Genomic DNA, 144,179 nt, shown 5'->3' with positions numbered 1-144,179 from the left:
CCTACACAGTACTCAATAAAGATGTACCTCTCATCTAAAGCCTTCAAGTGCTGAAACACACAATATTGGAACAGTATTGGAGTCATCACAGCCTGTGAACCCTGACATGCTCTGAGTGGTACAGACATACACAAACAGTGAGAGTGGAAAAGAAAGCCTCATCCACTGGCACCCACATCTGCCCATGCTAGTGGATCAGAAAGATTTCACAGAACACAGATTTCCCAACGCAGTGCCCACAGGTGCCAGTGCCACCCACCAGTATCTCTGATGCCCGCAAAGGGTCTCAGTATATATCCGTTCAAAAAATCAACATTGCAAGAGGGACTGTTTGCATTGGCTTGGCCTCTCCTACATTCATTATGTCTCCTTACAATTACAGTTACCTGTTCTGCCTTGGATGCCTGCATTGGACACAAACTCACCTTCCCTTCCCTTCCCTTCTAAACAGCCTTGAAGAAGGCCGTGGTGTGGCCCCTCTTGAAGAAGCTGCCCTTGGATCCAGTGTTTTAGAAAACGTCCATCGAGTCTTCAATGTTCCTTTCCAGGGCAAAAGTGATCAAAAGTGTGGTGGCCAGCTAGCTACAGGTATGGCCGGAAGAAGCAGATTATTTTCAACCCATTTCAATCTGGCTTCAGGCCTAGTTTAGCACTGAAACAACCTTGGTTGCCTAGACTGGATGAGCTCTCTTGGGAGAGAGATGAGGGAATGCAACCCTGTTGGTTCTCCTTGACTTCTCAGCAGCATTTGACACCATTTATTTATTTATTTATTTATTTATTTATTTATTTATTTTCATTTATAAAAGTATCTCATAACACCAGATCATAAAATATACAGGTAGTATATTATAAAACATATAGCACCCAACAATAGCATCATCAAAGTGACCATGGAATTTAGAACTAATAGGGTACCCCCTATCCCACACCACAGAGCTATAATTATCATAGCGGTTTAACCATCCTCCCCAGATGAACTCTGGGAATTGTAGCCCTGTGACAAAAATAGAGGTCTCCGAACAACTCTCACCACCCTTAACAAATTACAGTTCCAGGATTCTTTAGGGAAAGCCATATCTGTTGTCATGGACTGGCTGGATGCAGAGGAATGGTGGGAAGTGCTAGCTGGGTAACCCCCAAGGGCAGAAGGCTCAGAGCCAGGGGCATAGCTGTCAACCTTCCCCTTTTGCGGGAAATTTCCCCTATCAGCCCTATACTTTAGACTATAGTACTGATAGGGGAATTTCCTGCAAAAAAGGGAAGGTTGACAGCTATGGCCAGGGGATTGATGGTGGGGTGACAATGAGTGGTCAGAGGGAGAAGGGGGAGAAGACTGGGAGGAGGAGAGGTTGGAAGCTCAAGTGGTAACAGGGTTTAGTGAGCAGGAAGAGTCTGTGGCAGAGAGCAGTCTAGACCCAGAGGAAGAAGAGGAGGCTGGAGAATAGGGGAGCCAAGAGGCAGAGATGAGGCAGGCTGCTGAAGAAGCCAGGGGGTCTCCCCTCCCTGCTGAGACCAACTCCATTTTCCCTGGTCTCCCAGAACCAGAAGAGGTATGAAGAGGGAGGAGCAAAGACAAACATTGTGACAGAGTCTCAGATTGCTTGGGAAGAACCTGGGGGAGAAGGAGGAGGAGGAGGAGTTTGGATTTCATATCCCGCTTTATCACTACCCGAAGGTGTCTCAAAGCGGCTAACATTCTCCTTTCCCTTCCTGCCCCACAACAAACACTCTGTGAGGTGAGTGGGGCTGAGAAACTTCAAAGAAGTGTGACTAGCCCAAGGTCACCCAGCAGCTGCATTTGAAGGAGTGGAGACGCGAACCGGGTTCCCCAGATTACGAGTCTACCGCTCTTAACCACTACACCACACTGGGGAGGAAGGGACTTAGACAACCGTGGGGCAAAATCTGCCAGGACAAGTTGCTGTGCTTGCTAGGCCTGGCCTCCTGAGCAGACCTTGATTTCTAGAATAAAGAGTTAACTTCACTTACAATGTGTGATTTATTGCTGACCTGCTTCTGACACCTGCTCCTGACACTGTTTACAGTGGCATAATATGCCTTTAAATGTATAGCGCGGATGAAGCCTAAGTCTCTTATGTTACCAATTGTAACAGTAACATGCACTGTCTTTCTCCTTTCTGTCATTACATTTCCTATTGTTCAGCACAAAATATGCTATAGTCTCTACAAAATGAGTAGTTTCAGCTTGAAATCTTCAGTGAAAACTACTCTTCCACTAGAATAACAGGATAAAGTTGTAGCTTTCTCTGGAACCTCAGGATGCAAATTAACGTACAATCACTACTACATGTGAATAATCAATATTCTGCACTATAATAACCTTTAGAGGTAAATTAAAATTTGCATATTTGAATTAGCAGTAACTGTAAAAGGCGCCTTTGTACTTGATTAAAACTCTTCAAACTGACACATCGAAAATACATAATGTATTTCAGTCATACTCATTCTCAATGCTGCCAAAAAATGGAAGAGTGTTTCTTTTCTGATAGCTGCCCAAGTCCTATAATCACTTAAGCCACTATCTTAAAGCTAGCTGCATTGATGATCTTTCCTAATTATTCATGCTGTATTAGGGAATGTGTGATAAATAGAAATTAATTCTAAAAACTTTGTTGCTTTACCAACTCCCTTTTTTTAAAAGAAAGAAAGAAAAGAAAAGTGCTTGGAGTCTTTTCAACTTTGCTTCACGTCTTGGGAGTAATAATTATCTAAATATTATGTTGTCACTAAAAAGTTTTGGCGAACAAGTGTAATAGTAATAATTTATTATTGCGGTCAAAGCGAACAAGTGATTATATTCCTTACTTTCCCCCTGCCCTTTCTACTTCTGAGTGCCTGCTATAATACCAGAAGCCTCTAATATCCTTGTAATTACAGTGGAAACATGCAAAATTATCTTTTTTTATAAAAATGTAGCTAATATTTTAAGATATGGATAATACTCTTTGAAGACGAAGAAAAATTACAGCTGTAGACCAGGGGCCAAATCCAATCCTCAGATTATGACTTTATCAATCCCCAAGTAGATCCCAGTAAAGCTTCTGATCCCAACCCTTCAGCACCACACTAATAATAATAATAATAATAATAATAATAATAATAATAATAATAATAATAGCTTACAAAACACCCTATACAAATCTATTCAGAAGCAAGGCCTGCTGAGTTTCATTGGGCTTTCTCCAGCATATGTAGGTATAGGATTACTCAGGCTTGGGTTGCAACTCTAAACACACTTACATGGGAGTATGTCCCATTGAGATCAGTTGAGGCTTACTTCTGAGTAGACATACATAGGATTGCACCATTCATCACTTTGACTCAGAAGGCTCTTTAACCTTTTCTCTTATTTCTGATGGTAACTGCATATTATCATAAAAAGTACAACCTCAGTCAGAAGAACTCCTGAAGTGAACAAGAGCTCTCATTATGACTGGTGCTGAACGAGCAGAACAATAAATCAGGATTTATCAAGAGCAATGTACTTTCAGTTGAGTGTTTCCCAATTTATATAGTTCATGCTTCAAATTCCACTGAGATTTGGTAAATGCACCGGGGGATGTTGTTCACATTCACCACGAATTTCTAAAGCTGTGAAGGGCAGTTTGGATTATTTCTTAAGAAAGGAAATCTTTATTTTCTTAGATGCCTTCCTACAAATTTTCCATATTGCCAGTCATTTAATTCACTTATGGCAATTGTGGAACCCACTTATAAAGATTTACAAAGCTGTGCAGGACAACTTACATTGTTTGGTAAGAAGGATTTTTCTTTTTTACATTCTTAAGCTTTTCCACATTCTCCGTATTACTGCTTACTTAAATCCATTATGGAGCCAAGCTGTAAAGATTTGTCACTCAATTCAGCGAGAAAAAAGCATGCGGTTCTTTAATTCTGCGCAACAACAATTGCTAGAACAATGTACTGAAAAGTGTACAACAGAGTGTTTTTGAAGGTTAAAGCACTTTTGAACAGAATTAAAAACAATATTGTACAAAATTACATGTTCAGAACTACCAGGGCAGGTTTATGGCACCCTCTTACTACGTGTGGGTGTATCTGGGCTGTCACCATTCTACTTTATTGCTGTCTGCTATTTTGCAAGTGGAAAATGGTAACTCTTAAGTTGTCAAACCCTCTCCCCATTCCCTTGCATACTCCAAACAGATGCTTAAAGAGCCTGTATGGGGCTTCAACAATTATGGTATTCAGGCGTCTATTTAGTTGCTTAATAATACATATTTAAAAGTTGAAGGGGGTGGAGATTTTCAATAATGTACCCTACTCCATGTGAAAGCGTGCATCAATTGATACATTAGCAACAGTATTGATTACACATGTAGAACATACATTGATTATTCATATGAAATAATCATACTCACTCCAGCATCTCTCTCTATCATTAGATGTCCCATTCCCATAAAATGCATTTGTATGTTGTTGTTGATGTGTTCTATTGCTTTTCTGGTGCAATTCTGGTGCAACCGCTGAAGTATTGGTTAAGGTTGGGGGGAAACGATGCAGACAGTGAATTTAGTCTGTTCTTAATGTCCAGATGTATTCTGAAGAGAGCTTCTTTGCCCTGAATTTTTTCCTCAGCTCAGAATTTACTGTACATGTATAACAATATGAGCTTAGGTTTTGATTTTGTATCTGTCTGCTTTTGTAACCATACCTGACGTGGATAGCATTCAAAGTCAGAAGTGGACTATGCTACTTTTTTTTAATAAAATGGTGCTTGACAAAAAAGGCTTTGTAACCAGGACCAGTGCTTTTTTTTTCTTTTAAAAAATATGTTTAGGGGTACTCTCATTTTGACTCAAGAAAATCACCGAGAAAGGAAATGAGGCCACCATTGGAGGTGGTGACAATGAAACTGACCAATCACCGTGCTAGATTCCAACTCCTACTTCAAACATTAAACGCTTGCTTCCGTCTGAGACTCAGGAAACACAGTGACAGGAAATGAGGCGGCAATTGGGGGTAGTGCTATTCAATGAAACTGAAAATTCACCGTGCCAGAGAAGAAACTAAAAATCTTAATTTTTTTAGTTTCTTCTCCCATTAGATTCACAAAATATTTAGAAGTATGCGTACCCTGAGTACCCCCAGAAAAAAGCACTACCCAGGACTAAATTTTAAAAAATAGGAATGGGAAATTACTCTGGATTTGCTCTGCAAACCAACTGGCTTAGGATTTTCCAAATTCATAGTAGTGTTCATGGCCACCATGATCCTTGACTGGGTGAGTGGGAAGGGAGTATTCATCAGCTGGAGTCCTTCAACTCTTCTCTAGCTAAACAAGACTCCATGACTGGCAAGAAAAGGGAAGCAGGGAGAAGGAAACAAGTTCAAACATCATGGGGGTACATTCCAGTCTTCCTTCAGTTGCTCATGTACTGGGTGGATGGGGATGGGTGGGTTCCAAGTTGTAGCTCAGGACTTTGGTGCTGAATGAATGCTTCCTCCAGTTGCACAGACAAAGCAATGCCTTCTCCCACTCTGATACAACATTTCTAAGGAACATTGCAAGAACGCACATCCAAGAAAGGAATGTAAGGGCAAAGAATTTTGATCAAGTGGGGAACTTTTGAAAATAGGCACGTGGGTGTTTTAAAGCATCCTTGACAACATTTGTAATTGCTGCCTTGATCTCAAATCGAGCTGAGTGGAGTTCACCCAATGTTTAAAGAAAATCCTCTTTCCTTTAATCGCTGGGCAGAAGAGATCAATATACTAGCCAGTGACTGCTGTCTGTTGGAGGCTAAGAAACCATCCATCAAAAGCTGCTGCAACTACTCAACCATTTTGCCTCAGTGAGGTGTCTTTTTCAAAACCTTTGGCATATATGTTTTAGTGGTCTAAACATTTGCACAGAAATGAATGGCAGAAATAATTTCTGTTGGAAAAAGAAAGAGGCAGTAGACTATGACACCATTAGTAGGAGCGAATAAAGAATTCATTGGATACTGAGGTCTACAGTGTCTCCTGCTAGGATGAAGCAGCTTTCCTGTTTCCCATGTAGACATCTTCAAATGGGCAGGGGTGATGGGAATTGTATTCCAGCAACATCTGGAGGGTCACAGCCTCCCCATCCCTCACCTGTGGATTTGCGACAAATGGCTCTTTCCTCTGTTATTAGTGCAGCTATTGAAGTGAATGTCTTCTTTTGATTTCTGTGGCAAAGGGGGAAGGACCATAAGTGGTAGCTACTGGTGTGCCAGACCCCATAACCTAGCTTTGTGAAACACTTTGTGCGCTTTGAAAGAGGCAGCCACAAAGGAAAGACCATATTTCAGAGTGGGAGGGGAAGAGTTTATATTTAAAAAAAACCACCCCTTTATGGGGGATGGTGCTTACCTTGTTAAATGTGTAAGGGGTGTTCCTGTGCAGCATGGCATGACACTCCACTTCCCCCCTGCTTTCTGTGGTTCAGGCACACCTGACAGCCAGGAAGGAGCCAGGGGATCTGTAGAGCCAGCAGTGGATGGTGGGGTGGAGTGGTGGTGCTCACCTGACCTCCCAACACCTGAGTCAGTGTTGCTTATCTGGGAAGGAGAGGACAAAGTGGAAAGGGAGGTGCAAGGCATTGGGGAGGTTGGCATGGCACAAATGCACCAGTGGAGTCAATCTGGTGCTTCTGCCACTATGTTTGCATCACACCGACATCCCCACCATCTCTCCTTCCACTAAGCAGCAGTGACTTGGCCGTGGGGAGGTCAGATGTTCTCTACTGCTCTGCTATAGTGTCTGCTACTGCGTGGAGCACCTGGGAAAAGAATGCCCCAGCCCCCCCCCCCCAGCTAAAAGGGTGTTATTTTATCTGTAGAGAGGGAATGTTCTGTTCTCAGGCATTCTACAGGCAGCATCCCCATATGCTCATAGTATTTAGGCAGCTGGGAAGGCTGCATCCAGAGCATCTAAGATCTGAGCAACATAATACTGAGTAAAAAGGAGGAGTGGGAAGCCAGGCGAGTGCTGTACTGCATGGAATTGGGACATGGGTGGAGCTGTGGTCTAAACCACTGAGCTTCTTGGGCTTGCCGATCGGAAGGTTGGCAGTTCGAATCCCCGTGACAGAGTGAGTTCCCATTGCTCTGTCACAGCTCCTGCTAACCTAGCAGTTGGAAAGCATGCCAGTGCAAGTAGATAAATAGGTACCGCTGCGGCGGGAAGGTAAACGGGGTTTCCGTGCACTCTGGCTTCCATCACAGTGTTCCATTGCGCCAGAAGCGGTTTAGTCATGCTGGCCACATGACCCAGAAAGCTGTCTGTGGACAAACACTGGCTCCCTGAGATGAGCGCCGCAACCCCCGTAGTTGCCTTTGACCAGACTTAACTGTCCAGGGGTCCTTTACACTTTACCTTACTGCACGGAGAAACTTAAAGCAAGAACACTGCTAGGCCACCTCACAACTTTAATCAACCAACTTCCAACATTCCTCCCTGAAATTCTTCAGCCACTTCACCCACACCCTGCAAAACTTGGAGGCAATTGCCCCCTTCCCCTTTCAAATGTTCAAAAATTTATGGGCCATAAAGATTAACCCAGCACTATGCAGAACACTTGCTTGAAATTCAAAAGTGCTCCCCCCCCCCTCTGGTAAATCCAGACTTTAAAAATGAAAAGAACAGGGAATAGATGATGGAGAAAATCTGTTCCTTAGAGTCTGGGGACCTCATGACATTCAGAATAAATTATATTGGGCTAAATGGACCAAAATCCTGAGCAGGTACTTTGTGTACCCAGATTTGTGTACCAGAATTCAGCCTGTCATTCTTAGAAGCATTTTATTTTATTTTTTTAATATGGAGCCTAATGCCTTCTTTGAAAACAAAATAAAAACAATAAATTCCCAGAAAGAGGCTAGAATAGACCTTTGCACAAATGAAAACAAAACACAGAGACCTCTTGTTTACACGGTCAGGCCGAAAGTTGTGGAATGCTGTTCTTGCAAATAGATGGAGATATAGCCTAACTCTATATTTGGTTATTGTCAATGATTTCTAATGTCTTTCCCCCCCTGGAAGTGCTTGAAACGAGGAGGCGCTATATATATATATATATATATATATATATATATATATATATATATATATATATATAACAATATCTCACACGCAACAGGGCACAACTGCAAATACAAATGGTGCTTAGCATTGCTTAGGGCTCTATGAGGAAATCAGTATCAATTGCAGCCTAGTCATGCAGTAAAGCTCCTCCAAGCGTTCTTTTGCCACCACTGATTGTGAGAAGAAGTCATGATCAAGTCGTCTCCTCGCAATCGAGTTAATGTTATGCAAGGCTACCATGGCACATAGGAATGTGATAGAAAATAGACCATGGAATCAGAATTATTCAAATACACCCTTGGAAAGAAAAACACAAGCAGAAATTTCCCAGCACAAGAACCCCAAATTAGCTCATCAATGCTAAAGAAATAGTTAATGACAGGGGGTCATGTTTCTACAGTTTATCCCAGAAATATTGTACCTTGTTGATTATGGAGTATGTATTTCCTGTACATACCTTTTAGTATGCCTCAGTGATTTGGTTGTTCACCTCCATATCCTACAATTCTATGCTAATAAGACTGAACGTGTGGAGACCTGCATTTATTTTCTTGTTTATTTGTTTAGTGGAGATTAGGCAGGGTTTGCCTTTAACTGTGAACTGAATCAACTTTTCCCGCGCAAGTCTGTATTGATGTTTGATGCCTTTTGCTTTTGTGGTTATTGTACATTCTCCTGAGCTCCTTTAGAGAAAATGCAACTCATAAAGGAGCTCAGGACAATATGCAATAGCAACAAAAGCAAAATGCATCAAACATCAATACAAACTTGTGCAGGAAAAGTTGACTTCACCACCTTTACTGCTGGGTCTAATTGTTTACACTCTCTGAGGACTCCGGCTTTTAATGTGCATGCTTACTGATGAGGCCATCTATGTTCTGTGAGTACAAAGTGCTTTTCTGTGTGAAACTTAGCAGCAGGGTGCTGGCAGATGGAAGTGGAGGCAAAAGATAAGCTAAAATGTTGTTTTTATGATTGTGGTTATTAATGCCAAAGGATAGCATTTGGACCAAAAAAAAAAAGGAACCAGCCCAATCAGCCATTCATTCATTCATGTCATTTCCCACATCTGTAGAGAGGACATTATCATGTTTTTCAGACACCACAAGTGGACACCACTTCTTATCAGCATACTGAAAAGCACATGGACTAAAGATTATTCAGGAGGTTCATGGGATAGTTCAACACTGCAAAGCGCTCAGTGCTCTTTTGTTGATTGTGTGAACTCAAGTCACTTTTCCACATCTAAAAGTACTTTGCTCTCAGGGATCTGATGGCAAGAAAGCCAAATTATGCAACTCTTAAAAGAGTGAAAAATACTACTGAATTCCTTGATTACATAAGACTGCAGTGCACTGCAAATTCATGGCAACTCCATGTTATGTCTGCCTGGAAGCCTCAAATGGAGTAACATGACAGATACGTTACCAAATAAAGATGATCACAATCCCCAGTCCACAATCCTGTGGTGCACGGACATTGCAATTGTACATGCTTCGTGGATTTCTAAGGAAATTTGTACTACCCCCCACTTAACTGCTCAAGGAGCTAAACCTGTGTGCCATAGATGGCTCCTTTGCAAGTGTCTTCTGATATCCCTTTAGTGTACATGTCTGTCCCCGGCAAGGTGGGGCACAAAATAGAAAAATACAGCCTAATGAACTCCAGTGTATATGTCCTTATACACTGCTAGCTCTGTGTCTTTGCTCTACAAGGTACATAAAAATCAACTACCTATAAAAACTCTGATGAAATAATATGATAGTTCTTATAACTAACATTAAAATTCCATGTCTTTGGTTTGTAGAATCAGGAGGTACTATTCGTGTCCCTGCTTCGCCTCGTTGTGCCTCATACTGTGTCTCCACCCAGAATTCATCCATATCCAATGCCCACCCCTAGTAAAAAAAATAGTGTTCCCTCTTTTAGCTCTACAACCATTGGGTTATACACAGCAGCCAGCCAACCCCACACCCAACCTGTCTGATGTCTCCTTCCAAGACGTAGTCTTATAGCTAATGTTTGAGCTCAGAAAAAAGAGGTGTCTGTTATACTCTACTATACTCAACAGGCTTCCTGGAGGAAATAAAAAGACAGGAGCAGAGTGGAACAAAACCAAAATTCATGAGATTGGAATTCAAAGGTTTTGAATGAGTGTTACTTGAAGAACTAGGTTGGTTCAACATTTCCTGAGAGAAGATACTCACTGATACAAATTGCATTTTTGTCAGTGACTAATTACATTGACCTATCATTCTACTTCCTTGGTGTTAGAACCATTTAGCAGAAGGACGTGGCAGATTATACCACTTCAGAATGCATGTGTGGGCAGTGGAAGTCGGTTCTTTAGGAGAAAGGGGCACTGTCCACCAACCTCAAGTCTGCCCTCAACCATTCCCCACCTGCCTGCCTTCTTTCTTACAACCAGTCAGTGGGTGGCTCTGTCAGTCACTGATTCTAGCGTCACCGGGGCACCGGCCACTACTGGGTGTGGGGTCAAGATTTTCTCTGCATACATGTTAAAGACTAGACTAGATTAGACTAAACCTCTTTCTCCAATGTACTAGTCTACTTCATGTTTGAGTTGTTTTGGGGTCTAATTGAAAATACTAGCCCAAGGCAATTTAGCCTTTTCATTTCTTGTATCTTCTCAGAGTGAAATGATGAAGAATATGTTATTAAACTCGTGGATTCACTTCAAGCATGCAATGGAAGGGCTAGGGCCCAGTCTGCATCCCACATTACCAGTCGTTCATTTGTCTTCATCTCTCCTTTTTTAACATAATTACCCTATGCCTTTCCAATGTCAGCATCAACTCAAAGACGACTGAATTATGTCATCCTTGAAAAAAGTCATAGCTGTGCGGCGTTTCACTGCTTCAACGTGCTTTGATCCCACACAGAGAAAAAGCATTTGGTGTCTTGCCAGTTAATAAAAACCTAACATTAGTACGTGGCAATTTATTGGAAACTATTTTGGGATGCATAGCTTGATGGATCTGAGAAACTATGCTTGCCAAACAACTATAAGAAACAGTTATAGAATAAAACCTAGGCAAATAAAAGTATAATAGCCACTTTTGATTTCAAACAGGACTTGGACCAATACAGTAATGTAAGCTGTAATATTGTGTAATCTTGAGAAACATTGATTTCCATTTTTTCATTCATATTATCTGATTCTTAAATTCAGAGGCCTTATACATAGATACACAGAAGAAAAGAAACAGGTTCTTGATCTTTATAGCTTTAAATACCATGGTTTTAAAAAAGTGTTCTTAATGGCCAGTTTCAATAACAGTTGCTGTGGCATTTTAGTATACTTTTAAGTAGGCATAAGAGCCTCATAATATTTACTGACCTATGCTTCAGGGATCATTGTCCAGTGCTACTGAAGGGTGTTGCTTATATACAAAACAATGACAGGTGAGCCTTAGATGAATTAGCTGCCCACCAGTCGTACATAACCAAAGCGATTTGCTCTTGATTCATAGCAATGCTCATAAAGATGAATTAGATCAAGGTCCATGAAAAAGTACTTTCTTTGCATCAGTTACATGACAGGACAAATTACTCCATTTGCCCACCACTGCTGCCTACGAACTATTTGCTAGTGGAGATGTGCTTTTAAATTATTATGTATCTGATGCATAGAAATGAATTAAACAAAAAACACCTCTCCACCACCAAAGCATGAAACATCTGGGGGGCACTGCTTCTGGACATTACCGGGATTTTTCTTCTTTGCTCTCACTGTTCTTAGTGTCAACTCTTCCCATAGTTTGTATAGTCTGATTGGCTGTGCTGATAGTCTTTTGCTTACAAGCATCTGTGACATCATTGCTTGAGACATAGCATCATGGCATACCCAGCGGATCACATGGGTCACCGCAACAAATTAGATTACAGGGCAGTCAGAGTAAACAAAGCAGGTGATAGTGAGACAGTTGTTGTTGTTCAGTTGTTCAGTCGTGTCCGACTCTTCGTGACCCCATGGACCAGAGCACGCCAGGCACGCCTATCCTTCACTGCCTCTCGCAGTTTGGCCAAACTCATGTTAGTAGCTTCGAGAACACTGTCCAACCATCTCATCCTCTGTCGTCCCCTTCTCCTTTTGCCCTCCATCTTTCCCAACATCAGGGTCTTTTCTAGGGAGTCTTCTCTTCTCATGAGGTGGCCAAAATACTAGAGCCTCAACTTCAGGATCTGTCCTTCTAGTGAGCACTCAGGGCTGATTTCTTTGAGAATGGATAGGTTTGATCTTCTTGCAGTCCATGGGACTCTCAAGAGTCTCCTCCAGCACCATAATTCAAAAGCATCAATTCTTCGGCGATCAGCCTTCTTGATGGTCCAGCTCTCACTTCCGTACATTACTACTGGGAAAACCATAGCTTTAACTATACGGACCTTTGTCGGCAAAGTGATGTCTTTGCTTTTTAAGATGCTGTCTAGGTTTGTCATTGCTTTTCTCCCAAGAAGCAGGCGTCTTCTAATTTCGTGACTGCTGTCACCATCTGCAGTGATCATGGAACCCAAGAAAGTGAAATCTCTCACTGCCTCCATTTCTTCCCCTTCTATTTGCCAGGAGGTGATGGGACCAGTGGCCATGATCTTAGTTTTTTTGATGTTGAGCTTCAGACCATATTTTGCGCTCTCCTCTTTCACCCTCATTAAAAGGTTCTTTAATTCCTCCTCACTTTCTGCCATCAAGGTTGTATCATCAGAATATGTTTCCACCTCCAAATAATTAATTTTTTATATTAAATATAGTCAAGGGAAGGTATTGACTTACCGTGTTCATGCAAAAGGTAGAGATTGAAAAACCTTGATGCAATAACTTCATAAAATGTGATTGCTTGATAGTATCTTAGTTTTTTTGATGTTGAGTGAGACAGTAGAAGGGAGAAAAATGGTGTTCAGTAGAAGCATCATCCAGGGGAACGAAAGGATGCCAAACAGCATCCAAACAATATGGAAATGTTGATAATGATTGTTACTGAAATGCTTGGAAGGTATACAGTGTCAGCTGAGTGCTAGACCTTTGCTCAGTCCCTGTGTGTGAAAAATCAAGCTGTGAGCTGTAAACACTCATTATTATCCACCCCGAGTTTTGAGAAGAAAAAGGTATTTAAGATGACACACTGGTGTGATTTCCACTATTGTCAGAGATACTGAGCTGTGATACAATTGAGCAAATGAATCCATCAGAACAGAGGAGATTGCTTCCATTTATAAGCATTAAATATAGGCTCAGTTTAGTATGCAGGTGGTTTTCCTACATGACAAAGGACTTCAGAATGTGGCTTATTATTCTGAAAAATACAGTTTAAAAAATCTTACAGTGGGATGACTGGGAATCAGGAGAAAAACTATACATTTATCCCCTTGGCCATAACATTGTGTATATATTATGCACTGTCTTAGAATCTACAAAGTACTAATCAGATGTGCATCAAGTGAAAAGTGGGTGCATTGTCACCCAGCAAAGGGCTGCTGCTTTTGGAGGTTCCCAGAAGCGCTCATCCTGTTGGTTTGCAATTGGCATGAGGAGCTGCCTGTTTACAGCAAGCAGCCCAGAAGCTGCAAATCATCTTCATATCGACATTATGTCTAATGCTAAATGTTGTAACATGAGCGCTGTCATTTCTTGTTGCTATCAGCTTCCTTGTAGAGAGGATGGCTTCCAGCTGTCAGAATATGTGCTAAACAGTCTGCTAATTCGGGTATCATGCCAGGCAGAACAGAACAGAAGTCGGTGCTTCTTAACCAGCAGGGTTTTGCTCTATTTTTCCATTATGTAACATATGCTTCTTTGTATCTATGCCGCGTATATGCGCGAAGGAATCGTATTGTTGCTTCCAACACTGTGAAATGGAAGGAATTCTTTCCTTATATCAACTGCTTTCCTGATGGGCTCACACAGAAGGGAGACGTTGAGATGACCTTTGGTAACGTTTCTTCCTTTTCCCCCCTTCACTCACATCAAGTCTCTGATGTGGGTTGCTTGCTTGTGGGTTGAGTTTGGATGTGTGGGCAAGTGTATGTTGCAAGGATTGCTTCACTGCGTGGACTCAAGTCAGAATGCATGCATTCACATTCTGAACACGTGAGCCAAGCGGTCTAGTCCAGTACTACTGACCTTGTCAGCTGCTCTCCAAGACCTCAGGCTGATGCTTCATCTCCTCATTTTGGGCGATGCATAAGTGACCACCTTTATCAGTATATCCAAGCCAGGCCAAGCCAGCGCTTTCTGGCTATACCCTACAGGGTGTCCTGAGGCAGGAACACAGCTAGCTTCTCAGCCCTGGGCATCACACGTTAAGGATTTAATTTATATATGGCTTAATGCCAAAAATAGGCTTCCAAGGGATTTATGAAGTATAAAATCCAGTTGCACAAACATTAGAATATGAAAAATTAAAACTGGTAATAAAAAACCCCATTAAAACCACACAGTAATTAAGAACAAAAGGTTCAGTTCAAGATGCATCTTCCAATGCCAAAACAATAGGGCGTTTGTTGCTACCATTAGGTGAAGTAAGTTCCTAGCAAGGTACCATTGCTGAGGAGAATTCAACCATTTCAATTTCCCATTCTAGTACAAAAGTTGACAAGTTGTGTGAATTCACCATAATTTAGAAAAAGCTCAACTGATGAGACCTTGTTAGTAGTGGCACTGCTTCAGCTTATACATACTGCCAAAAGGGACTTCAGCATGATTGTAACCAGCAAGATGAAACTCTCTTGCCTCGGTAGTTAGCTGTTGTTGTTGTTGTTGTTGTTGTTGTTGTTCAGTCGTTCAGTCATGTCCGACTCTTCGTGACCCCATGGACCAGAGCACGCCAGGCACCCCTATGCTCCACTGCCTCCCGCAGTTTGGCCAAACTCATGCTAGTCGCTTCGAGAACACTGTCCAACCATCTCACCCTCTGTCGTCCCCTTCCCCTTGTGCCCTCCATCTTTCCCAACATCAGGGTCTTTTCCAGGGAGTCTTCTCTTCTCATGAGGTGGCCAAAGTACTGGAGCCTCAACTTCAGGATCTGCCCTTCCAGTGAGCACTCAGGGCTGATTTCTTTAAGGATGTATAAGTTTGATCTTTTTGCAGTCCATGGGACTCTCAAGAGTCTCCTTCAGTTAGATAGATAGTTAGTTAGATAGTTAGATAGGTGCCCATTATTCTGTGCTTTTAGATGTCTGTGGAAAACCTTTAAAAAAAACCCAGGCCTTGCATAGCTAAATTGTTTTTAGTTTGCAGCTGATACAACCTCCAACGAAGGATTTTCATTACATTTTGTAAATTTTATTTGACGATTTGTTTTTTATTCTATGCAATTCTTTACATTCTTGTTCATCACTTGGATATTCTATATTAAGTGGTTTATAAATACTTTCTATAAAATAAATTTCCTTCATGCATACACCTAGAACAATAAAAAAGAGAGTTGCAAGCATCCTGTCATCCTAAGTCAGTTAAGTTTGGTAACACCATGGGAATTCCTTTTTACCTCCAGGCTGCCAGCTCAAGTCAAATATAAAGTTGTAGTACCATCAAAGCAGGAGTGTTAAAGCCAGGTAATGCAATCTTAAGCTTGTTTACTCAGAGAAAGGTCATACTGAGTTTTAGGGAATTTCCTCTGTGCTAAATTGCAGCTTTAGATGTCAAGGGTATGAGTTTGATTTTTTTTTTTTAGCTTAAATAGTGGTGGCTGCTGCCTGTTGGAACTGGTGGAAGACATAAGTAGGGGGAGCTAGAGTCAATGATAGCCAGCTAATTCTAGTTTTTCCCCATCCTCCTCCTTGCTAATTTCTTACACTGGGGGCTTATCCACACTTTCCAGGCACAGGTCTGTGCTTAAAAGCTCAGTGTTTGAACATTTTTCTTTTTTGCCCCAGAGAGCTTTCCCAAGATAACCTACTCTTCAGTGCTCAACTGAGCTTTAAGGGGCAGGTCTTCAGGGGGAAAGCTCCAAAGCAAAAAGAACCACAGGGCATCCAGACATGGGGCTCCATAGCATGGATCGTGCCTTGAAAGAGCAGAGGAAAGTTAAGGTAAAGGTAAAGGACCCCTGGTAAAGTCCAATCAAAGGTGACTATGGGGTTGCGGCGCTCATCTCGCTTTCGGGCTGAGAGAGCCAGCGTTTGTTCATGTGGGATGTGAAACACAAGAGCAGTCAAGTACAACATCCCTAGAGTGGGCATAAAAGGGGATTCTGGACCAGCCAGTCGGAACTTCCTGTTTCTCCTAGGCTGGGACAGACTTCCTCTGCATGTGACTAGAGGTGGGCGTGACCTCACCTGCCCAGGTAACGAAAGGGCAGGACTCTCTCTGAGCACATTCGTCGAAGAAGCAACATCTGCTTAGCCTAAGATGCTCTCTTTGCTTCCAGCCAAGAGATGACAAAGGGACTGTCTCCTTATGGGATAGTTTCCAGATTATATTACTTTTCTAACTTAAGTCTGCCTTCTGGGATCCATTTGTGAACAGAATGTGAGTGAGTAAACTCTTTTTCTACTTTTATAGAAGACTGTGCTGTGTCCATCTTTTTATGAGGGACTAAATGGGGAATTACCAAAAGGAAAACGTATTTCAGAGGCTTTAGCGAGCCTGAGCAAATGCATCCGCTGCGAAGTTTAAAAAGGGGAATGTTACTCTGCTAAATTGTAGAACTTGTTAACACAAGTTGGAAGGCATATAATCAAACAATATATCCTCTCCTGTATCCCTGAACAGTCCCACAGTTTGCAGACAGCTTTCCAGGTCATGTGGCCAGCATGATTAAACTGCTTCTGGTGCAACGAAACACCGTGACGGAAACCAGAGCACACAGAAATGCTGTTTACCTTCCCACCACAGTGGTACCTATTTATCTACTTGCACTGGTGTGCTTTCAAACTGCTGGGTTGTCAGGAGCTGGGAAAGAGCAGCAGGAGCTCACTCCATTGTGGGGATTCGAACTGCTGACTTTCTGATTGGCAAGCCCAAGAGGCTCAGTGGTTTAGACCACAGCATCACCCACATGCCTAGAGGAAAGTTAAGTGTGGATCAGCCCTAAGACTGAGGAGGAGGAAGCTGGCCAGCATTGCCACTCCTGGGACTGGTTGTAAGTAAGGAGGCACACATGGGAGTGGAGACTGAGGCTGGGTGAGGCAGTGGCCTTATTCATCCTACTAGATCAGCTTCTGCTGACCTCAACATAAATCCAATAAACTGGATGCAGGTTAAGTTACTCAAACTAAGTTCCCATTGAAATCAGTAGGACAAGTTAGTCACAACTTAACTGCCACTGATTTCACTGGGAGCTAAATTCAACTTAGTATGGATCCAGCCCAATATACTGACATTTGCTTTAAGAGAACAATAGCTCCTTACCTTTTATTTTTCAAAATTGAATTTGATACATCATTAGATTCGCATGATGGTATCCCTGCGAATGAAAGCCTTACTCTTCCCACTAACTTTTTGCCACATAAGATACTGCAAGTAAATGAAACTCCAGCTATGCCTCTATGCACACACCACAAATGAGCAAGGCAGGTGAATATCTTTATAAGGCATAGCTGACATCCTCAATTTGGTGCACCTCTATCTTTGGGCACCTGTCACTGAGTGGTAACATTATGAGTAATGATTGTTGGTGCCTGCATTTTCTAAATAGCTAATGGAGGCTGAGGTGTCCCCTCTCTCCTCACACACCCGGTAATTCTAGTCATTAAGGTTTATTCAGGAATAATTAAGGCTTCTCTCCCAGCCAGTAATGAAATTCAGAAATTCTTCTTTGGCCATTCAGAGCCAGGATGAATTTAATACCTCACTAAGGCTGCTTTAGCAGGATTGTCAGTGGGAATCCAGTAACTGGGTTAGAAAATATTAATGAAGCATGAAAACAGCAGCTTTTAAGCAATTGGCACCACCGTTCAAATGGATTTTCTTACTGCAGGTTAAATAAAGAGACCATTTGGAAGCATGAAAATTGGTCTATTTAGATCTTTTATTATTTTTTTGTGCACAGAAAGCAAGCTAATGTGGTAGGTGTTATTGATATTGATATTGATATGTCTGCTGCCATGTTTCACCTCGGCAAACTCGTTACACTTCCATCTCCGTAAACGGTAGCTTACTCCCATAGCAAGCCACAAGCCTCACTTTAGGCAGAGTAGCTGTCCCAATGCAATAAATCACATCATTTGTTAATTGCGCAGTTCATATGTTAACCCCTGTTAGTTTGTGTTACCGCTTCCTTCCCATGGAGTGGAAACACAAAGGAGGGGATGGCATGCATTTTCAAAGCAAAGTGGATGAAACACCTACATATAATGTATTTGAAGTCAACCAGTGTATATTGAGCTCAAGCCAGAAGTTGAACCTCACATGCCTTTCCTCCTTATGCCTCCTTTTGTGACCAATGCATCAAAGATGCATCTAAGATTTTGCAGGTATCTAGCAGATAGATAGATTTATGAATACAGTATCTGCAGGGGCGGAGCTACATTTTGGGGGCCCTGAAGCTTGAACCGTTATGGGAGCCCCTTTGCAACCAACAACAAGGTCTGGGTAACTACTGTTACCCAGTGGTATACTCACGACGCATATTTCACGAGTGCTGGTGTGCCTTGCATACAATTCATACTTTCCCCATCTTCTAGTGCCCATCATGTTGTTTTGTATGCATTGAGGATAGGACTGTGTTTAGTTGTGTCAATTTTTCATCCAGCCAGTGGGATTGCAAGATTATTTTTTAAATAATGGGAAATGATATACAATGAACTGAAAAAAAAATGTTTAAAATAACATTTGTTAAAAAACCAGAAGCTTTTCTGTTAGGTGTTTTAGGACAAGAGTTGCCAAAAGAAAAACAGACTTTATTTATGCATGCTACAATGGCAGCAAGAATCTTAATAGCACAAAATTGGAAGACAGAGAAGTACCATCAAAAGAACAATGGCAAGAAAAATTGATGAACTATGCAGAGTTAGCAAAGTTAACAGACAAATTACGTGAAAAGGACAATAGTGACTTTGAAAAAGAATGGGAACCCTTTACAATATATTTGCAGAAACAAAAGAAAAAAATGGACTCGCTGACAGGATTTAAATAAACATTTACAATTTTATTTACAGAGAACAAGAGTAGAACAATGCCATAACATAGTATTTTATATAAACAGCAGAATGCATCATTTGATGTAATAAACCAGAAATGGAAGTTGAGGGAAGTCAACAGGGAGGTGGGGGGAACTGAAATACGAATGTTTAGTCATGATATTGGATATTTATTATGAGAAAAGAAAATGGATAAAAATTATTTTTTTAAAAAAATTCATCCAACCAGGTGTGTGCTCCTCTTAGATATATCTGACTTTTCTGTGTGTCATGTTTTAAGAAAAGCTGAAGGATCTTTGAAAAGACAGCTCTATAAGGGGATTGTGTATTTGGCAGGCACATGCCAAATCATTAAACAAGAGAGAGAACCGGTCAAACTTGCTTAGATCAAAATAAGCACAAAAACATACAAACACACTGCTTTTAAAAATTTACAGTTTTAACAAGACTAAAAGCAACCATTATTGTTAACACGCAATATGGCTAGACCCTGTTACAATCCTTTTGCAAATTCAGTGTAGGTGAAGTAAATAGTTTAGACTGGACTGAAAACATCCTACCCCATCACTGCTTCAAGGAAATTCTCATTTCTTCCTTGGACTCTAATTTTGTCCACTAGTTTCTTAATTTCCACAGGAAACGTGGCAGATTGTATTGGCTTATTCCCTCCTCATGCGAAATCCTGGAATCAGTACATTTCTTTCATCCCAAGATCTTTCTTTGGTGTGATGCTATGTGCAAAACTCTGCTATAATACTGCTATAGCCAAGTCTTACGCCGAGATAAGCATGCCTAAGCCTAGTGATTTCAATCGGTTTAGGACCAAATTACATGTTAATCACAAGTGCATGTTGGGGCAATCTGAGAGCTCTTTTCCTGCTAGAAAAGCCACAGACAGGGGAATGGGAACAGAGAAGCTAGGGTTGCCAGCTCACCAAAACACAAAACACCATTTCCTTAACAGATTACCCATCATAGTTTCCAGTGAGTGTTTGCTATACAAACACAGCTAAAAGCCAAAAAATAAATGAGAGGAAGGAAGTGATTTGCAGCTAGGAAAAAGATTAAGGTCCCCTCTCCTCTGCTACTTTTCCACTCGTGGCTTTCCCACCATTTCCCATGTAACCCTTAGTCCGTTTAGCTCTTAGTGCATTTCAATCAATAAGCTTTGAAGCACAAAGTTCTATGTAGGATTGGGGTGTTAGATTGTTAGCCAATACTTCTTTCTTGACAATAATTTCCATTGAAGTTAGTAGAATTTTCCTGCCAGGAATCATATTTATCTCCAAAGATCATCTTGAATAGACTAGGTTCAGTAATTTTCTCTCCCTAAATATGAATACAATATACTTAATCTCAGTGTCATATGTCTAAAAATCCAATTCAGTGGTAGTGAAGAAACTGCCGAAATATGAACAAACCTATGCAACAGAATGGCAGTGGAGAGTTTATCATTCCTGCTGTACAATCCCTGGAAATGCAGCTTTAAATAACAACAGAACCGATATAGACCCTTATCTTTCCAATGGAGGTAAATCCACTCTCATGCAGTCCCCTGTGTCTTTTAGATAAGACCTTAACATCAAAGGCCCTGTCTGCTCGTGTTGGTTATTAAGAACATTTCACATTCTTCATAAAGTCTAGGGATGTGTTCCAAGGCCTTCACTGAAATTCTTTCCAACATAGAGTTCACTTCACAAGTCGGATGCCAACCTTCCCTTGAGATAAGGTGGCTGTGAATTCATTCACCAGACCTCTGGGCTTAAACCTGGTCAGAGGTTTATTAGCATAATTGTTGCAGCCTTGGGAAAATATTGTATTTTGAAAGGCTTTTGACAGTACTTCTCTTATTCCACAACTGCTAAGCTTACTCAGGAGTTTTTGATGGGCTTTTTGTTCAAAGCTTGTTTAAAGTACATTCTTCCAACTGGATAACTTCCATCTATATGCTTGTTGACACTTCAAAAGAACGCTAATAGGTTAGTGGTAATGGACAGAACTTACCCTTGCAGAAGCCATGCTGGTTCTGCTTCAGCAAGACTTGTTCTTCCAATATACTGGTACTTGTGGGTTTTTCTAATATGTAACAATACCTTCCACAAATTTTCCTGGCAAAACATCACACCATATCTAAAGTAATGATGTCACTGGAAGCAATCAGCTTTCAAGATTGTGTGATTTAGTACTCAGCTCGCTAGTGATGAGAGGTGTGAATATGAAGCATTCTGTACAAACTAGTGACTGGCCCCCTGTCTGAACAGTGTCATTGCTGTTCCTGGCCCATCTTATCTCCTGCTTTGCAACTTGGGCTCAAGGGAACCTTGTAGGGGAGCACCACAGTCAGCATATGGCTTGTGGGCATTAGATGTGTTGAATCAGCACACTTGGATAATTTATCTGCTTGGAAGTGACTGTAGAAGAGGCTTGTGGCATTATAATATGTTCTGACATTTGTACTAAGCAAAGCATGATCTAGATCAGGGGTAGGCAACCTAAGGCCCGTGGGCCAGATGAGGCCCCATCGCCTTCTCAATCCGGCCCATGGACAGTCCGGGAATCAGTGTATTTTTACATGAGTAGATGTGTCCTTTTATTTAAAATGCATCTCTGGGTTATTTGTGGGGCCTGCCTGGTGTTTTTACATGAGTAGATGCATGCTTTTATTTAACATGCATATCTGGGTTATTTTGGGGGCATAGGAATTCGTTCATTTCCCCCCCAAAATATAGTCTGGCCCACCACATGGTCTGAGGGACGGTGGACCAGCTCATGGCTGAAAACAGTTGCTGACCCCTGATCTAGATGGTTATCTTCCTGGAAAGACAGTAATTTTTCAAACTATGATCTTGGTGAAAGTTTGTGTGTGTGTGTGTTTAAAAAAATGTTTGAAAGTTCATGTCTGTTGAACTAGAAATAGCAACCGGGAGCTACATAATTCAGGAAATTCTCCCACAGACAGGAGCTGAAATAAATAATTGGATGGACAGTATTCATGATTTGTCATGCAATGTGGAACAACACTGATTAGCCTATTTTGTTTTATCATTCCCCCCCCCCTCTTTTTCATTAAATGCCTTCTATTGTGTTTACTTTTCAGGTTTCCCAGTTTATACAATTATCATATTGTGTGCTTTATATATGTAGTGGAGCATAATGTGTTGCGAATCATTTTACATTAGAAATGCATCAAAATTGTAGCAACTTAATTCTTCAAGCTTTATCATATTGACAATCAAGGAGGGTGGTCATTGGTGGTTTAGGGTTTTCTGTTGTGTTGTTTATTTTTAATTTGCCATTTTGACCACAATCATATTGTGAATCTTTTCATATTGACCTAGCAATTCAACACTCACAGGTGGAAGTTTCTAAAGTACTGCTTCACAATGTCAGCAACAGCAGAAGCTGCGGATTGAAAGCAAGTTTTTGTAAATGGACAGTTCTCCATTTTGATCATTCTTTCCTGCAAGGCTCCCCTCTGGGGCTGTACTACAATAAATTCATGTGCATCATTGTTACCATTATAATCGGGAAAGTGAGAAAGAGCGAGTAAGTGAGCAAATCAGCACAATACTCAAAATGATTGCTTTACTGCCATAGCAACGTGCAATCAATTCCTCACCTTTCATCATTATGGATACCATGCTTCTACTAATAGTTCATTGTTCCATTCAAATATTGGCACAGACCTATAGAAAACGCCAACAAGTGACACAGTCTAAATATTCACAGGCCAAAAAAGAAGGAGGGGGGGGGGGAAAGAGAGGGATATTTTTAACCAAATGATACATTAGAACAAGATAGTTTTATATACCCCAAACTCATCATGCACAGGGCCAGATTTAGGTTTGATGAGGCCCTAAGCTACTGAAGGTAATGGTGCCCTTTATATGTCCAGCTATTGCATAGGAACCTGGAATGTAAGAACCATGAACCTTGGTAAGCTGGATGTGGTCAAAAATGAGATGGCAAGAATAAACATTGACATCCTAGGCATCAGTGAACTAAAATGGACGGGAATGGGCGAATTCAGTTCAGATGACTATCATATCTACTACTGCGGGCAGGAATCCCGTAAAAGAAATGGAGTGGCTCTCATAGTCAACAAAAGAGTGGCGAAAGCTGTACTGGGATGCAATTTCAAAAATGATAGATTGATCTCGATACGAATCCAAGGCAGTCCTTTTAACATCACAGTAATCCAAGTTTATGCACCAACTTCCAGTGCTGAAGAAACTGAAATTGACCAATTCTATGAAGACTTACAACACCTTATAGAAATGACACCAAAGAAGGATGTTCTTCTCATTATAGGGGATTGGAATGCTAAAGTAGGGAGTCAAGAGATAAAAGGAACAACTGGCAAGTTTGGCCTTGGAGTTCAAAATGAAGCAGGGCAAAGGCTAATAGAGTTCTGTCAAGAGAACAAGCTGGTCATCACAAACACTCTTTTCCAACAACACAAGAGACGACTCTACACATGGACATCACCAGATGGGCAACATCGAAATCAGATTGATTATATTCTCTGCAGCCAAAGATGGAGAAGCTCTATACACTCAGCAAAAACAAGACCTGGAGCTGACTGTGGCTCTGATCATCAGCTTCTTATAGCAAAATTCCAGCTTAAACTGAAGAAAGTAGGAAAAACCACTGGGCCAGTAAGATACAATCTAAATCAAATTCCTTATGAATACACAGTTGAAGTGAAAAACAAGTTTAAGGACTTAGATTTGGTGGATAGAGTGCCTGAAGAACTGTGGATGGAGGCTCGTAACATTATACAGGAGGCAGCAACGAAAACCATCCCAATGAAAAAGAAATGCAAGAAAGCAAAGTGGCTGTCCAATGAGGCCTTAAAAATAGCGGGGGAGAGAAGACAAGCAAAATGCGAGGGAGATAGTGAAAGATACAGGAAATTGAATGCAGATTTCCAAAGAATAGCAAGGAGAGACAAGAGGGCCTTTCTAAACGAACAATGCAAAGAAATAGAGGAAAATAACAGAATGGGAAAAACCAGAGATCTGTTCAAGAAAATTGGAGATATGAAAGGAACATTTCGTACAAAGATTACCACAATTAAGGACAAAAGTGGAAAGGACCTAACAGAAGCAGAAGACATCAAGAAGAGGTGGCAAGAATACACAGAGGAACTATACCAGAAAGATATAGAGGTCTCATACACCCCAGGTAGTGTGGTTGCTGACCTTGAGCCAGACATCCTGGAGAGTGAAGTCAAATGGGCCTTAGAAAGCCTTGCTAACAACAAGGCCAGTGGAAGTGATGATATTCCAGCTGAACTATTTAAAATCCTAAAAGATGATGCTGTTAAGGTGCTACACTCAATATGCCAACAAGTTTGGAAAACTCAGCAGTGGCCAGAGGATTGGAGAAGATCAGTTTACATCCCAATCCCAAAGAAGGGCAGTGCCAAAGAATGCTCTAACTACCGCACAATTGCACTCATTTCACACGCTAGCAAGGTTATGCTTAAAATTCTACAAGGCAGGCTTAAGCAGTACGTGGACCGAGAACTCCCAGAAGTGCAAGCTGGATTTCGAAGGGGCAGAGGAACCAGAGACCAAATTGCAAACATGCGCTGGATTATGGAGAAAGCTAGAGAGTTCCAGAAAAACATCTACTTCTGCTTCATTGACTACGCAAAAGCATTTGACTGTGTCGACCACAGCAAACTATGGCAAGTTCTTAAAGAAATGGGAGCGCCGGATCACCTCATTTGCCTCCTGAGAAATCTGTATGTGGGACAAGAAGCTACAGTTAGAACTGGATGTGGAATAACTGATTGGTTCAAAATTGGGAAAGGAGTACGACAAGGCTGTATATTGTCCCCCTGCTTATTTAACTTATATGCAGAATTCATCATGCGAAAGGCTGGGCTGGATGAATCCCCAACCGGAATTAAGATTGCCGGAAAAAATATCAACAACCTCAGATATGCTGATGATACAACCTTGATGGCAGAAAGTGAGGAGGAATTGAAGAACCTTTTAATGAGGGTGAAAGAGGAAAGCGCAAAATATGGTCTGAAGCTCAACATCAAAAAAACTAAGATCATGGCCACTGGTCCCATCACCTCCTGGCAAATAGAAGGGGAAGAAATGGAGGCAGTGAGAGATTTCACTTTCTTGGGTTCCATGATCACTGCAGATGGTGACAGCAGTCACGAAATTAGAAGACGCCTGCTTCTTGGGAGAAAAGCAATGACAAACCTAGACAGCATCTTAAAAAGCAAAGACATCACCTTGCCGACAAAGGTCCGTATAGTTAAAGCTATGGTTTTTCCAGTAGTAATGTACGGAAGTGAGAGCTGGACCATCAAGAAGGCTGATCGCCGAAGAATTGATGCTTTTGAATTATGGTGCTGGAGGAGACTCTTGAGAGTCCCATGGACTGCAAGAAGATCAAACCTATCCATTCTCAAGGAAATCGGCCCTGAGTGCTCACTAGAAGGACAGATCCTGAAGTTGAGGCTCCAGTACTTTGGCCACCTCATGAGAAGAGAAGACTCCTTAGAAAAGACCCTGATGTTGGGAAAGATTGAGGGCACAAGGAGAAGGGGACGACAGAGGATGAGATGGTTGGACAGTATTCTCGAAGCTACTAACATGAGTTTGGCCAAACTGCGGGAGGCAGTGAAGGATAGGCGTGCCTGGCGTGCTCTGGTCCATGGGGTCACGAAGAGTCGGACACGACTGAACGACTGAACAACAACAACATATGTCCAGCTGTTCTTTGTCAACAACAAATTGCTGCTGTTTTTGTGTTTTATATATGCTATACGGTAATTTATGGACCTAATAGGTATCTAAAGCCATCTGCACATAACAAATAGGAGACTACACAACACAAAACACTGTTGCTGTATGTAGGTTTTATTTTATTCATTTTTTATCTTACGTTTTGGAAATGTACATCCAGGGTTTTTTCCCTTTAAATTTTTGGAGGGTCCCCCAAGAGAGTGGGGTCCTAAGCTATAGCTTGTTTAGCTTATACATAAATCCGGCACTGGTCACGCATATCCAAAATAATACTGAAAACATGCTTCTTTCTAGAGATGGGTATGCTAAGGGACAAATAGAGGGGGCACACAAATAGGGATCCAAATCACTGCAAATGCTTTCTTGGCTGTGCTATTTAACAATTCTACATAACTGATAATGTAGCCAGCTTTCCTTCTAGATTGCAGTTTTGATGGCCAGGGGTTATGTGTCAAAATGTTGTCTTTGCCAACGAAGCAAGAAGAATAGACATTATAGGGAGGTTGTTTCTCTCGGTGAGGACCGAAATGTTGAGCCCCAACAGGCCTTATGGTGTTGAATCCTAAACTGCCTACTATGAGAGAACAGCTAGTGTGCTGTGTGTGAATTACATAAATTAAGGCTGCAATCCTTGACACACTTATCATTGAACTCAATAGGGTTGACTTATACATGTCTAAGATTGTGCTGTGATTTAATACAGCTGTCGTGGATCGTGCTGTATCATTGTGAATTCCAGTTCCTACAGTGTCCTTTCCAACTCTATGATTCTATAATTCAAGGCTACTTGAAAGCTCAAGTTCTTATGACTGTTGATTTTAAGATTTTTATTTATTATTTTTCTGTTCTCTTGGTTGTAAGATGTTGGATGTGTGCATAAAGGCGACATACAAATAGGATGATGAATAAAGTACATAAAATAAGTCCCCAACAAGAGCTGTTTTACCTCCCAACTTTTCATTTATTTCTTTTGGAAGCCAGATGCTTGTATGACTGTGTAAAAAGAAAAAAGAAAGCAAACAATATCAGAAGTAGGATCTGGATGTAAAAGTCTATAAATTGAATTAAAACTTCCATAAAACTTAATGAAAATCTGTGTTCAAAGAGAGAAAATGCATTAGTCTGATTTTTATTATGTAAGTCAGCAATGCAACTAATGAAAGAACCCAAGGCTGAAAGGAGTAGCTAAAATACTTTAATATATCCTCAGTGCTCTTGCTTAGTTTTGACTCATGCTTTTTGAAAGGCAACCAAATATTTAACCTTTGGCGAGGTCACTGTTTAGAAAATGTGAATATATTTTCCAAACATGGGTAAAGTTTCAAATTGCATTCTGTGACCTTTCAAAACCAGCTGGCTTCTGTTTCCTGACCACTGATCATGTGGAGGAGGCTAACATGAGCTCAGCTAGTTTCCCCCTCAGACTGAATGTGCGGAGATCAAAGGGGTGGAGTCAGGAGATGCCTGGACATTGGAGGCGGGGTTGGTGGGATGTGCAATGCCAGGAAAGGGGTCAGGAGGAACATGTGCTCCCCCCTCCCTTCACACTATGGACTTAACCTTGAGTAGAGCTTATCTTTGCTTCCCGTTCCAAAGGACTAGAACACCATCCTTTCTATCAGACCCTGGGGTTCCTTCCCAGATCTACTTTTTTGACTGGCTGATACCATGCCAGTTATCTTACTGTGGTTTGTTTGCTTGCTTGCTTGCTTGCTTGCTTGCTTTTTGTTCTAAAATTATTTTAGATTTTCAGGGGTCCCCCCTCCCTTTCATCTTGTAATTTGAACACGTGCTGGGGGGAAAGAATATCAGTCATTTAAATGGCGGGGGGGGGAGAATCTGGCAGCAGCTCATGGACAGGATCCTTGTGTGGTCCCAGTGTCCACCCCCCCCCCCCCGTGGGCCAAGGTGGACAGGTGAACAGGACCACCCATGTGCCGATCATTTAATGGAACAAGGAAGTCAGGGGACCCATTTTTGGCCATGTGGCTTGAAATCAAACTGCAAAGGCAAGGTGCAAGTGCTGACAATCAGCTGATCGTTGGGGCTGTGCGGAGGTTTGGCACAGTGGTTGCAAACCTTCTTTCAGGTCAACTAGGCCATTACCTGTCCTACACCTGACATCACTGATGCTATCGGGTATAGAACCGATGAGCAAGACTTGGCCAAAATGGCCTCATGGGCCAAAGTGGTAGGTTGATGAGCCTAATTAGGCTGTGGGCTGAGGGTCCCCACTGATGATTTAACTAAATTAATTAAATAAACATTTGCCGTAAATATCTAATATTACTGCTTACATTCCTTGCCCTTTCATTTCTTGCTTTAAAGCAGTTAGGCTGTTTTTTTCCTTCAACAACAAATCATACCAGCCATTTGAAAAGAATGCTATCAGCATTATAATACTTTCATTCTGATAAATTCATATATATATATATATATATATATATATATATATATATATATATATATAGACTTTGCACAGGAATAAAGTGCCCCTGTATCTACTAGCATATATATCAAGCAGCATAACAGGATGAGATTTCAAGATTTCAAGCACTACTTTCAAAATAAATGTTAATGGCAGTATCCATGATGCAAAACTATAGAAAGGAAGGAAGGAAGAAGAGTAGAAGAAGAGTTTAGATTTGATACCCCGCTTTTCACTACCCGAAGGATTCTCAAAGCGGCTAACATTCTCCTTTCCCTTCCTCCCCCACAACAAACACTCTGTGAGGTGAGTGGGGCTGAGAGACTTCAAAGAAGTGTGACTAGCCCAAGGTCACCCAGCAGCTGCATGTGGAGGAGCGGAGACACGAACCCGGTTCCCCAGATTACGAGTCTACCACTCTTAACCACTACACCACACTGGCTCTTGAAGGAAGGAAGGAAGGAAGGAAGGAAGGAAGGAAGGAAGGAAGGAAGGAAGGAAGGAAGGAAGGAAGGTGGTCCAAAGCAGGCAAATTCATTTTCATGCATGTTGTGCAATTATAGCAAGGTGCAAAAGCATCTGGAAACCCAAATAACTACAAATAGGGTTGACTGCCTTAAGGACTGGTTGTTTGATAGATGATTTTAGTAAAACCGAGTGGTGAGAGCAAAAGACAGTTGCCATTAAGTCAAAAGGTGATATCCAAGTAAGGCATAGTCAGAGAAGACCCATTGAAATCGATAAACTGTATGCACTGAAGCTCTCAGTACAATTGCCAGCCTACAGCAGCTGTGGTCATTTGGGGGCGGGGTGTGAGGTTGCTCCATGCTACCCTTTAAGTATAATGTGCAGTTTGACCCTCAGTAAGAGACTAACTGGAAGGAATGAGAAATGCCCTGACAGACAGATGCTTGAACAGCATTTGTGTTGCAAGCCTACTTTGAATTGGGGTTTGCTTTTGAGGGTGAAGAAGAAAGCCCCTGGCTGGTGGTAAGCTTTGTTGCACTTGGAACTGGTGTTGACGACCCTGAGAAGTTTCCACTTTAAAAGCTGTTGAGCTTTTGCTAAATGGTACAAGCCCGTGGGTGTCAGGGAGGACTAAGGCTAATTCACACGCGGATGTACATAGCTCAGGGCCTCATTGTTTAATGACCTCCATCTGTCGGAAGAACTGCTACTGTTTGAGTTGTGGCAATGTAATGAAATGTGAAAGTGCTGACTGTATCACATATGCATGTCAGCAATCGACCTTGTAGCCATCAAGTGAGGCCCATGCAAGTGTGAGATCGGCCTTAGCTTGATTGCAAGAAGAGTAATTAGGGAATTCTAAACTGTAGAGTTTGGAAAAAAAACTCAGAGAGGGACGAATCTTCTCAACTCGATTCAGAATCAGCTCAATTTTACCAGAATTTGGGGGATGGATGGCAATGTATATTTTCTTCCAGCCTGTTACTGCATGTGTGCTGATGGTGCCCCATAAACTGCTCCCCTGGGAGGGGTAGTTTCAGCTGTTCTTCACCCCCCCCCATTTTAAAACTATACATTAAATGCTTCCCAAGCAGGAAACAATATTTGGCACATCTATTGCTAAGGAGAAACCTTGTGGGTGTCCTGTGTGGGCATTTATCTATTTATTAAAATAATTTCTATACTACATTTACATTTGCAGCATTAAGTAAAATATCAAGATAACACATGAAAATGAAAATCAAACAGAAAAGACAATAAAGATCCACCCTTAATGTGGCATAAGTCACAGGAAAACCCAATATGCCCTTAAACACACACACACACACACACACACACACACACACACACACACACACACATATAACACAAATAGAAAACCAAATAGAAATATAATTGATCACAGAACCAACAAATAACTGAAATAGAAGTCATGCTCATCCCACCCACCCCACTCCCTGGTAACATCTCTCAAATAATCTTTAATATGCTTCCACTTAAAACCTCATTCTTGATCATTTCCGTAACACAGCTAATCCCCAGCCAACCATTTGTCCCAAAATGAGTGTCTGGTCTACAAGCATCAAGCACAATTTACAACTAGCTCATGCTCCTACCTCCATCTAGGGCAACACAGTATCATACAAATGGCAACATAACCATTCCCCCATTCATCTCCCACCCACCTAGGTTCTGACTCTCTACACCAGTTCAGTCTCCCACACTGAGAGGCATTAGGCAAGTTTATTAGCAACACACAAAAATTAAAACCCAGGCTTTCCCTCTGGGCAGCGAATCACACGATTCCAGTTACCGCCCAGTAAAATATAACCCATTCTTCACGGGACAGGAGCCCTCTGCCACATGTTACCCACTTCTCATGCACATGGAGGGTTGGAGTTTGGGTGCGGAACACATTTTGAGACTGACTTCACCCCAAGGATGCCGGACATGACTCAAAATGCAGCCCCTCTGAGCCCATCAAACCTGACTTGGTCAGAGTCCTGCTGCACCTTACCTGCTAACATGCAGAGAGAACAGCATGCAGCCTAGGCACAGTGAGAGTATGTGCAGGCCGCTTCCTATGCAAACTGATGGGGCTCATAGTAGGTCCCTTGCTCAAATCTTCCTCTAATAACTTAGAGGAAGATTTGAGCAACTCAGAGGGTTTCTGAGACTGATGGTGAGTTTTATACCCCCCCCCCCGCCAAGTTTCAACCTCACTTGAATTTTTACTACCTCAAAGGAGACAAACATTCTCAACACCTCCAGAGAATGTTTACTTGGTGCTAGAATAAATGCTGGGTGGAAACCACACAATGAGACTTCACCTTCATCTCCTTAGCTCTGCATCTGGCTTGCTGGCAGAAGAGAGGAAGTCCAATTATTCTTATACATGGAGATAGCATTGGATGCTACCAATAAGTATTATTATTTGTATATTATCTTGATACATCTTAATGCACTTTGGTGCATATTAGTAACACTGGTAAGGTGTGTAAAATGATCTGTGATGTATTGTGGCACTAAGACTGGTCTTTCTGTTTTCTCTGTTACTTTTCTGTGTTCTGTTCCTCTGTCTGTGTATGAAGGGAAGTGCAAGGAAGTGAACAGAAGGAAAATATTTATATGCAACGATGAAGACTAGTTTTGTTTTTTGTTTTTTTTTTATAAGAATTTATTGACCTTTTTCTTATAACAACATATACCCACACCCACACCTACAATTAAACAAATACAAAACAAATACATTGATAAAACAAATACAAACAGTGTCAAGTTTTCTTGTTGCATCTTTTCTTTAAATAGAAAGTTTCTATTTCCTTATCTTGACCATTGACTTCCCCTGCCCTTTCTCCTTCGAGTTCATATCCTTAATCTATTTTATAACCATTTCTCCTGAAATTCAAATTCAATTATATAGTTACACACAATTATATATTCAACATTTAACTAACAATGCATCATCGTAATAATATCTCATCATAATTCTTCTTCCATTGAAATCTTCACCAATCATTTATATCATATCTATCTCTTCTATCCTTTAAACTGCTGCTAATAACATAGTAACTCAAAATATCTCCTTTCATATTCAAACAAAAAATAAAACAGAAAGATTGTTGACCGTATTCACCCTCCGATTTCAAAATTCCATGACAGGCTACTTCAAATTTTACTTAGTGTTTCACCCCACACCCCCTCTGTCCATTATTCTTCTCCTGGTGGCATCAACACTGAATTTCCCTGTGGCTTCCCTCTCCAAGCATCCACAGATCCAGGCGCAGTCCAAAACTCTCCTTGCCACGAGCTCCAGGATGTCCATCTCGTCGTCTCTCAGCTTCTCCGGTTCTTTGTAGCATTCCTTTTCTTCTTGTAAAAACCATAATTCTCTGTCCCTGGCCCCCGAGCTCACACCTCGGGGACTGGATATAACAAATCTTACCGTCGCCTTGGGACTGCCACCCCCAAAAGGCGAGTTTCTTCTCCGAAGTAGCTCACTCATTTCTCTCCATCTTCCCAGACACCCTCTCAGCTCTTTGGCAAGACTTTCTTCCAAAGTGTTAAAAGTTTTAAAAGCCTCCTCTGTGGGCAATTGGTTCTCTTTCAGACCCCCACACAAGACTTTGACTTTCCTGTACAGCAGTTCCACCTTCAAAGCAGTGAGCCTCTGTTCGTCCGTTAGTCCAGAGTTCAGTACCAGTTCAAGGACGAAGCCCAGCATACTGGTAGAGGGGGAGGAAGTGGGTATCAAATTTCTACTCCTGCCTCTCTGTTCATCGCCATTTTCCTAAACTGGAGCGCAGATACCGCAACTTTAAATGGAGATATTTTCCACTAATTTACTTCCCAAGAAAAAAGTTTGCCAATCTCATGTATCAATTTTAAGCACATTGTAGCAGTCCTGTAGCAGCAGTTGCTCAAATTGGTTAGCTTCTTTAACTCGAAGGGAAGAAGGCAGACTGCCTTTCTCCTTCCCCCCCGGATCGTTCCAAAAGCTCGATTTCTGGTCAAATTAGTTACTCACGACCACCGGGTTCCTTTGGCTCCATTCTTCAAAGGTAGAACTAAGACGCTCACCGCGGGCTTTGTCGCCGCATTTGCATCCCGGTTGGGGCATATCCCCGTAAGCCCGGCTCCGTTGTCCCTTCACCCCCACTCCCCCTTTACAGGGGGGGCAAGGGAAGGGTTCGGAGCCTCCGTGGGCGCAGCCGGGGAGCCCAGGGTGCGGGACGCTCTTCCCGCACCCCAACCGGAGCCCCGCTTTGCGGTTGCGGGGCTCCTAACCCCCGGGATGGATCGGGCGCCTCGCAGCCGAAGCAGCCCCGACCACCCGCTATGGCGTCGCCAGCCGGAAGTCCCGATGAAGACTAGTTTTGAAATGCATTCAGTACTCTGATATCCATATGCTTTGCTTTTGCATTCACCATTCACTTCTGTGGATGGGCTTGCCATTTGCTGGGTGGTTTAAATGGTGGACTTGAGATGAACTTCACTCCAGTCCAGTTGGGACAAACTTCTGGAAGAAATCAGTCAAGTTCAGAGGATTGCAGCAAAGCCAGGGCCTAGCTATTCCCGCAGGTGTGCATCCTTTGCTTGCATCACTTTAATTCTAAGGCACTCCATTCAATACAAAGAACACCTGTTTGGCAGCTGGACAGAATCCTCTTCTTTCTCTCCTTCTGGCTTCCCCAGCTGGCTAATCTGTGTGCAAAAATATTAAAAGTGAGAGATGAAAAGTATCTCCAGTGGAATAACAAAGAAAATGTATGGATATATTAAATAATACTGTAAAAAGGAAGTAAATAGTCTTGTTAATATATTCATTTCCAGGCCTTAATTTTATGGTACTGCAAAATTACTAGGTAGCCTATTGGAGATAAATAATATTTATTTCCATATAATTAGTATACAAACAGGGTAATTGCATACTTATTTGTGCCCCGTAAACAAAGCGATAAACTAGAATCTCCATCCTACATTGCTGCGGGCATAACATTAGTACTAGGAAATAATCCTCTTTACCGAAGGCCTTGAGGGGAGGGAATCTGATTCTCTACAAGCTGATCACTATGGTTTTCCTCGGCCATGTGGCAAATATAGGTAGTAATATTATTTTGAAGTGTGCAAAACAAACGTGCTGAAGACATGTGTCTAATCTACCACCCACTTTGCCTCTGCGGATCTTGTCATTGCCCAGTGTAAGCACAGATCTGTAGTGATCTGAATGAAATAGCCAGCATTCCTGGCTCTTAACGTTGCAGGGTTCATTCTCGTGGAAAAAGTCAATTTTGTTTCTCTTCTTTGTGCCTCTGACGCCATGTGGCTGCTGCTTATGAATCCTTTCTTTTCTAAAGAGGAAAATTGCAGGCCTTTGCAAAAGTGACCCTCATTATCTTCCTGACCTCTTGCACATCACACAGTGTGAATTATTTACTCATGACAGCAAAAAGTGACAATATGCACAGGCACCATTTGAAACAATTGCATGCCATTTCGATGCAGAAGACATGTTTGTTTCACATGGCTTATGAATATTTACCATCTCATTCTGTAGCAGCACCCCCTATCTTCCTATGTTGACAATATAGTTTAAACTATTTATATCGAGCCATTGTAAATAACGCTGGAACTTTTTGTTTCCAACTTGTATCACAGATAACTCTGGTCTTGTTCTAGCTTCGTGAAGCGCTTGCCCATTTTCCTGCAAGATCACCTTACCCTCCATATGCCCACTAAACCACTTCAACATGTGGAACTAGCATTGTTGCAGGTAGCACATAATACTAGCTCCATATTTGTAAGAAAATGCTCTTTTAGTGTGGCAGAACCTAATCTCTGGAACTCCTTGCCTATTGACAGGTGTATTGTGCTCCCTACTGTCTATACATCAAAGTTGATGTTTGACTCTAACAATATTTTGGGTATGAAAAATAGATTATCCAGTTATTTCAAAGGAAATCTTTATTAATTGAGTCACATCTCAGCCTAATTTCCTCAGACAATTTTCTCTTCTCTGCCCCCCCAGCCCCTCCCTCAACTCCTGGGTCTGCTCCCGTCAAACTTCTCACATAAACTTAACAGAATACAACAGCACTGAATAAGCCTTGTCCCAGAGTAACTGAGGTCATTTCTTAAATGCTAAGACATTAGACTTTGCCCTGGTTCTCTCGAGCAGAGCTACCATGCACAAATGAAGTTGACAGTGTACATCCTATACATTTCACTTCAGAAGTAAGACCCTTTCGGTTCAAGAGGGCTTACTCCAAGGAGATAGTTGGAATTGGTGAGTAGGTAACAGAATTAACATTCTGAACTTATTTTAGGACATGGGGTGGGTGGGGGACTGTCCCTTTTCACTTTCCTCAGTTCTCTTTTCTGCATCTTGTCTTTCATCAAAGAATTACTGCTTTTCCCTTCCATAAATCAATTTTGCAAACGTTTTCACAAGCATCTATTCAATACATTGTCCCAAGAGCATTCATAGCCAAAAATGACTGTTGCTTATGTTGTTTAGAAACAAAATAAATATGTAAAATTGGTTCTGGGGAAATGTTTATTTTGAAAACCACTTTGCAATTGTTCCACAGATAAATGTTTCTGCGGAATTTTGCCTTAGTCTTTTGAAACAGAGCACTCGGAAAGCACATGAGGTCAAACACTGAAGTGGGAGGGGGTGGATAAAATGCTCCTTCCATGAAGGCCTTCAGCAAGAAAAGAAAATATACCGGTATTTGTTACTGAACAACAGAATCATTTAAGCGGTACCATGCCCGTTATCAATGGGGATGGGGAACCTGTTGCCCTCTAGATGTTGTTGCACTCCAACTCCCATCAGCTGCAGCCAGCATGAACAATGATCAGCAATGATCAGAATCCCAGGGGGAATTCAACAGCACACAAAGGTGATTATTCCATCGGGGGCAAGCATTTTGGCTTCCCTGAATAATCCCTGCCCTTCCCCCCATGTTCACTGTTCTGTGGGTTTCTCCTGACACAAACACCCCCAGCCTATTGGGGGGCATGTGGCAGGAGGAGAGTGAGGAAAGTCCAGTCGTGCAAGCAGAAGTCCATGTGCAGGGCTGACAGGACTCCATTGAATCTCTCCCATAGTCCGGCAGCATCTGAAAGGCCACAGGTCCCCCCCCCCACTTTCCTAGTGAAATTTCAATGTGAAATGCATCCCCATTTAGTTTTTTTTTAAAAAAAATAGATTTTATTGACATTCAGGGGAAAATACAAAGATTAATACTGTATGAGATATCTTTTTATCAAGACTAAAAAGCCAATTTAAACACATATCCATTTGAATGCCACCTCTAATTCTCTGGGAACACTAGGCAGAAGTTTCAAAGAAGCAGTAACAAAGGAAATGGTAGGGACTTGCACTCCTTTTCCCAAAAGCTTCTCAGGTGCATTCAAAGGGATAAGATGCTCTTTCTTCCTAAGTGACAAGTGTAGACATCCAAAAATGTAAGGGAGAAGAAGCACCAGCCACACACTTTCCTCTCTCACTGTTTCTCTGGAACATCAAAGGTTGACTCCACAGCCTGTTCATTTTACTACCTCGGATTTGGGGAGAGGGTACTTTATGGGAGCAGGCAGAGGAAAGAGCAATGGGACAAATTAAAGTTAAAACTAAGGGAGTCATTTAGCTGGGTATAAAAGGAAGACCATGTCCCTCTCTATCATTTATTTATTTATTTTAAATATTTTTATTAAAGATTTTCAAAGGTAGTACAATGTCTCTCTCAAGCTTTTCCATATAACATTTTTATAAGTCAGTGTTGGTGAGACATTAGAAAAGAAAGGGGGGGAAGGGGGGAAGAAGTGGGTGGGACGGGGAGGTAGGTGGGGTGGGGTGACTGTGTTTCTTTTTTACTTGATAGGAGTAGGGTTTGGTCTCTCTATCATTTATAATAGTCCTCCATACCAGATGCAACTGTTATCTCATATATTCTAAATGGTGGTGTTTGCAAGCTGAGAAGAAAAAACCAAGGTAAATCATGCTTACGTGCACAACAGAAGGAGGAAGAAGATAATAAATCTTAAGCATGTGCAACTGTGTTGATTTCTATCCAGTTATACAAAGCATTTCAAGCCATGATGTCACACTGTTGCTTAGACATCCTAGGCCTAGCTGGCAGTACAAACAGGTGCAGGATACACACTGGGTGTTCTTGTTAGTACGATCAATCCTTTGCTTTCAGTTCAAAGACATTTTTTTAAAATGGATGGTCAGCTTTGCAAGTACAGTATGATTATTCCATCAATAAGAATGATAAATCATTCAAGCTGATTTTCCCCATTGTGTCATAAGCAAGCAGGTAGACATTGATCTACTTAAGAGTTCCATGAGTGTGCTCAGAACTTTGTACCACCAAAGGCTGATCACACCATTGACCATGTGGACCTTTGGCTTTCCCTGGCCATCCCTGCGATTCAGCTAGGCACGGTCCCTAGAGCTGGGTCAATATTTGACGACTGATTTATTTTGCCTCTTCCTTCACCTTATTTATTATGCATTTCTCATTTTAAGCAGAATGCAGGGGGATCACAAAATCATTGGGACAAGTTGAGAGACGGCATTAATCCCCTGAAAATAAACGGCAAATACTTTAATTGAAAGTGCATCTTTGATTAAAAGAAAGCTGTAGACCTATGTTTTGTTGCTTATCACTTCGTTTCCCTGTAGCTTGCTACAGTTATTGCCTCCTCAACATGGGGCATTTCCTAAGGTTTAATGAATGGATAAAATTAACAGCCTGAGGTTTAGCTCCAGGCGAGACGATTTTCTTTTCCCAGGAAATGCCCCATGCCGTGGTGCCTGGTATATAATTAGGCTTCAGATCTGCCTTGGTAACTGCAGGGAAGATCTTAGACTAGATGAGATACTGTATAGAAACAGGAATCACCTTCCCTGGCTGATGGTGGTTTGGTAGCATCCCAAATTAAACAAACAAAATAACCTGACATATATTGTCAAATGGAGTTGCAGGAATTTAAAAAATAATAATGTAAAATTTGTGATCTGCTCTAAAGCCCTGCTAATATGGGCACACAGCCCGTATTCTTCTTGCAGGAATGCTCACTACACAAATACAAATTGATTTCCCTTGATACAAATTGTGGGGAAATGTGCCATCTTTTCAAAGAACAGAATCAGGTTCCAAAGACAATATGCCTGAAAGTATTTTCCTGAAGTACGAGGGTGGATTTTATTAATATCTTACAAGGCCATTAGAAGGAAAAACAAAACGTATCCAAAGTTTACATCTTTGGTTGGGCCCAGTGCATACATGTATTTACATAATTTGATTTGTCATCACCTGATTATTAAACTTTTGATAGAGCACCACTGATGTGACTCCACAAAAAGACTTGTGTAGAAGGTAATTTGGATGCAAATCACTGCTAGATTTTGTACTGCAGACATCAAATGATGAACATGAATGTGTGAGCAAACTCAGAGTTTATTTGTAAATTATCTGACACTAGAATCCCTGATCCAACAGAATGATGCTTCAGTCTACTGATTTCTTGCAAACACAGGGGTTTAGCATGTATAAAGTGTTCCCATATCCTGCAAAGATTCTCAATTTGTAAAGGGCAGCTCCATGCACACCAAGTTATATCTGCACAGAACTTCCCATTCCCCTCTAAGAAAGTTAATGCAGAAGCCTATTTTTGTTGGAACTCTAGAAGTTCACAGGAGCTGGTGTTGAGCTTTAGATCTGGAGTATTGGCTAAGGCTTGGCAGTCTCAGTAAAATACAATGACTTCGATCAGCTGTGTGGATCTTGAAATGAGAGGTGATAGATAAATGCACTATGTACATCAAATAAAATGGTTTTAGGTTCCCATTACCTGTTGCGGTAAATTCCTTCTTTTAAAAATAAATAAATAATAATCTACTGATTATGTGCTTTAATTTCATACCTTGTCCCTATTACTCTAATCATAACAATTTCCCTAAAATGTTATGTAAGTAAGTTCCTAATGAGCAGGGGCACTTTGCTCTGCACTTTGCTTCCTTCCCGCTTGGGCTGCGGGCAGAGGGCTTCTCTTGGGCTGCCGACGCCCCTCCCTGACCTGCCCCTCGCCTCCACCCATAGCCCAAGCGAGAAGGAAGAAAAGCGCCAAGCAGGTGAGCGAGCAAGCTGTGGAGTGAGGCTTTCTACTGGGCGGCGCCGTTGCCCCGCCACCCAGTAAAAAGCCTCGCTCCGCGGCTTGCTTGCTCACCCACTCAGCACTTTGCTTCCTTCCTGCTCAGGCTGCGGGCAGAGGCGAGGAGCAGGCCAGGGAGGGGCATCAGTGGCCCAAGAGACACGTCCCCTCCCCTCCACCCACAGCCTGAGCGAAGGGAAGCAAAGTGCCGCGGAGCGAGGCTTTTTACCGGGCGGCAGGGCAACGGCGCCTCCCAAGCCGCCCAGTAAAAAGCCTCGCTCTGCAGCTTGCTCACAGTTTGCCAGCGGTGCCACCAGCAACCCGCTACATAGCGCGCACTCCACTGCACATGCGCGCTATGTAGCGACACCCCGCCCCCCCCAGGTGCACGTTGTGTTTGCTGCTCCAGGTGCCTGAGTGGCTTCCTATGCCTCTGCTTTTGAGTGCCTCTAAGTGTTGGGTTGAGGTTAATCAGGTGGCAGAGATGGTGCTTTAATAGAAATCTTTTTGTATATTGCTAACCAAGTATTAGAAATCACCCCAGAATTGGCCCTACTAAACATCTTTCAAGACAATAATGCCCACTTACACCACAAAGAACTCATAACCCACCTACTTTCAGCATCCAGAAACATCATAACCTGACACTGGAGAGACCTATCAGGAGTAAGCATGGACCAATGGTACCAAATAGTATGGGAAACAGCCTTACTAGAAAAATTAACCAATAAACTGAAACGGGGACAAATAGAAGAAGATCCCTTCACCCCGGTATGGCTCCCCTTTATCACATACACAGCCCAACAAGATAATGACAAAAATCCACCAACAGCATACAGATCAATATGGCTAAACCTGATCCAAAACACCCACTCACCCCACTCACACATGAAAACAAAGATCACCACAGCCAATCACAAACAAACAACCACACCCTAGGCCAACCCCAACCTCTCTCACCACCAAAGGATCACAAGTGAATAGCAGAGAACCTGCACAAGCGACACTGACACAAAACCCCACACATATATTAAGTAAAATAGAAACATCGCCACCTGACCCCACCCCCACTCACCTTTCCCTCCTCAACCTCTTTCCCCCTTTTCTTCCTAATGTCTCAACAAATGAAACTGATCTGTAAAAAATGTTACTTGGGGGAAAAAGAGACATTGCACATACTTTTGTAAACCAAGAAAATCTTTAATAAAAATACATTTAAAAAAATAGATATCTTCTTTCCTAGTTTAGGAATCTTCATTTCTTTGAGGTCCTGGGCATGTTCTCTTATTACACTCATAAAGATAGAAAATCTATTACTGTTTCTGAATAAGGCTTGAATGTCATCCCATTATTAAAGAAAGGACTTTTCTTAGAGAGTTTAGATGAAAACCTTCTTGGTTCAACCTTTGAATATTGTTGCCTTTCTCAATGTGGAGAAAGAAGTTTGCCAGCCCCCCAGCAATGTCTCCAAACTGTAACTACTCTACAACTAATGGTCTGTTTTAACAGCCGTTTTTATGACCTAGATATGCCAGACAACAAATTGCTATCGGGAGATGTTAGCAAGAGGATAATGACAGTAGGAGTATTATTTAGAAGTGAGAAATATGTCAGCGGAAGTTCATGTGTGATTTTTAAAAATCTGCACTCCTACCTACACACCAGGGCTCCCTGGTTTTGACCTTAGGAGGAGCTGCACTTCCGACTTCAAAATGTGAAGAACCTCAAGAGATCAGCTCCGTTCTTTAATCTCCCATGCACACCCTTTAGCAAATTGTGTCCTTCCCCAAAGAGGGCACGTATTGCGGTGAGACCTGGCAACCAAACCCAGTGTTGTGGGTGGGTACGATTGGATAGCCACAACACCCTATTGGTAGGTCCCTTGATGCTGGGTTTATTCAGGCCAATGGGACGCTAGCCAAATGGATCAAGGGACCTATATATGCCCATGCATGTGACTCAGAGCTTCCTCTTTTGGCCAGTGCATCGGAACACCTGCCCACCTCTCCCTATATTTAGGGCTTGTGTGCTTGACCTTGCTATGCCACCGTGTGTCATCAGTTATTGGGACAGCGGCACGGCAGGAATTTTCCCCACTTGGCTGACTGGCTGTTGCCATTTGGGTTTTGCCTGCTGCGTAGCAAATTGTCACAACTTGTAAGGTTGCAGATAGGCTCTGGTTCAGGTGATAGGGATGGGGGAGCGCTCTCGCCATCCCTATGTGAAGGGTATTCTGATACAGGAATCCAGGGACTCAATGGTTTGGTCAACCCTGAGAGGGGTTGTGCCTGTGCCTGAGTCCAGGGGGACATCTGGGTGGTGGACTAGCCTGTCCCCAGCTTTCTGCTGTTCCAGTTGTTCACCCTAGGCTGACCTATGCTGGTGCCCTGGGTCAGCGCTACCTGCAATGGTGCAGGGAGCTAGTTGAACCAGTGCCTATGCAACCACTCACTTGTGTTGTGGCCTAAATTCTGCCAAAAAACCAAACCAAAATTTGAGTCTTGACTGAATTTATTTAAGGGGGAGGTTTAAAGGTCTTAACACGCAACACTGATGCTAGACAACACACTCTCAAACTGCTTCTCTCCTGCCCTCGGTCTGATTCACTCTTTATTATCAGATGTGGGAGGTCTGGTTTGGCTACTCAGTAATGAGAAAGAAAACATGTAAATATGCTTAAGAAGTTTTCTTCTTGAATGTAACATCACATATTCTAGGACACTTGAAACAGATTTGTTGCTTAAGCCCTGGTGAGCCCTACCTAATTCAGTGTGAAGAAGCAAATGGAGTCCACATCAACGTGTTGACATTCTTCCCCAGGAGGTAAGGCCGTGATCGGAAAGGGTGTGTTTTCATATTATCTGGCTCTAAGGATAGTTGGTTGTTTTAATTCCCAAAAGAACATAACAAAAAATAAATCACTGTTCCAAGCTTGCGCTTTCTGGCTTTTGTTAGTTTGTTTATCCTCTGCTGAATCATATAAGCTTGGAAGAAAGAAAGATTCCAGCTCTCCATATGGATCTCTCTGAAGCATCTGGAACCCAGTTTCTCTCTGCTTCATAAAGGCAAAGCATTTTAGGGGGCAGAATTGCTGTTAGCTGTTTTCTTGCAGGTATTAGATTGCTGGAGAGGGCTGGAAGGACGTTTGTATCTTTATAGTCCACTTTTTGCCATGGAATGTTGATGTGGGATAGAACTGGGAGTCTTCCTCGGATCTTCTCTTCCTGTCTCCAGAACTCATCTATTGCTGTCCTAGAGAGCTCCTGCACATCCCATACAGGCCTTCCTTGTCAACTGGCAGGAGACAGATTGTAGAACTTAGAACAAAGAAGCTTAGCAGTGCTGGGCATGGAATCACTGTGCACTCTTTTGTTTGCATGAGAAGGTCAGCTTGCCATGGTAGCCTTTCAAGCAGCCTGCCTGAACCACTTCTTTGACCATTCCCAAACCACTTCTCTGACCAGCAAGGCACTTCTGGAAATGACAAAACTGGCACCAGCATTCCCCCCCCCCATTCGTCTTCAGTGTTTGGGCAGCAAATATCATTTAGACAAATAGAAAGTGAATTTGCTCGTGGGTTGTTTTTTTTTGTTCCTTGCCCACAGCCAGGGAATAGGTGTTAGAAGACAAGAGATGGTCCAAGGTGAAGCCACACAAAGGTAGTTCTCCCAGCTTGGAGGAAAGACATCAGTCAAGCAGCTACTGCTGCCTCACACTGAGGTTTTTAAGTCAGAGCTGCCAGTGCCCCAGCTGAAGCACCTTAAGAGCTTTCTGTTCTGGAGTCCTTCTAGTTTCTGCAGGTTCTGAATTCTCCTCAACCTGATCCTCCTCAGAGCATGGGCATGATACATACCCAACTCCAATCTTTCCTCACAGCTCTTTTTCTTGAGGCCTCTCACCATCTTTGTCACCCAAAAAGATTTTTTTCCTATTTCCTTAAAGCTTCATCGTCATCACAAGACTTATATATTTTTAAACTGTCTCTAAAATTTGACAGGGCTTTGTTCACCACACAGACATCTGTCTCTGTCATAAATCATGCAAAACGTTTCAAGACTGTCCACACGCTGTTCAATCAAGGAACAGTCAAGAAAACAAGCTGAGGAGAAGGGGGGGTATTTTCTGAAGGGCAAGTTGCCCCTAAAACAGTTATTTATTGCTAATTAATTACAGACTAAAAATGTTTATAAAACAATATAAATTTGTGTAGTGTTCCTTCAACAGCTGCTGTTATACTAACACATTTTTAATTGAGCACAAGCATGCTACATGGTGCCTTAAAATACTACAGGACAATCTTATGAGCACAAAAAGAAAGAAAGATTTCCTTGAAGGGACTTGTTCTACCAATTGACCCATACCCATTTCCTTTCTCAAAACACACCTTTGGGCTCCAGGCATGGCTAACATGGAAGCATAATCTTTTATATAAAGCAGTATCCACCAAACCCACATTGTAGAGAACAACCGGGTTACCATAGTGCAGAGATGGAAGAACCTGGGCCTTTAGTCCTTTTCATAATTCAAGTGGGTTGCAAGGAGGGGGAGGGGAACAGAGGGGAACTGGTTTCAGTTCCTCCTGCCACCAGCAAGTGATCCCAGGAGATTAAATCAGAGGGAAAGTATCCCTTAACAGAAAAAAATGTCTCCTGGCTCTGCTTGTTGTCCATGTGCCCAGATGAGAGCTGATAAAAGAGATGGTGCTGCGATAAGCTCCCAATAAGCTACCTGAACCAGTGGTGGTGGTGGTGAGGGTGATAGACAGAAGGCAACCTGTTCTTCCTTCCCACTGATTCCTTCACTTTTAGTAACTCAGACTCTATTTTCCAGGGAGTGTCCTGGATTTACAGAAGCCATCCTGGTTTCTGATTTGATTGTCCTGCTTTTCCTTAGGACGTCCCTATTTTCATCAGAGGAATGTTGAAGGGTATGGAGTTATGTGGCCACCACCCTCCCCCCCCCCGAGCCAAGGAGATAAGCAGCATTACAACCTTTAGAAGACATCTGAAGGCAGCCTTATATAGGGAAGTTTTTTTTAATGTTTAATGTTTAATGTTTTTGTTTATGTTTTTATATATGTTGGAAGCCATCCAGAGTGGCTGGGACAACTCTGTCAGATGGGTGGGGTATACATAATAAAAATTGTTGTTATTATTATGGAATGGGACATCCCTATTTTCATCGGAATTTTTTTGCAGGGTATGGTAACTACTTGTCTGTACAGTAGAACACTTATTTTCAGGTTCTACTTCCTTCCTGCTTCTTCTCCAAGTTCAGACAACAGCAGTATGAGCTCACATGTGCTAGTGTTAACTTCTTGGCCACTTGTAAAACACATGCTGTACTTAGAATGACTTTGTTTGACATGAGTAACAAGACCTAAATTTTCTTTATCCCATCTTACCAGCTTATGCAACTCACAGCTTATGTAAGGGTTTGATTCTGGGGGTCCGTGTGCATAAAGCCAGAAACCCCTGGAACCGCATGCCCTGTGACCATTCCTACTTATCTGGAGTGGGCCTTGTCCTCTGCCACACTTACCAGGCTCTGGAAAGGACATGTCATGTCTGTGGGATACTCCCAGAACCCCTATATGCCCTTCCCAGAGCCCAGTAAGCAAGGTGGAGGGCTTAAAAGGTTCTTTTTGCAGCAGGTTTTTCCCCGCTCTCCATTCATTGATTCATTCATTCATTCATTTCCCCACTGCCCACATAAAGTTGCAATCATGTAAGTATTCTAAGTGTAAGATGTGAATTACCTGCATTTCTTTCTGCACACTGAAAAATATTTACCAAACTCCAGCAGATGGAGATAAGGAAGGATGTCCCAACTGCAACCTGCACCTGTGTCCACAGAGCATTGGAGCGTGGTCTGTTCTTAAAATATTGCTCTCCAAGAGAGTTCTGTTCAATAAATGTTAATGACAGGGCTGCAGCAAATGTCCTACTTCCATCAGCCAAATCTAGCATGGCATAATGGGAGCCAACAAGCACCTAGAAGGCACCATGCTGGTTGATCTTGCTGTGAAATAATTCTGTTTTTAAAATATTTATTGTTCAGGGTTGAGGAACCTCTGGCCCTCCAGAAGTTAGACTGCAACACACACCACCATTTGCTAGTGACCATTCTGGATGGGGCTGATGGGAGTCGGAATCCAACAATGTCTGGGAGGCCAAAGGTTTCCCAGTCCCATTCTAATTATTCCTTATTTTTCTGTACTGTTACAACATGCCTGCATTGACATGGTTCTGGTCAACCAACTCATTGATGCTCCTTTGGGCTATATATATACAGTGAGGTCCATAAGGTCTACAAAAGGTGTTCTTTTGTGGTCCTTTGGCTATTTGCATTTGTTCAAGTGGGGATATTGTTTGTTTGTATTTTGTTCTTTACTTAGACCTATTGGCTGTCCAAACCGACAAAAATATGTATTGTTGCAAATGTTTTATGTTCATTCTGCAAAACCAACTAATCTGTGTGAGAAAATTCTTTTCGATTCTTTCTGGGTATTATTGGCACATTCCCGTAATGCATTTCCCTTCAGCTACATCTCTAGCAGAGTCAATGGATTCATTTAAGTACTCTCAAGGGCACAATTTATCCTGTACCTCTTTCATACCTTTTTCATACAGGTAATCTTGAACAAAACAAAACCCAGCTTGACTCGTCTGTAACAGGCTTCATTCACCCTGCCTTGTATTTAGCAAATATGCATTCATATGGGAACAATTTAAATCCAATAAATGTAGAATCCAATAATGCCTATCCTAAAAAAAATACTTTGTAAGACTTTAGGGTATTTTCATTTAATGAAACAGAACAATGTGTTATGCAAAAATCTTAGAGATGACAAAGTATGAACATAAGAGCTTCTCTAAAACATTTTGTTGCGATGTTCCCTGAGGACTAGGGGCTATTAGAACCATCAGCTGGCAAGATTGATCCACCAGCAGCAACCTTTGGATAAGGCATTTAGATAGCATTCAAAGTATTTCACCATGCACCAATATTATTTTGCAATATCTAGGTTGCTTCCGCTTTGATATTATATGCCTTGAGTTATACCAATTCAATATTGTCATGCTCATTATATTCCAATAGATGTTTACTAAAAATGTCAAGCAAAGAACAGAATTAGAATTTAAATCTAGACTATACATATGGTTGTGGGGGGGGGGGACCCTCACTGGATTCTTTCTCCTGGTGCGATTTCATTACTGCATATTTACATAATGTTGTTTTGAAAACCATCATATTGTCAGTTTGTTATTAGTTGAACCTCAATGATTTTCCTACTTAGAATCCAGATATCACCTAACTGGGTACAGCAAACAGCATTAAATGATGTTGGACAAATCAATACTATATTGCATTTCTGTCTCTTAATAGCAAACATGTAAGAAAGAATTTCACTACCTATATGATTATTAAAGTTGGGCTGAGTCAATGACAATACGCATGTCCAACTGGAGAGCTTCTTTTTTTTAGTCATTCGGGATTAAATGCAGATGGAAAGATGTGGTTGTCTGAAAGCTCTGCCACATGCTCAGACATTGCTAGCATCCCTGTAAATGCTTTAAAAAAGATCTGTGGTATCAAGAGGATCTGGACCGATCATGGACTTTATTCAGATAATTACCATCAAACGTTCTCATTTAATTGGGGTGCACCCAAAGTGACCTTCAGGAGCTGAAAATGAATCCAATAAATATTTGACATATAACCTTGGCTGAATGTAATGCCAATTGATAGTGTGTGAGCTGAGTTCATGCATACTGTGATGACATCTGGTTGTCCAAATCCCGAAACTTCAGTGTGCGTTATTGATGATGACCAACTCAAAGGTTTTTCAATGATGGGTAAGATGTTCAGGCACACTCAAAAAATTGGGATTTGGTGACCAATGAAGTAGTCACAAGGCTACTTTATTCAGCCTGTGCTTCTCAAACACCTTTTCTCTGGACACCCAGATGATATGAAATCATCATGCAAAGGAGGGGTGTGTGCCAAAAAACATGCATAAAATGAAGGAGGGAAGAATTATTGGATCTGCAATAATTCATTATGGTTATGATGCAAACCATAGGTCAACAGTATAAGTAGATGCACAGCCACAAATGTTTAGAAGGGGTGATCTGGAAACTGAATACATTTTCACATAAAATGTGCTGCGCAACTTGTTGCGTAGCTTCTCTAAGGCCTTGAGAATCAAGTCCTTGTATTCATTCTGAATGCTGGTGGAATCATATGCTATAATTTTCAGGCTGAAGGCCACATTTCCACATATACAACCTTCTGAGGGCCACATACCAGTGGGTTAGAGATTAAAGTGGGCAAAACAATGGATGCTATTTTTATATAGGTAGAGCAAGATATGCAAAAGTCACAGTTTTCTAAGCACACACACACACCTCGATCCAGGCAAGCAGTACGCAATATCACAGTTCAAGGATGTTTGGCTTTGAAGGAGGATTAGGCCAGTGGCATAGCTAGCTGCTCGGCACCTGGGCCACCACACACATCCTGCACCCGGGGGTGGAGCAAGCCAGGGCAGGGTGTGCCACGCGGAGCCTCTCCACTACCTCCCGCTCAGTTGTAGGGTGGCTGAGGGAGTGGCCGTGGAGAGACGCAAGCCCCATGCTGCTGTCCCGGGTAGCGCAGAGCCTGCAGGCGCCCAAACCACCACGTCATTCCCAGAAGAGACACGTGGCTTGGGCACACTGCAGACCCCGTGGTATGTGCCGCGCCCCCGTGGTGTGGCACCTAGTGCCTCCCGCCTCACCTAGCTACACCTCTGGATTAGGCAGTTTCATGGAGGAGAGGGAGCCATAAGGGCTGTGCTCTGCCTCCAAAGTTGGAGGCAGCAATGCTTCTGGTCTCTGGAAATGACTTGAGGGGAGAGTGCTCCTGTGCTCAAATCCTGTCTACTGGTTTCCCACAGGCATCAGGTTGGCCATGATGAGAATAGGAAGATGGAGTAGATTGGCTATTGGCCTGATTCAGCAGGCTTTTCTTACATTCTTTAGAAGACATTCCAGCCAAGCAAAAGCCCAGAACAGGGTTGGTGAGGAGTGTGACCTGAGGAGAAGGTGTAACCTTGAAAGAGTCCCAATGGCCAGACCCCTGGCCAGATCCCTCATCCTCCTGGCCAGATCCCTCATCCTCTCCAAGGGATGTTCACTGCAATGCATATATTATTGAAATATGCATGGCAATTAGTTTCCATTAAGAAAGCACCACAAAGTTTGCATGTGAAAGTTCCAAAATATTTAATGCAATGTTTATCGGCAGGAATATATTTAATTGTGTAGTTAACATGATTACACTGAATCTGAATTACTCCCCCCCCCCCGCGCACGCAAAAAAGACGCTAAAGTATTTGAAAGCATTTTCAATCATTTTTGGGATTAAAAAGATAAACTCCACACCTGTGCATTTGTTGTAATTACAATGTATCAAAATAACTATCTCCCCATTCTGCATATTTTAGTCATCTTTCCTTAAAATAGATATATTTGATGTGCCTTCAATCTTTTTAATGAACTCAGTGTGATAGTACTTTTGAAAATGAGTTCTTTAGCTTGGAAAAGTACATTTTTTGTCTGGGTCAGAAGATAAAATGCATGTGTACATTTGTTTCCAGCAAGGACCATTATCAAAACAAATTATTTTAGCCAATTACTGAAATTTGTTTACCTTAGGGTGCATTCTAGCAATTTAAAATCCCCTAAAATAGCTATACAAAAAAAATGATAATACAAAATCCATGCTTGACACATCTCTTGCCTCCACTTTACATCCATCCTTCAGTATATTACTGCATCCATTGGTGGTCATGATGTAGGATTAGTATCAACCAGCCTGTGACCAAAGAATGGCCCAACATGAGAACCTCTTTTAGCAGTGAAAGGGACTTCCTCATCAAAAGAGTTCCGCTCCCCTTGGCTATTGCTTTTGAATGATGGTGTTGAACTGTGATGTAAAGGAATGTCTGGTCATAAGCCCTCTTCTTTGAAATAGAGAAGCAGAGGAGGCATTTGCTAACATGAATAAATGCTGGGGTTTTTGTTTTTGTTTTAATGGATAGAGAAAGGGTCTGTGTTGGAATGGAGTGAGGGTGTTGGCATGAGCTTACTGCAAGGCATTAGGTGACTAGGTACAAGAGCTAGTGTGAACTGTGATGACCATACAAGTCCACTATGTGCATTAACCACTTGATAGACCAGTCAACTGGATTTACAGCTGATCATTCATTAAATAATAACTTACCACAGAACCAAATTACCTTCTGTTCAGCCATTTCTTGTTAGGATCATGTTGCTGTCTGAAACATCCTGCCAAATATTATGGGGGATTTTCCTGTACATCAGGAGCGTATATGTAGTGGATTAGGTGGTAGCATGACTTTCTGTATCCACTCTCAAACTAGTCAAAAGACTCTTACCACACTTCTACACCTAGTCAGAAATCCAGTGATCTAGGTTTGATTAAACTCATTCGTCAGACCTCAGATGTTCAATAGCTGATATTTTAGTATTGATCATTTTAGATATAGTATTTATTACAGGTTGTAGTCCCATTGTAAATAATATGTCTTCAATGAGTAGATCCACTGAAATAAATAATTTCCGTGGCGTTGACCATTTTGCCGCACCGGAATTCCCTGTTTTATTTTGTTTTTGTTGCTGTTGTGCCCACGCAGGGACCTTATAGTGAAGAACAAGTAAGAAATCTAAATTAACAACAACTTTTAAACCATTCTTACCTCCCCTAAGGGCAATAAAATAAACTAAATACATGCTTTAAACTATCCATTGTGGTTGAGTGGTGGTGTATCACATTCCCAGAATTAAGGAGATTCTGTCTTAATTATTCTGCTCAGGAATGCTTTGTTACGGCCACAGTGGAGCTAATTTGCCATATATATTATCAGCACAACTCAGTCACCCCTTCCTTGGCTTTTGACTTGTGCCTAGTGTGTCATGGAAAGCTCTGGTGTGAAGTTTCTGGATTGCTTCATTAAACGTCCTAACAACTAAAGGTTTACTTGCTTAAAAAATGCTATCTGCATATTGATGGTACTTGACAAGGCAGACACTGGGACTACTGGCTGAGCCCTAATGATCAGAATCATTTAAAAAGCATCAATAAAGCACAGGCTTCAGTAGCAGTTCCTCTATGACACAACTAGAGTGAGCGCACAGCAAGGGAGCCAGCATTGTGCGCGCCAGACTCACCCTCAGTCACCTTAAAGCTCTTGTGTTCCTCATTCTTATGCATGCAACAAAGTTCCCTCGGCTCAAGTGCTCTCCTTAGCATTATAAATCTGTGGCAGAAACATCTGAGATTCACAGCTGGGTATCAAGGGTGATCCATCTATTCTGATCTTTAAAAGTTCTCTGCAGGCCATCCATCAAACATGCAAACGGCCCTCTTGCCTTGAAAATGTAACAGTCCCCCCGTTTCACCAAAAAGCTACCAACAAAGAAGATGAACCTGTTATGCAAATACGATGAAGAACCATATTAGACCAATAATTTACCACACCTATCAGCCAATCACCCATTCCCACCACCCTTCTGAGTAATACCCCTCCCCACCCTCTCACTATATATAAGGGTCTGGTGACTTCTGTTTCAGTGTATCTGAAGAAGTGTGCATGCACACGAAGGCTCATACCAATAACAAACTTAGTTGGTCTCTAAGGTGCGTGGGTGGCACTGTGGGTTAAACCACAGAGCCTAGGGCTTGCTGATCAGAAGGTCAGTGGTTCGAATCCCCACAATGGGGTGAGCTCCCGTTGCTCGGTCCCAGCTCCTGCCCACCTAGCACTTCGAAAGCATGTCAAAAGTGCAAGTAGATAAATAGGTACCGCTCCGGCGGGAAGGTAAACGGCATTTCCATGTGCTGCTCTGGTTCGCCAGAAGCAGCTTAATCATGCTGGCCACATGACCCGGAAGCTGTACGCTGGCTCCCTTGGCCATTAACGCGAGATGAGCGGCGCAACCCCAGAGTCGGACACGACTGGACCTAATAGTCAGGGGTCCCTTTACCTTTACCTTAAGGTGCTACTGGAAGGATTTTTTATTATCAATTGTTTCGAGAACATTTAGTGTTTGACAAACCCTTCCCCTGTTTTGATTTGGATTTGGGCTCAGCAAACAGAACGCTGTTGTTTTAGAAACTGGGAAATAGCTTGGTTAATTCCAACTCTAGGAACAGAGGTGGAGGTTGCCTCACCCTGAATCAAACCACTTTTCTATGTAGTTCAGTACTGTCCAAAGCAGGAATGGGGAATTGATGGATTAGAACTCCCATCGCCCCTCTTCAGTAGTCATGGCGGGTGAGGACAATGGGTGTTGTAGATCAGCAAAATGTGGAAGCAGGTGACAGGCATTGGGAGCTTATCCTGGCTCTGGCACTTCTTGGCTCCATCCAGATTCCTGATATTATTATTATTATTATTATTATTATTATTATTATTATTATTATTATTATTATTAACTGACCACCTTGTATTAGCTACAGAGATAGACCTTAGTCTGATCCAGCAAGGCATTTGTTGTTATTTGCTTTTTCCTAGCTATAACCAGTTGTTATTCTTCTTCATGATCCTCCATTCCTTCTCACATCAAAGCTTTATCTCTTTACATCCTTTTTTCTTCTTCACGAGTCTGTTCTCCAAGTACCATCTCAGAAGTAGCTCAAACAGTACCATCGACACACAAGAGGGAGGCACCTGCAACCTTGCAGGAGCCCTTTAAAACATCTTGAGGGCGGAATCCTATTGAGAGGAACCAACTGCAGCCCAATGAGGACTGAATATGTTCAGCTGACATGGAATGGTGACTGGCTGGCTGATCAGGGGCAGGGGGACCAGGAAGGAAGGGAATTGAATATCCTAGAAGATGCATGGCTAGAACCTGAACAGGAGCACTTCACACTGCAACCATCTGTTGCAGTTCCTCCTCCTGAAGTTGATTTGTAACCAGAATTTTTGTTTAAACACAGCAATTTTTAGAACTTGCTTGCTTTGTGTTCCAAAGTAACTCAATTTCCAAGGTACAATTTTCATAAAAGGTGTCCCTTCTTGTCATTTGAGAATTTCGCTGAATACCTTGATCTAAATGTTGTATTTGTTTTTGTTTAGTTGTTCTTCTGTCATTTTAATACTGAAGAGAGATTAATCAAGTTATATGAGGCAAAGCAGAGGATAATTGAAAGCTTTTCTTTTCTTTTCTTTTTTGCAAGAGTTAAAATTCCCTTCCTCTGCAAAGGAAAACTCCTGCAAAAAGGAGATTGTGCACAAAAGGAGCAGCAACCTTGATTGACCAAAAATCCTCCACCCAACCTATAAGTGTTTTAGGTAGTATCAGATCCAGAGGACTGACATTTTAGAAAACCAATTGGTTCATTATAAGTGTATTCATGTAAATGTTTACGACTTCAATGCAGATTCTCAATATAAGAACTTTAAAAAAAAATACAGTGGCAATGTAATCATAAGAGGAGAGACTTTGTGGAAGTCTCAGATCCAGCCACACACATACCGACTCACAAATTTTCCACTACAGGTGGATAAAACCATTTCAGCAGAGGATGAAATGGGCCTGTTTATGGCATCTTGTTTATTTGACTGAATGAGTTCAACCTATTTTATGTTTACAAGACAATGTGCTAAGTTGGTTAGGGCTAGTCAGTGACCTTCATGGCTGAGCTATGATGGGAATCCAGATCATCCTAGTTCAGCACACCATCCACTTGGGCAATGCTCTCCTCAAGAAGGCTCTCTTGGTGCCTTCATTACATAGCTTTAGGCACCAGGCGAAAATGTTTTTCTTCAGCCAGTTGTTTGGCTGATTAACATTCTATGGATTTTTAAATGTGTTTGTAGAAGGAGGGTTATTGGTTTGTTTTTGTTTCTTTGTTTTCATTTTATTATATATTTTGCATTCTCATTTTGCATTTTTCTGTTGTGAACCACCCTGAGATCTCTGGATGAAGGAGTGTACAAAGTATTTATTTATTTATTTACTTACTTACTTACTTACTTACTTACTTACTCATTCAACTGGATTATTTTTAAATGCAACAGCTAGTCTACTTCAGTGAATCAAGGTTAATAAGGCAGATACTGCAGCTACATTTCATCGTGCACCAGTGGAATTTCAACTAAGACGAGGTGAAGTGCCACCCCACCTTCCATCTACTCAGCCAAGTGTGGGGAACCCATGGCTCTTCTGATATTGCTGAACTACATCTGCCTTTTTGGAGAATGGCCATGCTATCTGGGGCTGTTGGGAGTTGTAGTTCAGCAGCATCTGCAGAGCCTAAGATTGCCCGCACCAGTACTTGGCAAACAACTTAAAGAACAAATGAAATGAGACTTGGATGAATATTTTCAGCTAATGTCCCTATGTTCTCTGCCCAGGCCATCCCGTAGAAGTAGGCAACATTTTTGCAGGTGGGCATATGAGTGCTTCCACCACCACATTCATAAATACTTGAAAGCCACCAGAGAAATAGCAACAACTGAGCTGGAAACGAACATTCAAGATAACCTGTAGCAATTTGCCTTGACCTTTACTTCTTAGCTTTATCATTTGTCTCAGCTGAAATTTGAGTTGACTGGGGGTAGGTGGGGAAAGAAATGCAGTTAGGACAGAATTCACACTGTCATGTGCTAAGTAATTTCACTGGGAAACAGGAGGGCACTCCAGATAAATTGTAGCTTGTAGATTATAGCAGGACCCAAATCAGGCACTTTCACTACTAAGTGTTGGTAGCAGGAAAATATATCAGACACCTAAAAAAGAAAAACAGCTGAAAAGTGTTAGCTGGGTTTCAACATGAAGGAATTGGAATGACCAGATTAGAATGATGTACTGTTTCTTCATGGTTCTACAGAAAGTTTTATTACAAATGCCCTTGCAGGTAAATAGGACAGGAAATGTCATCAAGAGCAGTTGTTCTTGACAGGTATCACAAGCAGATGTATCTTAATTTGGCTTAATTCCAAAAATTTTTTAGTGGTGATGAGTGGCCATGCTTAGATGCATTTTAGAATCATTATTAAAACTTGAATTCAACAAAGCGCTCATGAGAAAATTCTACCAGTGCAAGGATTTCTCCATGTCTAATGGAAGGTTCTCCAACTTTCTGTTCCCCAATGTGTTTTGGGTTCCCCCCAACAATCCAGAAAAGATTTGGCGATAGTGCGGTATGTGTATGTATGAGGAAAGTGGGAGAAATTCCCTTGCACTAGCTCTCTTGTGTGGTGGAACCAATGTTCCCAATGCCAGGAACACACACTCTAGATCCCCACCCTAGAACTGGACAGAGAGCCTGGGGAGAGAGAGAGAGAGAGAGAGAGAGAGAGAGAGAGAGAGAGAGAGAGAGAGAGAGAGAGAAAGAAATTCTATAGTCCACAGCAACTCCCCCTCCCCAACCCTCGATTCTGCCCTGGTGTTGCACCAAGTACCCAGATGAGCACAGCTAAGTGAAACCAACTTCACCCTGCTCACCACCCAGGTCTCAGTGCTACAGACCAGATCGGCCTTCTCATTCATAATCAGATCATGGATGAGGGAATTATTGCTCCTAGCCCAGGAGGAGGTTTTTACAAGCAGCCCTAGTGAAGAAACTGTGAAATAGATACTGGATGCCGAAGTTAGTGAGCTTATTAAAAAAAAAAAAAACTTTCCTAAACTCTTTATTTTATCTAGGCTCTGTGAGGCAACTCACCTAGCTCCTTTCATTCTGTTTGCAGTTGAAGAGAGAGCTCACAAATAAAGCACAAAGATAATTATATGCCAAGTACCTCCAGGACTTAGCCTTTGCCCTCCCTGTTGTGAGGCAAGCATTGCAGAGCTCCTAGCATATGCAATGGCTTACAATAATCACCATCCTTTGAGGATTTTTCAGACCATCATTAAATTTTGAGATACACTGGAGTGGGCATTTGTATCATGATATGTATAACACATGCACTCGCACATAGACCTTACCTAAAATAGTCCCATAATCCCTTACATTAGGACCCTTTCTACAGCCTCTCAGATACATGCCATTGGCGCAAGGCCCAGACTCTCTATTTATTTTCTCATAAATTGGCCTGATCATTAATGAGAACTCATATTTTCATGTATACCCTACACAGCATCTTGGCAATATTTAAAAATGAATGCAGCAGTGCAACTCAGACTAATGGTGGCACTGTTTTTTCATACCTGCACTATATTATATCAGTATATTAATTCAATTTTGCATCCCCTCAGCCTTTCGCAGGAATCTCAGAAGGGCGGTCAGTCTTACAGAAAATTAGATTCATCAATTTGGAGTGACTATGCGATGATAATGACATGCTATTTTGACATGCCTTATAAAGAGAATTATTCTGAGTGTCTTTAAAAATGTTGACCTTATCAAACAAATACAAACCATTTCCCTGTTTTCTTGTATCATGCTATGAAATACTGATCGAACACTTATTCTGCTATGGCATGTTAAGCAAAAACATATTAAGTTGCTGTGATGTTCACCACCTTAGCACCATTTTAGAGAGTACAATTTAAAAACCATCGCTTATTGCTATGGTTTAAAAACCATAGCTTATTTGTATTTGTTTCACCATTGGCTAAATTTGGACCAAATCATGTGGAATCTGAAATTGAACCTTCTATAAAGGTGGAATAGAATCACTGAACTGTAGAATTGGAAGGGACCACAAGGATCATCTACTAGCCCTGTTTAGGGAAGTTTTTAATATTTGATTAATTATTGTATTTTAATCTTTTGTTTGAAGTTGCCAAGAGTGGCTGGGGAAACCCAGCCAGATGGGCAGGGTATAAATAAATAAATTCTTCTTCTTCTTCTTCTTCTTCTTCTTCTTCTTCTTCTTCTTCTTCTTCTTCTTCTATTATACAGGAATCTTTCACCCAATGTGAGGCTTGAACCCATAATCCTGAGATTAAGTGTTTCAGGCTCTACTGACTGAGCTAAACTCTCAACGTATCTGGAAGTAAGTCCCATTGAACTCAATACATCTTACTTTTAATAGACATGCATTACATTCTGCAGTTAAGGGTTCATTACAAGGTGTCAGAAGGGTTAACTGTTGGACTACAATGGCAAGCCACACCTGTAGAGGAAGAAGCAAACTTAAAGTGTGTAGAGGACAAAAATTATTTACTCCAGGATAGGGATAGGGAAATCTGTCAATTTCAGTTTCTGTCAGTTTCTCATTTTTCTAATATCAAGTTCAGTTCTCTACATTCCCACATCACTTTGCCAATCCTTTTTTTTTTCTTTTAAAGTCCTCATGGAAGTTCACCAGCATTTTTGTGTGAATATACTAATTCTAATATACACATTTTTCTATGCAATGTTGTCTAATGCACACATTGTGCAAAGCATTTCCCCATTACTTAATGTATTTTTGTATGTTATTTGCACAAATGTATGTATTTTAACACACAGTTTACCACGTATATGCATTTTTGTACACACTACCTAGTTGCGGAAGTGGTTGAAAAATTCAGAGAAGTGCAAATTTCGAAGGATGCCTTTTTCAGTCTGCGTATTATTTCAGGAACTGCAAACTAGGTAGCTTTGCCTTTAATTTGAATGGTGCGGCTCTGTCATGCTGTCCATTGCTGCTTGCAAGAGGAAAGTTTGTCTCCTAATATCAGGTGAATATCAGGTTTTATATAGTTAACCTTGACTTCTGTAATTGCCAATTATTTCCTGGGAGGGCTACTCCTTTAACATCTACCTGACAGAAATGTAACAAGGCTTTTCATATCATTTTCATGCTGAAATGAACTTCATCTGCTCAATTTCTTCCTGCCTGTCATTAAAGGCACAGGCGCCATGCTTGTGGGGGGAGCCCAACTCAGCTCTGAAAGGCATCATGCTAGGAAGAGAGTAAAACATGCAAAACATTTATAACCCTACATAAGGATTAACAAAAATAAATAAATCTTTCTGCCATTTAATCAAATATCAAAGATGAACAATTATTCAGCATTGTGGACTATTTCAAAGCCAGAAAAGTACAACAAAGAAGCAATATTGTTTGTTTGTTTTTAAAACATTTATATACCACTGTATATAAAAATATACTACGGCAGTTTACAACAATAAAACTGTTATGTACTGAGTTGAATAGGATCCAAAATGCAACAGTCTGATTGGTCCTAGAACAATAGGATTCAGAATGCAGCAGTCTGATTGGTCCTAGAACAATAGGATTCAGAATGCAGCAGTCTGATTGGTCCACAGGAGCCACCCAATCCAGCTCCAGGTGGAAGTGAATCCGCAACCTGATTGGCATATAGGAGTATCCCGGAATTAGCCAATCACATGGGGCCCATTGTGTAAATAGTGTATATAAAGCAGACGTTTTTGGGGAACTGCATTCCTCACTACTATGAGCTGAATAAAGAGCATGAAATTCACATTTGACTCCGAGTATATTTCAAAAAACCATACAAAATTAGTTGCCTACATGTAATGTCGTTTACCTATCTTTTTCGAGAACATTGGGGATCTTGAATATGTGGATATATTACGATGGTTTTTATATTTTCTAAGATTGGTGGGTTTATTTTGATCGTGCCCTTGGGTCTCAATTTTGTAGATTTTGTATCTACAACATAGTAGATTACAGTAGAAAAGACTGCTGAAGTGGTTAAACCACTATCTGTTAAGTTAATGGACCTCGTCAGGCCTGCAAACACCCTCCATTTACATGTCTAAAGAGCTGGCGAAGAACAGGTGTGTTGCCATAGCGACAAGTGCCCTGGAAGCAACCCCATATATCCTAAAAACACTACATTCTCCATTGAACTTCACTCTAAGGAAACTGAACCCTGGGCATTCAAAAAAAATATCTGTAGGTTTAATGTTTTTGCATAGGGATATGCATGCAAGACCTGCCCCAATGTACAGACACATATGTTCCAGAGCCTCTATGAAGGCCTGAAGGGGTGCTCTAACCAGCTGAATATGGTGACAATCTTCCCTTGGATCGGAAACTCTGCACGAGAGGAAGGGCCATAGCTCAGTGGTAGAGCATCTGTTTTGCTTGCAGAAGGTCAAAAGTTGAATCCCCAGCATCTCCAGGTGTAGGGCTGTCAAGCCTGAAACTCTGGAGAACTTCTGCCAGTCAGTGTAGACAATACTGAGCAAGAGGGACCAATGGTCTAAGGCAGCTTCCTTTGTTCCTTTCCCCCCCTAATCAGAGCTCCTGTTCGAAATGAGGATTCTAACCCCATCCATCTGAACATGGTATGAATTTCCCAACACCTTGAAGAAGAGCAGGTATGGTAGAACACACTGGGATGTCCCTCATTGACACATGCCTCTCAGATCCACCCCCCCCCACCACACACACTCAGTTTAAGCCCTCACACATACTATTAAATGCATCAGGAGGGATTATGCATTATCATTAGAAAAAATAAGCTCTAGCTAGTTGAATATAGTAAGCCCATAAACTGGTCAGAATTTCACTCAAATTAATGAATGGAATCTGAGCTGACAGATATTTTAAAACAGGAATTTGCCTTAGCTGTAATTTTTCCTGAACCCAATATTGTGCATAAATTGTAAACTTTGTAATGCCTTTCAGAATAAAAGGTAGAAAAAATGACCGGAAAGTAATATATATGTAGGGAAAGTTCCTCTTTGCAAAACAGAACCTGACTTTTCTTCACTGGAGGTTATGTTTCCAAATGTATCATGGATGCCCAAATGAGAATAACACAGAAAATAAATAACAATAATATTGTGCGTGCAGCTTCTGAATTTGTCAAAACCAGTCTAGTCTTGAACACAACTATAGGTAACCTTCCCTTTATGTTCTGGTTCAATTTTCATATGTCTTCCAAAAATAGGGTTAGATTAAAAATGCACTGAGATTCATTTTTTACAATAATGACAATGGGAAATGTAAATAAAACGTAGAAGGAAATAATTTCGAAAATCATAAGTTGGTATACAATTGTGGAGAAAAACACTATATATGTTAATGTTTATTCCTATCTATGTGAGCTGTATCCTGAGGAAATGTTCAGATAGTATCACTGGTGCCTGCATTTTTGCCTGTTTCCTGTAGCAAAGGTTACAGATCAAGCTGGAAATGCAACAATACCGTACTTAGAGAGTTTGATGTTTGGTTTCACAATTCCTAATCAACAAACAAATTCATCTGCAAATTTACAGATTCCTCCAAGCCTACCAAGCACAAAGAGTGTCCCATTTGAAATCAAATGCCTGCTTCAAGTTCTGAAAAGAATATATATGAAGTCTATCAATAGCTTCAGTTACAGAAGGGCCATAGCTCAACAGCAGAACTTCCACTTTGCATCCAGGACATTCCAGGTTCAAACCCCAACATCTCTAGGTAGTCGAAACAAAATAAAATAAAAATTCCTTCCAGTAGCACCTTATGGACCAACTAAGTTTGTTCTTGGTATGAGCTTTCGTGTGCATGCACACTTCTTCAGATACACAGGTAGGTCAGGGAATTCCTCCTGCCTGAACCTCGGTTGAGCTGCTGCCAGATAGTGTTGACAATACTAAGCTAGATGAACCAATGCCCAAACTTTGGATAAAGCAGCTTCTTATGTTCCCATGTTTTGTACAATATAAACAAATTTATGGCCCACCTTTCTTTGCAAGAGCATCACAAGATTTTTTTAAGGCAGTTGCAAAGAATACTAGGGTTAGAAAGCTGTCAGTGATATGTAAGTGCTACCACAAGATGTCATAATGGCCACCAACTCCGATGGTTTTAAAGGGGTATCAGACAAATTCATGGAGGATTAGATTAACACTGGCTACTAGGCATAATGGCTGTGTTCTGAGACAAGATGCCTCTGAAGACCAGTTGCTGAGAATCAAAAGTGGAGAAAATGAGTTGCACTCATCAGGTTGGCCACTGAGAGAAGAGGATATTGGACTAGATGGGCCTTTGGTCTGATCAACTCTTCTTATGTCTTCAAGAAGTGGTCAGAGTATTATTGATTATAAGAATTGGATATATTATTATATGATTATGTAAATCTATAAAAAATAATAGCTGGTGGGGCTAATCTTCCTCAGATTTTCATTTTTAGGGGGGAAAGTAAGCTATTGTGAGCCTGTCATAATAAATCTGACTTCCTGTGGTAGATAGGTGCAGAAGGGAAAGAGTGGGAGAATGTCCCAGTCCAGACATTGTGATGTTCCCAAAGCAGCAGCATTGGTCCATTTTCTCCTTTACGATTCCACATCCCTTAACTTGATGCTGAACCAAGGGCTGCAGGAAAATATAGCACATTAATGTAGCTTTTGGTTTTCCATTTATTTCTGACATATTTCTAATTATGTCTAACATCTCCAGAAAGTTGTCACCCATTTACACCTTTGCCTTTATGATTACTTTCCTGACAAGCCTGAACTATTCAGCTACCAATCTCTTTACTGATTGTCCTTTATTTCCTCAGCCTGTGTGATTTCACTTTTGATTTTCAGATGGGTAGATAGTTACTCACTAACATATGAAAGAAGATGCTGTTGGGATAGTCTATCATGGCAATAAAGGGGATAGTTTGGAACAGAGAAGTGATGGGAAGACTAAGGTTCTGCTCAACTCCACCGTAATCTTTTCTGCCTTTGGGATTTCATTACATGCTTGGTAGTTAGGAAAGGAACCCAGGTCTCCCTGTTCACTTCAGCATGCTGTCTCTTGAATGGGTATAGGTATTGATTAATAACATTAATGAAATGAAGATTCTGCTCCTTATAAATTGTTAAGGATTAATTGGCTATTTATTTGCTTGGTTTTTAAAATCTGTTTCTGCCTTACATCAGAGGCAAACTTATATAACCATGATGTAGGTGATTCTCAGGCAATTTTAGTATCTTAGAATGAAAACCGGTTGCCTTGCAAGAGAGAAATGCTCTGTACATAGTTGTCATTTGTAATTTTTGTTCTAGTCTTTTGTGTGACAACTTGGAAGATTACAGTTTTTTCTTTCTCTTGTAAGACTACAACCTCCAGCAGCATGTCTAGTTCTTTTAAGGATAAGGATAAGGAATAATTTATTGGCCAAGTACATTTTACAACATACTTGGAATTTTGCTTCGGCTACATTGCAATGTAAACATACCTTATACAAACACTGTTCCACTAACAATACAATGACACAGCAAAGAAACCCCACCCATAGCTGACCTCCCTTTCCACTACACAACTACAAATTACACAAATGAATGGCACAGGGGGGGGGGGAACTATTCCTGTGCCTGGCTGATTTTATGTATAAAGTCCTGTAGCGACGTCCAGATCAAACAGATGATGACCAGGATGCAAAGGATCTGCGACAATTCCCTCTGCTCTCTTCCTAACTCGGGTAGCATAGAGTGTGTCTATTGAAGGCAAGCTAGCACCAATTACCCTTTCTGCAATTCTTACTGCTCGTTGGAGCCTTTTCTTGCCTATCTTGGAGGCTGTGCTGTACCAAGCAGTAATAGAATTACCGAGAACAGTTTCAATGATGCCTCTGTAAAATTGGACCAACACTTCCTGGGGCAACTTAAATTTCCTTAGTTGATGCAGGAAATACAACCTCTGGTGGACCTTTTTAATAATACTGTTGCTGTTGCCTGACCAATTTAAGTTTTGAGAAATTATAGAGCCCAGGAACTTTATGGACTCTACTACTACAACCACATTACCAAGGATGGAAAGTGAGGGCAGGACGGAAGAGTGCCTTCTAAAATCAATTACCATTTCCACTGTTTTGGGGGCATTTAGCACCAAATTATTTCTGGTGCACCATGAAACAAGATGGTCTACTTCCCGCCTATACACAGATTTATCATCCTCCCGGATAAACCCAATAACTGTTGTGCCATTGACAAATTTCAAGATCTTAACCGATGGATCAGTTGAGGTACAGTCATTTGTGCATAGAGAGAAAAACAGTGGGGAAAGCACAGTGTATATATATATATACACACACACACACACACACACACACACAGTCACAGCGGATGGGGGAAAAATAGGAGATAGGTGACATTTTATGCACCTAAACAGATGTCTGTAGGAAACCTGCCAACAGGACCCACACATAAGAGGACTCTTTCCTCCTGCAGTTTCCAGCAGCTGGTATTCAGAAGTATTACTGCTTCTAACCATGGAGGCAGAGCACAGCCACAATGTCTAGTAGCCACTGATGGCCTTTTACTCCTTGTATTTGCCTGGACCCTTTGCAAAGCCATCACTGCCTCCTGTGCATTGTGTGAAGAAGTACTGACTTTTATGTATCCCGTATCTTCCAACATTCAGCTTCATTGGATGTCTACAAGTTCTAGCGTTATGAGAGAGGGAGGGAAACACTTCTCTGTCCACTTTCTCCATTCCACGTCTAATTTTTAAAAAGTTATGTCATGTCACCTCCTACTCACTTTTTTCTCTATAAAAATTCCCAGATACTGCAACCTTTCCTCATAGGGCAGTTTTCCCATCCCCTTGATCGTTTTGGTTGCCCTTTCCTGAATATTTTCGAACTCTACAATACCCTTTTTGAGATGAGGTGACCGGAGATGTACATGGTATTCCAAATGTGGTCTTACCATAGATTTCTGTAATGCCATTGTGATGTCAGCAGTTTCAATTCCTTTCCTAATAATCCCTTAGCATGGAATTTGCCTTTTTCAAAGCTGCTGAGCACTGGGTTGCCATCTACATACATCTGTCTATTGTCTCATTCCTGGTCAGTTACAACCATTTCAGGCCCCATTAGCACATTTGCAAAAAAATAAGATTTTGTTTTGCACCCACATGTATCACTTTAAAGTGGTTTACGTTGAATTGTATTTGCCATATTCTACCGCCCATTCACTCTGGAGTTACTCTCAATCTCTTTTTGTGAGATAAATATATAATAATATTTAATGATATTTAATCAAGTTTCGAAATATGGATGCGCTCATGCTATTGTTTCTTTTGTTCAGTATCCTGGATCATGGCCAATTAGACTTAATGTAATAAACCCTATTGTGTTACATAAGTGGGAAGAAGCAGTGCCCTTTCAAGCTACAATTCATAAAAAATACATCCAATTCTTACTCATTTCCCTAACTAGAAAGTGAGGTAATGCCCAGTATATTTTCTGGATCTTTCTCAAGCTTGTGCTGTCCTTTTTATAATTAATTTGGTCAAAATTTTTCCCTCCTTTCGAATTTGCTCCCAACTCTGCTGCATCAATAAAGGATATCTTTCCAAGTTCACATCTGTACAGAACTTTATCACCAAAGTACTCAGTCAAAGAAGTTGTGCTGTGGTTTGTTGTCATTTATATTGCAGACAGACTACTCCAAGAGCTAATTACTTTAAAGAGTGCATATTTATGCTCCAGATGTGAAATCTTTAATGAAGTGAAATTTACAGCCAGCCGGGAACCAAGGTGTTATAAAAAATTTGCTGTACAATAAGGAGCGCATGGAAAGATGTCAAGCTTTGTTTTCCAATTTACTGCTGTCAGCTTATATGGAGCAGACCAACAGCCCTCCAGCTGCCTTTCTAAAATTAATGTTAGTTTAAGGAAGATCAATGATTCCTCTGCCACCAGCATTATCTTTTCGGTGTTCTTTGCAGCTTGCTGGTTTATTTGTCATAGGCAAAAGAGAGCCTGCATTTGAATCCTCTAGGTGCATAAATAAACCACAGCACCGGCAAGAATGCTGGACCAGGAATTGCTTAAAAAGTGCTGGGTCTTTCTTTCCTTTTGACCTGACTTTTATGGGACTCATTGCTATGTGCAACAGCATAAGCCACAGTTCTCTTCATTTCTTCATTCAACATCCCCTGTTAAAGCATTTCCCCCCCTCCCCGTAAGTCATGCCACACTGGCGGTCTCGTCACAAAGCGGGGTTGCACTCCCCTCTTCTCTCCTGTACTCTATTAAATGGTGTAACAGAGCAATTTATGCTTTTTCAGCAGGGTTAATTAGCTGTATTTGTGGCCTTGACAAACTCCATTTATGGGATGGATAGGGAAAATTGCACCCCATAGATCCTGTTACACCTTTCTGTGGCTTTTAATACAACTGTGCCCAATATTGTAAAATGCCAACATCTCATGATCATCTGGGCACAGTTTCTGGCACTGCTTTTGATTGGTTCTACTCCCTCCTGGCATGGAAGTCTGAAAGGGGGGTGGGTGGTGATGCCCAGTGAAAAGCACCAAAATTTCATGTCCTGGACAAGGAGAGAGATCTGGAAAAGCACCAATACTGACAAAGGAATCCCTCTTTCTTTGGCTCATTTTAAAATGACTTTATTATAATTATAATTTTTATTTATTACTCCACCTATTCACCCGAGAGGGGTTCAAGGCAGCTTACAGATAAAAGTAGAAGAGCTACAAACATACTCAGCATTCTGGGTACAGTTTTCCCTGGGGGGGGGGGAGTTCCACTCGTCAGCTTCATCTTGACACCTGTGAGTGTCTGATGCAAAATGGCATCATGGTAACTGTGACTGTGTAGAAATTAGCTGATATGCTGCATTGTCAATGAGCACGTATACCCTCAACTGCTGGGAAGCATGTTCCTAGGCCTTGCTTGGCTAACCATTATCTGCCCTTCTGCTTCCAGGCCTTTTTTGTGTAAAGATGGTTTCTAATTTTTATCTGATGGCCCCTGTTGTGAAACACATACTTGCAGATTGCTGGTTCAATGGGGTCTGTGACACTCACAGTTGGTATTAGGTGGGCCAGTGTTGTTATTTTCTATTCTGTCCTCAAATTTACAATTTACAATGTTACCCTTTTTTCTTGATTGTCCTTTTATTGGTAATGGGTTCTCATGCCTGCGTTAATAAGCTGCATAATAAGCGGTGTAATAAAGTATTGGTATGATTTCTTGGAGATTTCTTGGACTAAGCTTGGCTCTGAATCTGATACCTGACTGCTTGGTGCTATGCTACTGAGTAAGCTGTGGCCCTTGGGTTCAAAAGACAGAGAATGGACTGTTTGGTCCTTGTCTTTGTGAATCCCAAGTACATCCAGACATAGCCCGAATTTCCCTTGGCTTAGAATGGGGGACTATGGTGTCAGTACTACCTGGTTTTAACCTGGTTATTCAAGATAATGGTTTTACATGCAATCAATCTTGACAAGGAAATCTGGGAACTGTAGCTCTGGGAGGGAAATAGGAGACCCCCTCTCAACAACCTTCACAAGCTACAGCTCCCAGAGCTCTTTGGTGGAAAGCCATGACTGTTTAAAGTGGTATAATAGTGTTTTAAATGTATGGCATGAATGTAGCACTGCATGTTAAGATGAAATCATTCCACCAACGACTATGTGCCTAAGCTTGCAGGGCAATAGAACTGGACTGCAGCATGTACATTTCCTTTATGGGGGAAGGTTTTTCCTACCTTGCATGGTTATAATGTGCAGCTATCCAGAGAGGGTATGTGTATGCCCCACTCTCCTTGGCATGAGACCTGAAAATATGGAGGAAGAGGAATGCATTGTTTCATTGCAGCATCCACATCTTTTGAGAAGTCACCCGCAGTCACAAACCTGTGTTTGCTTCTGCGTGGTGTGTGAAAAGGCCCAAAGTCTTACAATGAAAGTTATGTCTTTATTCTGCGGAGGAAAAGGGAGAGCATGTGGTAATAAAGCAACATGAATGGGTAACGTGAGCTTCTCCAAATACACTTCCCATTGATTCTGCTGGCTTTAGCAACTGTCGATTCCAGCTGTCTGCTCCTTTTCAAATATTTGTTCCTGCTCATTCACATTCCAAATGTTTCTCCGTTTTGCAGTATCTGCTCTCATCTCTTGCTTTGTCCCTTTCCTTCCTTTGTAAGCATTTCACACTTTTGCAGCCTTGAGTCAAGATCAGAAGCTGGATTTCTGCAGAGCTTAGTTTTCTGTGAAGCTTTTGTGTAACCGTTTCTCCACCCTCCTCCACTGCTGGTATACTAATTTTAATGCTATTCTTTCTGACTGCTCAATGTAGCTGTGATATACACTTCACACAAATCATATCTTGCTTTTAGCTAAATGGGAAGGGACCATAAAGAACCCAAATTCACAGCCTATGAAGGATGAGTTGAATTCTGGTGAGTCAATTGCCCCCAAATTCAGATCCCTAGCTCCTTCTAATTATCTAATGGCAGGTTCTCCTGGTCATTAAAAACAAGATGGCTGTGGAAATCTAATCATTATCCTGATTGATGTCAGTGTCTAATAGAATTGATACCATACTATAATTCTTACTAGCAAATAGTCTTTTTGGGGGGACCAGGTTCTCTTTCCTTTCAGCAGCCCAAATTAAATTAATGGTTGTTTTATCACTCCGTTTTGACGAATGGATTCCTTAATATGTGACATGTTTTACAGTTTTTACTCATATAATTTGAACATGAACTTTATCAGGCAGATAAGTGTTATACTCATTTTACAGCTGGAAAGTCTCCAATGTCCCACATTTATCCATGGATTAATTAATCCGTGGTTCATGTCCCACTTTAATCCACAGAAAGAGACATCTAGAGACAGGTACATTGCATTGTGGTGAGCAGGGACTGGGAGAAGGCATCCCTTTGCCCAACTCTGTCATCCAAGCATACCTCCCAGAGCTTCCTCTCCTACCCATTGAATGTGCAAGTGGCTGGAAGTGCCACTGGCAGGAATTCAGCCAACAGAAGGCCTCAAAATGTGGCATTCGTAGGTGTCAACCTTTCCCTTTTTTGCAGGAAATTCCCTTATTATAGCATTGGGAAACAGCAGGGAGGGTTGACAGCTATGTGCCAGGGAGGGGCTGAACTAGATCAAGATATGTTGGATTCTGAGCTGGTCCCACTAACATCACACAACAGTATTAGGACCAATCTGTGCAAGCTCCAGGCCTCCCCACCTTCTGCCTTGCCTTGTCAGCCACATGCATGTGGTGGTCCTGCTGTTCCACGAAACCCCACTGGTCAGTGGCTGTGGTAGGACTGCAGCCGTAGGTCCATGTATGAAGTCATGGGGGAAATCCCCTGTTTAAGAAAATGAGTATACAATAGGGTGATCCATGCTCCCCCACATCCGATTCAGAACCTGGATCCAGGAGTAGCTGTAACTCTGCACTGACCAGACCCAGATCTGGGCCCCAATTTGGGGGCCAGTCCTTATTAAATGTGGTAGGTGACACACTGTGGCCTTTCTGCTGCCCCCCAACTGTATGTTTAATTAGAGTTTAAAAACCCAAATTCAATGTATGGTCAACAGCCCTGTGTGATTTATTGCAGAGGCTGCAGCCTGCCCCCTCCTTCTTGCCATCTGATGCCCGATACACTGTCTCGTAACAGTCCAGGATTGCTTTGGGTGGGCTTCCCAAATTGGGCCCGATTCAGTTTCAGATCTGGGCTTTGGCCAGATCCGGCACGCAAGCCTAATATTTACAAATATCTTCAAGGTTTAAATAAACGTATCCAGCTGTTCCAACTTCTCTTAAAGCCCAGGTCAGCAGGCTGGGGTCTTGGGCAGTAGAGGTGCACTCAGATAAGCATCAGAAAGGAGAACAAGGTGCCCCCACAGCTGTGTTTGACAGCTCCTGTGCCCTTGTGCTAAGGGTAAACTGGAAGGGGGATTTATTGAACTCCCTATCTCAGTTTTCCTGTGCAAATCACTGCAGTTGCAGAAGGATCAGAAATGGTTTGTGTGCTGTTAGTTCTTGTATTATTTGCTGTGACTTACGGGGAGAATGCCTTATATCTTCCTCATGAGCACTCAGTCTGGCAACTGCGTCTTGTTTGTAGCTGAAAACAAACTTTTAGTACATATTTTCTAAAAAGGGAAAGTGAGAAAGCTTATTATAAATACAGTTTGGAATTATTTTATTTTATTTTATTTTATTTTATTTTATTTTATTTTACACATCCAAGATCAACAGGATTTATTCCATTCTTGACAATGTCACTTAACAACTCATTTATGCTATTTATAAAATAACGCCAATAAAACATCTGTTTTTGTAATTAATTATATTGCCCTTTATTCTAACTACATATACACCCATGTAATGTGTATAGATAAGCATCCACACATGCATATATAAATTAATTGATAAGGTAGTTTGTGGTCTAAGAAAGAACTGAAAGTAGGTTCTTGCTTTTTACTCCAGTGAGTTGGGATGGCAGAAAGGGGCCAGAGTTAAGACTAAACATAAAATTAACAGGAAAGTTTTATCTAAATCAAAGCACAGAAGTGATAAAAATATACAAACCAGCAATAATTGAAATATATGAATGTTAAAAATGTATGAATCAGTTGCAAAAAGTAAAAACATTAGATTAACCAAGCAGTTACTGAATTTCATCCTTCTAAGGCTTCCAAACTAGTTAGAAAGTTTCTAATTGCCCAGCCATATAGCAGTTTAAGTTTAAGTTAAGTTTAAAGGGTGGGGGAATTACAGTATAGTAGCCAACAGTTGCAGGGAGAAGGACAGGAGGACCCAAGCTCATAATGAGATCAGGCTTGCAAGGGAGGTAACAACAGTTTTTCAAAGGTTTCTTTGGCTGTGTTTGAAGCAAGAGGAAGAACAAGCAAGTAGTTGGTCCTCTGCAGTGAGAAGACAGAGAAATGCTATTGGGTGACACAGAGAAGATGAAACTGCTCAATACCTATGTTGCCTCTGTCTTCACCCTAAAGGAAAGCAGTGCCCAACCTAGTCATAACAGAATAAATGATCCAAGGAGGGAGCTGCAGTCCAAGGTGGTAATGGAACACCTGGGTAATTAAATGAATTCAAATATCTGAGGCCTGCTGAGCTGCACACAAGGGTGCTAAAGAAGCCTGCAGATGTAATATCAGAGCCTCTGTCTATAATATTTGAGAATTATTGGAGATCAGGTGATGGCCCTGCCGACTGGGGGTAGGGAAATGTTGTCCCATCTTCAGAAAGGGGGAAAAGAAAAGAAAACCTACATAACTACTGACATCAATGACAGGAAAGATACTAGAAAAGACAATGAAATTGTTGGTCTGTGAGCACTTAGAAAAGGACGCTATGATTATGAAGATTCAGCATGGGTTTAGCAAAAATAAATCATGCCAGATGATTCTCATTTCTTTTTTTATGAAGAGTTACAAGCTTGGTGGATCAAGGGAATACAGTGGATGTAGTATATCATGATTTCGGTAAGGCTCTGGACAAAGTCCCCCATGATCTTCTTGCAGAGAAGCTAGTAAAATGTGGGCTGGAAGATGTAAGTGTGAGGTGTCTAGGCTGGATCAGCAGAAGTACAATGTCCAAATCAAGTAGTCCTGCTCTATTCTGCCTTGGTCAGATCACAACTGGAGTATTTTGTCTAGTTCTGGCTAGGACCCAAACCAATAGATTAAAGTTACAAGAAAGGATATTCCTGCTAAGCATCAGGAAGAACTTTCTGAGTTTGACAGTGGACCAGACTCCCTTGGAAGGTGGTGGACTCTCTTTCCTTGGAGGTTTTAAGCAAAGGTTTGATGGCCATCTGCCATGTATGCTTCTGTTGAGATTCCTGCATTGCAGGGAATTGGACTAGATGACCCTGGGGTCTCTTCCAATTCTACAGTTCTATGATTCTATATAGCTACCAACCCAAATAGGGAACTGTGAATCTGACTTCTGTGGAGTCAGGAGGGGAAGTTGAAAAAGATAACTCCAGGTTTCAAGGAGGAAAATACGTTCAGATAAAAATAAAGAGAAAATTGGAAAAGCAAAGTCTGAGCTCCACAAGGGAATAAACATAAGATAAAATCAATTTTTTTAAACCGAAGAAACAAAACCCTATAAAACTTGCATCTGTTCAAAACTTTTCATGAGCTAAACACCCAAACCAAAAAAGGCAGGCTAGCAACTTCAAAAACTGAAGGGGGGGATATGCTCAAAGCAAGAAATCCCTTCTCCTCTCAAAGAGAAGGCTCCAAAGGCTTCAGAACAAGAAAATTCTCTAGAAAAATGTGGAGCTAAGCAAAAATAAAACTAAGTGAATAATAGAGGCCTTGTACTGAGGTGTGAGCTGGACCATCAAGAAGGCTGATCGCCAAAGAATTGATGCTGGAGGAGACTCTTGAGAGTCCCATGGACTGCAAGAAGATCAAACCTATCCATTCTTAAGGAAATCAGCCCTGAGTGCTCACTGGAAGGACAGATCCTGAAGCTGAGGCTCCAATACTTTGGCCACCACATGAGAAGAGAAGACTCCCTGGAAAAGACCCTGGTGTTGGGAAAGACTGAAGGCACAAGGAGAAGGGGACGACAGAGGACGAGATGGTTGGACAGTGTTCTTGAAGCTACCAACATGAGTCTGACCAAACTGTGGGAGGCAGTGGAAGACAGCAGTGTATTGTGTGCTCTGGTCCATGGGGTCATGAAGCGCAGGACACAACTAAACAACTAAACAACAACAACTGAGGTGCAGTCTCTTTTGTTCCCTCTCCAAAGTTTCCTGTCTCCTGATTTGTTCTCCACCCACCACCTTTTCTCACTGAAATTTGGTTCTGTGTTGATAAATGACATAAGAGGAAAATTCATTTAACTTTCACATCCACAACATAATCTATTTCTAGGATTGTCCTAGTTCATGCAAGAACACATTCTTAATGAAACTAGGTGAAAAATGACTACCTGTGAATTCAAGTTTTTCTAAAAGTGTATCTACAGTAGTACTCTTAAGTAGGACATTAAATAAAAACAGAAAGGACCCCTCTCTCACACAACACAAATGGAAGGAATAGTTAAGGGACCCAATTATTTCAATTGTGGAACAGAAAAGAAATACAGATAAATCAATGAGTGATGATGCATCCTTCATTTCAAAGAGGCTGTACACATTGGAAGTATTTCGTGACTTTTTACAAGGATCAGATGAAGGACTTTTTATGCTTCTCAGTTTTGTGTCTATAGTAAAAATTCTGGAAGTCACAAATATTTTTCCAAATATAAGCTTCCATGAAAGATAAACAGCGGCAACATTTCAGTACAGCGACTTTCCTGTCTGCTCTCTTATACGCTTTAAATGTTGAAATCATTAGCCAAGACAACAGCACAGCCAAGCACAAAACATTATAAAAATAAATTCAGTTACAGAACAGAGCTTCACCACTGAGGAAGCGTTCAGGATTGCATTACACTGAAAACTGAAATCAAATTTCCTACATGAATCTTCATGTTGGCCTCTGTACATGGGAGTTCTAAAGGTAATAATATGAAACATAAAAGCATTTGGAGTTATAAAATAAACTCGATGGCTTGGATCCTAATGAACAGAAAGCTCCTTCCATGAGCACAACTCTCTGCGAATGGGAGCTCTCAAAAGTTGGGATTCAGACCATGAATAAGGTATGGAAGTCTTGCAGCATTTTCCCTGGATTGTTCAACAATTGAACAATATGAACAATTGTTTTGGCTTGTAACTTGCAAGGCTCATCTCACCATGTAAACCATAATATCCTGGGGAAAGACAGGGATGTGGAACCCCAGGATGTTGCTGGGCTCCAGCTCCCATCCGCCCCAGCTAGGAAGGTCAATGATCAGGGATGATGGGGATCACAGGGGTCACGGCTTATCTCTGTGTAGCATAAAATGTCATGCTTTGAAACAGGGTTTGTTCTAGAATGCTCACTGGGTGTTCACTGGATGCTTCTTAGATCTATAATTCTTCAAGGTGGTTCAAAAACTCACTTGGCCAAAAGGAACATCTGATGGGAGGGTGTTCCACAGGGATGGCATCACTTCTGAGAAGGCCCTTTGCCTGGTTCCCTGTAATGTCACTATTCACGGTGAGGGAACCATCAGAAGGCCCTTGGAGCTGCATCTCAGAGTCCAGGCTGGATGATGGGGGTGGAGATGCTCCTTCAGGTATATTGCGCCAATACTATACTATGATATACTATGGATGTACTATGGATATACTATGGAAGGGTTTTGTTCTATAATTCACAGGCCAAAGCAACCATTCCACAACAGCCATGCAAGTCAAAAGCCCAATTAAATTGCCCTCTCTTCACCTGCCTTCCCTACAGTGCCACCACATTCCACCAGCACGAGGATTTCTGCTTGTGCAATGGGATTTTCTCTTCTTTCTATTTCCAGGTCGGGTCCATTTCCAACGTGTTCATTCATAAGTCTGTTCTGACCCATTTCTGAATTAATCTGCATATTTGAAAAAAGTCTGCATGGAAGTTCATTTAAATTTGCATGTTATCACGGAATACAGATTGATGTGTCTGCATTTTATCTCAATATATTCATTCAAAATTGAGTCTCTCCTACATATTTTCAAATGCATTTTGATACATTTTTTGAACCAAGAACAGTTATCATAATATCCAGAGAAGTGCAAAATCTGAAGGATAATTGCACTCAGATTTGTACTGTAGTTTGGAACATGGGCAACAGGTGAGTTCGCACCAGAACTCGCAGAGATTGAATACCTCAGCCATCTCTAATATTCTTCTTCGTGCTCACCTGGGACCCACCAGACTGGACTGCTGCATTAATCCAGTGCCTGCTGCCCTAAGGCCTTTGTGTTACCTCTGCCCTAAAAAAATGCAAGCTGTCTTGCACCTCCCAGAGAAGCATGAAATGGCTTCTTGTTTTCCACCAAGCGGAAAAGTTGCAGCACCACGCAGAAAGGACTCGTGACTGATTACAAGCAACAGTGACACACTTCAGCTGCATTAGCTTCTCCCGTCATATATTTCAAGTCACAATTTTTGGAGATAGTACAATTTTGAGGATAAGATAAAATAAAAGAGAAATTATTCAATTAGATTTCAATCTACTTTATGGTATAATTTCTGAAACAGTTTAATCTGGAAAAGTCATAAACATAAAAAGTAGCCTCTGGGAAAGCATTTTCAGATGTCAGTGATTCATTGCCTGCGAGTTCATTTACCTGAGAGAGTCTCGTTTTAAAGGAGACTTGTGGACAGTGTTTTATTACTGTGGTGACATTTTGGATTAATCACAACAAGGCTTGGTGGCATTGCTTCTGAAACATCTCCCTCCCGGTAACAAATATTTCAGGTATGAGAGTGTGTAAAATGTCCCATTCAATATTTCATAATGGAAGTGTAAAATATTGTCATTGTTAAAAGAGCTTTGAAAGCAAAACAGACACGCCCATCCAAAAATGAGGCAGAAGGGAAACTATCTTATTTATAACTACAATTTGTTGCTATCTTATTTTGCTTGTTCTGCCATTTTTGTTTAAAATGCTAACATATTAAAATATGTGACATGCTCCATAAACATATGTGAAAACTACAGATATTCATGGATATAAAATATCTTTCCTCAGTTTGGCTTCTGAGTGCTCTCATTGCCTTGCGGGAAGACTGACTGACCATCTAGAACAGTGACTCTCAAACTTTTTTCTCTGGGCCACACTTTCAGATTAATAATTTGCTCACGCCACACCAATTTTTTTTCCATTATATGAAATTTATTGGTGGGTGAAAAATAACAACAACTAGCGGTGCTTTATTTATAACATAGAACACAACTACTTCATAATATGACCATGGGGCATCCAGAAAGTATAAAACAATGCAGCTACATAAGAACGTGAATCATTACTAAAATATAATTATAAACGAGCCTCTTACATATGTACCTTAAATATGCACACAAATTCAGTGAGAGGTGTGAGCTTGTTTTTCCTGGGTAATCTCATTTATATTAGGTCTACTTTAAGACAAACTCTTTTGATACTATATTACACTGAAATCTTTGTGCCACACTTGCCACCCTTTCCTGCCACACCCTTTGAGATCCAGAGATCTAGAAACTGAGTGAGCAGACTCCTCCATTCTGATTTTCCTATGGACATCTTAACAGCCTTTGGAATTCTGGCTTGTGCTTTCTGCAATGACTGAAGGTCGGATAAGAGTTTTGGCTCTAGAATGGCTTTGCTCTTTAAATATATATATATATATATATATATATATATATATATATATATATATATCAGAATGACTGGAAATAATAGCTTTTGGTGATGTGCTCAGCTCTTTGAGATCTGTCTCGATGACTTCTGTAGTGCTCAATAATTTCACCAATGTTGTTCAACATCTATGTGAAACCTCTGTGAGGGACTGTTTTCAGCTTTGCACTTGGCTGCATCAATATTCTGATCATACTCTTCTTTATATATATATATATATTTATTCAGCACCCAGAATGAGAAGAGTATACCCCAAATTAGTACTTAGAAGACCATAATCCAATGGATGGAGGCTTTAGGTTGAAACTGAATCCATTCCAGACATGACAGTACTAAAGATATTGGGATCTATGGATGTTCTGGGAGCAGTAAGCATGATTGTATTCTGCAGGATAGCTATTATTACTCTGCCAGAACATGGCCACAGTCTGAGGCTGTTCATAGACCTGGCATTGCTACTTGGAAAAAATGTATTTAACAGAGGAGAGGAAGTTGCTGCAGATATCATCAGTTACACTGGCTGTGTCCAAACTGGTCACTATCAGTTGTGCACTTGTAATCACTAAGAATGTCTGTGAAGTAGTCTTCAAGAGGCTTCCCTTGAAAATTGCTCTGAAACTTCAGCTGATGCAGAATATCACAACTTCCCATTTAACATAAAGGAGGCAGGAAAGAATCCACACGACTAGAGTGTTTTCATCCACTGTCAATTTTGATTTTAGGGCAATAAAAACAAAACCTCTGGTACCTTGCAGGGAGGGGAATCCTGGATTGTGGGGCAGGGAGGGCCCTTCTTTTAAAAGAAATAAAGCAATCTTCAGACCACTACACATACTGCCTCTTCATTTGTTTCTTTTTTTGTTAACAACTCTAGGCCTAATTCAAGCTCCTGGTTTTGATTTTAAAGCTCATGAAGTATAGGTGGGTTCCCATGAGGCAAGACACAGTGATAACAGCAAGAACCCTTTTTAAACTAATGGAACTGGACAACAGGGGCAAAGCAACTGCTTATATACATTTCTGAAGGCCTGGCCACTCCCACTCCCAACGTGATTGGCTGTCTAAACTTCCAAGCTGCGAATCATTACTCAGAGTTTAAGGACCAATGGCAGAGGCCCAAATCCTGAAATGTTCTGTGATTGGATCTCATGTATCATATCAGAACATAGGGACTCAGAATCCTTAGTCCAGATTCATGCTGAGACAAACACAGAATACATAACAGCCCTCATCCCCAAATACCTGGGACCTACATCCCTTGGAGACTGCCATTCCTAATGTAATCCTCCCAATCTGCTCAAAATTTTGTGGGTCCTGCTCAAATCTCCATACTTCAGGGAGGTTAGAACTATAACTGAATCCTGATAAGAAGGCCTTTGTCTGGGAGTGATCATGGAACCCAAGAAAGTAAAATGTCTCACTGCCTCCATTTCTTCCCCTTCTATTTGCCAGGAGGTGATGGGACCAGTGGCCATGATCTTAGTTTTTTTTGATGATGAGCTTCAGACCATATTTTGTGCTCCCCTCTTTCACCCTCATTAAAAGGTTCTTTAATTCCTCCTCACTTTCTGCCATCAAGGTTGTGTCATCAGCATATCTGAGGTTGTTGATATTGCTTCTGGCAATCTTAATTCCGGTTTGGGATTCATCCAGCCCAGCCTTTCGCATGATGAATTCTGCATATAAGTTAAATAAGCAGGGAGACAATATACAGCCTTGTCGTACTCCTTTCCCAATTTTGAACCAGTTATTCCATATCCAGTTCTAATTGTAGCTTCTTGTCCCACATAGAAATTTCTCAGGAGACGGATGAGGTGATCAGGCACTCCCACTTGTTTAAGAACATTTCATTCTTACTTACTCCACAAACTTAACAATAACATATTAAAGACTGTAGCCAGTGGATTTCCTTTCCCCTTTACTTAGCAACCCCTTGCATTGTTATGTGTGTTCTCTCTATCCATACCCTGTATTTTAAAGGTTATTCAAAAACAAAATTCCATGTTAAAAATCAACAGGCGGGGTAAGGGGGCTTCTTGAACCAAAAGAGAATCTTGAAGAAGAACATGCACTCTGTTTACTTGAATGTGAGGAAAGAAGCCTGTTGATCTTAGAAGAAATAAATTGTTTATTTTACTAAGAAGGAAGACTGACAGCATTATTCGCTTCTGGCAAGTATGGCATGGAAAATTTGCTGACAAGAAGAATAAATGGTTTGATGTGGTGAAGCAGAGAGCCAACAGATGTTGACACAGCAGTTTACTAGCAGCTGATTCTGAACCAGAAATTGAAACATTAAAAAACAGTTTCTCCATACTGTATTTTGGCGTTGTTGTTAATATTTGTTGGTTGTTTTTCGCAAAGCATCTCAAAGCAATTTACAGAACAAAATACAAAACAATCTGTCCAAAATTTACAACCCCTGTGCAAGGTCTACTGAAGTCAGCTGGGCTCAGGGCTTGCCCACTCTTTACCTGCCCTATGTCTAGTAAGCATGGGCAATGCTTCAGCAGCCAGGCATTTCTTAGGAAAAGCACAGAGTATTTATTCCTTTATTGTAAATGGAGCCTTACACTGTCTCACTGTATTACATGGAGCTTACTGTGCAGCCTTACACTGCCATCCAAAGCATTTTTACTCAGCACTAAAGTAAGTCCCACTGACTGTAGTTCAATAGGATTTACTCTCTGGTATTTTCCTGAACATTCTCACAATTTCTGTTATTATAGAGTGACTGGGTGGGGTATAAATAAGTTGTTGTTGTTGTTGTTGTTGTTGTTGTTGTTGTTGTTGTTGTTGTTGTTGTTGTATTCCACCCTTTTCCCTGATAGGGACTCAAGGCAGCTTACAGCTAAGTTTTTTTTATTTTATTCCATTTATGTGTGGGATGTGTTGCACATGATCCTTTCCCTTGCACATTTTTTTCTTTACAACAATCCTGCGAGGTAGTTTCAGCTGAGAGGTTGTAATTGGCTAAGGTGTCCGATCTACATGTGTATATGATGTCTATGTATGCGGCGAGGTGAAATGTAGGAGAAGCTTCCGGATGTAGAATAGGATGTCCCAATTTTCATCAGAGAAATGTTGGAGAGTATGTATTGCCACTCCTAATCTGTGAGCCACACTTTTCCTGCCCACTCATCTGACTCTCATTGGCTTGCCATTTTTGCCTTAGGTGGAACAAAATGGGAGTCCTGCTACAGTACAAAGAAGAGCAGGCAATATGCCTGTTGTAACAAAGGGGCAAGAAACGTCACTTCTGCATAATACCTATTAATGAAACAGGTGCAGGCTCCAGGTGAGAAGCTGGAAAGGCTGAACATATGTAACACACATGTTTCCAGGGGAAACTTGGTTTTCATGCTAGCAGTGGAGTTTAGCTGCTTTGGCCTGAAGGACTCCTATTTCAAAAATGCTTCTTGTTGAAACTCTCCATGCAAAGAGTAAATCCAAGAAGAAAAGCATAACAAAAACTGGAGAAAAGAGGAAGGAGTGGGATGCCCCATGTTTACTCGGAGGCGTTTTGAGGAAGTATAAAACATAGGTCTGGTTCAGCTTGTCAGGTAATTTTTTAAAAATCCAACATACATAATATTACGAATAATTCTGAACATTGGGTATATAGCAGGGGTGGGCATTTTGGACATTTTAAATGAATGGCACAGGGATTAGCTAGAGCAGATATTCTCCCCCAATTTTTGCCCTGGGGCCTGCTCAATAAAACATTGCCAGCCACTCTTCTTGAATCAGGAGGATATTAATTTGTCCATTTTCTTCATGGCATTGTTTCCCAATCCCACTGCTACTAATCTAGAAAGTCATCTAAAATGTAACTTGTTCATCTGTTGGTGGCCACCATTTTAGAATCATTGTGCCAGTGGAAAGGAAATGGCTTATTTAAAACACCTTGGGAAGTATTGTTCAATAAACCACCCGGAGTAAGTTGGATGTGGGCTATCCATCATTAGCAATTGTTCAGTTCCTTCTGCTGCACAAAAGAGGAACATGAAAGATAATTAACGAAGTGGAGGACATTCTAATTAGTAAGCTGCTGTCTCAGCACCATCCTTGAACTGATCAATATTGGTGTCTATAATTTCCTCGAATGCTTTATGAGCTCTCAAAGGTCTTAAAGGACTTAGTAGCACGAGCACCATAGAACTTATATTTCATCTCTTAGGCTATTCTACTAGACTTAAAATCAGGAAAGATAACTAAAACCCACCATCTGTAAATTTCAGAATGAAGCTGTTGGGTGAGTTATCTTCCATTATGTGGATAATTTCACTCTATGCACACTCTTAGCCTTCCTTTTAAACCTGCTTTTAAACATGATTTTTACGTCAATTGGCAGGCTTACACAACACCCCAGGATGCTGACGCATGAAAATTTGAAGATTGGGATTTGAGTGTTAAAGGTAGCGACCATTTTAATTTTATACTTGATAAGAATGAGGGAAATGGCAGCAACTGGAGTTTAACATTCTGCAATTATTTCTAAGACATGCAAACTTCACGGCTATTTCGTATTATTTATTTAGCTATAACAAGGCTTCAGAAATCTCCTCCTTCTCTTCCTCTTCCAACTGAGGGGGAGGCAGCGGGCAAACACGAGCCCCACACTACTTTTTCGGGTGGTGAGGTGCTTACAAGCGACGGAGAGGCGGCTGGCAGGCACTCAAGCGGCTTACCTATGCTGCTGCTGGAAACCTATAAGGTCATGGATGGAATGGTCAGGTGAAGAAGCAGAAGAATATACTTCCTGGATTCAATAAACTGATGAAATGGTGGCACAGTGAGGGATGGGATGAAATTTTATTTGTTTGCATTTTAATGAGAAACTGCCTCATTTACACTTTTCAAACAAATATTCGAATGGAAGCACAATTGTCCCTTGAAAATTCATACTTCTCTAAATTTTGAAAGGCAGTTCACCAGCCAAACAACATGTACAAAAATGTATTCTATGTATATCCTTAATAATAACAGCATTTTTTTTTAAAAAAAAATGTGTATATTATGAGAAAGTTGCAGTAATATACTGACAAATTCTTGTGGGGAAATTGCAGATTGCTGTGGAGATGTGGTGAACTGAATTTTAAATACGGAAAATATGAGAAACAAGGATAATATTTGTCGGACACTGATTGCTCCATCCCTACCCACAAGCCCCATGTTTAGTTCCACAGGCCAGTTTTCTTTGAAGCATATTTTAGTTTGACATCTTCAGGGGACTAACTTTCGGCTTCAACATGAGCCATCAAATTAAATAACCTGCTCTGATCTAGCCTCTGTTATATGTATAGTTACACTTTTTATTTATTTTTTAGCTCTCTTTAAGACTATTTAGCCTTTGGAGTGGCTGCAGTGTGGGAGCTGCATCCTACCACAATACAGATTCCTACTTCTCCTTTCCCTATCCGTGTTTAGAAAGCAGCCCTGCACTTACAATTCATTAACTGAGATTTCCACAGACACCACCTAATGTCATTCTTTAATGACTGCAATTTTAAAGAATAATTGTTGAGAAGATCAAGTCCTCATGGGCCCATTATTAACACAGTGCACTTTTCAGTACGTGGGAAAAGTTAAAAAGGAGAGGCAACAATTGCTGCTTACATCTCTGCCTAGGTGTCAGTCTGTGTTGGAGGTAATCAAAACATTTCTCTGAATGAATCTGTATTTAACCCAGGTCAAATCCTTTACTGTTAGAATGACAAATGCAGATTGATCAGATTACGGGGAACTTTCTCAAGCCTCATTTGAAAGTATGCCCTCACACGTTGCACTATAAAGCTGTAGTTGCAATGAGAAGTGGGAGACTGCTCAGAATCTCTTGCCACAAAATGGTGTGATGTGATATCCAGCACTTAACAGGGTGATTCCTGTTATACACATGTGGATTTTGTCTTGCCTACATTTTTAATTGGATAAACCTGATTAACAGTTCCTGGACTAGAGGCACAATCCAAACTCTGCTAGCCACATTGGCAATGTTGTCTGCCTTCACTGTCATGGGCGTGCTGCTTCTGAATACCAGTTACTGGGAATCACAGGTGGGTAGAGTGCTGTTGTGCTCATGCAGCTTGCAGCAGGGGTGGACCTTGGTAATATAGTGCCCTATGTGAGTCCGGAATTTCATGTCCCTACCCCCGGCCCAAAGTTGCCTTCCCAAAGCTGAGTAAGGGAGGCACCAGGCTTTGGGAAGGAAAGACGAGGCTTTCCTAGAGCCCTCTTTCCCAAAGCTAGGCAAAAACTAACTTTGGGAAAGAGGCAGGAGGACTCAAGGACGCTTTCAGAGCCATCATGCCTTCTTCCCAAAGCCCAGCAATTCCTGGGCTTTGGGGAGGCTTTACCTTGGCCCCTGCGCCCTTTGCAAAGGATGCGGTTGTGGTGCGCTAAACCTGCCACTGCTGGCAGACTTCCCAAAAACATCTACCGGGTAGTTGGCCACTGTGAGAACAAAATGCTGGACGAGATGGACCTTTGACCTGATTCACCTTGACTCTTTTTATGATCTTAAGTCCTTTCTGGGTGGTTGGGCCACCACTGAATCCACATTCCTTCCACACATGCCACCAGGGTGAAATTGCTGCAGCGGCCTGAAGGTTGTGCAGCAGTTGGTCCCAGATTAGGTCTGACACAATCATCTGATGGAGGCGGGATCAGTTCAGCTCCTTCCCACCCCAGAATGTTTCAGAGCTTTTAGTGGCAGGACTTCTGCCCACCTGCACATTGGGCAGGCAGAACAATCCACCACCACTCCAGCCCAGCATAGTGGAGATTTATACACATAATGTGCAGATAGAAATAAAGGAGTGGTGATCATTTCATGCGTGCTCTTGAAATTAAACATTTGACAGGGTTTATAGCAAAATGGAAACAAAACAAGTTTCCGTTCCCCTCTAAATAAAATGCAAAAGTCATGTTCCTGCCTAGTAATGTCAGAAATATTCCGTATTCAGTTAAATACATGTGTTTATGCCTGAATGTTAACAGGAACTTGTGGCATATTGGATTGTAAAGAGGAAAGCAGCAAATCATTTCCAATGAGGTTCACGAATGCCTTTCCCCTAGTTCTGTAGCAAAAAGAGCATGTGGAGAGTTAACAAATTAGTTGGGCATGGGTGTGCATTGAAAATGCTGAAACGTGATGTATCACAGACTCTGGTGCAGTTATTAATTAAGGCAGTCTCTGAAGAGCTGTGGAAACTTCCTTTAAAGAAAAAAAATCAGTGGCATCTGGAGCTGTTTGTTTAAAACCAGGGAAAGTGACAGAATGGGGACATAAAAACACAATGCTAAAGAGAACAGTTGCACCAGTGGCACAAACATCTGCATACATCTTAGGCTTGTTTAAGAGACTATACATTACCCGAAGAGAGTTTTAGGTTCCTTTAAAAAAAAAAAAAAGAATGTGAATTTCTTTATAACTTGCTTGCTAAAGTTTTGCAGAGAAATGGGGTTTACATTTAGTAAACACAATAATGGCTTCGTGCTTCCTTCTATCACAGTATTTTACTTAAGAAACGAGAATGTGCGGACAATTGCTTTATCTGAGAAACTGAGAACTAAAGTACACTCCCCCTGAATGACATGTCTGATACGGATGATTTTTTAAAAAATATATATAGCACCTCTTTATAAAATATTCATATGAACATCCTGATGACTGACACCCACCAACTACGCATATAGATTTATGGGGAAATTGCACACATTAATTTTCTGTTTGGGGGAAGGGGTGGGGAGGTGGGAAACCAATTGTATTGATAATGCTTATGTTCAGGGTTATTTTTCTAGAAAAAGAGGTGCTGGAACTCACCATGCACACCTTCTTTGTTCTCTTAGAATGGAAATGGCTCCCACCTGAGAGGTGCCAGAACTGAGTTCTGGCAAGTTCTGGCTGCAAAAAAAATCCCTGCTTATGTTTATGTTTTTTCCTTGAAAATTAATAAAATGTTTATAAAATCAACAAACATAATTTAGCCCTCATTTCCCAAAAATTTCTAAGTGTTAACAAGTCACATTTGCATTACATTACCGTTATGTAGATGGCATATCCATTAAATTTGATACAATGAACCTCCTGCGGAAATTCAAACACATATACACAGAACTGGGTCTGATATTGTGTCTGCATCCAGGGCTGGCCTTACCTTTAGGCAGAGCAGGGGCAGATTTTGGTAATCTTTTGTGTAAGTGTAGTGCAAAATAAAAAGCCGAACAACATAGTAGCAGCTGCTTCCTAATCAAAAACACACAAAGAACTGAAGCAACATGAGATATATACCTAGCATGCAAAGGTTGTGAGAGCTGAGATCACTGGTGCATTTTTTTTAACAGACAGCAGGGGTGTCTGAGGTGAATGTGATGAACTTGCAAGACAGAAATTCCATTTGGATTTCAATGGGAATAGTTAAGTAGCATTTCCCACTGACTATGATTAACTGCATTCAGCATGCCCATCAGTGACCTGGCCGTTAGGCAAGTTAAGAGAGATGCAATCCGTCTTCTGAGGGAATTTGCTTGGAACAGAAGCCCATGGTCATAGCAACTCAGCAATGTAGAAATAGCAGCAAGTGGGCTGTTGGAGAGAGTGGGCGGGAGGAAAATTAATTGTTTCGGGGAAATAAAGATTAGTTGCTCAAGTTGCAAGACATATCAGAGGGCTCTATAGTAGCATCCTGGATTGGAATTCTCTTATCTGTCGTGGCTCCTATTGGAACACCTCTTGCGTAATAAAGTACTGTAGTGAATTAGATTTTTTTGGTCTTGAGATTGTGTATCTAATGGAAGTGATGAGAGGAACCCTATTATAATGTGAATATGTTAAGAGGAGGCCTGCTGGATCACACCAAAGGCATATCTAGTTCAGCATCTTGTTTGCTGCAGTGGCTAACCAGACGTCCAAGGGAAACCCACAAGCAAGTCATGAGTGCAACAGCGCTGTGGTTCCCTAGCAACTGGTATTCAGAAAAATGTTGGCTCTGGTCCTGGAAGTGGTATAGATTAGTCATCATTAGTAACCATTGATAGTCTTATTCTCCATTAAGTTGTTCAATCCCCTTTTAATGCTTCACCTATTTTTCATATGTAACGAAGCTGAACCCATCACCAAAGAACTTGGAGCTGCAGTTAAATACTGGCCTGATTCAGTATAATGAGAAGGTGCTGAAAATAATAAACATGAAAGTTGGAATGGACAAATCTGTCAATCTCAGCTTCTCATTTTTCCATTTGTAAGCCTGGAAATACTTTACACATCCATTTGTGATTTTTTAAAAAGTCATAAAATGTATGGGCACTTAGCATGCATCTCTTTACATTTTTGTATCCAATTTTATAAAATGTAACATTTTTTTAAACAAACAGTTTCCTACAATATAATCCATTTTTGGTTTTTTTATTTTCACTAATATATGCATTTTTATGCACACTTCCCCCTAATATAAGGTTTTTGAACATATTTTTATTGGAGAACTGCATCACAAGATTCAGAATAGTGCTGATTTTGAAGGGTAGGTGTATTTCAGTTCACATATTGTTTCAGAAAGTGTGATTTGGGTAGGTTTGCATCACAATCAGAACCAAAGAGAATTTCTTACCCAATTCCTCAGTTTCTTCTAGCTGAGTTCTCCAACTAGAAATGCGAATTGCTACCCAAGTTTTCATACATGCGTCTACTCCCCGTTCACCATCCCAACACATACAGTCATTCCAGACCAGAAATGAGAAACTTGCGGCCCTCCACATGATGTTGAACTATAGTTCCACCACCCCCGGCCATGGTTCATACTTCAAAGTGGAGGCATACCTTTCCTTAGATAATCTGCATCACAACTCAAGCTGCAATCCTAAACATACTTATAAGGGAGTAAACCCCAAAGAATGCAGTGGGACTTACTTTATAGGATTGCTCGGTCAGAGCTGGAGATGATGAGATGGAGAGCCAGGTAGGCTGGCACAATTTTTCAATCCAGTTTTTCATATTATAAGGTAGTGCATACAGCCTCTGGTTTGTAGCTCCTATTGCACTGAAATTGTAACAGGGTGAAATTCAAAAAAGAACTTTAACATTTACATGTTTCCCACCTCCAACATCAACTGTTTGGGGTTGTCTCAGCTAGTCTCCCCTCAGTTTATTGTCCCAATTAGAGCTTGCTTCTCGAAATTGTTTTACTCTCTAATTATGAGTTCAGGTCACTTTTTGAGGCCACGGACTAAAGTTATGTCTCTTTTTTGCTGTTCCATCTACAATAACGATGCATGAAATTAGTAATTGGGGGAACAAACTATCAGCAGGAATGTGGTTATTAAGGAAAACCTATTGGGCTGTAAGGAGATATAACAAGCAGGGAAAGTAGTTAACTATAATTCCCCTCAGCAAAACCTGGTGACCCCTTATTAAGAGGGACTGGCATAAGTCAGGCTTGCTTGAAAGAAACAAAATACTTGAGGCTTTTATAGAAACAATTGAGAGTTTGCAAGTTCTTGTTTACTTTCTCATAGCTCTTTTAGTCATGACACAGATTCTTTCCTAAGCAAATGAAAGCACCTCAGTTTTGTGTCCCTTGACCTCTGCTTGTATTTACCTGCTGAAGATCCATTGACTTATCAAACTGATCAGCAACTTCCCTTCCTATGCTGTTGAAACTTTCTCCTGCATATCTGGCAGAGCGCCAGTCAGTTTCGCAGGTGGCAGCATCAAGCAATTTCCAGTCTCTGCCAGAGTTCCCACTTCTGCCGCCTATTCCTCCAGTTTCCCATCTACTTGACAATGGAGGCTGATTTACATGTGCAGGGAGATGAGAAGTCAGGTTAAAAAGCTGGCATTCTGCCCAACAGGTGTGATGTACAAATTGCTTTCAAGCCCATCGAATGAACAACAACGAGGAAAGTTACAAGCTCACCGAGTCATAAACACTTGCCTAAAGGGGAAGTCAAGCACACCCTAGAAAGTGGTGAGAAAAGCCTACCAACAACCCACCATACTATTGCTTGGAAAGTGCTTGGGGCCACTGTAAACAAACATTGCTTGTATGTCATTCCCTCTATTGTTGAAGTTTGGAGATGAGTGCTGGTCCTTATGTAGCCAAAACAGCACCTTGCATGCTCAAGAGTTAGGTATCACCAGGTTTGGGAGAACCCTAATGTTTGCAAAACTATTTAAAAGGAGGGGGTGGGGGGAAACCCCAAACAGCCCTGTGAAGACTGAATGCCCACTAACCACTGGGAGCACAAACAGAAATTGTGTAGTAGGAGGAGGAAGGCATGGCTCACGGGAACAACGAACAGGTGCAATTCACAGTGTATCATTTTGTTACAGGCCCTACTTGTATCTCTGATGCATGTAGCGGCCCCTGCAATCCAGTTTGGGGTGCCAACTTGAATAAAATATGGGGGCAGGTACTAATCCCTGCCTCACACAACTGAACACATGATGCAGTGTACGTGCACCATTTGAATCAATTTTTTTTTGGGGGGGGAGTCCCCGACCCCCTCAAATATTTTGCTATATTTTTGACCCCTGGGAGTTGGCTCCAATGAATCCGGTCCCCCATACCTGCCCTAAAGACACCATGTTGCAGTAAAGGAAAACACAAAATAGCCAGGCTATTTTGGGGAACAGAATCTTTAAATGTTTCAGAAGATAAGTGACACAGTTAAGGCTAGCAGGAACATTATACAGCTTTTAGGCACCAACAGAAGATCTGCCTTTTTTACACCGGCTTTTAAAGGCAGTGGCATGTATATGTAAGAAACAGACAGATTATTGGCATGATGTGATCTTTTGCTATGGTGCATTATGTATGACTCTGTTATAACTTGCTTTAAGGTCTTCTCATGAAGGGCAGGATATAGGTTTAATAAATACAATACAATACAATACAATACAATACAATACAATACAATACAATACAATACAATACAATACAACACAACACAACACAACACAACACAACACAACACAATAGGACATAAAACAAATAACATTATAGAACACACCAGTTCAGTATGGGTCACACACCCAGCGAAGAAGCGCTTGCTCACCAGGCAACAAAATTTTGACAGAGAGATTTGCGTCTTGGCCATTTGGCTCCCAGGCGAGATGAACATATGAATGGAGGCTGTAGCTTTGGATCAGCCAAGAGGCACAGAGATAAGCAGCAATGCGGGTGGGGACTTGAAACAGTGCAAAAAGGGAAGGAAAGAAAGGTGAAAGTGAGAGACCCTAGAAGGGGTAAGAGAGTTGGCATTATGGAGCAGGGTGATGGGGAAATAGTTTTCATAGTATGGGATGCAGGGAGAATGTAGATAACACAGAGTGCAAAGAAACTGTTGAGGTAACAGAGACAAGGGCCTATGCTTCTACCAACAAAAGAGAAAGAGCTCTGGGGTCCAGTGTGTGGCGGGAAGGGAAAGTCAGTGAGTGATGGGGCTGCAGAGAAATCTGTGGATTGGGAAAACAGGAAAATAGGAGGGATAATGGAGATAAGGTGCAGTTGTGCATCAAGAGCATGCTATGGGATGCAAAGAGAAAAGCAGAGAAGGGGATTAAGAAGAACAGAGTGCAAATGGTAGTAAAAATGCTTTCCTAGACCTCTTGAGTTAATAAAAACGTTCAAGTGACCCTCAACATGATTTTAGTTATAAGATGCAAGTATCTCACTTCCCTGATACAGTCTGAATATAACCAGATGCTTGAAAAAAGAGAGCATTGGATCCAACCCTCTTTCATCTTCCCGCTTGCACACAAAATTTGCTTTTCTTGCCATCTGCCTTAGAGTGCTATAGTGTTTTAAATATGGTGAAATTGGTCTCCAGAGGCTTTCCTCAGAAACCCCCCCAAAGTACAGAATATGTGTGGGGGGGGGATGCAAGCTAGATGAAAAGTTTGACTTCTCCAAGGACAACCATATCTCTAGGTCAACAGTTTGATGAAGCATTTCCAACTTTAACAAAAACACCAGATTGAATCAGAAATAAAGTGTGAGAAGTGTTGAGATAGCACGGTTCATATGCTGAATTTCTTCCCTAGATCTCTGTTGTATAGCACTAAAATAAAATGGATGCTCTTTGGGCTTTTGTAGAACTTGTAAAAACGTCACCACCTTTCTCATAATAAATTGCTTGCTTTTTTCACTTTCTTGTTTGGATACTTTGAATAACTGGCTTATGAAATCACTTGTCAGTGCTGCTTTGTGAAGTTAAAGGACAGTAAAAATGAGCATATTGTGGGACCAACATGTAAATGTTGCAAAACAAGCATAAAATAGAATATGTGGGGTTTTGGTTTTTTCAAAGGAAAGCATCCCGACACAGTGAAATTGTAGCAACAAGCTGTGAAACTTGATGTGCAAAATCTTCTTTTTGGTGATCACTCATAGCTGAGTAAGATTGCCTTCCACCAACACAGTTTTAACAGTAAGTGACTGTGGAGGCCAATTCTGGATCCACATGTCCTGCCACAGTGGTTTCCGGGCAGGAATTGATCATGGTGAGGGTTTGCCAAACATGCCTTCCTCTTCGCACGTTTCTCCCTTTCATCCTGAGTTTGAACATCCTCAAAGCCCATGACACCTTTGGTAAAGGCTGTTCTCCAATTGGAATGCTGGTAGGCCAGTGTTTCCCAACTGTCAGTCTTTATACTAGCTTTTTTAAGATTTGCATTGAGAGAGTCTTTAAATCTCTATTGTTGACCACCAGCATTACGCTTTCCATTTTTAAGTTCGGAATAGAGTAGTTGCTTTGGAAGATGATAATCAGACATCCACACAACATGACCAGTCCAATGAAGTTGATGTTGAAGAATCATTGCTTCGACACTGGTGATCTTTGCTTCTTCCAGTACACTGGCATTGGTTCACCTGTCTTCCCAAGTGATGCGTAAAAAATTTCGGAGACACCGTTGATGGAATCTTTCAAAGAGTTGGAGATAGCATTTATAAGTGGTCCATGTTTCACAAGCGTACAGTAAGGTTGGTAGTACAATAGCTTTGTAAAAAAGCATTTTGGTTTCCCTGCGAATGTCCTGGTCTTCAAACACTTTGCACTTCAATCGAGAAAAAGCTGCACTTGCTGAGCTCAGGCAATGAAGGATTTCAGCATCAATGTCGGCCCATATGGAAAAGTAGCTGCCAAAGGTAGGAGAGGTTGCTGCACTGATTTAACGTTTGGATCCCTAGCTTCCAACTATCTGTAAAAGGAGCTCGTTTCTTTTCTTCTTCCCCAGAATATGAGACTGTTCAGTTCTGAAAAACTCACTGCTTGGAGCAGCTTTCGGCAGCATGTTAATGTTGGACTCTAGCTTCCATCAGCCACAGACAGCATGGCCCAATGGTCAGGGATAATGGGAGTTGCAGTTAGGGATGAAAGGAAACAGCAATTTCCATCTGGTCCTGGGTTCAACATAATTTGGGACTGTTTCTGTTCCACCACATTTCAGCTTCCACTAAAACTTATGCTATTCACCTCACTAATCACTATGACGAAAAATGACATAATTAGTTTCAATGCGTTATTGAGAGTATTGTGCTGCTTTCATTGCATCCTCCATTGCAGAGCTTTTCCAGGTAGTGCAGGCCCTAATTTACTCTGGCCCAGAGGCAGTGGTAGAACCAATGGTGGCTTGTTGTCGCTTGTTCGGAAAGCATTTTGAGAATGCAATCCTTTGCATTCACTTGAGATCTAAGCTTGGTTTTGGCACAAAAACTGCCTTGGTCGCCCTGTATGATCACTTTTGCTGGGAGAGAGACTGCAGGAGTGAACTTCCCTCAGCCTTAGTCTTATGTATATTCCCAACATGGAGACTGTCGTCATGCCTGCTAGTGCTTTTTATCTTTATTTTTTATTTTATTTGTTTTAACCTGCTCAATTTTACTTCCAATTTTTTTAACTGTTGTATTCTCTGTATAATCGTGTCAAGCTACTGCCTGGTCTTTTACCATGTGCTATGGCCATAGGGCTAATGCAATAAATAAATTGATTGAATTGACTGCAGGAGTGTGTCCTTGTTAATTCTTCTTGATCTTTCGGTGGCTTTCAATGTATCAATATAAAACTAGTCTCATACAAAGTGGTGCCTGAATGGGGCAAAATAAAGAGCTCCTTCTCACAGTGCATAGTTAAATTCTGGAATTTGCTCCCTCAAGAGACAGTGATGGTTCATAACTTGGATGGCCTTAAAGGAGGATTAGACAAATTCTTGGAGGACAAGGCTATCAAAGCCTACTAGCTATCAAGGCCAGGTCCTACCTCTATGACGTCAAAGGGAATTTGTCTTTGAATCCCAGTTGTGGGGAATCACAAATGGGGAGCATGTTGTTGCACTCAGGTCCTGCTTGCAGGCTTCCCACAGGCATCTGTCTGGTCACTGAGAGAAAAGGAAGCTGGACTTAGATGGGCCTTTGCCCTGATCCAGTGGGCTCTTCTTATGTTAAATCTGGAGAGGCAGATGCCTGGAGAGTCTAGAGGAATCAAGGAACTTGGGGCATAGCTAAAATAGAAGCTGGTTGGTCAGCAGTGGAGACAGAGTCAAACCTGGCCAGTTACATGTAAACCTTGGCAGAATCTGGTGGGTTATGGATACAGGCAGGTAGAAATTTGAGATCACAAGTTTTCTCCATGTAAGGGTGCGGTGCCTGCCAAAATATCCCTAAGAGGTGAAATAGTTTTTCCTTCCCTCTGCTTGATGTAAACACGTGCATTACAATGCTCTGTTGATAGGGAATGAGAGGCATCTCATGCTATAATTAATCAAATTATTCAAATTTCAAAGCTCAAGTGACTTGACAAAACTAAGCAGTGGGGAAGGTCTGAATGGGGTTTGGTGCCCTTCTCCAACCCGGCACTCTTCAGCTAATAGGAATTGTAGTTCAAAATTTCTGGAGCACGCCAGGTTGAGGATGATGGGCATGCATGGTATGTGCAAATGTCCCATTCCACACACTGCTCTGGTGCACTGCTTGTGTACATGCCTCTCTGTGTACCCCAGTGAGAGGAATGGAAAGACAAGTCTTTGTTGGGCTCTATGGAGAACCCTTCATGAAGGAGCACTGGGAAAGCATGGCAAGTTGAAGTTTATGGGGTTTTCGCATCCCAACAGAAGTTTCTTAACAGAAATAGAGCACACTTTTACAGCCCAGACCAGTAAAATGCTGACCGGTTTGCCATCCCTAATGGATAAATGCATTCTCCAACCAACTAAATTGTGTTAGAGCTTTACTTCCTGCGAGGAGAAGTGCAGAATTGGATTCTAAAAGCTTGCTCATCCTTCATTCCTTTGTGAAGACTTTCTAGAACAGCTAAACTATGGCTGAATAAATAAATGAAAGCAGTTTGAATCAAATTTGCTTCAGAAAATTGCTCTCAGATTGAAGTTTGGTTTAACTAGTTTTAGCCTAAAGCAAAAACAAAAGTTATAGCCAAGCTATATAAAGACCCAAGTTAACAGGTTTTGCAACAGAAATGCTGACAGGCCTTATCTATAGGCTCATTATAATATATGAAGATGAAATAGTCTTTAAAAACCAACATCTGCACCTCAAACCTTGACCAAGACAAGGCTCGCCAGAGGCGTACATTAAATATTAAACTTCTGTTCTCCAGAGAGAATTTAACTCTGTTGCTTTCTGTGCTAAGAATGAGTTTTGAGTGAGTCTTAATGAAATGTTCATTAGTATGCATAAACCTAAAATGGATATTAAAACTAGAGAATGGGTTTGCTGCTTTGGGAAACTCAAAGCATTAGCTGACTTTTAAGAGTAAAAAAAAAAGTTTCATATAATGCCTGCTGCTGGGATTTTATTTTATTTTATTTTAAAGTGGGGGATATTATTTTTAAGTGCAGTGTAGTCATGCTTGGTAGTTCTTATTTACACAAGTCATCGATCACTATGGCTGACTATCTAGGTAATATTGTGGCTACCAGAAAGCCACTTCCATGTGGCCAGGCTCCAGCTTACAAGAATAATTTGTACTAGGCCTGCCCAAGTGGATTGCACTGATCTAGCAGTTCCTTTCCACACCCACAGTGTGACTGCAATTGAATAAAGGTCCTGGTAGAGGAAATAACCATGTGATCAGGGAAATCCTCATGGTTGGCTGACACGTAAAGTAGCACTGTGACATGGAGCTGGACCATGTAAATTTCTTTTAGATAATATGTGAACTGAATTAGCCCACACATAACCAGCTTTTCAGAGGAATCGTTATGCTTGGGTTTTCTCAAGGATAACCAACAACTACATGGCATTGATGGGTGGCTGTGGGCAAAATCTGTCATGGTGGTCTGTGGTGTTGTTACTGAGATTCCATCACTGGCTCTGAGCTTATATAAACCCTGCTTAAAATGGGGTGAGACAAGAATTCAGATCCACATGCCAAAGTAGGGGCAAGCAGGTTTAATCTTGGGTAGTCAGCCTTTATTTCTCTGGATTTTCAGCAGGAAACTAAATCATCATCATCATCATTAAAAAATTTTAATCATTTTCTCAAAACAACCCAAAGCTACTTACAGAAATGTGTGTGTGTGTGTATGTGTGTGTGTGTGTGTGTGTGTGTGTAATAAATGGTTATAGTCTAGCATGTTTTTATATTTTAAAAAATGGCTACCTGGCCCAAGGCATTTGTGCACATGCACACATAAATCCCATACAACATAACAATGACATAACTCCTTTATCTTTACGGGATTGAACCCTAACACTTTCCCCCTACAGACTTGTTCACTATTGCATATGAGTTTAGCTCCCTCTGGCATTGTCCCCAAGATGTGCAATTTCAGTTGCTGTGTCTTATTCCAACTAATTCCAACAAATTGCAGAGCACCTATTCCCATTGGCTGCCCATGATATTCATAGTTGGAGCACTCAATGTAACATTATGAATGTAAACGTTGTACAGAATTCAACTAATGAGTCCCATCAATGGAAGCCCTGTGCACGGACATCTGCCTGCACCATGGTGCTTGCCCCTCTCTCCAGCTTCTGCACACCCCATGTGCCCCTGAAATTAGTTCAGAGTGGTCGGGGGAACCCCCAGAACAGCACAGGGAGTGAGCATTCTGTCTGTCTGATGGAATGACCATCTCAGTGCAAAGCTGAGGTCCTCTCATCTTGTTTACCTCTATGCTCACTCACTTACTGAACTGAAGTCAGTCTGTAAGGAATATGTTTGCTTGTTTTTTTAAAGTCTTCAGTGGTTGTTTAAAAAGCTTGCAAAGACCAAACTCTACCATAGGAATATTTTCAGGTAAAACGACATGTGTTTTACAATGTAAAGACCGTAAAGAAGAGTCAAAGGGATTCTCTGCTAGAATGGATAAATCCTAAGGTACAAGGGAGTATTGAGTCAGTAATGCATTAAGAGGACAGCAATCCAAACCACCGTTTTGCTTATATCTGTGGGAAAGAGCTACAAATCAGCTATTCTTTATTGCAAGATGTCTTGAGCCAGGAACTAAGTTTCTGAAAGAAACTAGTGCATTTCTTTTTAACAGCACTATGGAATAATCACAATGAACTTGGAAAGCATTTCATTGGTGTGACTCCCATGCTTGCTGCAATTACACTTTAGCGGGTGTGTGTGTGTGTGTGTGTGTGTGTGAATGAGAGAGAGAAAGAGAGAGAGAATTCTTATTGGTTTTAACTCCCAAACATCTACCAGTTTCTCATTGCTCATTCTTTTAAACAGACAAAAGGAACACTCTTGTCAAAAAGAAACCTTGCAATTTATTGAACAAATGTTGTGTATAGAAAAACGGGACTTGCTTGTGAGACTGTAAACCAGAATTTTCTTTATGAGGTTTAAAAACAATGGCTGATAATCCAATTAGCTTTACATGGCACACCTTTGTCATTCATATGATTTCATGGTTCCTTTCACATGAATACTCTCAGGGACAGTATTTCTTCTGCAGATTGTGAAATAGATTATATTTTCCCCAGCCCAACCGAAATGGTGTGCTTAGAGCCAAGGGCAAGTAGTTAGAGTATAGTAAACAGCTATAAAAGTCAAGGGAAAATTTGCCACTAACTTCACTGGAGTGCGGATTGTGGCCTTAATTCTTTCTTTTCCCTGCTCCTGCCTTGAGTTCTGCTTCTTTTCTATAAAAAAAACAGCCACCAAGTTCTATTTCTAATTTATCTCCCTACCAGATGAATGCTTCCTGAGGGCAAAAAGCTAGAAACCTTTCATTGGTAGGAAAGGAACAGATAATTTCTCAGGGGGAAGTAATGAGGTGATAAAACCTGGAATAGTTATTCTAAATTATTTTTATTTTAGGCCATTATTGATTTTGCAGATTTATGTTTACACAAAAGAATATTAGCTATTACTTCAGTAATTTAAGACATGATCTAGCATTCAAGAATTTCTTTGCATGAAATATATGCTCACTGGAGAGAGCATTTTGTATGAACCATCGTACTCCCAGAGGGCTAAATGCTGTAATTGCTATCCAAGCAAATTTCCTGGCACAAGTTTATTTGAATCCTTGACATTCTGAAATTTGAATGTGAAGGTGACCAGTATGCAGTGCTATTTTTATAGAAAAAGACGTGCCAGAACTCACCATGAATGCCTCCCTTGTTCTCTTACAATGGCAATAGTGCCCACCTGAGAGGTGCCAGAACTAGGTTCTGGTGAGTTCCGGCTAAAAAAAGCACTGCCAATACCTCACATACCTTATACATGGAAGCCTGATAAGAAATTGAGTCAATCCCAGCAGTAGAAGTAACAAAGCCAGACATCAGTCACCATGTTAACGTGTGCAGCTGCATCATCCATATTTGTTAGTTCTCCTCAGTGAAGATGTTTGTGCCTGTGATGGGGCACCAAATCCAGACAGAGAATGCTTCATAGGCTTCTGAGAATCTAAACTTTTCCCATTAAAGGACTGTTTCTAGTCCTCAGCATAATTTAAGAAATCTTGAAAACATGATAGCTGTCTACCCTGAAGATTTTTCAATTGCCTCCAAGAACAAACAACAGTATGAATAATTTGAAAGGGCACATTTTCTTGCCCATTTATAGCTGGTAGAATTTGCTCAAGTAGAGGAGACCTGTAAAAAGGGTCCACCCAGAAGAGCAGAATGGGCACATGGCAAAGGAAAGGGAATGAAGAAGATATGGAAAGAAAGATGAGAGGATCAACATAGGGGATGATGTTCACAAGGAGCAGTGGGGAGATCCTTCTAGAAGACTGAGGCTGCAATTCTATGCCCACTTACACCCAAATAAGTAAGAAATTATTTCTTACGTATACCACATTTTGCAACGGTATGCAGAGTGGCTTACATCAGGAATATATATATAAAAACCTCAATCATAACAATACAATTATAAACGGCATCATTAGAATGTCAGGTTTTTGGGGTATTTTTGTTTTGTTTTGGAGCATATCTAAATGGATACAATGTGAGGGTTTACAATTACCAGAGTTGTTTAACAACCAATCCCTCTTTGCAAGAAATGCTAGCTTTCTGAGGGGATAGGGGTCTTCTTACAACTTTCAGCACCCATAACAAACTACAACTCCCTGAAATCTTTAGGGGGGAGTCATGACTGTTTAAGTGCTATCTAATGTACAGTGTAAATATGGCCTAGATTCTCAAGCCTAGTTCCTCTTCCATTCTTCCAGGTTCATGTGGGCTGGATGCATATAGGAAGAGCTGTCAAAATTAATCAGATGTCCAAACCATCTGTTTCTATGGACAGATAAACATGCGCAGCAAACAGCGAGGCTACAATAGGATTGTGCTGTAAAATGTCCCCCATTTGAAATCAGTGGAACACTGATCTGTTTATTTTTACAAGTCCTCTGCAACTGAAAGCATGCCATTTCACTGACTCCCAAATTCCTCTTTAAAAAAAAGAAATCCTGAAATTGCTTTTGGAAACTTTGTGGAGTCCAGAATGTTGTCTGAGGGTTCCTTCGAGGCATCTGCTGCAAAGGAAATTCGGAGGAGGGAATTGAAGTGCATGTGCCCCCCTGGTAATTACCTTTTGCATAGTTCTCTCACCCAGTGTGCTCTGGTTTCCTTGGTTGCCCGTTTCCAGCCTTTTGTGCCTTTCTGCAGCGAGTTCTCAAAGAACTGTTTGCAGAGCTCAGAGGTGGGTGAAAAGAGCACATTGAGCCCTTTATGTGTTTCAAGGGATGCCATTGTGATTAATTAATGTTTATAAAGTGCTTCAGAGATCCCCAGATGAAAAGGTATCACAGACATGCCGATATCATTATTTCTGTGAGTCATTTATTTTCCATGCTTCGCATTAATTTCACAATTTGTACATGACATTTAAAAATTGGCCCATAGTTTCCTGCTAGAAAACAGAAAGTGTAGCACTTGGGTAGTATGTCAAAACAGTTTATTTTGTCCATAAGAAATAGCATCTTCCATCACCTCTGCATTTTATGGGAGCTGCTTGATTTAACACTAAGAGCACCACTGCTAAACTGGGGAAGGGCCACATCTCAGCATTAGACCCCATGCTTTGCATGTCCGAAGTCTAATTTTCAATCCTAGGCACCTCTAGATAGGGCTGGAAAAAGGCTTCTGCCTCAAAGCCCTGGAGAGCCTCTGGCAATCAGCACAGAACAGGGATGGGGAAGCTGTATCCCTCCAGATGTCACTGAACTCCAACTCCCATCATTCCTCCTCCATGTTCTCTGGAGCTGATGGGACAACATCTGGAAGGCCATAGACACCCAATTCCTGGTGTAGGCAATACTGAGCTAAATGGACCAATGAATTGACTTGGTATATGGCAGCTTCTTATGTTCCTGTGTCATTGATCATTTGGGAAATTCCTCGATTACAGACAAAAACAGTGCACCAGTTGGTCATCTGTTGTGCAGACTCCACACCTTTACCCCAAAAGGTGAGCTTCTGCTGGGGATATATTGCCATTTCAAGCACCCTAGAATACCAGCATGAGGTGAATTTGATGCAGGTTTAGCAGTGGCCTCTGAGTTGGAAGTGGTGCATGCCACTCTTATCTACCATGACTATCAAACTACACATAAGAAGTGGGAGGGTCTGCAACTCTATGATGCAGATGTTGCCGGGTGACAGGCAAAGAGGTAGAACCGAAGCACCCTACTTTGTGTAGTGCAGGGACTCTTGTGGCTTGTGCTAGCTGATGTTGGTTTTAAGGATATCTGTGTAAGCCTGTCATGGCTGGCTCACAGGCATCTGTTGGGCCTCTGTGAGAAGAGGGTGCTGGACTAGGTGGTCTGTCAGCCTGATCCAGCATGCTCTTCAAATATTCTCATAGATGGACAGCATAGATTCCAAAGCAGCTTCTTCTGTTCCTCCCTATAAACACCTGCTCCCAATACCAGTTTATAGGAAGGTGATATGCTCCTCATTCATCAAATGCTCCTTCAATGGTCATGCCCATGGTAGACCTTTTTAGATGTTTAAAATGAAGTGCCCTGTTGGGTGGGATAAAGCCATACTAGCTTCCTGACAGGTTGGTCACAGGAGGGAGAGAAGGAGAGGCCAGGTAGTGAAGAGTTTGGTGTGGTGCAAACACACTGATGGAGCCACTCCAGCTGGTGTGTTCGCTCTATGCCAACCTTCCTGCCCATTTAACCCTCTCCCATCCAGAAATCCACAGCAACCCACCTGCCCGGAAGCTAATGCAAAGGTTCCATCCCATCTGACTTGCTGCTTGTGGGTTTAATCTAAACCACCATTCACATACTATAGGCCCAGCCACATGATATGAAGAGATGGACTCAAGGGAAGAGAAACCAATCAGACTCTAAGCATTTTCCTCAGATGCTTCAAGAGTGGATCCTTGGCGTTAGCTGTGGGCTGGGAACCCAGAAAAAGGTGGCCACCTAGTTTACCAGTGAATAACAGAGCGAAGTGCTTCTCATGTGGAAACCATTTTTCTTTCAACCTGTCTTGCCTTAGTATATTCTGCAGATTCGGCAAGCTACTAAAATGTAGAATTTCTCTGTCTATGGTTCTTTATTGAAAATTATTATTCCCCTCATGTGGTAGCTCTAATATCATTCAGATTCACATTCACTTCAAAGCTTTCAAGATTAAATGAAACATCTCAGCATTTAAGTTCCAAAATGCACTTCTTTTGGAGCCAGCACTGAATAATTTTGAACCACTTAATTCTATATATTTCATTGGAGGCAATTAAATCAGAATATATTATGTGGTTTACTTTTTCCACTCAGCCACTGCCTTGTTTAGTATGTAGGGTTGCTTTTTTTAAAAAAAAAAAAAGAAAAGAAAGAAGATAGCTAACTTTGCTGTGCATTTGTTAAAGTGGGCTACTACTTCATGCTCCTCTTACCGCTTTCCATTAAATTACATTATCACTAAAATGGAAGGGTCACAGTTTAATTTGCAACAAAAATATCTATGAGCACCAGTTCATGAATCATGCATGTTGTGCCAATTCAGCAACATCAGGGAAAAACAAAAAAAGATTCTGCATGGAAGAATACTGACCTCCTGCTCATCAAACAGGAGTGATCTCCAGCAATTTGAGGAAAAGGGACTCTGCACTTGAAACACATTTCACAGGTGTATTGTTACCCACCTATTCCATTTCTCATTCAGACTTAAAAGAAATTGAGGGCAGGGTTTGGAACTTCTTTAACACAATTCTACCCGATTCGTTTTTCCTGAAACTGTGTATGAACCCAAAATGCAGCTACCTTTCACAATTCACACTTTTCCAAATTTTGTAATGCAGTTCTCCAAGCGAAACTTTCATACGTTTAGGGGGAAATGGAACACAGGTGTAAAAATGTGGTCAACGGAACATGAGAACATAAAACTGAGAAAACTGACAGATTTATCCATTGTCCATCCTTAGTTGATTATTTGAAGGGTACCTTAAAGGGTATGAATTTTGATTAGACCACCTCACTCCTATGTACCCATGTAATATAATCACACACACACACACACACACACACAGAGAGAGAGAGAGAGAGAGAGAGAAATTCAATGTCACACTAAAGTAATCAGTCAGGGCATGTATTTTGGCTTGCCAGATAGAACTATCCCCCTTTCCTCCCTCTGTGCTGTTCCAGGGGTTCTTTCAACCCCTCAATCCAATTTCAGGGAACACAGGGGGGGAAACAAGGAAAGGAGAAGGGAGAAAGCTCCATTATTCAAACAAAAATTATTGTGTAGGACGTATGCTAACAGGACTCATTGCATGGATCCTCTGGTTGTGCATTGGCTGTATGTAGGGGCCAAATAATGAGACAAACTGGGGTGATATGGAGTTGAAGCAAACCCAAGGATTCCATGTTGTAAAGGGTCAATGACTAGTTTCAGGATTTGAAGGGGGTGTTATTGAAATGGGATTCTGGTTTTGACTTTGGTGTTATTTTTCCCTACAAAGCTCTGAGCTATGAAGAACCAAGTCTTCCAGAGTTTGCACGCCATGATTGCATAGTTCAATTCCCCAATCAATCACTTCGTTCTAAGCCAAGTGGCCTGAAGGTTGCAACTTCAATGTAATCTAAGGAATTTTGGGGACATCTTGGCAATTTATCAGTTGCAAATTCTCTCCCTACCTCAGCATCCTAATAAACACAAATCAGATGTCAAGGGTATGGGCTGATGAGATGCCATGAACATTTCATTTAATGCCCATGAAATAAAAATGCAGACATATTTCAAAAGTGCCCCTTTGAGCTTGACAGCAGAATTGAGTTCAAATTCTCTTTGCTGTAGCCTATTGCTTTATTTTTATTTTTTGTGTGTGAATAAGTCTCCATCAATAATAACACATTCTAGAATTATTGCAATTAATTGACAGCATTGCTATTCTATTCTGATAAGTACATATTAAAACCATGGGAAAGATATATTCAAGGTTATTATCTGCAGTTAAATGGTAAATGAATTTCAGCACCATATCAGAATCATGTGCTAGTAAAATACAGAGGGGATATGTTGTACTCTTATAAAAGAAGTAATATCCTTTATGAATGATCTAAACAGAAAGATAATAAGATTTACACCTGAAGACAGAAAACCTTTATCCCCGATTCTGAAACAATCCCCACCCTCCACACACACACACACACACACACACACTACAGAATACAGTGGTACCTTGGTTCTCAAACGCCTTGGTTCCCAAATGCCAAAAACCCAGATATAAGTGTTCTGGTTTTAGAATGTTTTTTGGAAACTAAACATCCGATATGGCTGTCAGCTATTCAGAAGTCAAATGGACTTCCAGAACCAATTAAGTTTGGCACTTGTGTTTTTGCTATTTATTTTGTGGTATACACTTTTGTTTTTGCTATTTATTTTGTGTTTTTGTTTTTGAGGGATTTTTTTTTTTTGGTTAATTTGTTTTTGTGACTGTGTGGAACCCAGTTCAGCTACTGATTGATTGATTGATTGATTGATTGTGTGACTGCAGAAATGGATTAAAGCCCCCATCCAAACAATGACTATCATCAGTGCAGGTAAGAAAAAAAATTATTTGTATTTTTATCATCTACAATACTGTCTTATTTATTTTATAGTACAGCACATTGATTATTGCTTTCATTTTATGGATCAATGGTATCGTTAGGCAATAAAATTCATGTAAAATTGCTGTTTTAGGAGTTGTTTTTAAAAGTCTGGAACGGATTGATCCGTTTTGCATTACTTTCTATGGGAAAGCGTGCCTTGGTTTTGGAACGCTTTAGTTTTGGAACGGACTTCTAGAACGGATTAAGTTTGAGAACCAAGGTACCACTGTAACGGCACAAGATGTCTACAATATCTCAACCAAAGATGGTTTCAGAAGACCACCTCCTTCCACTGAAAGAAAGTGTGAAGGGGATCACAGAATCATAGAGCTGGAAAGGATCTCAAAGGTCATCTGTTCCAACCCCATGCCAATGCAGGACATCCACAATTGCAACATCCCTAATAGGTGACCAATAAGCTTCAAGGAGAATCCACCACCTACCTAGGCTGCTCATTCCACTGTTGAATTGATGCAGTGCGGGGATTCGGTGCTGGAGCTTCCCGTGCGTGAGTCTAGGCCACCCACGCACGAGATACCAGTTTGCTGGGGATGTACGGCCAGCGTTCCGCGTGCATATTGGCACGGGCGCCGGCCAAGCCTCAATATCTGAAGGTGCGTGAGTAAGTCGGAAATGCCTCGAAAATGAATGGATGCCTCGAAACTAAACTTGAAGTTGCTTGGTACCTCCTGAACTATTACTAAAGTAAAGATAGCTAAACCAAGGGCAAAGTTAAAGCATTAAGGTGAAACCCCTGACGTTTTCAAAATTAAATAAAAACCTTTTCCCCAATAAAGACAGACACCGATGTTTCTTTTACAGCTTTGGCTGACCCGCATAGGCTCTTTAAACTTTACTGTTCCTAGCCCTATTCTAAGATTCTCCCTAAGCTTTCAGTCCCTGCACCGCCAAATCTTCCGCAATGCTAAGGCTAAATAAAACTAAACCGAGAGATCTTCCACAATCTAAACCTATGCTAGGTCTAAAGGCTATCTAACCTTTACCGCCAAGTCTTCCGCGAGCTAAACCCTAACTAAAATAAAACATCCAACCCATCCAGCCCGCTCCCAAAAACCCTTAAACTAAAGTTAACCCAACTGAAATCTAAATAATACTAAGCAACTAAGATCGAGATAACTAAGATGCCTAAAGCGGGGAGCCTCAGCCTCTTATTGAGAACCAAGTATGACATCACGATCAATACATTAACCAATAAAACCACTGTTGCTGCCCCCAAAAAAGGCAGGAAGCAGAATAAACGTCCATTGTTAACTTTGAAAACCTCTGGAACTACAATTTTAGGCGGAGTGATCTCAGTGGCAAAATGCCCACTGTCTTTTACTTTTACTTTCACATTTAACGGAAGGATACGAAAAGTAGTGCTTAAATAAACATTAATACAAACAAATAACCGCGGATTTCAAAGAATCCACGAAGTGTATTCCCACAATGCAGGATGTTAGCCTCAAACATTTTCTCTTCAAACTTGAACCAATTGGTCAGGGTTCTACTCAGTGCTTTTCTTCTAGAATCTCCCTGCCCTCCCCTGCCTCATGTGTGCACCAGTATGTGGATATATTTTATATATATTTTAAAACTCATCCATTTTACCTGGCTTTTAAATGGACATTTAATTGAAAAGCCTGTTCCTTATAGGATTTTAAAATGTATTATGCTCAGTCTTGTTTAACTTTATTTCCTGTTTCATTATATATGATTTATCTTTTTGCTTTGTACACAAGTGTGCATAATTGTTTTCTATTCCTTTTTACACATGCTGTAAATTGTCCTGATATCTTTTTGATGTAGGATGGTATAAAAGTATTGTAAACAGTATCACTGTGCATGTGGAACGACCTGCTTCACGCAACAGAACTTCCCATCAGCCCATGCACCCCACCCCAAATCTGCTCTGGGAATAATTCTCCAGAGTTAATTTGGGGACGCTGCAGGGGACATGCAGAAGAAGGAGATGCAAGTCCCATAGCATGAGCAGAAGTCATTTTGCTCACACAGTGAATTTGTTTGTGTGGTGTCACAGTTAGAATGTCAGACTAAGCCCTGGGAGACCAGGTTCAAACTGCCATGAAGCTCACTGGGTGACCTTGGGCCTGTCATGGCTTCTCAGCCTAACTTACCTCACAGGGTAGGTTTTTATGTGGATTAAATGAGGGGAGGGAGAACCATGTAAACCACCTTGAGCTCCTTGGAAATAAAGGCGGGATATAAATGGAATAAATAAACAAACCCAAATTAATTCAATAAATGGCGCTTCCCCCAGTAGAAATGCTAAACAATAAATTTTACTGTTAGAAACCAAACCTGTGAAACTTGCAGTCCAAGATGGTCCAAATTAAATAATGTTTGATATGTCACTTGTGCATCCCATCTAAACTTATGATTTCCCCATACTTTCTCAACAGAATATATTGCGGCCTTTCCCTCATCCCTCAAGCACATTATTTTTTACATGCTTCTTTTCTTTTTGCGTTCCTGAGAAAAAGCTGTGTAGCAATAGTTAATAATCACACACATTTAAACTTCTGATGAGTTCCTTTCTCTGATTAAAAAAACATCAGCCCTGAATATCTGATGGCCTGGTCTTGTGGGATGCTGCACTCAGGCAACAGCTTGTGGGATTTGGCTTGAGGGTTCTAGGATAACAATGGCGTTGTTTGGCAAAGGATTCAGAGATACAGAAAGGCATATAAAATTATGGAGACATTAAGAGATAATAAGTCCTCAGAGTGCCAATTAAGTCTTGCCGTCAAGAAGATGCAAAATCCTTGTGATGAACAGCAGATGGAAAGGCTGCCCAAACCTTTTTAAAAAAATGAAAAGTAGAGACGGGAAATTCTTAAAACAAAAGGGATCATGCATTAGTTAGAATCTTTCAAATAGTTCATCCAAGACAAGACAAATATGTTTCACATGTATACAACTGCCTCCATCTTTCATCTCTAACAACACCATCATATGCATATGCAGTGCCTTCCGTTAAGAGTTCGGGTGTAATCCTAGACGCCTCCCTTTCCATGGAGGTGCAGGTTACAGCAACAGTTAAGGCAACATTTTTCCATTTGCGCCGTATCAAGCAGTTGGTCCCCTACCTTTCCCGCCCCGATCTGACCATAGTGATCCATGTGACGGTCACCTCCAGGCTTGACTACTGTAACTCGCTCTATGCAGGGCTGCCTTTGAAACTGTCCCAGAAACTCCAGCGGGTGCAGAACGCTGCAGCGAGGCTCCTCACGGGGACCTTGCCATGGAAGCATATTCATCCAGTGCTTTACCAGCTGCACTGGCTCCCGGTGGAGTACCGGGTCAGGTTCAAAGTGCTGGTTCTGACCTTTAAATCCCTATGTGGCTTAGGACCCTCGTACTTATGGGACCACCTCTCCTGGTATGTCCCACAGAGGACCTTAAGGTCCAGAAATAACAATATCTTAAGGGTCCTGGGCGCAAAAGAAGCCAGATTATCCTTCACAAGGGCCAGGGCTTTTTCAGTGTTGGCTCCGACCTGGTGGAATACTCTGTCCCATGAGACTAGGGCCCTGCAGGACCTGACCTCCTTCTGCAGGGCCTGTAAGACAGAGTTATTCCACCTGGCCTTTAATCTAGCCTGATCCTCTATTCCTTTTCCCCTTCCCTTTTTTCTGAAGAAACTCTTCTGGGTCCCCACATTAAAATTCCTCCCTGGTCTCCCTACTGACCTAGCATGACTAACCTGGCCAGTTAGCCCTGGTGATCCCACTGATGTTTGTTTTTATGCTGTTTTTAAGTTGTTTTATTCATTGTCTTATATTTGTTGTTAGCTGCGCTGAGCCCGGTTTTTGGATCGGGAAGGGCAGGGTAGAATTTTTATTTATTTATTTATAATTTATTCAGAAGTATGCATTGCCATTCAGAAGTAAGTCTCATTGCATTCAGTGGGGCTTACTCTCATGTAAGTGGGTACAGGATTGCAGCCTAAGAGTGAGAGAGCAAACTATTTAAATTCCATACCACATGCTCTTCATTAGAATGACCACAGGTGAACATTTCAAAAATGGGGCCCTCAAGGGGCCAAATGGCCTCCAGCTCTCTTCCCCATATTTATTTCAAAATTGTCTGAAAATGTTTTTCTGCCAAATCCACAATTGCTTTAGCACCATCCTTTTAAAGCAGTGTAAGTGGTATTAAGCTAAAAAACTGTGTGAGCAGAATGACTTCTGCTTGAGCAACAGGACTTTCCTCCCCATGTGCATAACCCTTGAGAATCCAAACTACTCTGGAGGGCTGGGATAGACCCCAGAGCAGATTTTGTGGGGTAGAGGGGAAGGAGAGAGGAATCCCGTTGCACAAGTGGAAGTGGTTCCACTCAAACAATTATTTAGTTAAAAACCACCCTGTGTCCTTTCTCCTGGATATAGGATCCCAGACAATTAGGCATCATGATCTCAGCCAATCAGGGATGGCCTAACCAATCAAATATGGTGACATTGCAATGTAACTAAGCAATTAAGAGCAAGGAGAGGACGCTTTCCCCACATTCGGAAGGGGCAAAAACTTCCACCACTGTTTTCAGCCCCTGCAAAATTGGCAAGAATGAAAAGTCTTCATCGAGGATTTCCCTCCCCTCATTTCAGCTAATAGCAGCAATTCCACCTCCAGTGTATTTCAAACATATGGATATGTAATGGATGGCTGCTCCCCAACCCTGCCCAGATTGCATTATTGTCATGATCAAGAGAACGTCTGAATCATTCCCCAGCGATTAGAAGATGTATCTCATGATTTTTATTTTTATTTTAAAGAAACAAAAACAAAACAAAACCCAAATCTACAGACTATATGATCATTATGAACAATTCCAATGCGCCTGGTAGAGTGGTCTTGTGAAACTGATCCCATATCTAAACAGAATTGTAATGAGAAAATAAGATAAGAAAGAGTTCAGGATTTTGGAAGAATAAGCTAATCGTGTTGGGAAAACAAAAAAAAACACAACAGGCTTCACTAGCGCAGCCCTTTATTAAAAATGTAAATTAAAATCCAGCTCCCCATGGAAGTGTAGCCTCCCACCACTGAAGCAGCTGTTAAGACTTACCTGCCTAAGAATGTAAAAGGCTCGGTGCTCATTTAGTGGGTGACTGACTCAAAGAACGTGCCCTTTTATGCATTATCGTCTCAGGGATTGCAAGTTCCTATTGTGTTATTTATCAATCTGAGGAAATTATTTCCTGTGTGCTTTGGAGATCATACTGCTAAAACAACACTCGCCTGAGTTTAGCAATCTTAATTTTTCAACTACATTCCAGCTCTGAAGAACAGAGAAAACCATAAAAGCTCCTCACAACCAGCATCAAGAAACTGCCACGCACATGCAGAAATGTCAGCCTTCAGATGCACAGGAGTATCAGTTTGACAGGTAATTTTTCTATTTAGATCAGGAGTAGGTAACCTTTTCAGCCAAGGGCCACATTCACTCTGGACTAGATATGGCATACACAGAGAAACACACACACCCAACTCATTCATGCAGATAAGCTGAGGACAGGGTTTAGCACCAATAAATGTACTTCTTATATACACTGTAGCATTGGGGACAGAGTCAGGCTAAATGCCCCCAGTAGGCTTCCTGGTATTGACAAATACCCCAGGCACAAAAAAGGCTCACTGCTTGGGCTTAGTCTGCAACTCCACAGTCTCTCTGCTCCCTAGCATCGCTGCCAGAAACATTGCATTGTTGGACATCATAGCCCACCCAAGAAGTGTGGGTAGCAAAATCTCTGAGCACAGCATCCATGCTGCTGAATGACCAAATGGCACCAGAAGCAATACTGGGATGGGGTGGGAGCTCAGGCAGCCTATGTATCAGCCCATGTGACCTTTCTGGAATGTGTTGCCCTTACCAGCTGCACAATAATGCCAGGTCTTCATTCATGTGGGCTTGTTTGCTTAGAGATTCAACATGAACAACAGCTTCAATGTCAATGCTGGGGTCAAACTCACTCACCTCATCATCCTTGCACACACTGGCCTAAAAGATAACGGAGGAAGCCCATTCACTTTACTTTGTCAACATGAGTATGGGATGGTGTTTACTTGAGGCCCCCTTCCTAGTTAAAAGGTACAACAGCAAATCAGTCGATTTTGGTTTTCTTCAGTGTCGCATTTCCCCAGCCTTCAGTTCTTCACAGTCCCACATCAGTTTGTGGGTTAGCGGCAGGCGCGCGGGGGGGGGGGGGGTCCTCATTGAAATTCATCATTTTAGTGCTTATTTCTCCTGATATACATATTTTCGAGGCAATTTTGACAAGTAAACTCCCCTAATATTGTACATTTTTGGTGTTATTTTCACTAATACAGGCATTTGTATGCTCACTTTAGCCAGGTGTATGCAGTTTTGTGCCCATTACTTGGCTGGAAAACTGTATGGCAAAATTGGGAGAAGTGTGAGTTTTGAAGGATGGCTGGCTTTCAGTTTGCATATTGTTTAAGGGACTGTGAATTAGGTCAGTCCGCCTTTCAATGTGAACGGAATCCAATTTCTCTTCTATCCCTATATGGCTGGCACACCTCTTTTTCAGAGCACATTGCACGATCAGTTTATTGGCATCTCTGAAGCCCTACTATGGTCAGACCACTCCAAACTAAATGAGGATGAAGCCACTATTCTCAGAGGAGAATTCATCCTTCCATATTGGTGGCAGGTTGGATCTAAGCAATTAAAATGCTAATACAGAAAAGAAAAGAAAATATTTGACTAGCACATTTCAGGTTGCGAAAGGAAGCGACAACAGTGATCAAAGTCGGACAGTATATTTCAGAGAGATTCCCACTGTAATATTCCCACTCAATGCGTATGTTTTGATCCTTTATAGGCTAGCTAATGCAACCCAGTCAGAGGCTGTGTAGCAAGAAAGCATTTTAAATAACTATGAGGCTGATCCACTCTTGTATGTGACTTTGAACTGCAGACAAAGAAAATCAGATTGTTCTGCAGATATAACAAAAACCGTATCATGTTTGAACTAGGAAATAAAATAGCTTTAAACCAAAAGCAAAAAAAAGGCCCGCAAGATGTCTTTTGTTCCCACCATCAGGTGCAGGGCACACATCCAAGGGCTGTGTACAAGGCTGTTTGTTATGAACAATGTTGAATATTCAGCAGGAGCACCTGAGAGGCTCTGCCAGTGAAACTGCACTACACCAACCTCAATGCTGCCCCACTCCTCTCCCACCCAGTATGCAATACCAGGAAAGCTGGTATAGTGGCTCCACCCCACCTGGTGAGCCCCTTCTGTTATGCACACACATTGGTGATGCTCCATATTCCATATTATCCCAGCCCTACCTTGTATGGGGAATGAGAAGGCAAGAGAGTAGACTAGGACCTCTGGATCTGTCTGTGAGATAATCCAGCATAGAATTCACCATGGTGTCTTTATGGAGAAGCTGCCTGAGTTGGGTGCGGCTGAAGCTTTGTTCTCAGCTTGGAACCTCACTTCCTGATCATCTCTCCCCACATTTACTTACCTGTGCCTTGAGATCATGAGCTGAGGCACTTCTTTGAGGGCCCGTGACAAACGAGGGACAGTGGTGGCTGTGTGTGAAATGGCCTTTTCAGCATTTGTCTTCTGGACTGCAAGTGCCTTGTCTAGAACAGAAATGGCTCGACCCAAAATAAGCCTGCCCCAGTTCAGCAGTAGTATTTCTGTTGGTTGGAGGGTTAACAAGAGCTGGAGTTGATCAGAGAGCCGAATTGCAGCGTGGAAAGTGCAGATGGAGGAAAGGGGTAAAATATAACACAACTGGCTCAAGAGATAGTGATTGCCTGCTTTGGACAAGGTTCATAGTCTGGGGCTGCTTCTCGATCCAGCCTTATTCATGAAGCTCCAAATAGTTTTGGTGGCAGTGCAAGTGCCTTCTGTCAGCTAAGTCCACCCTGTAACAGAAGCACTCTGGACAGTTTACAAGACAAGAACAAGAACAAGTTAAAATGCACCAAAGTTACAATAAAACGCAACAAATAAAGCACAACAATAAAGTCAAACCACTCTAAAAGCAGAGCCGAGGAGCACAGCTCAGCTGCATTAAATCAATTGAAACCACAAAACAGAAGAATAAAAATTCACAGAACTAAAACAGTACTAAACTGCCACATAAATTAAAAGACCTGGTAAAACAAAATGCATTTGCTTGGCACAAGAAAGGCATTAAATAGGTACAAGACAGATATCACTAGACCAGGAGCATCTCACACAGCTTTATCTCCCAGCATCAGGGGTGGAACTGTGTGGATGTGGTGGCAGAGTCCACCTGCTGCTTCCAGACCTTCCAAGTGTCCCTATTTTCCAAGGACATCCCTGGAAGCTTCTGCATAAGGACACCATGGTCTGCTCTATGTTGCTCCAGCAAATACTTGATCTGGATTGCAGATCTGTGAAAATCAAGATAAAGACTACAGTTGAAAGCACTCATTCATTTTTTTTTAAAAAAAAATTCTAATTATTACTATTCACTGCTGGCCTTTAATTTCAATACACATCATTTCAGTGAGATTTGTAAGGGATGTAGAGCAGCCTGCCTTGTGAATTGCACAATGGGCAATTAAGTGTGTTGGCCCCAGCATGCCTTTTTCCAAGTCTGGATGGCCTAAGCTCTTGAGCAATAGCTAAGACAAGCAATTTTCAACTAGCAGAAGATGTAAGAGCCCTGGGCTTTACAGACAATTCCAGTCACTGAAAAGAAAAATATTAAAATCCCAGAACATTAAATAAAGTTTTTTTTAAGAAAAGAAAAGAAAAGAAGATGCAAATTTACCGGCAGCCAAGTAGTGTTTTACCCTAAATTCCTGAAAATGACAGAACTATAAATTACCTTTTACTCCAAGATACTAGTATTTTTCAATCCTCGCATTATTGTAATGCACAATATTTGAATTATGCATGAACTATTGTCACTGTTGCTGCACAATACCAAGGCAAATCCTGGCAAAATGCAGTTCTGATCGTATGCATGCACAGCAGAGAAAGGAAGCAGCACAGCAATTGTTGCGGGGGGGGGGGCGGACTAATCTGGCAACACCAACAGTTACTCCCAAAGCATCCTTGGCTACAGTAGAAAATGATAGCTGTAAGAAGACACTTGTTTCCGTGCTCCACTTTGCCAGACTAAAAAGCAGCATGTAGATGTTCATGAAATATAGCAGTGATTGGCTATGTGGTGAGCCTTAAGTGTCTGTTTCAGAAAGACTAAGGGAAGGTACCCCGACCATTAGGTCCAGTCACGGACGACTCTGGGGTTGCGGCGCTCATCTCGCTTTACTGGCCGAGGAAGCCGGCGTTTCTCTGCAGACAGCTTCCGGGTCATGTGGCCAGCATGACTAAGCCGATTCTGGCGAACCGGAGAAGCGCACGGAAACACCATTAGAAAATGCCAAATGCAAATTAAAAATATGCATATAAAGATTTTTAAAAATTTGATAAAGATTTTCCCCAATCCCAAATTTACAAAATTGAACAGATTTACTTGGTTTTCAACTGCTGCTCAGTTTAATGAAACAGCAAACAAAAACATCTATTCAATTTTTGCTGCGTGATGAAGTTAATGGCCTCTCAGGCTAACTTACCACAAAGGGTGAGCTCTTGTCGCTTCCTCCATGTTGTTTGCTTCTTGCTGGCCTGAGCTGGTCGTGACTCACACTCTTCAGGCATAGCAAGCAATCATAGCCTGTCAAAATGAGTCTGTACCAGCGCAGCAGGCATGCAGAGCAACAAAAGGCATGAGTCACGGAATTGCAAACTAAACTGGAAAGCATACTACAGGTGACCCCAACAAAGTTATCAGACAATAATATTGTCCCTTACAGCAGGTATAGCCAACATGGTGCCCTCCAGAGGCTCTTGGGTGTTAGTTCCCATCAGTGCCAGCTAGCAGGGCCAAAGGTAGTATGGGAATTGCAGTCAATCAACTTCTGAAGGGCACCACATTGGCCACTTCTGCCTTGAAGTGTATATGTATATGTATATGTGTGTTTGTGTGTGTATGTGATAATAAAAAATATTTAAAGCACCACTGAAACACTAACAAGTCATACAAAAGCTGGATAGTGCTTCTCTTCCCACAGCAATCTTGTTCACTCTTTTAGTTCCAAAAGAGGGGGGAAATGAAAGGGATACGGAGAGGAGGATTACTTTTTCATCACTGTGTAACTGCACAGATTGACTACATGAGCCTTGATGTGTCTCCATAAAGCGAAATAACACAGAACAGCCTGCTACACCAAATGCAAAATGATCAAAACTGGTTCCTCCTCCTTCCTGCATAAAATGGCAGAGGTTTCTGTCCATGGAATGATGAGAGGACTTTCATTGATTTTTCTTCATCCTGCAGCCCTCTGAGCTACTTCTCACATTGACCTAAGGGGTCACTTAACCCCCTAAAGAGGATTTGTGGGAGTACAGGGGGCTGTAGGGGAACAGCTGAAAATTGTCTTCCACTCCATTACGTCTCAGCTGAGGGACAACAATAGGTTAGAACCCCCAGGAAGCTGCCTAGTGAAGCTATTTGTCCATCTTGCATAGTATGACTGCAAGTGGCTCTCTTGGGCTTCAGAGGAGGCATTATATAATCATTTTAAACACATCCGGATCCTTTACACTGACCCTAAGACCTTGTGCTCTACCACAGAAATACAGCCCCTTTCTCTACAGCAAGGGTGGCCAACTTCAGGCCCATGGCCAAAGGCAGCCCTCCAGACCACTCTATCTGGCCCTTGGAACCCTCCTTGGTCCTGCTCTACACCCTCCTTGGGTTTCTTTTGTCTGGCTGGATGTGTCCTGAAACTCTGGTACTGCCTCTTGCTTGCTTGCTTGAATGGACAGGTGTATAGGAACAAGCCAACTGCACAGAGGTAAAATTTGCATCCCTTGCTCCACCTGCTTTTTGCCCTGCCTCCCACTGGCAAGTGTGCCTCAGAAGGTTGCCCAGAAGAGAATTCAGCCCTTGGGCACATCCCCATCCCTGCCATAGAAGGACTAAGTCCTAGAGTGCACATGGAAGCTCACTAGCTGGATCAGGAGTGGATTTTGTAATCTTTCATAACACGGCACCTTGAGTGAGTCCAAGTTTTGGTGACCCCCCAAATGGATCTTCTCAATTATGGGTCTTCTCAATTTTGCACACCCTTGCCCCAGAGCCCTGTATGGAGGAACCGCCTGCGCCATCCTAAATCCGGTGATAGCTGGATGCAGTAACAGTGATGGGTATTAGAGCCATTGCTAAGCCTTTGAGACACAACTTCATTCCCAGGTAGCCTTCTAGTGCTTCCTCCTTTGAGGGTTAATAGCAAAAGCAGGAGCACTGGACATTTTGGTGCAGACAGACAACAATTTTGTTATTTATTTGCTGGTAGATCAGAGAACCTGCTTCTGCATTACATTACTGGAAATGTAATTTGGGAGTCCTCCCGAGAGAGGCAAACTTTTAATACTTCCAATTTTTCTGTGCTAAGACACTGGATTCAATGAGTTGAATGGTCTCTCCCCCCCAGCTCGACCCTACCCACCCCTGACATCATGCTCATTCTGATCACATTCTGATCTAATTGAGAGTCTACACATAGCAGATATATCGATCATGACTGGGATAGATGGGGACTTGAGTCAGGTATGTTTGTAATGGAGTGTTTCATTAGGCTGCTTTTAGCTTGCCCTACTCTTCACAGGCCTGTCAGAAACATCATGAATTGTGCAGAGAGAAGCATTAATGGGTTGATGGATAGATGGATTAACTGACTTTGGCCAGTACAAGAGCAGACATTTTCATGCAATGCTATATAGGAAGTACTGCACAAGGGTATTGTTATATTACAGGAAAGTAACATATTGAGAAGGTTTTAATTGATTGCAGCAGATTCACAGCCGCAATTGCCTCTAATGCTAGGCTAACGTTGTTCTGCACACTCCCAGGTTCAACACTCCCGTCCTGAGGAATCTTGCAGTGTCAGCAAATGGCCACCGCGTCTTATTTATTTACTTAGGAGATTCCTTACCTGATCTTCACCATAAGGTTTCAGAACGAGTTGTAACAATATAAGCATACAATAAAAAGAGATAAATATACTTAACTGCCAAAGGCCAGTGTAAAGAGACATTTTCAGCATATGGCAGAAGCTGGATGCACCTCATTGTGATGGAGTCCCATGATTCAGGGACTGCCTCAGAGAAAACCCTTTCCTGGACACCATACCCTGCATGTCTGGGGTGGCTGAATGTCCAGGAGAGATGTTTTCTACTTGAACAGAGATAGCCAAGAATAAGACTGTCAATTCTAAAGGATATTTCAATGTATGAATGAATGCATTTTCCCTTAAATGCATGCAAGCAGGGGTCCCAAAATTTTCCTGTTCACATCTGCTTTAAAGCTGAAACAACCACTTAATAGTTTGGGCTCAAATTTGCAGCTGCGGAAATTTGCCGTTCCAGGGCGTAAAAATAGGTACCCCGAAATGGTGTGTGTGTCCTGATTTTAACAGCTGCATTTTATCAAAGTGGAACAGCAAAGTGACCTTTCTCCAGAGGGAGAGGCTGTGTGTGTGTGTGTGTGTGTGTGTTATGTAATGCTAGTCAGAGTGCTTGGTGCTCTTCCAACCAGCTTTGGTATATGCTCCCACCACTCTTTTATATATGTTTTAATAATACAGATGTAAAAAAAAAAAAATCAGTAAAATGTACAAATCAATCAAGCCACATTTTAACCTTTCACGGTCTGAATTTCGGGGCAAAGTGTGGCTTATGTTCAGGCCAATATGGTATGAGTGGGGAGGGTGCTCTTGCACACAGGTCTTGCTTCCATAGGCATCTGGTTGGCCACCACAAGAATAGGATGCTGGCCCACATGGAGATATTGGCTATATACGTCAGCTCTTCTTATGTCCTTAGATGGAAGAGAGATTTACCAGTCTGCCCCTATTCACTTGGGGGGGGTGAATTTCTGAGTGAGAAGGATTAAAAGTAATGGCCCCAGTTCAAGGTGAGCCAATATATTCTTCAAATAATTCATTTTAGTGTAGCCTAAACATGGGTGCAAAATCCAGAGAAATCTGAATTTTGTAGGATGGTTGTATTTTGGTTTGTGCATTGTTTCGCAATGTGTAAATTAGGTGGGTTCGCTGTTAAATGTCAACTGAATTACATTTCTCACCCACCCCTACTCCCTTGGCAAACCTGCCATTTACAGGCCAGCGAAGTGATTTATACGCTTGCAGGTTTAATACCTTCGTTATTAATTGTTCAAAATGAATGCAGTTTTATTAACTTTTAATTCTTCTTTTTTCCCCTGTTAGGATTATCAAATAAGCCACCTTGCGAGCCCCAGAAGGCTGAAAGGCAGGAGTGTAAATTTAAATTTAAAATAAATGGAATACACACAACTACAGTGCTCGACATTTAGTGCTGGGCATATTTGACTGCTAACAGCACTCGGTATCCAGAGAGGAAGGCAAGACACTGCTGAAAGTTTAAACTTGTTATTTGGTGATGGTATAAATAACACTGCACTTTTCAAAATACAATTAAGTAGACTGTTTAATCTAGTGAGTGTAATGAAAGAATGCGAACCTCCATGCTCAAGTTAATTATTTGTAGGTGCTAGGTGTAAGAAATTCCTCCCCCCCCCCGGCAACCCCACATATTGCATTTCTTAATGGTGTGTGTCTTTCATTAGTACAGCAGATAATAATGAATGCACATTTTCAAGGAAAGAGGGCATAAAGGAAAAAAAATACACATAAGGCTGACCTTTAACGTGACAGTTAAATCTTAGGTAGGTGACAGTTCAACATTTTTAACATTTAGTGTCTTCAGCCACTGGCAATGAAGCCCTGTAAACATCAAACAGTGTGAAATCACATGGTGTGCTGAACAGGGATTTTGCTACCATGTGTTTTCCTATAATGGAAACCACAATAAAGGGCACGAACAGAACTGAAATCCATCTGGTGGGGGGAAATTAAGAGGAAAGGAGGTCAGGATATTCTAGTATGAAATCCTGAAGGGTCCACTGATGCTGGTCCATTTAATGTAGCCTCTATATTTATTTTGGAGAGAGAGAGAGAGAGAGAGAGAGAGAGAGCATAGTAAGCAGATTTATTCCTCCCTCCATTCAACCCTGAAATAATTCTTAACTGTAACTCATTTTATTCCTTGCCCTCTTTTCTTACATATTCAGAGCAGGTAGGGCTAAGCAAAGAACAAAGGCTGCGTAATTTGAACTTTAACATATACTTCACAGGCTGGTGCCTCGGTCAGTCTACGAAGAAAAGCAATTATCGTACTCAAGCTAGCACTAGTAGGAACACCATTATGAAGAAGGGTCAATGACATGCCATTTCAAGGGTGGGGGGAGAGATTTGGGGTGTGTGTGGGGGAGAGAAAATCAATTTTGTTAAAAGCACTATCATTTCACCTGCTGTGATTGAAGGATCTTTCACAAGGGAAAACAGAAATGACAACTCGGCACTTGCTACTTAAGAACCTATCCCCTTACCTAGGCATGGGGGATCAATTTCATTCAGTTCTCATTTAAAGCTGAAATTACCTTATTCGCACTTTCAGAAACAGTACACAAACCAAAACGGCCATCCTTTGAAATTTGCACTTCTCCGAATTTTGTAACGCAGTTCTCCAGTCAAGTAACAAATACCAAAATATAACTATTCAGGTAGAGTTCCTCCCCCATGCTAAATGAGTGGAAATAGCTCACAAAATGTATTTGGGAACACTGTTTTGGAAAAATGGGCACATCAGGCAAAATTGCATACCAATGTATATATTCGGAGAAATTCACACTAGAATGCTGATGAATTCTCATGAGCACATTTTTTAAAAATGCAAAATGATGTGGAAATACGGAGAACTGAACTTTAAAAAAAAAAAACTTAGAGGAAATTGACTTGACAGATTTGTGTATCTCTAGTGTCCCACCACATGTTGTTGTTGTTGTTCAGTCGTTCAGTCATGTCCGACTCTTCGTGACCCCATGGACCAGAGCACGCCAGGCACGCTTATCCTTCACTGCCTCCCGCAGTTTGGCCAAACTCATGTTAGTAGCTTCGAGAATACTGTCCAACCATCGCATCCTCTGTCGTCCCCTTCTCCTTGTGCCCTCCATCTTTCCCAACATCAGGGTCTTTTCCATGGAGTCTTCTTCCCACCACATACCATTATGTCAAAACATGAACTTATTTTCCCTGGATGTACAGTGGACTCTTTCTTTCTCCCTATGTTCCTTTTGCCATCATCATGCATCCAATCAAACATTTTAGCTAAAGGTTTTCTTAAGATTTAAGCTGCATTGATATTTTTAACCTGACTCTGGTGATAATTTTGTTTTTGTTTTAAATATATTCTAACAACCCCCATGAGTAATAAAGAAGACATATCTGCAGCTTAGCCACAATCATTTTCAGACCTCCTCCATAATGTTCTGCAGCCTCTATTTTCAAAAGTGTCTGCTTCCACTCTAAAACAATTGTGGTTGTCTCGGAACAGGTGAATTGCTTCAGTGAGTGACAAGTTAGTCCTTTTTCTGTGCAACTGGATGTTGTTCCTTCAATCAAGTGAGAGCTAGTTGGAAATAACTGATTTTCTGCTTCGGCAAGTTTGGTCTCGGCTCAATGCAAGATTGCATTATATTAGCACTTGCCATGGGTAACTAGAAGGTCTGGGGTGAATTATGTGATATCTGTGCTTAACCCAGGTCACTGCCAGCTATGGAACACCCATCCCTAATCAGTCCATTTCTGGTTCCTGTCACTTTTCAAATTGTTCATTTATGCATCTGCCCTATCTTGCTTCTACCTTAATCTGCTTTTTTTATCCACATGAAAAGTTGTATGAATACCTACATTTTGAAACACACACTGTTTAAAAAAATATATATTTCTAAATGCATTCTCTCTCAAAAGACACATTCTAAAACACATTTTGATATATGTATTGTAAGCTGAGAACTGCATCACAGCAGTAGGAGCAGTGCAAAATCTGACAGACATTTATGTTTTAATCCACACATTAGCTAGGGAGGTGCAGATCAAATCCACTACCCACTGGAATTCACAAAGATCAAATCTCTCAAGAATGCCTAGCTGTGATATGGGCAAGAGGAAGGAAAATGCCATTTTCAGGCCAATATGATGTGCAAATAGGCACTGATCTACGGGAATCCCTCTGAGGTTGTGAAATATATCTGACTGCTTACTCTTCTCAGACACTCCTATAAAGTTTGGCATTTTCAACATGTGTTGGAACTTGAAAGATGGTCTGGAGGGCTGATGGGCTGGTTGAACAAAGCACAAAAATGCAGGGAAGTGACCAAACAGAGCCGTTTTCTATTTGTCACTCTTAATTCAGGCATGCGAGGAGGAGGGGATGGAAGGAAATGAAATGTTGAATTATTAAGGCACAGAATGATTGCCTTTGAATATCCATCCTGTGCTTATTTGCCTCAGGCCCATTTGCCCACACAGGATGGAAAAGATTCCAGTTCCTGGCTAATTATCATCTTCTAACAAGTTCAGTTCTTACACAAAAGATGTGTAAGAAAATTCCCCAGCTGATGGACAGGCAGCTGGGTCAGTTCTCATAGAAACCCATCCCCTGTGGGAAAGTGAGGCTTAAGCTGGTATCAGACGATGCTTGACCTTTGGAACTTGGTGTCAATCTTGGTGGGAAAACAAATATATTCCACTTGCCATTAATGTGCATCCCTCCCATTTGGAAATGTGTGAGACAATGAGCTTTTGTATTAGGGAAAGCAAAGTTGTCTCAGAACCTTGCCTCCACTCTTTACATTCATCATTCTCACCCATATGGCTGAGCCTAAATGCAGCGGGTGTCATTTTCATGAAGATTTTCCGAAGAGTTGAAAAGTGCCCCAGTGTTCCCTCTCCTCATGATTGTTATTAAAAGAGATTGCCAGTTCAGGAAGCATTGCCCTCGACCTGAGTTGGCTTTGGTTGAGGCATCACACAGCCAAATCACTTTGGCCAAATAGCAGTATAAGAGAATTCTATTTACTACACAATCCCTGATTGGCTCAGATCATCCATGTGGCAACTGCTAGGAAACACTATTTTCATTCTCAAGTGGCTGGTCATCAGATAACCAAATATGATTTGATACAAAGCAACATGAAGTCACTATCCTGCCATTAAAAAGGGGGGGGGGTGAGACTGAAACAGGTATTAGGGAAACTGTGGCCATGAACAGCATTTCCTCCCTCACAATTAATGGTTTTTTAATTGTTGGTTTAGGGAATTCACAGAATCAGAGAATTGTGGAGTTGGCCAATAAAGAAAGGCACTATTTAACAATGGACTGCTCTATTGCTGCTGTGGCTGCTGCCCCCAACTGATCCTCTCCAGCCTCTTTTTTTTTCTCCTGAAGTCAGTGGTGGGGTGTGTGGCTTTGACAGACAGCAGTGGGGGGAGGTGGTGGCAGGCAGCGACAGCTTTGGGGAGTGTCTTCAGTAGGGGGAGGCAGTTTTGGTGCGCAGGGGCTGGTTTTGTTGACAGCGGAGGGTGGCATTTTCTGTTTTGTCTCAAGTGGCAAGATGTCCTGTGCTGGCCATGCTATTGAATGGAGAATGTGGTGAACCAACATAGTGGCAATGTTTTCTAAACATAGTGGCAATGTTTTCTTTGGAGCCTACTCCAGTAGACTGCTGGATACTTTTTGGAGTCACTGTTTTAAATAATAGACTGTATGAATGGTAGTTTTAACACAGTTCCCAATCTTTTAGTTGAGAATTAGTTTTGCTTTACAAATCTGTCACAAACTCCTGTTGACTCACAGCATGGTGTCCATCGCAAAAGTTCTCTTTAGAAGCAGAAACTCTGAAATTGCTTGGCAGATTATCAGCCATCTATTTAGTTCATAATTCTTCCCAAGTGGTTAGCCTCACATTACATGATCAAATCATGAGAGCTATAGTCTCTCTAAAAAAACAAAACCCAGAACCCAGTGAAAATGTTAACTATCACAACTTCCTTGTTTTGTAAAGTGGAAATGTGAACACTGTCTGAAAAGGAACGCTGTCACCTCCAACCACCTCTTGCTACAAAAAGGAAAGCCAGGCATATGGTAAGCTGAAGAAACCAAACCCTGGTGTCCTCATGTCAATCTGCTGATGTGCCCCATTGTCCTCACTTTCATACAACTCTAAGCCGCTTCATGCGAACCAGAGCAGCGCACAGAAACACCATTTCCCTTCCCGCCGGAGTGGTACCTATTTATCTACTTGCATTGCATGCTTTCAAACTGCTAGGTTGGCAGGAGCAGGGACCGAGCAACGGGAGCTCACCCCTTTGCAGGGATTTGAACCGCCAACCTTCTGATCGGCAAGCCCTAGGCTCTGTGGTTCAACCCACAGCACCACCCGTGTCCCTTGCAGAATGTATAGCATGTAATTTATTAATTATTTGGGGTGACCAAGCAGGAAATCCTGCAGAGTTGTAATAATAATTTCATTATTTCACTATTGAGTTCCATGGTGGAACAATACACTCAGTTAATAAATTAAAATTTGAAATAAAGTGGGGAAATAAGACACTGGAGAAGAAAGAATTTAAGCAATTCAAGTGGCTGCTATTAAAGCAGTGGATTGCACCCCAAACTTCGTACTTGCCTCCAACCCTTCATACTTCACTTACTTTGAATTCTTCTGATGCATTAAAAGAAAATTGGAGAGCGGGAAAACAATCAGAATTTTAGCCAAGCTGAAAATAATAAGAGTAATCTAAATGGAAAGAAGAAGGCAAATACAGCTAAGCATCCTCTTTGCATAGTCAAACAGAGAAAGTGTCAGGCATACTTTGTTTCACTTTAGTTGTAGAGATATGAAGCAAACCATTCATTTCCTGGATCAGTATTCCCCATGGAGGAAAAGAAGGCAATCTTGCAGCCAGGTCTTATGAGATCTCAGTCATGCCTTGATTTGCAAATGAGTTAACTTCAAGCCCTTCTAAAAAGTCTCTGGCTGTCCATCTCAATCCTTTGGTAGCTCAGCTATCAAGCTTGCAAAAAGAAAAGCTAATACGTTAAAGCTAATATGTTACTCTATATTGTTGCAGAATAAAATTACAAACCAAGATGATGATGATGCTGCACTGATTTTTAAAAAGCACTTCATGCGTCTCTTCTCATTTTGCTTTTCACTACTGTGGTCTTTAGTTAAAGAAAGATCTGTTTTCATCATGTTAGTTTAGCACACCTCAATATTATCAGTCTGAATTTTCAAAGGAAATACTTGCTGAAGACTGGCTGATTTCCCTGAAGACACCAAGGGTTTAACCAGAATTGTAGTTTTCCAAAGCACTCGCTTATATGCACATGCAATGCCTTGGGCATGTCACAAACTTTTCTTTAAGCTCCCTTTAAGCCACTAATCCCCTTGCTGTATCGAACTACTATTGAAAGTCCTGTCACTTTTCAAAAGTGGTTCATTATGTGACATGGGCAGAAGCAGCGGTTCAAGAAATGTGAGCCCTAATACCCATAGGAGCACAGAATTAGTTTTGAGATTATTTGACTCCTGGCCAAAATGTTATGTTGAAACAGACATCATGGTGTAAATCCAATAAAGGCCATTAAAGGGACTGGTTAGCTGCAACTTGTTCTGTTTATTCCAATGAGACCTGTAGTACAATTTTATAGACTTTTGCTCAGGAAGTGCCACTATGCTCAAGTGTGTATAGAAATACAGCCTTAAATGCTCTTTCCTTCTTTTCCAGCTTAGTCTTATGTGTGTCCTCACAGAGTTCAATGGGGGCTACTTCTCAAAATAGTATGCATAAGAGCACATTTCAAAGTGTTAGTGTTGACCTTTAAAGCCCTAAATGCCCTCGCCCCTGTATGCCTGAAGGAGTATCTGCACCACCATTGTCCACACTGAGGTCCAGCTTTGAGGGCCTTCTGGCTGTTCCATCACAGCAACACATGAAGCTACAGGGAACCAGGAAGAGGGCCTTCTTGGTAGTGGCACCTGCCCTGTGGAACACCCTCCCATCAGATGTCAAACAGATAAACAACTATTTGACTACAGGTGGGTAGCCGTGTTGGTCTGCCATAGTCAAAACAAAATCGAAAATTCTTTCTAGTAGCACCTTAGAGACCAACTGAGTTTGTTCCTGGTATGAGCTTTCGTGTGCATGCACACTTCTTCAGATACACTGAAACAGAAGTCACCAGATCCTTAAATATAGTGGGGGAGTGGGGAGGGGTATTACTCAGAAGGGTGGTGGGAATGGGTGATAGGCTGATAAGTGTGGAAAACCTGTTGACGACTCTAAACGGCTGCAATTAGTCTAGCAGGGAAAGGCAAGGGGTGAGATGGCTAAAGATGGCTTTGTTATGTATAATGAGATAAGAATCCAATGTCTTTGTTCAAACCAGGTTTCTCCATGGTTTTAAGTTTGGTGATTAGTTGCAATTCAGCCACTTCTCTTTCCAGTCTATTTCTGAAATTTCTTTGTATCAAGACAGCTACTTTGAGATCTTTTATAGAATGTCCTGGGAGATTGAAGTGTTCTCCTACTGGTTTCTCTGTCTTGTGATTCCTGATATCAGATTTATGTCCATTTATCCTTTGGCGTAGGGTTTGGCCTGTTTGTCCAATATAGAGAGCTGAAGGGCACTGTTGGCATTTGATTGCATACACAATGTTGGAAGATGAGCAATTAAATAGTCCTGAGATGGTGTGTTTGATGTTGTTGGGACCAGTAATGGTGTTATCCGGGTTTATGTGGCAGCAAAGTTGGCATCTGGGTTTATTGCAGGCTCTGGTACCAGTGTCCATGTTGAGTCCTGTTTTTGTATTATTGTGGGCTCCTCACCCATTATACATTATACATTGTGGGCTCCTCTCATTATACATAACAAAGCCATCTTTAGCCATCTCACCCCTTGCCTTTCCCTGCTAGACTAATTGCAGCCGTTTAGAGTCGTCAACAGGTTTTCCACACTTATCAGCCTATCACCCATTCCCACCACCCTTCTGAGTAATACCCCTCCCCACTCCCCCACTATATTTAAGGATCTGGTGACTTCTGTTTCAGTGTATCTGAAGAAGTGTGCATGCACACGAAAGCTCATACCAGGAACAAACTCAGTTGGTCTCTAAGGTGCTACTAGAAAGAATTTTCGATTTTGTTTTAACTATTTGACTTTTAGAAAACATCTGAAGGCAGCCCTGTTCAGTGAAGTTTTTAAAGGTTGATGTTTTACTGTGTTTTCAATATTTTGTTGGAAGCTGACCAGAGTGGCTGGGGCAACCCAGTCAGAGGGATGGCATATAAATAAAATGATGGTAATGATAATGATGTGTTAGTCTTCCACCTCTCCAGCTGTCACTCTGAAGCAGGGATGGAGGAATGTGTAGCCCTCCAGATGTTCCTGTTCTCCTGTACCCATCAGCCTCAGCCGGCAGGACCAATGGGCATGAATGATTTGGAGTTGCAGTTCAAGAAAATCTGGAGGGCCATGTGTTCCTCCATCGCTACATCAATGGAAGCTGCTTATTTTCTCAGAGCTGATGCTGAGGCCATATGCTGACTTTATCAATAAAGCTTTTGGGATTCCCCAAGATGGAAGTTGTAACGGATCTGCCTTTAGGCAGGGTATGGTCAGGAGCTCCAGCGTGTTAGGAGTTAACATACACTCTATGTGACTGGCAGCTCGCTCGCAGGAGGTGGGACTTTTCGCCCTTTAAAAGGAGGGAACGGCAGTTGGTCAGGAGGGAGAAAGAGGGAGTGAGTGGTGACTGAGGGAGAGAAGGTTAGAGACCAGGATAGTGGTGGGTAGGTTAGGCTAGGTCGAAGGTTTAATATGTTATTCTGAATAGAAAACCTTTTATGCGGTTATGAAACTACGTTTAAACATTTGATGCTCTGAAACCGTTATGCTCTATAAAGAAAAATAAAGACTAGTTTTGTTGCTATAAGTCAGTCGTCGTCAATTTGTGGGTCCAGCGGGTTATAAACTGCTCACGAAGAGGTGAACCCAGGGAAGAGTCCAAACTGTCCTGCGGGGTGTTAGTTTGTGTCTTAGGGGTTTCACTCAGGAGGGGCTGACGGGCTGAAACATTGTGTAATGCCACTAAGTTGCTAAAAGGGTTTAGCAGACTGCTACAGTGAGGGATCTAGAGAGAGAGACCCTGAGGCTGTAGGCAAAAAGGTGTTTAACCCCTGAAGCCCAGAGCAAGGATTATAAACGGACACGGCAGCTGGACAAATACACTCCGGTTACTAAGATACTCCCGTTTTGCATCTACCAGGGAGTTTACTTCATTGACGGACCTCCAAGGGACAGGTGGGGAGGCTATTTAGTCTGACCCGGAACACCTGAGCAATAAAAAATTAAAAATAAATAAACTTAGTAACAGGGGAGGGGAGTGTGAAAGGGAGGTTCGTTGCAGAAGTCCAAGTCTTTCATCCAAGGGTAGGAGCCAGGACACCAGGAGACTTCTGAAGACCCTCCAGATTCATCAGCCAATTTGACCTAGTAAAACTTTCCTGGCTTTAAATTAAATGGCAATAGGTCAGTCCCAGTCTGGGTAGCCCAGGACCTCCATACACACTGTCCAGGCTTGCACTCCAGGGAGGTCACTTCAGTGAAGCTAACACAGCACTTTCTCTTCCCGTCTGGAGGTACACTCCATTGTCTCTCAAAACAAACAGATGCAAACAACAATCTCTGACTCCAATCAACCAAGACTCTCAGGAAGATATCCAGGGGGACAAAACATCTAGTCTCTATTAGTACAAGCCCCATGTGTACTAGTGAAAAAGAGAAAGGTCTGTCCCTGTCCCTAGTCAGTTAATGAAAATCCTTTGGAAACACTGTCTTGAACCTAGTGAGTATATGTGTTCCCAGAACTTTTCTGGGGAGAATATTTCAGACAACTCTGGTTCTTAAGAGTTATATGCAAAACCTGTTTATATTATGAACTTTACAGTATGCAGTAATGTCAGAAAATATCACCAAGCAGCACAGCTCTGCAATAAATCAACGGAGGGCAAGTGTGCTTTTAAATCCTAGTTATATGTTAGTACCTTTGACAAAAGAATGTGTTGGCCTTTAGAAAGTGAACGCTTGCAGATAAAAGACTATTGGGAAAATAATACTGGCAAAAGGAAATGTAAGAGTGGGCTGATACTTAGGGGTGTGGGCACAGATTCATCTTATTCACCCCTACCTAAGCATTACAGTAGTACCAATTCATACACACTGGCTATTAATGAATCATACACAATGCACATTTTTAGTTGTCAATGTTTGAACTCAACAGCATTGAATTTTTTTGCAAATATATTCAACACAATTGAAATATTTAGATCATTATGTTTCAATGGGCTATTTCCTCACACACATAAGAGCAACAGTGATGGCAGCTGGAAAGCAGGACAGAATCCACTGGGTACGGAAGTAATACTTAAAATTTCAAGTGCCACCTTAGATAAAGTGGACTGTATAATACATACTTTTCCTGCTATGCACTTCTTTCCTTCAATGCAGGGATGGGCAAGCAATGGTCTCTGAACTGAATCTAGCCTGAATCTTCTTCATAGCCCTATGTCCTCCTCGCATCCCCCAGTCCACTGAATTTCCATTCTGAGTGGGAATGAAGTCTCTTTCTTACCACCCAGTATGAAATCCACATGAGCTGCCCAACCTTTTAAATAGGATTAGACCAATTCACAGAGGTTAAGGTGATAAATGGAAACTAGCCATTTTCTACCTCCCTTGTCAGAGGTAGTATGGCTCCGAATACCAGTTACTTGGAGCCACAAGTAAGGAATTGCACTCCTGTCCTACTTTTGGGTTTCCTGTAGACAATTGGTTAGCCACTGTGAGAACAGGATGCTGAATGAGATGAGCCTTTGTCCTCATCCAGCAAAGCTCTTCATATGTTCTTAACCGTGGATAGAGTGAGCTTGAATTTCCATGCTGTGACGGGAGACAAAGACCTCTCTGTCTGGCAACTCTCTTGGCTTCCATTTTATGTGGAGAGGAAGAGAAACCTCTTTCTTCCTGCCAAGCAGGAGAAAGAAGGGGACAAAAGAAGGTGGTAGAGTGACTCCACCTACTTCTGACTGTGACCACATCTTTTGAGCTTTATCACATGCACAACACCAGCTGTAGCCCTATTCACCACCAGTATGTGGCCCTGCCTTGACATAATAATGGTTCCCCACCCTTGCAACACTGTTTTTCCTCAGTGACCTCATACACCCATTGGATGAGATGATCAACAATCTCTGGTTTTTTTAATGTACTAAAGTTATTATATGTATGCAACAAAATTGCATTTCTACTCACATTCCCTTCCTTTCTCATAGACCCTTAGTGTCTCTCACTGAAAATTTAGAGTGGAATACAAAATTGTTGCAGCTGAATATGGTTGATGTTGAATTTTGGCCACGTTTAATGGCCATTTGGGATGTTTGCTAGATCAGGGTTATGTGACAAAATCTTTGTGGAGCCTCACTGCATGAACTACCTCAGCTAAATCTGGAACTGGTTTAGGGAACTTTTGTTTGTTTCATATGAGGGGGAATCTGTTTGAGAGACTCTCCTTTCACATGATGTTGGTCCATGCACACTCTGATGGTCACAGCTGGTTTACGCACCAGCCATGATAGCTACTTGCAAATCTCCCCTCAACCAAGACAAAAAACACAACACCCAGACCTCTCCTGTAACTCTCCATTCCACTCCTGTTCCTCCCATGTTCCCTTTCCCCATCCTTTCTGTTTCATCCTTTATTGACCTTGCCCCCTTTCTACTATTTTTATTATTTTCTTTCTCACTCCTCTTCTCTCCATTCTTTATATCATATTTCTGCCTTTCTAGTCTTCTTTCCCCTCACCTTGACCTGCCACTTCTGTTAACCCCCTGAGGCCTAGATTGAACATAATGTGCTTCTACAGTATTTAAAGTAAATGCTCCCATATGTCTTTCTTCACACTTACAATGGTTTATAAAGTGCACATCATGAATAATAGTTTAAAGTTGCTTGCTGTCAAAGCAGAACATCACTTGTGTTGACAGAGCACTGTTTGCAGAATGGAAACCTGCTTTAGAGATGACTTCTTAATTAAACAGCCCTGCAAGGATCTGCTTGTGAAACCCAAGCATATATGTGGATTGCTTCAGAGTAACTGTTCAGAAAGGGCTGTCAGCCATAATGATTGTGTCAGAAAATACAATCCAACCTCTCCATTTACATCTTGCTATCTAAAGCCTTTATCCTCAGTATAGCTGTCCCTGTAAACCTCTCCAGGTTATTGACATTTTTATTTAAAAAAAAAAAAGTTCTTCACTCAGCACTGTGTAAGCCACAGCTCAATCATGAGATCCAATATTGGGCTGGGTGGTTTCAAGACAAAACTCCTGATGAACCTGAGAGAGTGTGAGTTTATTGGCTATGTATAACATGCTGGAAGCCCAGTGCTGAAATTTCTCATCAGAATGTAGAATAAAAACTTAAGGGGCAAAAGCAGCAAACCATTAGTAAGCACAGCTAAAAGGCTTGGAGTTGTCAGTGATAGACAACGCTGAATCCAATTCACTGAGTACCCTTTCCATGCAACTTCTCATCTTTAAACCAAGGAAAGACAGTTGGAGGATCATAGCCTGGTGCAATGTTAGTCAGCTGATATACAGGTATTGTGAGCTGAATCTGGCCCATGATTATTATTTTTACCTTACCCCCAGGAAGCCCTCTCAAAATTGAATCACAATACTCAAAGGGAAAGTGTTGCAATCAAAGTTGCAAGAAAACGCTTTGCCATCTGATACTTTGTGTGACGTAAGTAATGTGAAAATAATGTGCAGTCTCGTTGACTGAGCATGTGTGTTCCATAACCGTGGAAGGCTTATTACCCTCTGGGAGCAACTTGCTAAAGAAGCCTGACTTACACCCTGGCCAAGGTAGAGCATCCAGTCTTTTAGAGGGGACAGAGTTATTGCAAAGTAGGGTGGATATCCTCATCAAATTACCATGATCAGAACAAAAAAATGGGCTGGAGGTGAAGCTAACTGACCCAGTGTGGTTTCTTCCCAACAGCACAAGGTTACCATCACCCACCCACCCTGCAAAATTTATTTATCTTTAGAACATTATTTACAAAGTGGTTCTCAGCACACTTTGCCACCCTATATTAATAACCATATATTAGTCACAGTAGCCAAGCAGTAATAGCCAGGAACACCAATAAACAGATACATTGGGGGGGGGGGTTGTCAGCAGAAACACCTCATAGTTGGTGCCTGCATGATTTCAGAAGGTAGGTGCCACAACAGAGAAAGCTCTCCTTTGCAATACCACACCAGCTGAGCATCTATAAGCTGTGGTATGGCTACAAGGGCTTCCCTCTCAGATTGCAGAGACCAGGATATCCTAAATAGAACAGATGGTCTATTAAGTGACAAGCAACTAGCAAGCAGCTAGAAATGGTTGTAAAGGAAAAAAGAAAGCCAGAAAGAGAAAGAAAGAATGATAGGTGCCCTTGGACTCCTTTGTAGAAGTATATGTTGGATGAACCATGCTCTGGAAAGCTTCATGGACATGTGATCATCTAATCCACATGTCTGTGTTCTGATCTGAGCATGATTCATTTTATGTAAACCAGGGAGGTTTGCTGAAAATCTTCCCTCATCCCTACATCTGTATATATGACACCCACTGTATATAGGACAGTGCAAGAACACAATAAAGAACTTCAGAAATGGAAAAAAAGGCAGGCTCATAGGTGGGGAGGCAATACACAAGATATTCTGGTTCCAGGCTATTCAGGTCAAAACCAAAATATTGGATTGAGATTAGAAACTAATTGGTAATTAGTGAACATTTGGTGTGATATTATCTGATCTATCAATTCTGAATCAGTGCCATAGAAAAGTTTTGTTTTTCATTTATCACACTTCTTCTCAAATCACATATTTAATTGCCCCTCATCATCTATGTTATAAACTTTGTATCACAATGGACTTATGAAACTGTGGTATGTTGTATTACTAGACTGTAAAGAACATGTTTTTTTTGCCAAGAGAATGTTGTTAATCAGCACCATTTCTGCCAACAGCCGCTGTAAGCTCCCTTTCTAGAGAAAATCAGTTATCTGCACTGATAATATAATGTCTATCTCATTACCTTCAGACATCTGCTTGGAAGAAAGTCCTGTTGATTTCAGCTACACTAAACCACTGAGCCTAGCGCTTGCCAATCAGACATCGGTGGTTCAAATCCCCGCGATGGGGTGAGCTCCCGTTGCTTGGTCCCTGCTCCTGCCAACCTAGCAGTTCGAAAGCACGGCAAAGTGCAAGTAGAAAAAATAGGTACCACACCGGTGGGAAGGTAAACGCCATTTCCGTGTGCTGCTCTGGTTTCACCAGAAGTGGCTTAGTTCTGCTGGCCACATGACCCAGAAGTTGTCTGCGGGCAAACACTGGCTCCCTCGGCCAGTAAAGCAAGATGAGCGCCACAACCCCAGAATCATCCGTGACTGGACCTAATGGTCAGGGGTCCCTTTACCTTTACCTAACCTAATGAAAAACACGTCTTTGGTGTAAGTCGTAGTATGCCCAGAGCAGCTGAGGCAACCCAGTCAGATGGGCGGGATACAAATATCAAATTATTATTATAAATTATTAATCTGCACAATTCTCATTGAGCAGATCAAGGGTGATCAAGCCTGGGAACTAATCCTATTTTCCCAGTCATCTCTTCCAAATATTTTGACAACTGCAATCGAAACATTCATATGCCGTCCATAGCCAACACAATAAGTTCACATTCTGTATATGTACCAAGGTGCACAATGCCTTGAGACAAGCTGCCCTCAGCGCTTTTGCTGCTTAGTGTAGGGACTAACAGACAGCCAACCCAAGTGAACCCTGGGAGCCCTTAAGGTTGCAGAGAAACTTATACTGGAAGGCTGGAAAGATCAGCACCCAATATCTACTAATCAGGAATCTAAAGATCCCACTGCCTTTCTCCATGGGATAGCTCAGTCTGTAAAGCTCCCTGCTTATACCTTCCCATTTGTGGAGCTGTACAAGGGCAGACAGGCCATACTGGCTCATCAAAAGCTTTGACACCCCCCAAGGAATTGCCAGAGGAGCCCAAGCCTGTCATTTTTCACTTACTCTCGTTTTTATGGGATCAACATAGCAACCCCACCCTGACCCAAACTCATTAACATTTTGAATACTCTGCTGCCACTAAATGGAAACTAAATGTAGAAGTAGCAAAGGAGTGAATAAGCTCTTCTATAAATCTGGCCTAATAAGAAAACCTGACACATTAGGTCTTGGCTGTTTTAATGGCTAGTTCAATGGAGTACAACTTCTTTAGACATAGGAAATATACTTGCAGGCTGTTAAGCACAGAGAAGTGCATTTGAAATGAATGTACTGCAATGTGGCTTTGCATATTAAAACTTAAGAAGCTATGGTGTTTTAATAAAGGTAAAAAGGAGCACAGACTCGTATCTTTGCCATCTGTTTTGAAGTTTAAGCCTATGATTTACTAAGGCTGCAGTCGCATACACACTTACCTGAGACTAAGCTCCATGAAATCAATAAGACTAGTAGAGATGTAGAGCAGAAGCCACCAAATAAATTCTATCTATATAGCGTATCTCTTTTGGAAATCTGTGTATCTGTCTGTTCTCCGTGCACTTGGAGAGCTCTTAAGATACAGTCAAACCTTGGTTCCCGAATGCCTCCATTTTGGAACGTTTTGGTTCCCGAACACCGAAAACCCGGAAGTAACTGCTCTGGTTTTCAAATGATTTTTGGAAACCGAACAGTTTCTAAGCCACGTCTTTCATTTCCCCCCCCCACTGACTTTGCAGCCAGCCCATTGATCCTCTGTTTTCGAACTTTTCAGAAGCCGAACGGTCTTCCAGAATGGATTAAGTTCGAAAACCAAGGTTCCACTGTATCATAATGAAACTTTGCATGATGGTTCCTGAGACGAAGGAACAAGTTTTCATCTATGTTTGGATGCAGTTGGATGCCATTTTGAATCAAGATTGTGGAATGAACTTTTCACACTGGACTGGTTTCTTTCTTTGTTTGTTTTTGTTTCTTGGAATTGTGGAGCAAGGCCAGATCCAAGTTTGCTAGTAAGTGTAAAACTTTGTAAAAACTGCTATGCTATGCTAAGTCAGCCAGTTATGTGTTGCCACAAAAGTGAGGGAGGGGAAAGAAGAAGGATTTGCATCACCAAAAAGGAAGCTAAAGAAGACACCAATTTCCATAAAACTTTTGTATGGTAATACAAATAGGCACAAATTTAGAAATAATTACTGCAAGAGCTGGGAAAAACCCTTGCCTGAAATTCTGAAGAGCTGCTACCAGTCAGTGTAGACCAAGGGTGGATAACCAGTAGGCCTACAGATGCTATTGGGCTCTGACCCCTATCATCTCTGGCCATCATGGTCAATAATAAGGGATGATGGGAGTCATCTAGAGGGCCACAGATTCCCAACCCCTGGTGCAGGCAATATGGATGGGCAAATGTCTGTATTCAGTGTAAGGCACCTTCCTACATTCCGTTACACTCAATTCTTCCAAAGCCATTGCAGGGTGACATGTCTCTGCTGAAGATTTGCTCTAAGAAAGGAGAACAAGGGCACAACTGAAGAGGAGCCACAGCAAGGCAGATTAATGTCACCAGTAACTGAGCACACATATTTCAGCTGTGCATGTTTTGTAAAAGAAGAAGAAGAAGAAGAAGAAGAAGAAGAAGAAGAAGAAGAAGAAGAAGAAGAAGAAGAAGAAGAAGAAGAAGGTATTATAGATTGTGCTGAGAGCAAGAGCAGATGAGCCGGGAGTACAGACTGTAGGTTCAGCATAAAGTGAGGCTGCCAGCAATCGAGGCTGTTAGTTTACACAAAGGAAGGAATTTTGCCAACTCTGCATCTTTTTGTTACGCACCCTTACATGCCATTTGCTGACTCTCTCATTTTCAGCATATGTCCTAATGAGATGATGCCATGTGGTTAAAAGCAGAGCAAGAATGAAAGCCATATAATTCACAGAAGTATGATCATTCATAACACAGCTCCCTCCCTCTTTTTTGTATCTGTTTTGTGAAGCAGTGCTGTACGCACTTTATTATCTCCACCCCACCCTTTCCTGAGAGTGCACCACTATAAACTGGCAAGTCTTAAAATCAAGAAAATATTGCAATGTATTTACGGAATGAAGCTGTGGAACATCTGGCACATACATAAACCTGGCCACTGAGATTATTAGGGTTGCAGACTAACTAGGAGAGGAATCCACGCAGGTGGAATAAATGGGGCCAGTTGCCACAGTTTTGCTAGGTGGTAACAGGATATATGGCTGTAACTAAGACAAAAGAAATATTTCAATAGATTTAAAGGAATGGGGTGTTCAAAGCCAGGCTGAGAGGCCAAACCTTGCTGGCAGTAATCTGTGAACCATAGCCAACATGGTGTAGTGGTCAGCCATGAAGCTCACAGGGTGGCCCTGTGCCAGCCACTGTCTCTCAGCCTAACCTACCTCACAGAGTTGTTGTGAAGCTAAAATATTAATGGAGGGAAACAGTCTACAGCACTTCGGTGAAAGGTGGGATAGACAGGGGCAGAGGAATGGAATGCAGTGGGGGCGGTTCAACCCAGGTGTCACCACTGAAGGGGGGATGACAAAATGCCAGGCGGCACTCACCGCAGGGCCTGCAGCACGCCCAAGCCACGTGTCTCTCCTGGAAGTGACATGGTGGCTTGGGCACCTGCAGACTCCGCACTGCCCCAAACAGTCCACCCACTGCCTCCCCCTCAGCTGTAGGGCGGCTGAGTGGGCAGAGCCAGGCAGACTCCTCAGAGGCCCCACAGAGAGTCCTGCCCCAGCTGGCCCCACCCCCGCTGATGGCTGGCCCCAGGCACCCGATCGCTTGCTCCGCCGCTGGGGATAGAAATGTAATCTAACTATAATTCTGATTGGAATTACACATTCTGTCTGTTTGTCTGTTTGTCTGTTCTCTCTCCCTCCCTCCCTCCCTCCCTATTGGAGGTAAGGCAAGTGTTTTGGGGTAGGAGAGTGGAAATAAAAGTTGATGTATAAGGCTAGCAGTTCTGTAGGCTGCAACAAAAAGTCCTGCCTTGTTAGCTCCTAGGGCTGTCATTTGAGGGAACACGAAAGCCATTATGCCTGCACAGAGAATTTTCAACACAATTAATAAATGTGAGGTTCTCTACAGGAGTTCCAGTTTACATGAAGGATTCTAAGAATATTCACCCAAACTTGCTTAGAAGCTCCTTGCATTTCTTCTTGCTCCATGCATGGTGGTTGGGGGTGATGCTAGCATGCTTGGCAACATGGCCCTGCTTCTCCCTGCATTAAATAGAGCTCAGGCGACATCAGCCACCCATGTTTCAGACCACATATGATGGTTGTTAATGAGTGTCTATATATTTCTGGCTAAGTCATACCCCCCCCCCAACATTTGGAGAGGGTAAATTGAGGCACCTCCCCCTCTCATCACCCCTGTCACTCTCCCGCTCCCTTGCCCCCTTGTACCTTCGTTTGTGGCCTCCTCCTCCATCACCTCCTTTTCCGTGACAAAAGCCAAAACCACACCTCCTCTGACAGTGCTGCAACAGGAGGAGGAAGAAGAGTGGTGTCACCTGGGGCCAAGGTAGTTATTACTTCCCTTTCCCCCTCCTCCGCTGTCCCCCATACTCTGGTGTGAGCCAACTGACTAGGTTTATCTGCAAATAATAGTGTAGATGGACAGCAATATGCCTTGTGATCAGCTTGGAGAACTAGTAGCTTATGACTGCAGACTCAGATGGGGACACTGGTGCAAAGAATAAGCCAGGGGTGCTGTAACAAACTGCTGTCATCTCACAGGAGTGGCAAGAGAGCATTAAAAAGTGCCTGGAGAGGGGCAGTCAATGAACTGTGTGCCAGCTTCCAGGCGTAATTCAATATGCCAGTTTCAGTGGTTCAGAACCTGGCTACATTAAGTGTCACCTCCCTTCCATTCTTTGCAACGGGGCCATCTATAACCAGTGGTGGCATGTTTGATTACAACACCATAGTCCAGTGCACTTCGATAGAACGGGAGATTTACTGCATGCGCTCAGTGTTTTGCCCTCACTACCCCCACCGGACATCTTTTCAAACAGGCAGAAGAACTGCTTCTCCTGTGAAAACCGTGAGCCGTTTGATATAAGGTCTGCTTTTAATTAATCTATGCAATTTTGCAATACATCCAGGTGTCGGAAATATGAGCCATTCCAGAATATCAATCACTTCATATTTCACAGGGGTGTTTTCCGCAACATTTTTATTGTCTCTGTCACAAAGAAAGAGAACAGACTTCCCCAAGCCTGAACTCTCCCTCCTCAATTAGGCATCAATCACGGGAGAAAATAGATGATATATAAGCTTGGAGGGCTATTTCCTTTTCTGCGAATCAAAACATAACCTGCCTTCTTAAGGTGGGAAATAAGAATATATATCAGAGCATAGGCCCATAATCTAGTCTAGCATCCTGTTCTCACAGTGGCCAAGCAGATGCTCACCAGAATCACACATAAACACAACAGCACTTGTGACCCCCAACATCTGGGATTCAGAGATAAATTCCAATGTGTTTCATGGTAGTAAAATGTTCAATGGACATTAAAAAAAACAAAAAAACTCAATATATTAACATTTGCTGGGGTGACAACAACAGAACGCCCCTGTGTGGGGAGCAGGGGACAGAATCCTCCTGAGCTCTCTTTGGTTTTTTTTAAAGGAAATATCTCTCTGGACACTTCAACCTGCATCACTAAATCATTTTTTGTTGGAGGGAGAATGTTACCCCAAAATATTGCATTGGCTGGGACAAAAAAGCACCCTATGGTGTGATGGGTCAGAGCCACCCAACCGCTACAGGTGTCACTGCAACATACCTGGATGGCAGTAGGCTGAGGCAGGGCAGTAGTGAGGTTGGAGCTGCAGGAATGCTGGAAAAGGTTTGCAAAGTATAATACAGGAAGCCATAGGTTTCAGGATCTGCCAGTGGGGAGGGGCTGCTTGGCAGAACTGGCCTCCCAGAGCCAATATTGCTGCTGTGCATCACAAGGGTGAGAGGCAGGTCAGGGAGATGGCAAGCTCAGGGTAGTTTGGGCACATAGGTGGGAGTGCCATAACAGCTCTGCAGGTGCACCCAAAGTACCAGGGGTGCCAACTTGAATTAAATATTGCGGGGGCCCAGGTAAGTCCCGCCCTGCATAATCAATCACATGACTTGTTGCACACACACCATTTGAATGACAGCCCCCTCAAATATTTTATTGTGTGGGCCAAAGTCCCCATGGCCCCTAGGAGTTGGCTCCCATACAAAGTACCCTGAACTTGGTGCCACCCACCCCACCCGTCATTGTACTGGTACACAGCAGTGGCACAGCTGCAGGGAGGCCTCCCCACTGGCCACTCTTGATAGATTTTAAGCCATAGAACATCCCATCCTTCCCTAAAGGTTTGTGTCTCTTGTGCACACACTTATCCCATTCCTGTACATGCTTACCGGGAGAAAGCCCTGTTGAATTCAAAGAAACTTACATGCATAGGCTTCTACTGTGTGCTGCCATTCTGTATGTGGAACATAGTGGTAGACGCCATACTTTGCTGTCAGAAGGACCCAGGTTCAATCTCTAGTGGTTCCAGTTAAAAGTATTTGCAGTAGTAGATGTTGGGGAAAACACCTAGAGGGCTAACACCAATCAGAGTAGACTAATAGTCTGGGGCTGATGGGAGTTGTGGTCCAAAATTTTTGGAGGGTATCGGGTTGGGAAAGACTGGAGTAGACAATGGACATATGCCTGCTATAAAGTAGCTACCTATGCAGCCTACCACACACAGTGCTTCACTCTAGGCCACTGGTGCCTAGATGGCAATCCTTTCACCATGGATGCCACCAGCCAGATATACCAGATATATCATCATATGCTACCATTAGGAAAAGCAAGCTCTTTATGTAAAGAAGTGTAACTTGTCAACCTCTTTGTGGATATCTGGTTAAACAAGAAATCTGTCAGCCATCAAATATGAGTGGAATTCACTTTGTTTTGAAAGATATAAATGAAGAGCACTGTTGTGAAACTGTTGGCCTGCTGTCAAAATCTTTGTAATGTACACAAGAAAAGCTTCACATCACATATTTCATCTTGGATATATGCCTTCAGCAGCTACTAAGCTGTGAGACATGGAATTACTTATTTTGCTTTAATCAGTGGATACAATGGTTGAGGGGTAGGAGACTGGATTAAAGCATTGTCTTTGTTTGAATCACACTCAGATCTACAGATGAGAGATGGTATATTAAATGATGATGATGATGATGATGATGATGATGATGATGATGATGATATCAAGTTGCTGAATAACTACTTCCACCATCTCTGGCAATATTTGCTGACTTGAAGAGAGGTGTAGTTCACCAATAGCCAAGAGCACCAACTTGAATAAAATATGAGGGTGGGGGGCAGATGAAGCACGATGTGATGCAATGGGGCTGGGAGGAACCAGGGAGCAGAGCCAAGTGTAGCGGCAGCTGGGAGGACTCTGGGTTTTAGTGGCAGTTCCTCTGTCTTTTTACATGAAGCCATCTCTCTTTCCACCATCACCCACAGCCCCTTCCGCCTTACCCACCAGTGACAGAGGGGGATAGAGGCACCCTCCACTCACCCACGGGACTCAGCAGGTTTGGCGCAGCCAAAGTCCACTCACTGACACAGAACACATATATAAGCAAGCAATTTGTTGTTGTTGTTTAGTCATTTAGTCGTGTCCGACTCTTTGTGACCCCATGGACCAGAGCACGCCAGACACTCCTGTCTTCCACTGCCTCCCGCAGTTTGGTCAGACTCATGTCTTCGAGAACACTGTCCAACCACCTCGTCCTCTGTCGTCCCCTTCTCCTTGTGCCCTCCATCTTTCCCAACATCAGGGTCTTTTCCAGGGAGTCTTCTCTTCTCATGAGGTGGCCAAAGTATTGGAGCCTCAGCTTCAGGATCTGTCCTTCCGGGGAGCACTCAGGGCTTATTTCTTTAAGAATGGATAGGTTTGATCCATGGGACTCTCAAGAGTCTCCTCCAGCACCATAATTCAAAAGCATCAATTCTTCGGCAATACACCAGTGCTTTTCTTGCAAACTTGCCCTTTAAATTGTTCAATCATGGCAAAGGCTCCTGTTTCCAAAAGGAATGGACGGAGAGACCTGATCTCTCCACCACTTTAAATTGTTCCCTGAGACATGGAGGGGAGGAAAAAAGGGGGAAGGAAGGTAACGATAGTCTCAAGCCCTTCCTAATACTCATGCAACACCCCCCCACACACACACCAACGCATGACACTGCAGCTACTTTGCTTCTCACTGGGCTGCTGTTCATACAAGGCAAGTGATGGGGCGACAGGCGCACAGTGGAGGAGGTGAATGGGTTTGAGCACCCTTTCCACCAGCCCCCTCTCTGCCCTCACTCAGGAATGGACCACAGACTCTCTCCATTTCACCAAGGAGGACCCCTTTTGCTCTCGCTTTGTTTCCCCCAAAGAATCCAAGGAATGGAGCTTCAGTTCCCAGAGCCCTTAACAAGCTATAGTTCCTATGATTCTTTGGGGGAAAGCATGTGCTTTCAACGTATGGCATCAATTGGACCATAATCTGCAAATAGGAGACAATGACCAGAGCTGCTTGTGGTTCTCCCATATGACCTGTAGAGAACCTGTAAAGCTCCTGACCATTTAGAATCAAACAGTTTGCCCAACAATAGACATTGAAGGGTAGAAATGGGGGAGGGGGTTAGTAATGGGTCATATTCGACAAACTAGGTCTACTAGAAGACTTCCTCTCCTTCTCTTCTCTCTGCACGCCTCTCCCAATCTCACCTGGGAGCTCCCCAACCCTCCAGAACAGATTTGGAAAGGGTGTGAGGGCACACAGAGAGACAGGAGGGAGGGCAAGTTCTGTTGCCCAAGCAGAGATGCTAGCACAAGCAGATCTCCTTCACTGGATACCACCCAAGGTATTTTGTTGTTGAATAAAAAAAAATCTGCTAAGAGTTTGATTACAATGTAAAATGTAAATAAATAATGTAAGTTGTGAATGATCGGGGGGGGGGCAGCGGGGAAGAGATTGCCAAGTGGCTCCAAATAATTGTATGACTGTTTGTTATTTGTATAGAGCTGTATCCAGCTGTGTCCTTCTTCCACTAGTGGAAGGCTCTTTAACCAAACAGTCTTCCATGAGCTAAAAATGGAGGTTGTGGGGAAGATATTTTTGCAACTTTCCCCTTTCTCCTGCATTTCCCCAAGCTATCTAAATACACAGCTCCAATGGTATCCCAACCCTCCACAACAGATTTGTGTCTTTCTGTTCACAGTGGGGTTGCAGGGGGACTCAGCAAAAACATTTTCAACCCATTTCCACTAATGGAAGCCCCTGCTGGAAGCCTTCTGTCTGTGGATGGGAACAATTGGCCACAACCCCAATCTATCTCTCTATCTGACACCTCATAACCAAGGTTCACTGGGCAGCTAAAAATGAAAAGCTAACAAAAAATCACAAATCCAGTAAATCGTGAACAAATAGCCACATAGAAATCCACAAAACCAGCCATGTCAAAACGTATCAGAGCAGATTTCAAACAATCTCAGCCACTGTCTAATAATATAAGGCAGAGAGTCATAAAAACATCCACATGGAACTAAAATACACTCTAAAACCACAGATAATATAGATGTAGATATAGATAGTTGGCGTCCGTCAGTCTCGAGAGGCAATGGAGTGTGCTTCTGGGGGTGAAGTCAAATTGCTGCATTAGCAGCACTGAAGTGACCTCCTCAGGGCCCAAGTCTGGCCAGTGTGGATGGAGGTCTTGGGCTACATTGAGCCAAGAGATGGACCAGGAGGCAATGAAAATGATAAAACACTAATGTGATATGTTTGTAACGATAGTGTTGTAATATGTTACACATTTTCTTTTCGCAATCTAGCATGGGCTCTTCAGCCATCAAAGCCAATGTGCTACTCAATTAGATATAAGCCATGCTGAGTTCAATAGAACTTTCTCCCAGGTAGGCATGTACAAGACTGCAGACAACATGAACCTAGCTTTGTGTTAGCATTGCCACCTTTGGTCGGGCAAAATAAATGACAGGTCGGGCAAAATACGGAACAGGTTGGGAGGGGAATTGGAGGGCTAAAAATGGCTTTACCTGGTACACAAATTACTGTAAAGCAATCCATTACAATGGCACACGGTGTTTAAAAAAACCAGTCACATGCAAACCCCCTCTCACTCTCCAAGTCTGACACACCACATGCCCTCTGCCTGTGCAAAAACGCTCTCTCCCACACTGGACCAGGCCCCTGCAAACCTCTCTCTCACTCTCTGACTCACCCCCTGCCCACTCAAAACCCGAGACTCCACTGTAGCATGCCTAGACACTGCAAACCCCCTTTCTGGCTCTCTGCCCATTTAAACTCTCTCTTTCAAACTCCCAGCCCCACCCCATCTCTGCTTGTGTCCTGCAGTGACTCTCACACCCACTCTCAGCTCTCCTCCTCATGGACCCAACCCTCTGCCTGCACAAACTCCCACTCAGGCTCTCGCTCGCTCTCCTCCCACCAAACCCATGTTTTTTAGGGATGGGCAGTAATCCTACTTTGTGTTCATTTGCGGCCCCCTTGGAACAAGTCAAATTGGCTGGATGATTTTGTTTCAGCTTTATAATCAATCATATTTTGGAGTTCTTCCTTAATGTAGTTGTATAGCTCTTTTGTTGTCAACAATTTTGTTTGCTTTGAATGTGCCTCTTTGGCCTCTAAAAGCACATTTTGGAAAGAAGGGGTGATCTCCTACCTTTGACAAGGTGAATGTTCTTCTCTGCTCTGCTTGTGGTCCCCAAGTCTGCAAGCAGAATAATTTGTTATAAGGAAGAGGACACAGAGTTCTCTCTTTCCCACTGTGAGGTATCTGGGTGGTGGAGTTTCTTTTTTAAAAGTGGTGATAGTTAAATCAAGCCTTTACATACCCAATTTTCTTGAAAACCAGCATGAAGCATGTAAAGATAACAGAACAGTAGTGAACCCCGAAGCACTTATTAACCGTGTGAGCCTCCCCTACTGTTTTATCCTTAAAATATTAAGTCATCTCATATATATATATATATATATATATATATATATATATATATATATATATATATATATATCCCAGAACACTTAGAATGGCTACAGCCCTGTGAGAGCAGTGCAATCAATTGATTTAGCTAAACTGAACAAAAGAGAACGCCATCTCACTAGTTAAAAGTTTATAAAGCTGATAGCTGCTTGTAACTGTGATGTCCACAGTCATCAGCCCCCTATCCAACCCTAGACTGTGAACATCTAAATTGGGATCCATCCCCATGAAAGATACAGCCTTTATTTCCACAATGCCTTTTTCTTAGTCCCATAACACAATGGCAATACCATGCTATGATTATTCTACAAACATACACAGTGGAAATTTGAATATGGGCAGCTAAGGGTGGCTGCTCTGAAAGATCTATGGTGGATAGTAACTACAGTAACTCCCCTGCCTTATGGCAGCTCTGTTGAGTTTAGCTGTTACTTTGGGAGAGCCAAGTGTCAATGTTAAAAAGAGTTGCGATAGAATTTAAGAGGCTCAGGTTAGAATCCCTGCTCAGTCATGCAGCTCCCTGAGTGGCCAAGGGCAAACCAGTATCTCACAGTCAGCCTGTGTCTCAGCGTTGTTGCAAGGATAAAACGCGGTCAGGAAGATACAATGCAATTGCCCAGCTCCATTTGGGATTCAGAGGGAAAGCTGTGTATGTGTTCAGCTGCCTGGTATTTGTTTGTTTTTTTGAAGGGGGGTTATTAATTACTAGGAGCATTGCCTGTTAAGAACTGTGGACAATTATAGCTCATCACACCAGGTCCCTACCTCCCATTTTCCTTGCTCATTAGAATGTGCTGCAAAGTTAATGGGTAAGGATATTGCTTGCCCTCAGTGCTGTTGGCTCATTGTCTTGGTTCTGAGAAGTATCCTGCAAGCTTTGCTATGTCAGAGGCCAGGGGAGAAGAATCATATCTTTCTCAAGTGGGCTCTGAACCTTTCCACTCAGCTATGTTGCAGACTCAGGCTGTGCAACAGAGAGCAAGGTCAGAGGAGTGGGGGGCCAGCCAACCAACAGAGTCTCAGAGGTGCACTTGCCTATAGGCAGAGTCCGTATCCAAAGTCAGATCCAGTCCTGGGGTTGGGCAAACAGAAATCCATGTGCTCAGGTGGTCCAGTGGTCAGGGAATCCAATTATCCAAGGTCAAGAGGAGCAAGAAGCAGCAAGGTCAGGCCAGGAATGACAAGCGTTTTTTCCAGCATCTGGCTGAAGCTGGAAGCCCTGCTAAAGAAGGCTGAAGCCAGCTGGTTCTCATCAGCACCTTCTCCTCTGAGTCCTTGAAGGCTGATGGGACCTGTGGTTACAGGTTCCTCATCCTTACTATAGACAAAGAACACACTCCCCCTTTGCTGCTTTTAATGTAATCTTAGTATTAACAGAGTTGAAATGAAGAAAATTTGAATATGCTCCTTCTAATATTAGCCAGAGTTTGACAGATCTATTGTGCGACTTTCTTCACGTGGAGGCACGTAATGAAAGAGCTACAGGGCAATATTTTCTAATTAGTGCTTCATAGTGTTCAGACACATGATATAGCACTTGTTTTTTGGTGTCAGCCTTTTTATGAGGATGGGAAGAATGATCGAGCTTTAACAGCCAGCCAGGTTACATCTAAGTTGCTCGTTAGTGCTTTGCATTCATTGATCATGCTAATGTTTCCTCAGCCTTGCAACCTAAATGTACTTTAGTGCTGGAATTCATCTTTGCCACTTCAAAGAAAGCATTTTTCTGGGGCAAGTAAAGCAGGCATGGTGCTTATCTGTTCTACTGTAAAGTTGCATGTTAATCTAAATTGTGTAACTTGGAGCATTGCCATGAGCCTTTCCCCACTCCCCAGTGGGGGTATTGCCCTGCATGAATTGCCATGATGTAAACATTCCTCTTTTAGTTACAGGTAGGTAGCCATGTTGGTCTGCCATAGTCAATAAATAAATAAATAAATAAATAAAAATCCTTCCAGTAGCACCTTAGAGAAAAAGTATCTGAAGAAGTGTGCATGCACAAAACAGCTCATACCAAGAACAAACTTAGTTGGTCTCTAAGGTGCTACTGGAAGAATTTTTTAATTTAATTTTATTCCTATTTTACTTTGTTTGTTTTTTTGAAATTGAAGCATCCTGTCAGATCAGAATGGTTTGTCAATTCCCTCCAACAGTAGTTGCTCCGATCTCTGCAACAGCATCTTGCCATCATAACAGAGTCAGTTTCAACAATCAGCAATTTACCTGGGCCACCCCCAACCCCGCCCAAACTTCACATCTTTTTGCCAAAGTTATCTCCGGCAACCATAAGATCTAAGGGTCAAACATGAGACAATTTATTAAATGTGTGTGTTGGTGGAGGAAGAATTGGGATTGTGATCATGGAGAAGAAACCCTTTCATCCCCTCATACCAGTCACAACAAAAAATTCTCCATGAAGCTGCAAACTTTTTCAGAAAAGAAGCTCCCAGTGGCAGATTCTCTCCTAAGGCAAATAGCAGCTGGGTGGGAGCTGTTGTCAGGACTGTAGCAGAGGGGAAAGTTTGCACAGCTCATTTCTACCTCCATGGCACCATAGCCCTAAACCTGATCTCCACGCCCATGGATGTTATTAAAATAAATTTAGGTATCCATTTTAATGCATTACCCTCCTGGTAGCTCACAGGGGAAGGGGCCAAATTATCTCATGGCTTCCTCACATCCACTGGTGCTTATTGGGACATTACGTTCTCAATTGAGTAGGAATATTGTCTCATTAGGGCAGCAGCTAGGAACAAATGATAATAAATATTCCTGTGAATTTACTGAAATTCTGGATGCGCCTTGTTCTAAATGGCTCTTCTTCACTTTCTGCTTGCTAGAGTTTGCTTCACAAACTCCTTATTGGTGGGTTGCCTTTCTCTCTGAGCTTCACTTTACTTCCATTGCCACTTTTCTCTGCCTCCCACTGCCCTCTCATCTTCCTCATCCCATGAAGTTTCTCCTTCAAATTTTCTACAGCTTTCTTTTTTCCCCCAGGCATGTGAAGTTGGCTAGCTTAATGCTAGCAATTTCCTTGTTTCATCTGCTGAGTGCAAATGGTCTATTATTTTTAGCCTTTTGCTCCCTATGCCTGCTACTCCCTACACTTGGGTTGTGCAGAGTAGTTGTCTAATGATCTGTCCTCTCTTCAGTTCCAACTAATGATGCTGATTATAAGATAATTTCTAAAGCACCTATACTTCTTTCCTTTGTGAGGAGCAGAAGCCAGCAAGAGAGAAAGGGGAACCAAAGTGAAGCAATTGATAACTCCAAAGTACCTTCCACTCCCATCTCCAGGAATCAAGGGAACACTCAAATGGACTCAGATGTTAGAAAATGCATTTCAGATAATTTCTTGCCAGAACAAGATTGTTCATAGCTTTTTGAAGAAAGGGGGGGGGGAGCTCTGTGATTCAGTGTAGATTTTAAATTGCCCTGTGTAGCATTTCTACACTTAGCAATAATGCTATTTAACTTCATAGGATTCCCAAGCAAATTCAGGGTGGATTTATACGTGCATTTTTGGTCTGTGTTTAGATTATATGCACTCTGCAGGCAAGTGCTCCCCCATTGGGTTTCGTGTTCCTGTTACAGCACAACTTTCCCCCAACTCACTGCCCTCCAGATATTTTAGATGCCGTCTCCCCACCATTCTTGATTTCTGGCTACACTGGCTGGGACTAGCTGGAGTTGGAGTCCCTCAAAACATCTGGAGGGCACCAGATTGAGGAAGGCTGCATTGGCTCTTCACTGGATAACATGTTGGCATGTGTGGTGTATCTTAAGTTGCGCAATTAGTTTCGCTACCTCCTCTGCAGAGACTGGATGCCAAGATGGTAAGTCCTCTGGCTGAGCACCTATCTCTTTTTGTTGGGATTCCTCATCCTGATACAGAGTTTGAAAATATCTCATCCACTCCTGTGGTTCGACCGTGCATATGGGCCTATTGCGCTCCTGATCCAAGAGGCCCGAGATAGTGCGCCAAAAACAGGTGGTATCTTTCTCGTTTGAAGCCTTCACTAAGCAACCCCATGCCGTTCTCTCGGCTTTTTGTTTTTTTCTCTTTAGTGTTTGTTTGTAGTTTCGTCTTAAAGAGACGTATGCCGTAAATAGAGAGGGTGCTCCGGAGTTTCTATATTTGTGGTATGTTAGTCTCAGTAGTTTCCTTGCTTGTTTACACTCCGCGTCAAACCACCTCGCTGAGTCTTTTGCCCTCTTTGTGGAGGTTCTGAGGATTTGTGATGTTAGGAAGCTTTTCAGCCTCTCAGATAGCTCTTTGAATAGGTCCAGGGCCAAAATCGCAGCGTTAGCTGATACGATGGCCGAATGGATGGTCTTCACTTCTTCCGAGTGAAGAAGATGGATTAACTCGGTATTGAGGATGGGAGTCCATTTAATTCTTCTAGGTACAGGTAGGCTCAGGTTGGCGGTGGGGATGAAATATAGACTAGCCATAGGTTTAGTAAGAAGTGGACCATCTAGTGCTAAGGTTAGTGGTAGATGGTCACTCTCAGTGTTATGCCCCACCTGGAACTTCAACACAAGGTTATAGGCAAATCTTGATATCAATATATAATCTAGTGCCCCCTCATAATTAAGATCTCATTTATTATTGTTTTAATTGTGCCGAATCCCGATTCAGCTCATTTTATTGGTTATATATGGTTTTTATCAGTATCTGTAATATGTTTTTTTTTTTAATGCAACGGCCTGTGGGCTATGCAAATAAATAAAGTTTGTTGTTGTTGTGTGGTGTATCCATGTACAGGTCAAATCAGAAAATCATATAACAGCATTATTAATGGCATCATTTTCTTTGCATGTGGCATCCACTACTTTAATTGCACATGTATATGCTTGTGAAATAGGCTTTTCGAGATATGATGGCTGCCACTGTAGGGGTCACTTTGATGGCAACTGGGGATGCATGCATCAGGTCTGGAGGAACAGCAGGAAGCTGGCATGTCTGGGGATTTTAACCTGTGAGTTGTGTTTCCTTGCTTGTCCTGGAGCCCCTCCGCAGAGAAAGCAAGACTCTTGTTAGTTCCATTCCACACCGTCCCATTGGTCCTTTCTGGTCCACGGTAGCCAAAGAGATTGATGTAAACATGCACAGACCAAAAAGAGAAAAACAGATTTCCTGGCAAGCAGGGCAAAGCTGCCAGTAATAGGATTTCACTCCACTGATGCAAGTCATTGCTTGTGCCCCTTCAGCTAAAGCCAATTCACAGAACTGGCCTTCCAAATATTTCATCGTTTGATTACTCTCCAACATTTCACAGATGACAATAGGGGCTCTCTTATTTATTATTATTTCCCTTTTCCTTTTTAAAAAGTATATTCAGCCTTGTCACCATTTGGTCTTCAATGCAGCTTATGCCAAGATATTGGCAGGACAATTAGAGCCACTATGATAGATAAATATAAACTGAAAGACAGAACACAGCAGCAACCCAATGAAAGAGCAAATAAAACAATAAATAAAAGGTATGATTTCCCATAAATTTCCACAGTGTATGTAAGATCTCGCCAGTGGCTTGGGAAAGAAGACTGGTTCTCACCCTGTGAAAGGTTAAAGCAAATGTGAGTCCTTGGGAAATATACTCAAGAAAACTGTTATATTGTTGAGTCACCAGGTACCACAACGTGGCATCCTCCAGATTTTTTTAGATTACAATCCCCATTAGCCTCAACCACTTTAGCCAATGATCAGAGATGATGGAGATTGCAGCCCAATGTCCAGAGGGTACCACTTTGGCTACAACAACCCCATCTTCCCCAGCCATCAGGTTAGGATGGTGATGAATTGAAAACCTGTGAGGCGATAAATGAGACAGGTGAATGCCATAGCTGTGCCACCAACCAAGCCATGGTGAGGCAGCTGAGCATACTATCTGAGCATACCCCCCCCACACATATCCACATACACACAACACACATTGCTGAAGTCTTGTCTGTCCGCAGCATGCTGTATTAATTTAGTTTGCTGCACTGGGTACTGAAACTGGGCATATGTATCAGTAAACTGACCAAAATCGGGATTTTAAATTTCACAGTGCTTCTGGTGGAGGATATTACAGAGCTGCTGCAGCTAAGACAGCTCCAGTAACTTATATCATCTAGGTCAGTGGGTTAGTCTCCTTGCTTTTTTCAGCAACCAAAGAAGGAATGAGTGTGGTCACAGCCTCGCTCATATCACATAGTTCAAAAACAAAGTTGTTTTTCATTAAAGATATACTAGGAAAACATAAATGTGCTCTGTATTACAGTTCACCTTCATGTTGTATTAGTATTCATGTATGTGCTGTTTCATGCATACATAATCTACCCTTACACTTTTGGAGACCAAAAGATAAATAAAGAAGATAAAGACTGTTG

This window comes from Lacerta agilis, chromosome 1 (assembly GCF_009819535.1).
Source record: "Lacerta agilis isolate rLacAgi1 chromosome 1, rLacAgi1.pri, whole genome shotgun sequence".
Classification (NCBI taxonomy): Eukaryota; Metazoa; Chordata; class Lepidosauria; order Squamata; family Lacertidae; genus Lacerta; species Lacerta agilis.
This window is presented reverse-complemented; position numbering follows the sequence as displayed.